The 135,256-nt window shown below is 40.2% G+C and overlaps 13 protein-coding genes, 1 long non-coding RNA gene and 2 pseudogenes across 15 annotated transcripts; 12 read left to right on the top strand and 4 right to left on the bottom strand.

Moving 5' to 3' along the window:
• Positions 1-4,922: 4,922 nt before the first annotated feature.
• LOC122003015 lies at positions 4,923-7,548 on the top strand. The gene is made up of 4 exons (XM_042558441.1): positions 4,923-6,482; positions 6,611-6,857; positions 6,948-7,065; positions 7,129-7,548. The coding sequence occupies exon 1, from the start codon at positions 4,937-4,939 to the stop codon at positions 6,113-6,115; it is 1,179 nt and encodes a 392-aa protein (XP_042414375.1). The 5' UTR covers positions 4,923-4,936; the 3' UTR covers positions 6,116-6,482; positions 6,611-6,857; positions 6,948-7,065; positions 7,129-7,548.
• A 2,092-nt stretch (positions 7,549-9,640) lies between these two features.
• LOC122000579 lies at positions 9,641-10,616 on the top strand. Its single transcript, XR_006117178.1, has 2 exons — positions 9,641-9,764; positions 10,326-10,616. It is a non-coding gene; the product is annotated as an uncharacterized LOC122000579 (long non-coding RNA).
• A 13,469-nt stretch (positions 10,617-24,085) lies between these two features.
• LOC122003012 (4-hydroxyphenylpyruvate dioxygenase-like) lies at positions 24,086-26,890 on the top strand. Its single transcript, XM_042558439.1, has 2 exons — positions 24,086-25,280; positions 26,518-26,890. The coding sequence occupies exons 1-2, from the start codon at positions 24,094-24,096 to the stop codon at positions 26,702-26,704; spliced, it is 1,374 nt and encodes a 457-aa protein (XP_042414373.1). The 5' UTR covers positions 24,086-24,093; the 3' UTR covers positions 26,705-26,890.
• A 9,364-nt stretch (positions 26,891-36,254) lies between these two features.
• On the top strand, positions 36,255-38,864 carry LOC122003014 (universal stress protein PHOS34-like). The gene is made up of 4 exons (XM_042558440.1): positions 36,255-36,523; positions 36,678-36,772; positions 38,302-38,423; positions 38,605-38,864. The coding sequence occupies exons 1-4, from the start codon at positions 36,304-36,306 to the stop codon at positions 38,696-38,698; spliced, it is 531 nt and encodes a 176-aa protein (XP_042414374.1). The 5' UTR covers positions 36,255-36,303; the 3' UTR covers positions 38,699-38,864.
• An 11,592-nt stretch (positions 38,865-50,456) lies between these two features.
• On the top strand, positions 50,457-57,279 carry LOC122003011 (universal stress protein PHOS34-like). Its single transcript, XM_042558437.1, has 4 exons — positions 50,457-50,713; positions 50,868-50,962; positions 56,724-56,845; positions 57,028-57,279. The coding sequence occupies exons 1-4, from the start codon at positions 50,503-50,505 to the stop codon at positions 57,113-57,115; spliced, it is 516 nt and encodes a 171-aa protein (XP_042414371.1). The 5' UTR covers positions 50,457-50,502; the 3' UTR covers positions 57,116-57,279.
• Positions 57,280-59,648: 2,369 nt separating this feature from the next.
• Positions 59,649-66,643, top strand: LOC122003008 (uncharacterized RNA methyltransferase CT0009-like). Of its 2 annotated transcripts, none has more exons than XM_042558434.1 (12): positions 59,649-59,833; positions 61,234-61,644; positions 61,729-61,971; positions 62,043-62,204; positions 62,463-62,572; positions 63,514-63,622; positions 63,754-63,909; positions 65,154-65,269; positions 65,342-65,508; positions 65,764-65,894; positions 65,993-66,163; positions 66,310-66,643. In XM_042558434.1, exons 1-11 carry the CDS (start codon positions 59,789-59,791, stop codon positions 66,098-66,100), a joined length of 1,758 nt encoding a protein of 585 aa, XP_042414368.1. In that variant the 5' UTR covers positions 59,649-59,788; the 3' UTR covers positions 66,101-66,163; positions 66,310-66,643. The 2 variants fall into 2 exon arrangements, with proteins under 2 accessions (XP_042414368.1, XP_042414369.1); XM_042558435.1 differs by having other exon boundaries at positions 59,711-59,833; positions 61,204-61,644.
• Positions 66,644-67,578: 935 nt separating this feature from the next.
• Positions 67,579-70,467, bottom strand: LOC121999799 (receptor-like protein EIX2). The gene has a single exon (XM_042554431.1). It carries the CDS (start codon positions 70,465-70,467, stop codon positions 67,579-67,581), a length of 2,889 nt encoding a protein of 962 aa, XP_042410365.1.
• Positions 70,468-70,811: 344 nt separating this feature from the next.
• Positions 70,812-72,647, bottom strand: LOC122003010 (GDSL esterase/lipase At1g29660-like). The gene is made up of 4 exons (XM_042558436.1): positions 72,189-72,647; positions 71,882-72,118; positions 71,381-71,651; positions 70,812-71,301 (listed from the first exon to the last, which is right to left on the bottom strand). The coding sequence occupies exons 1-4, from the start codon at positions 72,579-72,581 to the stop codon at positions 71,063-71,065; spliced, it is 1,140 nt and encodes a 379-aa protein (XP_042414370.1). The 5' UTR covers positions 72,582-72,647; the 3' UTR covers positions 70,812-71,062.
• Positions 72,648-75,864: 3,217 nt separating this feature from the next.
• On the top strand, positions 75,865-78,975 carry LOC121999798. The gene is made up of 2 exons (XM_042554430.1): positions 75,865-76,332; positions 78,673-78,975. The coding sequence occupies exons 1-2, from the start codon at positions 75,865-75,867 to the stop codon at positions 78,973-78,975; spliced, it is 771 nt and encodes a 256-aa protein (XP_042410364.1).
• An 11,929-nt stretch (positions 78,976-90,904) lies between these two features.
• Positions 90,905-93,597, top strand: LOC122003007 (serine/threonine-protein kinase Aurora-2-like). Its single transcript, XM_042558433.1, has 9 exons — positions 90,905-91,029; positions 91,404-91,517; positions 91,750-91,896; positions 91,991-92,086; positions 92,346-92,441; positions 92,521-92,617; positions 92,701-92,818; positions 92,894-92,966; positions 93,054-93,597. The coding sequence occupies exons 1-9, from the start codon at positions 90,994-90,996 to the stop codon at positions 93,153-93,155; spliced, it is 879 nt and encodes a 292-aa protein (XP_042414367.1). The 5' UTR covers positions 90,905-90,993; the 3' UTR covers positions 93,156-93,597.
• Positions 93,598-94,786: 1,189 nt separating this feature from the next.
• LOC122003003 lies at positions 94,787-99,621 on the top strand (annotated as a pseudogene).
• Positions 99,622-100,821: 1,200 nt separating this feature from the next.
• On the top strand, positions 100,822-104,303 carry LOC122003005 (profilin-like). The gene is made up of 3 exons (XM_042558431.1): positions 100,822-101,058; positions 103,639-103,776; positions 103,937-104,303. The coding sequence occupies exons 1-3, from the start codon at positions 100,936-100,938 to the stop codon at positions 104,069-104,071; spliced, it is 396 nt and encodes a 131-aa protein (XP_042414365.1). The 5' UTR covers positions 100,822-100,935; the 3' UTR covers positions 104,072-104,303.
• Positions 104,304-104,498: 195 nt separating this feature from the next.
• LOC122003006 (non-specific lipid-transfer protein P5-like) lies at positions 104,499-105,349 on the bottom strand. The gene is made up of 2 exons (XM_042558432.1): positions 104,971-105,349; positions 104,499-104,905 (listed from the first exon to the last, which is right to left on the bottom strand). The coding sequence occupies exons 1-2, from the start codon at positions 105,312-105,314 to the stop codon at positions 104,854-104,856; spliced, it is 396 nt and encodes a 131-aa protein (XP_042414366.1). The 5' UTR covers positions 105,315-105,349; the 3' UTR covers positions 104,499-104,853.
• An 11,977-nt stretch (positions 105,350-117,326) lies between these two features.
• LOC121999797 (non-specific lipid-transfer protein P5-like) lies at positions 117,327-117,680 on the bottom strand. Its single transcript, XM_042554429.1, has one exon. The coding sequence runs from the start codon at positions 117,678-117,680 to the stop codon at positions 117,327-117,329; it is 354 nt and encodes a 117-aa protein (XP_042410363.1).
• Positions 117,681-119,712: 2,032 nt separating this feature from the next.
• On the top strand, positions 119,713-122,522 carry LOC122003004 (annotated as a pseudogene).
• Positions 122,523-123,651: 1,129 nt separating this feature from the next.
• On the top strand, positions 123,652-125,780 carry LOC122003002 (BEL1-like homeodomain protein 9). Its single transcript, XM_042558430.1, has 4 exons — positions 123,652-124,306; positions 124,586-124,962; positions 125,070-125,130; positions 125,232-125,780. The coding sequence occupies exons 1-4, from the start codon at positions 123,878-123,880 to the stop codon at positions 125,583-125,585; spliced, it is 1,221 nt and encodes a 406-aa protein (XP_042414364.1). The 5' UTR covers positions 123,652-123,877; the 3' UTR covers positions 125,586-125,780.
• Positions 125,781-135,256: the final 9,476 nt, after the last annotated feature.

Below are 135,256 nucleotides of genomic sequence, written 5' to 3'. Positions count from 1 at the left end.
ATGTTTTCGATATTTTTTTTATAATGAATATCTATATTATACCACCCAATTAAATAAACAGTCTGATCTTACATTCCACCTATCAAGTAACTCCAGAAAATACAGTAACCCTTGACGTGGCACTCATGCATTATAAAAAATTTGATTGTTGTAAGTGCATGGAAATTGAACCCTTGTTATTTAAGAGAAATATAAAGCCTCTTATCATCACATTATACCCTAAGGGACATTGATGTTTTTAGTATTGATGATTGATAGGAGGATAAGTTATTTGGCAAGACTTGGTCAATGAAAAGAATGTGTAGCATGATCCAAGACTTGGTTAGCATCACCACCACATGGCATATCATCAGTCTCCGATTGACCGAGGTGATCGATCCACAAACCTTCCAAGCCATTTTAACCTCCTGAATTGTTAAGTTGAGTTTTTGACCTCCTAAGTCCTAACCTCTCGACTCCCCAAATTGTCTACTGGTCAAGCTATTGACTTCTTGACTTCCTAACTTCCAGACATGCGAAAAACACAACAGTTACTAACATTAAAAGACACGATGATTATAATGACACCCTTTAATGAGGTATTAATAAAGTGATAATGAGGTGTTAAAGAGGTTTGTCCCTTGGGCTTCTCTGCTTATATAAGGTGGGGAAGACCCTCTTTGGACATTATTATCTGTTAGAATTGGTTGAGTTAGAGAGTGGGTGAATAGCTCGTTTCTATTTCTTGATCTTTGCAGTAGAAACTTAAAAGCAATGTTAATTCCTTGTGTTTACTTGGTATTCACCTTCTTAAATTGACTAATCCAAAGATTCACACCATGATTACAACATCCTCTATGAAACTTTTCCTTCTAAAAACAAACCGAAGATGAAGAAACCTTTTACAACAACGCTTTGAAGAAACTCTTAAAATAATACAACAAGGAGAAGAAGAAAGAAAATATTACAATGTGATTTGCTTGAACATTCTTTTCTTGATTGCTTGAGGATTAAGACTGAGAGCTTCATAGGAGAATGGTAATGGAACAATTATCTTTTATTGGGTAGAAATTTCCTCTTTTAAGCTCTTTGAAATCTAATCGTTTCTCATCTTTTCATTGCTTCCAATTGATTGGTGAAGATCTCAATCAATTACGGTGTGTCTGACATGCCTCTTAAGTGCTACCAACTCCAGATCGACGGCTAAGATTATTCTATTTTGAATCTCAATCGATTGGTATTGAGCCATGATTGATTACCCATCTTATCACTTAATCGATTTAAGAGTCTTCTGTTCTCGTGAAGAAGCCTTCTCAATCGATTAACTAATAGATTAGGGAACTTTCCTTTATTCTCGCAATAGAAATTCTCAATCGATCGATTAATCGATTAGGGAGCTTTCTATTCTTGTGACAGAAACTCTCAATCGATCGACTGATCAATTGGGGAGTTTTTTGTTCTCACGACAAAAACTCTCAATTGATCGGTTGATCGATTCAGGAGTTTTCTATTTTCGCGATAGAAACTCTCAATCGATTGGTTGATCAATTGAGGAGATATCTGTTCTCGTGACAGAAACTTTTAATTAATCGGCTGATCAATTGATAGTTTCCCAATCGATTGATGCATTCTTTTGCTTCTGGGTTTTAAGTTTTAGCTTTTAATCGATCGGCTGATCAATTGATAGTTTCCCAATCAATTGATGGATTCTTTTGCTTCTGGGTTTTAAGTTTTAGCTCACCAATCCTATAACAAGATTTTCATCTCTAATCTAATCGATTCAAAGTACCTCATGCCAAATGAATCTCCTGTTCTCTAGACTTTGTGTATGGAGCTTCCTTATCTCCTGGTCTTCATGCTAAGAATCCAATCCTCTATCTTCTTGGACTTCTTTTACCTTGCATCTTATCTTCCAACATGCAAGGACTTCTTTATGTCAAGAATTTGATCCTCGACTTTCTTGGACTTCTCTTGCCTTGCCTTTAGTCCTTTGTCATACAAGGACTTGTTCTTGCCAAGAATCTTATCATTGACCTTCTTGGACTTCTTCCATCCTACACACTTGTAACTTGAGTTAGATACAACATATTAACCTAAACTTAAATAATTGTGAACACATAGAACTTCTAAGCATGATTACACCAACAATTTTCTCCTTTTTGATATTTGACAATTTATTTAAGTTTAAACTAATTTCTAGCATATCATAATAACAACATGATAATAAACAGTAATATCAATATCAAACATGAGTTAACTTCATAACAAATAACTATCAACTTAAATCTTATATTTCTTCCTCTTTGCTAAATATCAAAATAAAAAAGAAACTCTCACTCAATAGGTGCACTGCAAAAAAAGCAAAATAGAGACACTCCCCTTAAACCAATGAAACTATAGGGTACACTCTACGTATCATACAAGCAACCAATCTAACAATACGATATCAAGATAAAGTGCACCTTCGTCATAACATAAATCCATAAATATGGCATACCATATATCACACGCAAATAGTCTGAAGTACAAATCAGATAAAGACAAGTTTTAAACATATCTATACAAAAGGTGTGATCTACATAAGTTATAGAGGAACATAAAAGTCAATAATGTCATCCCAATAGGATCGGTAGCAGTTGTATTCAAAGGGGCATCTACAACAAAAGAAGCAGCACTCACTAGAGGAGGAAGCTAAGACGAATGACCTGACATCCAAGAGCACACTAGAGTAGTCAGAGAATCAAGACTCGCCTGCATATCACTCTATTGTCGCCCCAATGGTGGCAACCTTTATGCGTATCTCAGCTATATCCATGTGCACCTCCTCAAAATGAGTGTCTATGGTCTCCTCGAGTGCAAGAAGATCTCCACCTCCATCATAATGATCAAGTGCATCAACAGGCTCCTCTAGATCAGCTTCCTCAAGAGTTGGTGTCTGCCTTGCCTCTCTAGGTTGTGCCCTCGATCCCTCACCTAGTGTATGCTCGTCAATCCATCACACACCATCCGAACCAACTTCTATCCCAGATTTTGAGAAGGGCTGCACTAATATTCTAGAGTACTTGGCAGTCATAGGCTCCAATTTCTCCCGAGAGACATCAATTTGCATTGATTGCAATCACTCGGTAATAATGTTGCCAAAAAGCATATGGACTGTGTCATACATAGGCTGAATGAAATGGGTGATACAATGAAAGATGTTCAACACAATATTAATATCAAAAGTATGTCAAAGGGCGTATAACATAAATAGATGAGGTGGTCGGATAACAGCTACGACACAAGAGACAATAGGTAAAGGACAATTAATGATTACTTTGAACAATGCATTGTCAATGGCCAAGATTTCAAGAGTAGAGAGGGTATTAAGGTTTGAATTTGGTCCATCTAGATGAGATCGACCAAAGAAATACTCATGCATGGAAGATACAGTGATATGCTTAAAAGGTGGGGGCAACAATTCAGGCAACAAGGGATAGAATACAAGGTCGCAATTCGATGAACGACATTCCAAAATGGTCTAAAGAATATCAAAGGAGAAATCTATATCGCGTTTGGTGACACGAGTTTGATACCCATCAGCTGTGTACATATTGTTGTAGAACTCAGAAACTAACCTTACATTCACACTTTGCTCACAATAGATGAACATGAATCATAAAAAAATTATCTATCAACATATCTAGGAGGAATAAGTTTGAAAGAATTTTTGCTGGAAGCTTGCTGAAGAGCAAAATTAGGGAAACAAGAGTCAATGGGAGGTTGAGGACGGGGTAGAGGTTGAGATGACCCCTCACCAGACTCGTTACCCTTTTGCTTTTTTCTAAGCATGATCAATGAAATGCAACCCAAAAATCAACAATAAAATGCAATGAATGATGCATAGCCGCTCGTCCTACCTTCCACTATCCTGGCTCCGCTCGGTGGCGACTTCACTCTTGCTAGCCTTGAGGTACTGGGTAAGTCCGAGTGGATTGGCCGCTCGATATCTAGATTTCGTCGATACTTGTCCCCTGAGCGTCAGAAGCTCGGTATGCACCCGAGCTGTACTGATATCCAGTCGGATATTCTTCCTCTTGGTTGAGAAAGTGAACTGCCCACTCGGGTGCTCACGTAGGCTGACCGTCTTGACTTTGACCTCCACCGTATCATTGACCCCTCTGCTGAGCAGGCCCCTCCTCATCATCGAATCATTTATAATGGTGCTTCGGAAGGATGAACTCACTCGGGGAAAACTTGAAATCTACTCAGAAATTCAAAGATTAACATGTTATTCAAGAATTGAAAATGACCTATCAATTTTTGGTATTCTGGAAGATTTTCTCAGTATTGTAAGATGATAAGCTTTTAAAGTCTTTGCATGTTTTGTTTCATTGTTAAACACATTTTTCATTCTTAAGAGAAATATAAATCTCATTTAATAAGATCTTAGAAATCTAAATCTCATTCGACCATAGATTTTTTTTAGATTAAAATATATTATAAGTTTCAAGGATTTTTAGAAGATTTTCTTATTATTTCTCTAAACTTTTTGATGAATTCCTTGGAATGATGAGTGTGTCCTTCCTATTTCTCCTACATTTTTTTTTTTTGATGCCACACTCTACATTGCTAAGCTAATAGCCTATAGTGTGGACCTCCTAATGGGGAGGCTTGCTATGCCAAAATCTAGAAGAACACCTTCTCTCTTTTTCTTTTAGGTTCCCATGTTCGCCCACTGTGGTTTGCTATGCCAAAAAGCCAGAAGAACTCTGGCCTAATAAGCTCAGTCGCTTATCTAATCGATCAAATCTTATTTGATCACAATTGCCAAACTAATTGTTTTTACAAAAAATAATCAAAATAAATTAAATGGGTTGAAATATCAAATGAAAATTTTGCATGGTATAGAAGACAAAGGACTTGCTATAAATAGACGAAACTTGATCCACTCAAACACACACATCGCCTTCATCGCATGTCTTCTTCTCCTGCTGCTATTTCTCTCCTCCCATTCATGGCTTCCGCTCTGGTAAACAGCGTCGCCTTCTCACCATCGCCGTCGCCGCCGCCGGCAGCGGCTAGGACGGAGACGCATTCCTGGATATTAGGTCCTAGGATCTCCTTCAGCCACGATGCCGCTGCCGACCCTTCCGCCGCCATGGTCCCAGCCGATCAGGACTGCCCCGACTCCTCGGCCGAGGACTTCGAGTTCCACCTCCAAGACGACCCCGTCTCCATGCTCCCTGCCGACGAGCTCTTCTCCGAGGGCAAGTTGGTTCCTCTCCAGCTCGCGGCTCCGCGATCGGCGGAGGCCCGCTCGGCCGTGGAGGTCGGTTTGGCGGATCCGCTCCCGAAGGCAGAGATAGATCCGTACGCGTTCTCTCCCCGTGCGCCACGGTGCTCCGCTGGCTGGCGCGAGCTTCTCGGCCTCAAGCGAGCGCGCGCGGCGAAGTCCGCCGGCGTCCAAGTGTTGCATGGCGGACCGGTGGACGCCGCCGTTCCGAGGAGCGTTATCCCTAGGTCCGTCATCAAGCATTTGCTCCTCCACCGGCAACCCAAGAACGCCTCCATCGTCAAGTCGATGAGTCTCCCTCTCCTCCGCGACTCGGATCACGACTCGACGCCGGTCGCCACCCGTCTCTCCCACTCTTCTTCTTCTTCCTCCTCGGGCCCCGACCACGAGAACCTCGCCAGGCTCTCCATCGAATCCGACAAGCCCGGCCCCATCCCGCCTCGGGTCCGCCTCGCGCGACGGCGCCCCGCCATGCTGCCGTCTTCGAGAGACGCCCTAGGCCCTAATCGGCGGACTGCCGATCCACCAGCGCAACCGCTACGGGGAGTGTCGGTGGACAGCCCGCGGATGAGCCCGTCGGGCAAGATCGTGTTCCAAGGCCTGGAGCGAAGCTCGAGCAGCCCGGGGAGCTTCACTGGAGGCCCGAGGCCGCGACCGCGGGGCGTCGATAGGTCTTATTCCGCCAACGTCCGAGTAGCGCCGGTACTAAACGTCCTCCCCGTCGGCTCGCTCCGGGGCTCCGGCAAGACCGTCTCCGTCTTCGGGCAGAAGAAAGATCGCTACGGCTCCGCGTCGAAACGGGCGGAATTGGCCCGGCGCCACCGGCGTCAGGATCGGGACCGCCATGCTTCCCCAAAATAACCTAGCGCACAAAAAAATCCCCAAAAATGAAGAAGTTTTCTTCCCAAGTTTCTGTTTGATGTTTCCGATCTACTCCGTACTTCTTCTCCGGCGTGCGGGGTACATTAGCGCTCCGCCGCTCTCACGGCTTGGCTAATCTGCGCCAGTTCATCTTGATCGTCAAGCCAGGCGAACGTTAGCGGTCGCCCCCCTCCCCGCCCTCCGGCGACCGGCATACGCTAGCGCGTGAAGGAATCGACGAATCGAATATCTGCCCCGTTTGGCCTGCCCCCAGCATTGTCTCCGCAGTCTCTCTCTCTCTCTGTACCAACCAGATGCGCAGCTTAGCCTGTGGTCCTCCATGACCGTACTGCTGCACAGCATCCATGTGATGTGCCTTCACTTCCATAATCAATCAAACATACTTTTTCCTCAATTTCTTCCCTATTTTTCATCGCGGTTTAAACAATCTTATCCATCTAATCTCCATCTTTTCCAAAATTCAATTTTTACCAGGAAAAGGAGGCCGTTTCAGAGCCTAACACATCGCAGCAGCAGCAGCAGCACTCCCACAGAGCTCGACGGCCGGCGACGTGTTCTGACGTGCTGCCGCTCGATCACCAGACAAAGGTTCCACTCTATTAAAAAAACAATTCCTGATGCAGTTCTTCCAACAAAGACCGGAGCTTTCCGCGAGCTGGGAGTTGTAGAAAATCAACCATGTGATCGTTCGTTGTACTTGGATGATCTTTGTCGATTGACAGTAAGTAAACCATTCCTCCTCCCTTTCTCAAGCTCTCCTATTGTGTCAGAGATCAAGTCGATCGAGTTGGCATTTCCTATTCTGGAACAGGAAGGAACAAGCTCGAGGCATGTGAGGTGGGACTGGAAGTTGTTCAGAGATCAACAGGCCAATCACTGATCCATGCAGATGAACATGGCTAGATGAACAAGTTGTATGATGATCTATGGTGAGAGACTCTTGTGGCATAATTTCTGATTACTTTCACCTCTGACATTGCACAAGGCTGCAGGACAGAGATGCAATGTGAGGGCAGACACATCTTCACAGAGAAAGCAGGGCTCTAATAGGAGCACTAGAGGAAGAACAGAGTTCTTTGCTTCTTTTCACTCTCTGAGTTCAATGATGCCACAAAGTAAATGTCTGAGTTTCAGCGTGGTTAATCCAAAATGTCTTCTACTAACATTAGGAAGATATATCATGATTTTTCTTTCTTTAATTCTACTTTCTACCTACAAATCATTGGAGGAATTCTTCAGCAGAAGCACAATCTTCAAAAGAAGCCAAGATCATTGTTTCATTTGGCTGAATAATTCATGAGTTGATATTTATTGATTCATGTAATTATGATCAAACTAGTTTTTGCTACCATTTAATTGTATTCTCAGGAGCACATCTGTAAAGTGTAAATTCGTATAGTTACAAAATTCATTCCACCACTTTGCTGTCATTGATTGAGCTTCCCCAAAGTGTTTTTAAGATATGTTTTCTTTCCCCTTCATGGATTCATTCGGATTAATTTATAGGGGTATATTCAATGTTAGACTTTTAATTATTTTGAATGATTTTTATGGATTTTAAAAATCTAGGTGTATTTAATCTAGATTTTTATAAACTTTATAGAAATTCAGTGGTATTCAAATTAAATTTTAATAGAATTTTAAAAAGTCATGTGATATTCAAACTTACTTTTTAAAATTCTATGAAAATCTTTTGGTATTCAAAATTTCAATAGATTTTCATGGTTTTTTTTCAAATTCCTTGGATATAAATTTTAACTAATAAGTACTCTCCAAAACACTTGGTATAACTTTAAAAATAAAAATAAAAAGTCTTCTCCTCACCTTTGAGATTTCTATCGACTTCAAATCGCCTTAAATTTTTACGAAGAAGTATTTTCTCTTCCCACTATTTGATTTTGATTATTTTTTTAATCCAAAAGGCCTTATTCTTGTTCAACCTCTCAACGACCTGCATCAACCTCTCAACATACATTTCATGCGAAGCTAAGAGTCCTCTAAAACACCATTTTCCGATGTTATAATTGAAAAATAACGGATCGAAATGGTCGGAACGGAACGGTAGCTATTTGTAACCTTTTCTTGGCGGCGGCTCACGGCGGCAGGCTACAGGCGGAGAATGTTCTCTAGTTGCTCGTGATGAAAAACAATGAGGAGTGTAATCAATTGAAGTTTGCGATGTGTCGGAAAGGAGAAAAATAAACAAAAAAATTATTTGAAGCAGTCGGTGATGCTTCGATCGGCTACTTGCGAGTAGGTTGAAGTCGAAGTTGATTTGGACGATGGCGCCGTGCGTATAGGGAAGAGAAACTTGAGATATTAGGTTTTCATATAAAATATATATTAATAAATCAATTTAATTCTCAACTAATTAATAGATAATTTAATAAAGTCTAATGAAATTAGTCCCTAAAAATATTCTATAAAATTTATTTAAATCTTAAAAATTCCTAAATAAATTTTATATATTTACATTTATTTATTTTAATAATATTATTACTAATCAAAGTATTAATATTATTATTAATTTTATTACTAATTAAATTTATTAATTCAATACTTTATTAAAAATTTGACCAAATTAAAGGGCTGACAAACTGATAATTTGGATCAAATTTGTAAATAAAAAATTTTAAAATTATTATAATATTGTTGGATTTAAAATTATATTATTAAATTTTTTAAAAATTATAAATTAAGATGTTATCCTCTCTTTGTTTTTAGCTAAAATAAGATAAAAGTTTAAAAAGTTGAAAAAAAATTATAGACAAATATGATATTTATTATTTTATTAAAAAATAAATTTAATTATGTATTTTAGGTTTTATTTGAAAATAAATATTGTACAAGATCATGACCACCTAGACTTTTTCAAAATTGAATACACCCTCTTAAATCTACAAGTTTTCATAAAATTTATAAATATATGTAAAATTCTTGTAAAAAAGTCTATAGAATTTCATGAAATTCTTTTTATAATTATATAAGATTCTATAAAAAATTAATAAAAACCTATCAACTTCATAAAAATTTATTATTAAAAAAAATCAATAAAAATCATTTAATCTTTTGATTGAATACACCCTCTTTGTAAAGGGGAATTTTCACTTCAGTTACCAAATTTACATTATTTTTTGAATAAGCTTCAAAGTTTTTTGTAAAAATATCCCTGGTAAGTTTTCAAATGTGTGTTATTTTAACTTCCTACAACGTAGAATGAGAATATAATAGGAAATTATGTCTAACATTATAAGAGGATTCATGTAACCGATTCGGCTTAGTCGATAGAAATTTAGTTGTTATTGTTCTATTCCATCGGTAGCAAGACAACAACTTAAAAATTAAAGGGACCATTTTGATAATTTCAAAACTCTGTGCGAAATATATAGGATGAAATGAAAATTTTTCATTTTGTGAGTTCGAAAGGGCCGGCCCAACCCATTAAATTATTTTACAGATCAGACCGTTCCGGTCGGTTATATGCATAATTATGAAAATGCCCTTAGGGTTCGCCTCTATATAATTCCTCGAAAGCGTCAGTGGATTCCGAAATCGGCGCCGCAACGCAAAGCACGGAGAGAAGGGAACTCGTAGCGATTTCTGTTGCAGAAACGAGATGAGGGCAAAGGTAATATCTAGATGTGTTTATGATTTTCTTGTGACTATTAGATTCCTTATGTTGCCACTTCTTTAGATCGGTAACATTTCCCTTCTGTTTTTAATTCTCTTTTTGCTCGCTTGCGTTTCATGGTCGAAGCCCCCACACCTGGTTTTGATCATGGATCTTTTTGTGCGGGAACAAAATTTAAGCTTTTTTATAGTGTAGCCAGTGCTTTTTAAACATATGATTTGTTCAAAGTTTTTTTTTTAAAATCTATTTAATATGTTTAGTTCGTTTACATTTGTATAAATTATTATTATGTTCCTCCGAAGTATAGATTTTTTTTTCCCCAAAAATGGACGTTGTTCTCTTTACAGAATCTCTTTCCTTTTTTATTTTTTTTTATAGAAAACAGATTTTATTGTAGGAATTTTGTATGTTAAATATCTGTTTTTTGTTTGAAATTTATGGCTTGGTTAGTATTAGTAAAATGTGAAATTTCTCTGCTTGCACAGACGATTCTTGTGAATCCTTTATCTGCGATCAATACTTGTTCTTGTTGCTGAGGTTTTTCTATCTTTGCCACAGTGGAAGAAGAAGCGTATGAGGAGGCTCAAGAGGAAGCGCCGAAAGATGCGGCAGAGATCTAAGTAGGTCGGCACTGTCGAGCAGTCTTCAATGGTGCATTCCCTATACTTGTGGTGTGGATACTATTTCCATTCTCCACATCTTATGGATTTGCATCAGTGAAAATGTTCTTTGAGTAGTGTTTTCTAGTCATTTAACATTAAAGAACTAAGTATATTGCTTTCAGTACTTTTGAAGATTTTGTGATATTTGAATCCATGAATTGGTTATCGACTTCATCTTTCTCATTGATTGCTTTGTTGTCTTTTCACGCCTTAACTTTTTTCTACATAATGCTTGCTAGCTCATGAATTCTTTTGTTAGTAAATGGTTATTGTTCTTGCAATGACCAAAGATTTAATCAAATTTTGATGATAGCTTAAAACAAAATGAAGACTTGGCTGTTGAGCTTAGACACGATCGAACATCTGTCTACCGTGTCTAATGGAGTTCCATTGTATGATTTTTCACCATGTTTTATGATCCATGTTGTAGTTGATTGATAGAAGGGAGCCTTGTCGCAACCGGTGCAGTGTGATTTTGTGGTCAGGATTTGAGTCGCTGAAATAACCTCTTACAATGTAGGATAGGATTGTGTATAATAGATCATGTATTAGTGAGAGTTTCGTGTAGTTTCTTATACAATGGTTTTGTTGCTTTGGATATATTGGGATTTTACTTTCGACAATGCAGTTGATCTAGATGAATCATTCAACTCGATTGAATGGTGTTGTTTATCATCTTGATGGGCTGATTAGTGTGGTTGATTCAATTGTTTCAGTAGGTTGGTTCGATTCATCTAGTCAGGCTGATCACTTTAATAGAGATATTCGATCTAGTTACGCTGATTAGGCGTCGGTTAAGCTAGTGAATTCAGTTGAGGGATAGTTGAATTGGTTAATCTGACCTACGTAGATTGCATGACTCGTTTTGATTGATTATATGCCATCGTGCCTGGTCGGGTGGTCCCCTTCCAAGTGACTAATTATTTTGGACTGGGTTTAGCTAAAGTTTACTACGGCAAATTATTTGGAATAAATGACACCAACGTATAATAAATTTGAAATTATATTCATATAATAAATGATGATGTGTTTACATTGCTAATGCAAAAGATTATTATTATTATTATTATTATTATTCCTTTTAATAATCACTTTCAATTATTAAATAGTCAGGTATGAATAATTAGATCATTAATTATAGGATTAGCATATAGATCCTGTTACAGCCAAAATTATTATAATTATTGATATAATAACAACTAAATCTTTATTACATTATTAAGTGGGATTGGTGTCTGTTAAGTTTGATATAACTTAGATTTTCTTAAATTTTTAAGTTTACAAATCTACTTTAACATTTTTATTTTTACTATTCTCATCTTCTATTTGTACTTTTATTTTTATGATTCTCATCTTCTACTTGTGCTTGTGTGCTAGTAGATGTACTGAGCTAGCTTGTGAGGCTGAGAGAAGTACTATCGGGTAACATGTGAGACTGATACTATTGAATCGAATATGGCGTGTTACATAGAAAAGGCGAAAAACAAGGCAAAATTAATTTACTAGTCTAAAGAACACATCTATCAGGCTAATGCAAAGAAACAATATAAGTGTCATTAAAGGAAAGTAATGCAATTTACAGTACCTGCCTTCTTCAGTATTCAATCGTATAATCAAACAAATAGATACAGAGTCGACATCAATTGATTTTAACCAATTGATGAGCCAACCACCTCCGAACTCATAATATGTTATCTTAAGATGCCTAACACCATCTATTTGAGAACTGAACTGAATCGCAAGATCAGAATGACACAATTGGAACTTTAAACCGACAAATGATACGCTAAAAATAAGTTCAACGAGTTGAAACTGTGGATGGACCAAAAGAAGAACAGTTGCAGTTCATTGCAAATTAGGTTTCATTTAGATTTTCTAAACACCATTAGCGTTAGATTAACTGATACTAAGTAAGACTGAATGCAACACGCCAGTACTGATTTGCTGCATTCCTGATACTCTCATGTTGGTCGATAAAAAGCCATTTAAATCCTTCCCCCACGGTTAGAAGCATGCATCTGTCAAAGGTGGCTCCTTTTTGTATGCCTCACAGATTGTACAATCCTGTTTCGATATTGTTCTTTGATCTCTTGTTGACATTGGGTGGGTGGGTGGTCGGTGAGGTGCTCGTCAATGGCGGCTGATGTGAGTTTCTTAGCTCAGAGGGAGGAAGCAGAGGGAAAGAGGGAGCTCGTCGCCATGAACTTGTTTGGCAGTGGCGGGGCATTCCAAGGATTCGCCGAGGTCGACCCCGAGTTCAGAGTTCCTGATGGATGGGAGAGGTCACTAGTGGCAAAAAGGCAATATCTCATCCTCAGTGCCCCCGCCGCACCACGCCCAAGGTCTTCACGAGGGAGGTAAATCACGGTAGCTGGAGAAGTTAGTGCGCAGTGGGAAGAGGTGCACAGGGACCAGGGAATTACGCCTTGACTATCCCACGGTTCGAATCCACGCTCTCAAGTGACAAGTTTCTACGTACTAATCACTCCAGATAATCCCGTGGGGCAGATGGGAGAGGTCACTAGATCTAGTAGCAAGTAGTCAATCCTCCTACTGTTCTTCTTTCTATGATTCTATCATCAATAAGATCATTTTTTTTTTTTGTGGGGAATTATTCCTTTTGAGATCATTCTACATGAAAATTTCGATCGTGCGTGGGTTATACCTTTCATGGTAGTTTATCGCTGATCAACCCTACTGTGGGTTATCCCTTTCGTGGTAGTTTATCGCTGATGAACCCTGCTGCAGCTTCAATCTCTAGCGGGATTCATCTCACAAGAAAGATTTTTTCTGTTGATTTTGTTCTTGTTGTTCGATGCAGTGCTAAACCCTAATGGATTTCAATGACTTGTAGTCGGGAAAGACTTACCTCCAGAAGCGCGAATTGCACCCGGCGCTGCCTCGGAGCCTGCCCAACCTCAACCTCGTGCCTCTCCTATAAGGATATTTTACAAAAATATTATACATGCACAGTAGAAAAAGGATCCCTTTAGAGATTCAAGCGAATGCAAAATACACATTTTGATCGGATTGTTTTCTTTGGTGCATGAACGGAACAATCCTGGCAATATTGATGCTTCGGCAAATCTCAGCGTGATCAAAACATTTATGCTTCTACGGTATTCACACGAGCAAGTCCCTCGATTCTTTTCCAAGATTTTAGAAATTGGAGAGCTCTCTTTTCACACGAAAATGAAAGAACAAGAATGGATAGTCACATATCACTCATTATCTTGTTCGAGACCATATATACTATGTCAATCCAAAAGATACATACCTCTTCATCTTCTTGACATATTTATGACTACTTTAGGTAACATTAAATGAGGAGAAAATACTAATTCTTTATCTTCTTCGATGACTCTGTATCTTCTTTGATAAAGTATTCATCTTTTTGATAACTATTATTGTTTATCTTAGTGTACTATATAGTTTGGTTGGGCCTTTATAAGTTATGAAATAAATTTCAGAATTAAGGTTCAAAACTATATAATTTTAATCAAATTAAAATAAATCAATCTTAAATCAACATGCTCTTTATGTATGAGCTAATATGTTCTTGTAACATTTACAGTATTCCTAAAATCATTTTAAATACATAAACAATAAGGGGTATTTATTAATCCATCATTGTTATCCAAGTAACGAGAATATCGATATTCGGCCTACTTTGTCTGTGTCAATTATCTTGTATAACTCGATCATTCTATCCTTGATATCTAGATTAATCTATGAGGCATAAACTGTGTAATCCTCTTATCATTTTTTGTATTTCTTAATCTTTAAGTAGACACACTTAACGGAATAAGCTTAAGATCTTATATTGACTTATTTAGTTCTACTTAATCAAGTGGCTCGTAGATATTATTTCCTTTATAAGGAATGGATAGATTCTATATACATCATTCACATCCCTCCGTATAAATTATTACATATTTAGTGATCGATTTTATAATTCATTTTATGACATGTGATGTTTATATATATTAAAGTACATAATTCTTTACGTAGGGAATCATAGTAACTTCAGGTTCAAGTACTATTTATATTAATAGTCACTATGAAAATGTTTATGACATTCATATAACGATTCATGAAACATTCTCATGGTGGGTTAATTCAGTACATATTCTCTAATATATACACATATGTTAATTTGATATCTTGTATTAATGATTTGTGAGATTAAGTTATCAGTTGACTTATATGTTAGTTTCAACAATTAATATTGTTCTCGTATATTAATATTTGACTAGGAATAATTAAAAATAGTGTTATATATATATATATATATATAGTCTCTAACTATAAATTCAACAAATTGATATGATGTATACTAGAACTTATAGGATATTATTATACTTATTCAACTAACATAGCTCAGAAGTAAAAATAATAGCCATAAATATTATCTTTTACTAATAAAATATAATACAATAGGTTCTTGGTTAATTATCTCATAATTAGCTCTTATACTGTTTAGGAGAGGTGAGGGAAGGAAAGGAAAGGGTAGGGAAGGAGAAGGGAGATTTGAAATCCTATTTTGGAGGAAGTGAGCTATCGAAAGGAAATGTAATAAAGGGTAAACTTTAACTAGGGATAACAATGGAGCGGGTTGAAACTAGACCCCGTAACAAACCCGCCTCGACGGGGTAGGTTTAGACTCGCCTAAATGGGTCTCAGGGTGGATCCTGGATGGGTCACGAATTTAACCGGATCTGCTCCGTATAATATATATTTTTATTTTTTTTATTAATTATTAATTAAATAAAATTTGATAATTAATTTTTAGTTGAATCAAAATTGATAGGTTTTAATTTGTAATAATATTTTTATTATAAAATATTATTAATATATATGTTGAAAATAAATTTAATGTTTAATTAATTTTTAAAATTTTTTATTTTGTATTTAAAAAAATATGGCGAGTCTAGCGGGTCTAATCCGGATTCGCCTCGTCGGGTCCACGGGGCGGGGCGGGACGGGTTCAAAGGGAGATGTGGCGGGTCTCAGGTTTGGTCAAATCCGTACCAACCCGGACTCGTTGTCATCGCTAGCTTTAACTTTCCTTACTCATGAAATGAAAGAATTTCTTACACCCTGATTTGGGATGTAAGGAAGGATTAAAAGAATTAAAAAAAATTATGTTCTAATTTTATTTTTGTTTTATTATATTAATTTTACACCGATGCCTACTTCGATGTCGATTTTGATGCCGACGCTGACTTTGAGGCCAACGTCGATGTCAACTTTAACAAAAGAATTACAATTACTTGAACGCATAAATTTTAATAAATAAATGTATGTAAAATGCACTAGGTTTTTAAACACTAAATCTTTAAAAAGTGAGGATAATTTTATAACTTTATATATAATCTTTATTACCTTCACTTTTAGGTAATCAATCGATTGGATCTTGGTTCAATCACGATTGACCGGCCTGGACTTGACTCAAACTCAAGTCCAAAGCCTTCAACCCAACTCCTGGTCAATCGTGACCTATTGGGTCTCTATGCATAACATTTGGCCACACCCGACCAACCTCGAACTAGCCTTCTAACCTCCTCCATCAGCCTTGCGTCCCTCGGATATCTCCCATCCTTTACGCCTTGTCTTCAGGAGTTTCCTTTGACCTCATCCTAATTGTCAGATTATACCACCACACTCGACTAACCTCGAACTAGTCTTCTAGCCTCCTCCATCAGTCTTGCGTCTCTCGGATATCTCCTCATCCTTCACCCCTTGCCTTCAAGATCTTCCTTCGGCCTCATCCTAGTTATCGAGTTCTCCTTGCCAAGTCACATTAGGACTTACTTTGCCAAGACCACATGCTTGGACTTACCACCTTTGCCAAGATCACACTTGGACTTTCCGTTGCCTGGCTCCTCACCAAGACTTTCCAATTATCTGGCTCCTCACCTGGACTTTCCCCTTTGCCAAGATCACACTTGGACTTTCCAACTGCCTGGCTCCTCACCAGGACTTTCCATTTGCTTGGCTCCTCACCAGGACTTTCCAATTGTCTGGCTTCTCACCAGGACTATCTCCTGCCTAGCTCCTCATTAGGACTTTCCCGTTGCCTGGTTCCTCACTAGGACTTTCTCCTGCGTAGCTCCTCACTAGGACTTTCCAAATGTCTAACCTCCGGTTAGGACTTTCCCAGTCAAGTCTCCTGTCAACCTTGACCTACTTGACTCGTATTCTCATCAACTTGGTTAACCCTTTGACCATCTCCATAACCGGACGATTGCTCCAGCAATCTCCTCATATTGTCAAACATCAAAACTCAAATCCTGACTCAAGTTTGACTCAACTCAAGCTTAGTCAACTTGTCAAACTTGGCCTAAGAAAATTGCCCCAACATAATGTTTTATGTTATTTTAAAAAATAGAGAAATTATTTTTAAAATAATTTTTAATGCATTAACTAATAAGGGTAAAATTGAAAATTTATTTGATTCTCATTAACCAAAATTTATTTGATTCTTATTACTAATGTTGATTCAAAATAAATATTATCAATTATAATCATATTCAATTTAGAATTTAAACATAGAGATAATGTATACTTGATTTCTATTCCCATTGATTTCGTACTTAAATGTATTACTATTCTGATTGATAAATTTTAACCAAACACTCTATAATTATTTTATTTGTTATCGTTCTAAAACTGTAATGTAATATAATCTGAAATATAAAAGATAATAAAATTTTATAATCTGGATTACAATGTCAACTAATTTTATTACGGTCAAAGCTCAATGTTTAACTAAATTTTAAATGTTAAATATACTTCTATTCCATTTCTTGCACTAACCAGTTGCCGACATCGGTCAGTGTCGGCGATGCCGCAGTCCGCCGCCACTGGCTATCACCTGTTGCTTGTCGCTGCTGACCAGCATTGACCATCGTTGGTAGTCGTCGTCGGTCGTCAGCCGCCCCCAGTCGCCATTGGTTGCTGATACGGGTTATGGCGAGTGGGTTTAGGAGATGACGTGGAGGTCAAATCAAGATGAGGTGGTGGTCAAAGTGGAGATCGAGTGGTATTCGTTATTTGGTTCTGTTGATCGCTTGGCCTCAGAATCCTTAAATCTCGCCCGCGTAGTTCCAAAGCAGTATGCTTGTATAGGGTCGACCGGTTGCAAGCTGGTAAGATATAAGAACCTTAAGGCCCTATGATGAAAATATTGTTGGATCGTAAGCGTTCGATAGAGGGAAGGTGAATATCGATTAAAAACTTTTCGAAAGAGTATGCAGCGGAAAAGTAGATGAAAAAAAAAAGAATAAAGCAATGCTAACAAGAGTCGTTTTTTACTTGGTTCGGAGTTTTTGTCGACTCCTACTCCAAGGCTCGCACGCAAGGGTGCTTTCGATGGACAATCCACTAACAATTCGAATATTTGATTACAAACTAAATTACAAGAATACTAATAGAAAAACAATACTGACAAAAGGAAGAAAACAAAAGAACAGCACGTGGTCGCAGTAGCTTCGTAGCGTCGCAGGAGCACGGGAGAGCAGATTGTCAGTTGTTGTTTGAGCTTCAGCCTTGACCCTCCTTATATAGGAGCCTTCAGGAACCTTCAGAGCGCCCTGATTATGACGTAACCGAGCCAACGAGGGAGCTCCACGTGATGAAATGACGTTGAGGATAATTTTTCACCACCGGGCGCCCGGAACCTGTTGGTGCAACCTTAGGTCAAGGTTGACCTGGTTGACCTGACTCGAGTTGACCTGACTCGAGTTGTGTTTTGATGTTTGACGATGTTTGACGAGAAGAGAGTTGTATTCTTGATGTTTGACAAGAATAGGTGTTTGGGAGATTGTAGGTGCAACCTTAGGTCAAGGTTGACCTGGTTGACCTGATTCGGGAAAAGTCCAAGCAGGGAGCTTGGCACGCGAAAAGTCCAAGTATGGAGACTTGGCACTGGAAAAGTCCAAGTACGGAGACTTGGCACGGGGAAAAGTCCAAGCAGGTAGCTTGGCACGCGGAAAGTCCAAGTATGGAGACTTGGCACGGGGAAAGTCCAAACAGGGAGTTTGGCACGGGGAAAAGTCCTGGTGAGTGAAGCCAGGCAGTCGGGAAATCCTGGTAAGTGAAGCCAGGTGAAAATCCTAGTGAGTGAAGCTAGGTGAAAGTGGAAGTCCTGGTGAGTGAAGCCAGGCAGATTGGAAATCCTGGTGAGTGAAGCCAGGTGAAAACCCTAGTGAGTGAAGCTAGGTGAAAGTCCTGGTAAGTGAAGCCGGGCAAGTGAAAATCCAGATGGATCTAGGGTGATCGGACATCTGGTGTTGAGAAGGTCAAGTAGGTCAAGGGAGTGACCGGATACTTGACACAAAGAAGAAAGTCCAAGTGGGTCAAAGGGATTGACCGGACACTTGGTAGGGAGTCTTAGCAGGTCAAGGGAGTGACCGAATGCTAAGCATGATGTACCAACAGGTCAAGGTTGACCGGATGTTGGTTTGGGAGACTTGGGACTTAGTTTGGGCAAAAACCAAGCTCTGGATCGGTCACCAGACCGATCCAGTGATACGCTTGGGTATTTGATCGGTCTGCTGACCGATCAGATAACAAACAGAAGGCACGCATCGATTCTGTGAGCTTACTGATCGGTCTGGGGACCGATCAGCATGGAGCCTGATCGGTCTGCAAGACCGATCAGGCGATATCCTGATCGGTCTGCCGACCGATCAGGTGACGATCTTGAGGAGTGCGAGGAACCACACTCAATAAGCCCTGATCGGTCAGCAGACCGATCAGGCCATACCCTGATTGGTCCCCACGACCGATCAGAGCACGATCAGTAGCTAGCGGAGTTCGGGAGAAAGCGCTGATCGATCTGTGGACCGATCAGGGCACTAACCGTTGCGACGCAACGGCTAGATTCCTTCATGTTTTTCTTCGCAGGTATAAAAGAAGCTACAGGGCTTCGTTGCTGGTACTGCTTCCTGCTTAGAACTTCTGTTCTTGTGCTCTAGAGCTTCTGCTCTTACCTGCTATCAGAGCTTTGCTGAGCTCCTCGCAGCTGAAGCTTCGCGTGAGATTCTCGACTGGATTCTCGTCAGCTGCTGCTGGTGTGAAGCTGCTGCTTCATCACTCCAGTCAACAAAAAAGGCAAGCAAGTGTTTCATATTGTCTTTTGCTTTCTCGTATCTGTTGTACTCCTATCTTGCTTGTGCAAGAAACATTGTGGCGAGGTTTCTCCACCCAGAAGAAGTATATTGTATTAGCCGGTTCTCCGGGGACTCATCCACCGACAGATTGGTAGGCTTCGTCCACCTTACGGACACGCCGAGGAGTAGGAGTTCATCTCCGAACCTCGTTACATCCATCGAGTTTGAGGTTTGATCTTCTCACCGTTTCTTTTCTACTGTTTTATTTCCGCTGCTAACTCGATTTGTAGAAAGAAAGCGAATTTGGGGTCGGCTATTCACACCCCCCTCTCTAGCCTCCGTACGAAGGATCCTAACAGAACCATCCTGGGCGCTCGAACCCTCAGTTTTCAGCAGATTCCTTCCTCCAAGAAAACGTTAGTTCGGAGGCAAATATAAGATATATCCTGCAACACAGAGTATTAGCACAGTTTTAAAATTAAGCAGAATATTAATTAGATTTCGTCTCTTCGAGACTGGAATCTAGTCAAGATTTCGACTTAGAGTTCCGAAATGATTCTAAGTCGGATCGGCGCCTAAGTTCCCTTCTCGGGAATGTGTCCTCACAGTCACTCCCCTCCAATGACTTATCTTCACTTACTTGCCAGACGTCCGGTCAGCCCTTCGACCCGTCTGGGCTTCGTGCCAGCTATCCGGTCAGCCCGCCGACCTAGCTGGACTTCGTGTCAAACGTCCGGTCAGCCTATCAACCCGTTTGGACTTCGTGCCAGCTATCTGGTTGGCCCGTCGACCTAGCTAGGCTTCGTGCCAGACATCAGGTCAGTTCGTCGACTTGTCTGGGTTTCTCCTGCACACTCGATCAGAGTGTTAGATAATAACAAAAATAACTTAACCTATTTTGTCATTCATCAAAACTTGAGTTAGACCATTAGTGCTAACAACACCAACAAATATGAAATAGGACGCTAGGTCAGTTAATAGTTGGTCGGATTTAGAAGAATTCAGCGAGACGAAAGGTCGTTCAGGCTCTATGTATTTAAGCCTTATATAAAATTCTTGACTTGCGATTGGTCAGGTGAAGGTCAATCAAACATAAGGCTTTCTATGGGCGTTCGACCAGACAAAGCCCGGGCGGGCTTAAAGGTAATTAACCCTACAAAACTCTTAACATACGTTCAGGCCGGTAAAAGATGAATGGATATAAGGTTCTTTGTGAACACCCGACCAGGAAAGGTGCGGATGAACACAAGGCTTAGACGACTTAATAACATTTTGTCTCATAAAACTCTTTATACATACACTATTGTTCAGAAGAGAATAGATTGGACATATGACTCTCTGTATATAAAGTTTGGACGGGTTTAAATTATCTGAAAGTGTAGTACTCCTAAAATATAGTTCTAACATACATGCTTTATGACTCATCAAGTGAACTTATGACATAATAAGGGTATTATATTAGTTTTTGAACAAATTTTTGCAGTATTTAATGTATGGTTGAACAAATTAATACAATAACAAGTAAGGTAGCCGATTTGATGGATCGGCTAAGATGTGTTCAGCATGCAAACAGCAGACAACATTTTGATAGCCTGTCATAATTATCGGGGAATATTTCCTTGAAATCTCATTTGAAAACTAATTGATTTCTCATTAATGAGTTAGTTACAACAGTGTTCTCCTTTGACAACTTAAGTAATGATGCAGAGCATAAACGATAAAAGAGGTACATCTGTGGATAGAAAAAAATCTCAGAACTATCATGAAACACTCAAGTTGAACTTTCTTCTATCACCTAACAAACTAATAAATTGGGGACCACCTCGTGATTGTAGAGGTTATGTGAGGTGGTATAAAAAGTGGAATACTCTCCGCTAGCAAGGTACGTAAATATTTACATTTGAAGTCCTATTTTCTTACACTTTCGTTATTGTTCTTCTTCCACTTTCAAGAAAGGAGACTGACTTGAGCGTCGGAGGGCCTAACCAGGGATTTCCACCCCGGTCTTAGGTCACTAACGCTTTGTTGACTTGTCTGATTGTGCACAGGATCACTGAGGAATTCCTTCATATCTCGAGAAGTTTATTATCCTTTGACCAATCATCCATCAGAGTCATCGCACAATCTCATAGCCTTCAGACAGGATCAGTCTCCTTCAGGTGTCAGCCCTATTGGTCGGATGTCAATGCCGACTATTATCAGAAGAAGTTATCGGATATTTTTATTATTTTATAATAATATAAGTTATATTTCTTGTAATAAAAGATTATCTAATGTAATATTAATTATATTATATTATAAATTTTATTATATTACATAGTTCGATTATATTATTCATGATAAAACTATTATAGCCAGCCTAATAGATTATTATTATATTAACTATTTAGCCAGCCTAATGATATAGTTTGATTATATTATTCTTGATCAAGCACTAAGTCTCCCGCCAATAAAGATACTAAGAGTATATTATCGATGTATATTTCGATATTTCATCCCAATTGCTTGATAGACTCAATTCATGAGTTTTGATATATGATTTTGACATTTTGAATGACAAAACGACATAACAAAAAGTGTCATCGTGACGAAGTTGTCCTTATTCAGCCTTGGTCAAGAAAATTTGATGATATTCTTAGTAGGCATCAATCATAAATATGAACTTGTAACCTATGATGGAGTCTACCAACTGGTCCGTTTGTCACCAGGGATAATAATCTTTAGGATAAATCTTATTAGATCTCAAAAGTCGACACACATGTACTATTTTTTATTTATGATAATAACAGTTCATGTGTTAACCACTAGATTTTTCTGAGGAAACTATAGATCACTTATTCATGCAAATATTAAGGGTCATTATAGTGGATTACTTTCCTTTTACATTGTATTTGTAGTTTTTGAAAGACATTAGGATTATCATGTTTTAGGTAACAAATCAACAAACAATATTTTTATTTAAATGTTTCCTAATTTTCATTTTAAAATATAATTTTTATTGGTGAGATAATATTTTAATAAAACAAGTGATTTAAGAAATATTAAAAAAGTATTTTATTCTATTTTTTATTTCAACAATAAAAGTATTTTAATATTAGTGACTATTATGATCAAAGCCTCAAAGGTACACCTATTATGGTAGCTACTGCAATATAAAATAATTTAATCATATATTGCCACATGACTAAATTATTTTAAATTGCAGTAGTCAATAATATGGCAATAATTTTGATTAATTTAGAAGAACTCTGAACAGGTTGAAAAGAATTTAAAATAATAGTGTAATTAATAATTTTATTTTAGGTTAAAAAGGATATTTTGAAGGATAAATATAAATAATTGTTTTAATATTTTAAAATTATAGCCATAAAAAGTGATTAAAATAATTTGATAATGTAAATATTTAACTTATCGAACGATTAATTTTAAGGATGATGAATCTTATCCACAAAGTTTCACCGGATCAAGGTCCTGGTTCATCGCCAGCCGTCCATTCTTATCCACAGCTCAAAACTTCTCATGTTCTACACATCCCCATTCATCCACTCAAACCCCTACCACATTTTCCCCTCCGCGTGGGTCCGCCGTATTTGGCTCTCGTGGCGGAGTCGTAAAATGTCGGGTAGAAAACACCGGGATGAGAACTCCGAGCCGGAATAAAAAATTAGTGACGGAAGAAAATTTCGGGCAGCAAGTCCAAACACGAAACGCAATGTCCACGTGGTGTCTGCTTTGTCGCCTTCTTCTTTTCGTTCATAATTCAATGGCTTATCCGGACCAGCAAACAGTGTGTTCCTTCGAGTCAATATGCCTTATGAGAAATTAATGAGCATATCTCTTGGATCATTTTCATTTTTGTAATTTAGAGATGTATCATTTATATTTGTGGTTGGATCATAACTATAATTTGATCATAAATTATTATGATTTTTTTAGGTTCATCGTCTTCATCAAATTATAGATTTTATTCGGAACGGGCGGCCGGAGGCCGCTCGGAGGATATCCTCGTTCATGAATAAGTGGTCAGGTCACTGAACGCCGAGCGAGGGTGTCCTCCGGATGACCTTCAGCCGTTCGCTCCAAACAAAAATTATAATCTGGTCGGGACGAGGAATCCAAGAAGAAATCGTAATCATTTACGACCGAATCACAACCATGATCCGATCATAAATAGAAATAACATTTCCTCTGGATCGTAAAAAATGATCCAAGAGATCCTACCTCGAAAATAAAACCCTTATTACATAAATATATCATCTCATTGTTAAATTAATCGGATCATATAACATTGAATTGGGACGATAAATTTAACCTTATAATTTTTCACTCGCCTTCAACATAAATTAGAAAGTATCTACGATGATCAAGTAAAAGCTCAACATTTTTTAATTACGCGTCGTTAAAGAAATTTTTTTTATAAATATGTTGTAATTAAAAATTAAATTATAAATACCTGTTTGATAATTGGACAGGACTTGTTTGACAGGTTTCAATTACTAGGGGCCTTCTAGAATAATTGCCCGCTATTTATAGGTCGCCGGCCTCCGGATGAAGACACAGCAGACGAGAGAGATGGGGAAGGAGCAGGCGACTGAGACGGCGGCGCTGGAGAAATCGGCGGCTGGGTTAAAGCTCGTTGGCTTCACCAACTTCGTCCGTGTCAACCCCCGCAGCGATCGATTCCCAGTCCTCGGCTTCCACCACATCGAATTCTGGGCCGCCGACGCCACCAATGTCGCCGGTCGGTTCTCCTTCAGCCTCGGCATGCCGCTCTCTGCAAAATCAGATCTATCCACTGGAAACCCCTTCTTCGCCTCCTACCTCCTCCGCTCCGCCTCTCTCCGCTTCCTCGTATCCGCTCCCTATGGCGGCCCCGCTGCCACCGACGCCGCCGCGAATTTCACCGGCCGGTCTCCTATTCCCTCCTTCGACGCAGCAGTAGCCCGCAAGTTTTCAATCGACCATGGCCTCGCGGTCCGCGCCATTGCCGTCGAAGTCGCCGATGCGGCGGAAGCCTTCCGCGTCAGCGTCGCCCGCGGCGCGCGCCCCGCCTCCCCCCCGGCCGACCTCGGAGAGGGCTTCGCGCTCGCCGAGGTCGAGATCTACGGGGACGTCGTCCTCCGATACATCAGCTTCCCAAAGGTCGCACCTTCGTCCCCAAAGCTCCCGGCTTTCCTCCCTGGTTTCGAAGACATCGAGGAATTCGAGGCGACCCCTCCTCCCACCTACGGCCTCCAGCGGATCGACCACGCCGTCGGAAACGTGCCGGAACTCCTCTCGGCGGTGCGCTACATCGCCGGATTCACCGGCTTCCATGAGTTCGCGGAGTTCACGTCGGAGGACGTCGGCACCGCCGAGAGCGGGCTCAACTCGGTGGTCCTCGCCAACAACGACGAGACCGTGCTGGTGCCGGTGAACGAGCCGGTCCACGGCACCAAAAGGAGGAGCCAAATCCAGACTTACTTGGACCACAATGGCGGCGCAGGCGTGCAGCACCTCGCTCTCGCCAGCTATGACATCCTCAAGACCTTGAGGGAGATGAGAGCAAGAACCGCCATGGGAGGATTCGACTTCATGCCGTCGCCGCCTCCCAACTACTACCAAGGCGTGCGACGGCGTGCTGGCGACGTCCTCACGGAGGAGCAGATCAAAGAGTGCCAGGAACTGGGAGTGTTGGTAGACAGGGATGACCAAGGAGTGCTGCTTCAAATCTTCACAAAGCCAATTGGGGACAGGTTTGCATTCAACCAAGAACACTTCTCTTCCATGATTCACTAGTTTGATGCCGATAATGCTGATGATCATATGATTGCTTAATTGTCGAGTTCCTGATTTGCTTGTGTTCAGTAAGAATCGGTCCACACATTTCTTGTCCTTCTAGCATTTCATCAAGCAATGCATGTCTACAAAAATGTTCTAAAATAAGCATTGGTTCTAAATTCTAATGGATCTGTAAGCTTATAATTCCATTAATTCATTGTCTTAAGCCTAACAGAGACATCAAGTTACATTTACTGACTATTTAAGCAAAATTTCTATATGTCTAGAGTACATCTTACTGTGAATAGCTGATAAGACATCTTAAGTTTGATCATAAAAGGCAGCATCTTATCTGAATTAGAACTGATCCTCCTATCCAATTTAGTTTAATTCCTTCAGGATTTCATCTCTGATTATCTTATGATTTATCTTTGATGCTTTCTCAAATCATCATGATACAACATCATTTATTTACTCTTCACTCATTTATCATTGATCCAATGTTCTTACCTTTATAAAAGAGGAGTTATACAATATTATTCTAATATGTATGCTGTCATGGTATAAGTGACATCACTATTTCTCGTATAAACCTCTTGAGAGCTAGGGCCGAGGGAAGATTCAAATGAGACTTGCCTGCCACATACATGCCTTTTTTTTTCAACCTCAATTTTTATTCATCAAGTTTATCCTTGCCCACCTCGCTTTCGAATTCATAACCCTAAACCACTAAACCCGAGTTTGCATTGCACGAGAATCCAAAATCTGTGCTCATAAAAGATATCATCTTGAGAAATATGTAGATCATCTAGGTCAAGTGTGTCATCCAATGTAACTTTCATAATTTCTGAAGCGTCTAGTATCCGAGAATCACTATTACGTTCGATGCAAACTGAAGATACTTTCAGCATTTTCAGTTAGAGACGGCACACCTCCTACCCAATTTATTCTGATTTCATTTTATACATTTGTCTCAACCATAATATTGTTTTCCACTTATTATCAAAAGGAATAATATTGTTTCACCACAAATTCTATAATATCTTGTGTTGCTTGGCTGAAGATTTCATTTTAGCATCTCATGCTCCGAGTTTTTGTGTTGTTCCAGAAAGCTAAAACTTTGTGATCCATTGAACACTAACTGCTTGCTACTGAAAACTTCTATCTACGTCCTGTAGCACTTCCACTAATCGATTTCACTTTGATATACAGACCCACAATTTTCATAGAGATAATTCAGAGGATTGGGTGCATGGTGAAGGACAAAGAAGGCAGGGAGTACCAAAAGGGTGGCTGTGGAGGATTTGGGAAAGGCAACTTCTCAGAGCTCTTCAAGTCGATCGAGGAGTATGAGAAGTCCCTTGAAGCCAAACAAGCAGTAGCTGTTCCAAGTGCTTAAATTGTCCTTCGAATGAAGAATTCAAACAAATAAGGAGAACAATATTCTTGGCATCTCACCTCATCTCTATTATTGTTGCTCAATTACTTAGAACAATCCATACATTGTACTTGATGCTGATGATTAAGTTGTGATATGTTATGGTATTACTTCAAGGTTGAAGGAAACTTAATTTGCATTCTTAAATTGTTGGAATTTTTTAGGATAAAATTATCCTCTAGAGTTTCACATTTAGAATTTAGAAGGAACATTAGACATTTTTGTTGAGATGCTTTTCTTAAAGTGATATTTTGGCTAATAAGCTCTAGTTTCATATTGTAATTTAATGATTTTTATATATTAAAAATTCCTCGGAATAATAAATTAGTTTGTGATATGATATAATGACTTGAATTGTAATTAAATTAAAATAGGAAAGTCTCTATTGTTTATAATTATATAAAATTATATATTTTCTACATTAGATTAGCTTGAAGCATCGAAGTCACAAATTTATGCCAAAAAATATAAGGTAGAAAAAAATATAAGGTAGAAATTAAAAGAGTGCCTCAAATTTTAGAAATCATAAAAAAAAAGTGTATTATTAAAAATATACATTGTTGTATAGAAGTTACTTGGTAATTATTACAACCACTTTAGGACCAGTTTATAATTTAGTTTGATAAACTGAAATAGATGATTTTTGATATTGTAGTAATTATCAAATAGCTAATATTATAATTAACTTTTAAATCTTAAAATTTAAATTTTAAATTCTAAACTTTGAATATTATTATATCAAAATATTTTTACCAATTAGTTAAAATTATTTAAATTTTATTAAAATTATTTAAAATTAATTAAAATTATTTTAAAATAATTATGGAAGCTACTAAGTAGTTGAAATAGTATTATTTTAATGTTACACATTATAGTAGTTATATAATAACTTTTACATATTGTAATAATTAGTTATAGTTATTATAATAGTATTAAAAATAAAAAATAGTATTATAATAACTATTCAATATTAAAATTAGTTATAGTTTACATAACTAATTTTATTTGGTCAATTTAAAACAGATTTATACATGATTTTATAATTTATTTCTAAATTAAAGATGGAATAATTCCATCTCCTGAATTAACAATGAGGCTTTTAATAATAGATTTTAGAGACAAAATATTCCGTCTCAAATTTTCTTTTGAAACGAAAAAATGACTTTAAGAGACGGATTTTTTCATCTTTGAAGACCTAATTTCTTGTAATGGACACCATGAAACCATGAACATTAGGTCAATGTGAATAAATATTTAGGTAGGATTTTCTTTGAATCTAAATCCAAATATCTCTAAGTATAGATAACAAAATAGAACACAGGATAATACAAGAGGCTTGCTGGTCTTCTTATTGCATATTTAAAAGACAAACTAAAAAACTTAATATCCACAAACACAATACTACATGAACTCTAAACACTACTAAGAAATAATTTTGTAACATTAGTAAACTAAACTATGACAGATATAAGTAAATAGTACAAAGTAAATGATTAAAAGATGATTCTAAATGTTATCAAATGCCTTATTAATCACCTCAAGCACTACTTAATCTTATCAACAACACCCGTTCAAAGAAGCTACTTGTATTTCAAGTAAAACCTGAAAAAATGCATAAGCAAAAGCATCAAATAAGAGGTTTTTTAATTGAAACTTGAACATTGAATAGTCACAATTAAAAGTAGAAATAAAATAGAAATAATCAATTTTTTTAATCAAAAGTTGATACTTAAATAATCGTAGTATTTAGTACCTTCAATGAAACAACATATCATTCCAAAATGTAAAATAAAATAATTTATGACTTACATATTGCTCCTATGCATCCTTATCCATTTGACCTCTCCTCTATGTAATAATGTAGATGTCATATAAAATAAAAATATAAAAGAAATTAATATTTGAGAGTGACTATTAAATTATAATTGGTATATTGCACCAAGCCCTTAAAAAAATTAATATTTAATGATCATACTATAATTATTCCAAGCCTTAAAAACTATACTAAAACTATTTCAGGTCTCAGTATCATATTGCATCCACATCCTCCAAATAATAATTTTGTGAAATTATTTCTATCTAAAAACGGTGAAGATAGTTGGCTGGAGATGTGACTCAGTAGTTGACTTTGTGAAGATTCTGCTCTACTATGTAAAACCAAGAACGTTAGTGTCGGACCAGAGAAGGGGTCCCTGACGTTAGCCCTCCAACGCTCAAGTCAGTCATCGAAATAGTAGAAAGACGGTAAAGAACTGTAGCAACAACAGTAGCCTAATCACAAATAACGCATACATTTGTCGGTGCATGGACCCCCTCTTTATATAGTGATCTAATAGCATACATGCATGCTTCTCAAGGCACGTGCATGTTTTCCAACTGTCCTATGAAAAGACATGTCAGAAAAGTGTCTCTGACACCATTCCTTAACAGGACGTGCAAATCTCTGACATGACAGTGTAAGTTTCTGTTGCACGATTTGCTTGATGACTATACCCTGCTATCAGCGGTATCAACTCCCATAAGGATACAATGAGCTAGGCAAGGGGTCACATTATTTGGCTGAGCGGGGGAGCCGCTTGGCCAGGATTCCCTGCTCGGTTAATCTCAACTATTCTTCTCCACAGTCGCTCAGCTTGGTAGGTTATTCCTCATGCAACCGGACATGCGGTCCAGTTGAACTAGCCTTTGTAGGGTTATCACGGTTGAGCATCTAATGTCCTCTCTATAGTCATTCTGGCTGGATGAGCAATTTGACCGAGTGAACCTCCTAGCTGAACGGACCCTTTAGGCTTGGTCAGCTCGTTACCGCCAATGTTTTGAAAATCGGACCGGTCACTGAACCGGTGAGATGATCGGGTATAGGTTTTGTAGGTTCTATCGGTCGAACTGGTAGTTCATATATATATATAAACCATGCTTCAATAGTTAAAAAAATCCCTGCTTCAAAATAAAGAGAGGAAACCTATTGTACCAACAATTTATCCTATTTCATATAAGACCTGCTTCAATTGTAGCATTAAATTCACTAAATTTACAACTCTAGCAAATAAATATATACTAAACAATAACATAACTATTAAATAGTTATATCTTTATAGTTAATAATATAATATCATATCAAAACAACCTTCAAATTGTTTAAAATTCAAACTTTCCAGAGGTATTGGAAGTTCTTCAAGCTGCTCTTCCAACTCATCATAATCAAGCTCTCCAATTGGCGTTTCTTCCACCACCCAAAAATCTATTTTATCAATGGACTCATAATCAACGGGATCATAACTTCTCTTTGGTTGTTCACTCCTACAACATATTTCATGAGTTATTAATACATTAATAAATTTTTTGATACAAAATAATGAAATTAATAAAAAAAAGAATAATTTCAGATGTACCTGTATTGCAATTGCAAATTATAATGCACATATACAAGATCATTAAGTCTTTGATGCTCCAATCTATTCCTTTTTTTTTTGTATGAATACGTTCAAAAACACTCCAATTACGTTCACATCCAGAAGAAGAAGCTGTTTGACCCAAAATCCTAATTGCAAGCTTTTGTAAATTTTGAGCATCACAACCAAAGAGCTTCCACCAACTCTCTACCACAATCACAGTGAATATTAGAATATTAGATAAAGAAAACTAAATAATAAATATTTTTTTCAAAAGACTTAATATAATATAAAATTATTACCTGGATGATTTTTTTGGCTGCCAAGAATAGCAGATTTTCGCCCAAAACTCCCTTGGCGATCTTGAAACATACCAATCTCATATGTTAATTCATCCAAACTACACCAATCTACCTTTGATTCTATGTAATCAAACAAACCATTTGTGATCTTTGGATGGGTAGAAAATGTGGGATCATATTGAAAAGCAGGATTCAAATAATAAGCAGCAGCATGAAGATTCTTTCTCAACATTCAATCTCATCTTTCATTGATTATGTCAGTATAAGACTTGTAAAATCTATCTTTGTTTTAAAGAGCTTCTTGATGCCATTAATTTCTCTATACATACCCTCGTAGACATAACCCAAAGAAGGTCTTTCATCAGTGTCACAAACACGCAAAAGACGAATAAGTGGGCCCATAATCCTCACTGTAATCAAACAGTTATTCAAAAACTTTTCATCCAAAACAATTTGCTTGACCTCTTTTCCTTTGTCTATTTTCAAGAACTTTTTGTAATCTCCACTAGTGACTAGAGCTTGCAAACTATCTTTGTGATCATGCAAACTTTTTAATGCAATAAAAGTAGTTGCAAATCTAGTTTCTCTTGGATGAATAATCTCCTTCCACCCTTTTGTCTTTCTCAACCAATTTAAGTGTACTTGTGGTTATACACAAATACAGTCACAGTTGAAGCAAGTGATACTATGACTTTTACATCATTCATTTGACCAATATCCTTTAAAATTAAATTGATGCAATGTGCAACACTTGGAGACCGGCCAGCAAATGGTTGGGTATTTTTCACTTAGTAGAGTTCTAGCAGCCTTATAATTGCTAACATTATCAGTAACCATATGCACCAAATTTCTTGGACCAACGATTTCAACAATTTTAGTAAATAAATTACACAAATTTTGTGCATTTCTCTCAACATCAGATGCATCAACAGATTTGATGAAAGATATACCTTTAGAATAGTAAACCAGAAAATTAATCAATGGTATTTGTCTACTGTCTTTCCACCAATCACCCATTATAGTGTAACCAGTTTCAGTCCAAATACTTAGAAATGAATCAATAAGTAAAGCCAAATCTTTCATAGCTTCTCGCAACAAAGGCACTCGCAGATCATAATATGATGGAGCTTTATACCCATGACCCATTGACGTTATTTGAACAATAGTTTTTTTAAAAAATGGAGAGTTAAACAACATTTATAGGAATGCAAGCATCATAAAACCAACGGACAATAGCCATATCACAGTTGTGCCATTTTTCTTTACTTTGCAAAATAGCCCGTGTCATTTTTCTTTACTTTGCAAAATAGCCTTGATAGTGGGTTGTGAATTATCATGTCTACCTTTAAAGAAATTATGTATACCTCGGTCTGGTATAGTGGTTTTTCTCTTTCCTTTATCAGATGATGCACTTATCTCATTGATTGTAATTCCTTTAGTGTGAATAATGGGAATCTCTTGGACTTCATCGCCATCAAATTCATCTATAGATCGACCAAATGGATTTTCTGCCCCAAATTCTCCTCTTTTTTTTTCTTCTCAAAAATATCTTTCAAGGTTACTGAAATAGCATGCCTAACTTCTGGTGGAACCTTTCCATAGGAAACAATGCTACCCCTTGCTCCCGCTAAGTGTTGCTTCATTTGAAATATGCCCCCACCCGCAAATGTCTTGTGATAATAAATGCATGTCATAGTTTTTCTTCCTTGTGCATTTACACCTTTAGAAACATGAGCCCATGCTATATCCACTTTTTGTCTATGACTTTGGCTTGCAGATTCTTCACTAGTAAATGGTCCGACAGATGAATTTGCATTGCTACCAGTACCACTACTACCATCCATTATCTTGAAATATGAAAACGTAGGAATATAAGAAAAGAAAAATAACATTCTTATACACAAACTAAAAGGCGAGTGTGCACGTGATTAGGCTAAGCTAATGCATAAGCCAAACTGTTACAACAAAAGGTAAATAAAAATTAAAAAATGAAAACTTTCCTTTGGAATATCATAAAAGAGCTATAATAAAAAAAATGAAAACTTTCCACTAGTTTATATTCTCAAGTGTATACTTATTTTGTTTTTGGTGAATATTTTTGTTTTACTAGAGAAGGTTTTTACTCTCCTTTCTTTTCCTCTATTTCTTTGCCCCTTTGAAAGGGTTATCTTCTAGCATTTAGTAAACAGATGATCTGGAAGTAATGTGGCTGGATTTCCTAATATTCTCATTTTCCTTTAGTTTTAAGTATTACATTGGAAGAATTTAACAAAGGGTATGTTAATGAAAATATGAACCTTTGTAGTTCATATGTTTGCAAAGATAAGGAAACAAAAACACATATAAATTGTTGGTCACTCATAGCAGGAAGATTGTCAGGCCGAATTGACAAAGTGACAATGCAATGAAGAACTCTACTTAAGAGACTTAAGAAAGAAGGAATCAAGCCCAGATAACTAAATGCCTCTTCGAATCAACCGTATAAAATAGATTAAGCTTGGGGAAAAAAAATAAATGAATCGAAGCTTAAAAAAATTAAAAGTTAATGGAAATTAAAAAAAAAACTAACTTTAGGGATTTAAACAAACTTTGAAGAAGCTGAAATCTAAAGCCGTCTGTTGAGACTTCAGAGTTGAGACTTATGTATAGATTATAGAATTGGAAGGGAAGAAAAAAAGGAGAGTGTGAGATTCCGCAAGAAGCTCGCTGGAGTGGAGGCTGCAGCTATGAGAGTTGTCGAGAAAGAAAACAAAATAAAGTCACCGCTAGGTTTCCACTTTCCAGACGAAAAAGCCAAAAGGCAGGGGAAATCGGAAAAGAATTGCCGGCTCACCATATCTCGATTGAACCGCCAGTTCCCGGTTGTTGACCGATTTTGATCGGTCAATTCATTTTTTCAGCTTTAATGGTTGACCAGACCAGATCCAGGACCGGTTCGAGGTTCGACCGGTCGGACCGGCTGGTCCGGTCCGATTTTCTCAACATTGGTTACCGCTTGCTCGATCAACTTTGGTGACTAAGTAATTTTCCGTCTTTGATCATCTTGACTTTGACCTCCACGTTGACTGTTGTTCCTGCCCTTGACTCATACTCTATGGGCTCCCTTTACCACATCAATTTCTATTTGAAAATATGTCAAAAAAAAAGATGAATAACTTGGTGCATAGTTATAGAATTTGAATTTATCAATTCAAAATGGATAACTTGCTCAAAATCCTTAGATGTAGGTAATCCATCAGCAAGAGCAAGAGCAAGAGCAAGAGCAAGAGCGAGAACAAATATCAATTTATGTCTAATGAAATTCTTACTTTACTAAAAAAGTCATTGCCCCAAGTTCTAACAAGCAAAAAAAAAATGATAACAAGAAAAAGTGATACAATTTCCATCTGGCATGCTTCCTAATGTAGTGAGATAAAATGAAGACCTCAAATTTTAGAGCAATTTTACCTTTAGGAAGTTATATAAAAGAATTACTTATAGGAATCTTCCATATACTAAACTTAGATGACTATAGGCAGGTAATGTAGTAGAGATGGTGATAGTTAAGGAATTGGTTACACACAACTATTGCAGTTTCTATCGAGTTTTCATGCGAGCCAAATCCGCCGCATCCTAACCATCGCAGCTCTTTGTTGCACCCTCCGTCTTGTACTTCTTGTCCAAGGATTTCCACGGCTCTTTAGCCATTTTATTTGTGTCGTACACAATATACAACGAGTTGACAAGACAGTTGAGGATGTAATTTTGACATAGGAACTCAGAATGAATTCGTTCATGTTTCCACTACACTAATGGTCTGGACATTAGTAGTATTCTCAGTATGCTTGGGAGGTTCCTCGGTCAAGAACCAACTTCAAGTGCCTACTGTCAAATCCGAGTGCCGAATTGCCAAATCCAAGTGCTGATTTGCCGAATATAAGTGTTGACTCACCGAATACAAGTGCCAACTTGATGAATCCAAATGTTGACTCGCGAAATTTGAATGTTGACATACTGAATTTGAGTGCCGACTTACTGACTGTCAACTCTGAGTTACCGAATGTCGAGTCATCAACTGCTGACTCAGAGTCACCGAATATCAAGTCGTCAACTGCCAACTCCGAGTCACTGCTGAGTTGCCAATTGCCGACTCTGAGTGTCGACTTCGAGTTAGAAGAAAGAGTCACCGAGGCCTACATGATACAGTTTTCTTAAAATAGATTCTTTCTCTTTCGGTTGTGCTTTGAGGTTTTGATGGACGTTTGTTTTCTAGGATACAACTGTAGAACCATATATACAACCAAACGCTAATTATTCATGGAGAACTGAGAGATACCTAATTGCTATCACAGACAAATCACCCAGTAAAAATGCATGGTGGAGAGATTCTAGCTCCCTTTTGCTCTGGGTCACTACCTTTCTTCATTAATTAATACAAAAAAAAACCTCTCCTCATGTATTTGTTAACATCATACATTCATGTGCAACAATATAAAATAACAAACTAGTCATGAAACTCCCAATGTGGTACTAAAAACACATACAAAAGAAGTCTTTTTCATCCACCTCTTATTATTTTCCATTCAAATTTCCAACCCATAATATCTTCTACAACTATTTTAAAATGATTTTAATGGAGTTTAAATATATTTCACCCCGTTATTAATAATATTTTGACTATAAATCCTAAATTCTAAACTCATACTAAATATGTTGTAACAATTAATGATTAAATTTTACACGTTATAGTTGTTATACGGTATAAATCTTAAATTTTAATTCTAGATTCATCCTAAACACGTTATAACAACTTATCCGGTAGTTTCTGTCGTGTATAAAAATTATTCGGTAATTTTTATAATAGCATTGGACTAGGGATATTTTTTAAGATAAAATTATGAGGGTTTGATTTATTTATTTATTTTAGAAAAAATGACTTCCTTTAAACAATTTATAAATTTGAGAGGGTTTTGATTTTTGCCCATAAAAAACAAGATTTTAACTGAAATCAACGGTTCCGATTTAAGGGGAGGGGAGACGGATGGTTAGGATGCCTGAACATATTCTCGTTCTGTAACAAAAAGATAATATTATTCCCTCTTAGACGGTTCAGTCGTCGGACTAAACATAAATAGATACATCATACAAAATTGTGACCAACGGTAATAGTGTATACTGATATAAACCGCGAGACCTCAGGTCTTGTCAGAATAAGATCTGGAATTTAAATTTTAATAAAATCAAGATAAATACTTTTATTTATGTGTTAGTCATTTTTATTTTACCATAATAAATCATGAGATGTCACCACAAATTGATCCCAATTTATATGCGCCACACCGTTACATAAACCATTTGCGTGGAGACATGAGACGTACTCGGCTTGCTCATCGATTGGAACGCCCATAGAAAATATTGTGCACCCGTACCAAACTCTTTTCCATAATGCTCAATAATTTAGACTTTTTTTAAAAAGTCTCTCTTATCTCGCCTCAAATAATAGAGACTTTTTGAAAAAGAAAGGAAATAATACGTCACTTCACTCCGTACGCGCCACCGCCTCTGAGGAAAGGAATGAGCAATTAATCCGTCAATTACATTAATCCGCTACCCGTTATTTTGCACCCGTACCAAACATAATGCTCAATAATTTAGACTTTTTTTTTAAAAAAAAAAAGTCTCTCTTATCTTGCCACAAATAATAGAGACTTTTTGAAAAAAAAAAGAAATAATACGTCACTCACTCCGAACCCGCCACCGCTTCTGGGGGAAGAAACAGTGGTAGGGCCCATCCCTTCGGGTACGAGTTGGGGAATTCGTCAAATTGTTTTCTTTAAGAGCCGTTCCTTCTTGGTCCCCCGAGGAGAGAAATCAAGAGAAAGCGAGAATGGCTACGGAGGCGGAGGCGGCGGCGGCGGCGGCGGCGGGGAAGCCGGTGATAGTGGTTGGCGTCGACGACAGCGAGCACAGCTTCCATGCCCTCCAGTGGACGCTTCTCCACTTCTTCTCTTCCGTCGCTCCTGGACATAGCTCGTCGTACAAGCTCGTCATAGTCAACGCCAAGCCCACGCCCTCGTCGGTCATCGGCCTCGCCGTCGCCGGCCCCGGTACCAACCTCTCCTCCTCACCGTTTCTCAATCTTTCAGTGGTTTTGCTACTTACTCTGATTGATGAAGTACTCCGATTTTTCTAGATACATACTGTTGTCGTTAGATATAGGGATTATTTGACCCGATTGGACCTCTGGATTGTCGATCGCAGGAGCTTCTGATGCGCTGCCGCTTGTGGAGTCGGATCTGAGGAAGATCGCACTGAATGTGCTCGAGAAAGCTAAGGAGATCTGCATTGCTCATTCGGTAATTCTATGGCTCTCAGATGCTAATTGCCGTTAAGAGTTTCGCAACTTTAGCGAATGTTCATGATTTGCCCTCATTGTGTATTTGCTTGGTAGTGTTTATACTCGACTTGTGCTTTTGGTTTCTGGAACTGAGCTTCATTTGAGGCAATAATCTACTACTTTTCGTTAGAAAATTTGTTACTGAGAAGCAATCTGTTGAAGCATCTATTCCCAATACGACAATAACAATAGGACAACAATGCCAAACCCTAACTTTTTGAATTTGGCTGTATCTATTGAGTTCCTGTAAAGTAAAACAAGGAAACGCAATTTAGAAGCCTAGACCTTCTATCTTTTCAATCACATACTTAATGGTATTCTTTTATGATATATGGTGAACATAGTTCATCTCTATGCGTTTTTAGGAGATAGAAGAATACATAAGATGTACAGATACACCAAAAAGTAGCTTTCTCAACTTGAAACTGAAAAAAGGCACAGAGCAACTTTTTGTGCTGAAGAAACATATAAAAATAAAATGAGAATCAAACTACATGTGTATTGGTAACAATCCCACCAAATTGTATGATAAGAAACTTGATTTGCTGGTAAAAAAAATTAAATTTATAATCTGAAGGCTTGTCCACATGTACATAAAATTGTACCAAAAATAAAAAAGACCTATCTGCATCTTTAATGCAACCGTCGTTGCCAAGTTGAAATGGAGTCCACCAACTCTGCCTCTTGCCAATGACAGAACTACATCTTTCAGTCAATATTGAGTGTAACCATGTGTAAATGTAGCTCAACATATGCTGATTCTTAGAGTGAAGATGATGTGACCAAGAGATCCAACTCCAATTATACAAAGTAGGATTAAAAGAATAAGGAAGATTAAATATATCCTCAATTAGATACTAGCCTATCAAGACAAAGCACACAGCCCAGAAACACCCTTTCTCCAAAGGTTAACTGTAAATTTAATTTATCGTTGTAACTTGCCCAAATCAGCAGTAGCCAATTGCCAATGGGTACCCGTGAAATATGTCAGACTAATTATGCAAGCTCATGAGGAATTCAGTCTCAAGAAATATTGCCACCATCATTTGCAAAGGAAAGCTAAATTGACTTTCATATCCAGTACACCAAGCCCACTATAGTCTATCAAAATGTATTCACAACTATAAAGTCTTTTGTTTGATAGAGAAACCTCCATTTGTTGCTAAGACTTGTTTTGCCCTTCGTTTTATTTTATATAAATATAGGAGATTTCATTTTGAGTATCATTGGCACTTTTCGCATAATGGGTGAAGTTATACTAGCCAATATGTTGTTTTTTCTTCCCTTTTTATCATTCTTAATTCGCCAAGTCATGCATCAATTTAGCTAGCCAATGTGATATAACAAGAGAGTTTCTTTCTTCATGAACTGTATATGTTTCATTCGACAAACATGTTAAAGGCCTTGTTGCATCATAATCCACAATATCAATTATGTATATGCTTTTGAATTCTGGAGTTCATCCGGAATTGCTTTCCTCAACCACAGGTGACTGATGTGGAGTATGAAATCATGGAAGGAGATGCTAGAAATGTCTTGTGCGAGGCGGTGGAGAAATACCACGCTGAGATGTTAGCTGTAGGAAGCCATGGTTACGGAGCAATTAAAAGGTACCGCAGCTTATCCTTTTCAAGCAACCCTCGCAGAACATGTCAAGATCATAGCAAACCATAAATGTGCTATAAGACTGATCAGAGCTTCTACTTTTTTGTTTATTACATCAATTCACATTTCGGTTCCTTGAATAACAAGAACAAGCATCCTGATTTGTGCATCTGTATCTTCTTTCAGGGCGGTGTTGGGCAGTGTGAGTGATTATTGTGCTCACCATGCGCATTGCACTGTGATGATCGTGAAGAAGCCGAAGTCAAAGCCAAAACACTAAGTTAGTCGATATCTCAAGCTACTGAAACACTACTTGGCTCATTTGGTGCACATAAATAACACCCAAAAGATGTGATTGGTAAAAATAAACTCTTTTTTATCGTCTTGTATCAATGTTCTCTGGATTCATGGCTTCTTGGTAGTAACTTTTTGCTTAGTTGTTGGAATGTCGATGTATCGCCTACAATGTGGCATTTGTTGGAAAAACTTGAATGGAAATACGCCGTGTGGGTTTCAGTCCCACAAAGAAAGTGAAGCCTTCCGGTTGATTTGGAACAAAGGGGGTGAGAATTCAGGGTCCGGATGATATCAACTCGAAAGGTCTTTTTGTGAATCTCATTATTTGTAACATCAGTCAGACAACTTGTTGGCCAGCATATAAGACAAGGAAGCTCGCCAGCTTAACTGTACGCCATGTGGCAAGCTTGCCTGCTCGTCACGTGACAAGCTTGCAAGCAAGCTGTGAGCTTGCATGCAAGCCACATTGTGGCTTGCTTGTAGGCAAGCAGGCAAGCCACAATGTGGCTTGCTCGTTGTGCTTGCAACGAGCTTGCAAGCAGAACAGAGGTTTATATAAGATCTTGAGAGGATTGAAGCAAAAGTAGGAAAAAAACTCAAGTGATCTGTGAGCTTTGTCCTCTTTGAATCCCCATGTTTCCTTCCCTTCTGTTGTGCACTTCTTTTGCTCAACAGAAATAGTGATAGTTTTTGGATCTAGTTCAGATCGTCACGACAACCAGTGCTCGGTTGTGCTTGTGATCTTGCTGTTTTATCCTGGGAAACAGACGTCCACCTAATTCTCTGAGCACCGCGGAGGGGCCGAATCTGTTTTAAGGAGACAGCGCTCTGCTGGACTCGGCACCCACTCTGAGTTCGTGTTGCAGCTCTCGACATCTTGTCAGCAACTCTCAGCAGCAATGTGACGCCGCTCAACAATTCACGTTGTCCGCAACTCATCTACTCGGCGCGTGGCTCGGCTCGCTAGAGTCGACAATTTGAGATTATCTGTTCAAACCTACTTGATTGTAAGTTCTTGTGACTTTGGTACGTACTCAGAAGCGTGGAAAAGAGCGTCTGAGACGATCACACAGATTGTAACGGGTTTACTCCCAACAAAACTTAAAACAGACTCGTTCTGTTACCATGGCGGCAACAAATGTTGAGATGCAACAGGCTCAACATGTGCCGACCTCCTCCACTCCGATTGGGAATGTACCAATCAATCATGGGGAAAAGCCAGAAAAATTCACAGGAGTGAATTTCAAGTGGTGACAGCAAAAGATGTTCTTCTACTTAACCACGCTAGGTCTGGCACGTATCTTGACCGAGGAAACTCCCAAGGTTGTTAAGGGTGTAGATGAGGTGAACACTCTCCTTCTGATCGACAAATGGAACGATTCTGAGTTCCTCTGTCGAAACTACATCCTTAACAATCTTGCCGACTCACTCTATCTTGTGTATTGTGAGATGAAAACGGCAAAGGAACTGTGGGAATCTCTGGATAAGAAATATAAATCGGAGGATGCTGGGGCTAAAAAGTTTATTGTTGGTCGTTTCCTGGACTATAAGATGAGTGACTCGAAGTCTGTAATCAGTCAAGTCCAGGAGCTTCAAGTACTCTTACAAGAAATTCACTCAAAAGGTATGACTCTGAGCGAAACCTTCCAAGTGGCAGCTATCATCAAAAAAGCTATCAACTGGCTGGAAGAACTTTAAGAATTATCTGAAGCACAAGCGGAAGGAAATGAACCTAGAGGAACTTGTTGTTCGCCTTCGTATAGAAGAAGACAACAAGAATTCGGAGAGAAAACTGTTCTCTCAAGCTACTGTAAAAGCCAATGTTGCTGAGCACGGACAAAGCTCAAAACGGAAACATCCAAAATCTTCCACGACGCAACCCAAAGGACAAAACATGAAAAACAAGTTCTTAGGAAAATGCTACAATTGTGATCGTATGGGTCACAAAGCTTCAGACTATAAAAGGCCAAAGAAGAAAAAGCCTGAGACCAACCTGACAGGAGAACAGGATATGGATCTCTGCGTCGTGATCTCTGAGGTGAACCTAATATGTTCCAATCCTCGGCAATGGTGGATCGATACTGGAGCCACCAGATATGTGTGCTGCAGCAAGGAGCTACTCCACAACTTCGAAAAAGTCACTGGAGACAAACTGTTCATGAGGAACTCAGCAACCTCGGACATAATGGGCCAAGGAAAGGTGGTGCTGAAGATGACCTCGGGCAAGGATCTCACTCTGAACAATGTGCTGTATGTTCCGGAGATTCGAAAGAATCTAGTATCCATATCACTGTTAAGCAAGCATGACTTTCGCATTGTCTTTGAGTCAGATAGAGTTGTACTGTCCAAGAACAGAGTGTTTATAGGAAGAGGCTATGTATCTGATGAGATGTTTAAGCTCAATGTAATGGCCATTAGACCCAAGATAAATAAAAATGAAAGTTTTTCCACTTATATGCTTGAGTCTTCGTGTTTATGGCATGGTAGACTAGGACATGTTAACTACGATGTATTGCGTAGATTAATAAACATGCAAAGCATACCTACATTCCATCTTGACCCAAAACACAAGTGTGAGATTTGTGTTGAAGCGAAAATGACAAGGTCATCCTTTCAACATATTAAAAGAAGTAATGAACCACTTGACCTAATCCATACTGATGTGTGTGACCTAAAAGGTACGCCAACACGTGGTGGTAATAAATATTTCATCACTTTTGTAGATGATAACACAAAATACTGTTATGTGTATCTTCTCAAAAGTAAGGATGAAACTATAGAGAAATTCGCTCTCTATAAAAATGAGGTTGAAAACCAGCGTAATAGAAAGATTAAGGTGGTTTGAAGTGACTGAGACGGTGAATATGTATCACCATTCGCTGAGTTGTGTGCTGAACATGGAATTAAATATGAAACAACAACTCCTTATACTCCTCAGCAAAATGGAGTTGCTGAGCGAAAGAATCGAACTCTAAAGGAGATGATGAATGCTCTTCTATTAAGCTCTGAACTACCAGAGTTCATGTGGGGGGAAGTTGTGTTAATAGCAAATTACCTTTTAAATAAGGTGTCCCGGAATAAAAATAGATAAGAGTCCTTATGAGTTGTGGAATGAAAGACAACCGTCCTACAAATATTTACGAATGTGAGGGTGTCTTGCCAAAGTGTTGGTGTCTGATCCGAAAAGGATTAAGATATGATCAAAGACTGTTGATTGCATCTTCATTGGCTATGCACAAAACAACACTGCGTATAGATTTTGTGTGTATGAGCCACACATACCGGAGATATACAAGAACTCGATAATCGAATCAAGAAATGTCTCGTTCTTCAAGCATGTGTTTCCATATAAGACCCGGGAGGATGCTAGCTCCTCAAAACAGACAACCGAAACACCAGGCGAAGAAGAAGATGATGATAATGAGGAAACCGTGGAGGTTGAGCCTAGACGAAGTAAAAGAGTTCGGGTAGAAAAATCCTATGGATCGGATTTTATCACATTTATGTTGGAAAATGAGCCCCCGAAGTTACTCAGAAGCTGTAGGCTCTTTTGATGGACCTCACTGGAAAGAGACAATTGCATCTAAGATAGAATCTATCTTGTAAAATCACACTTGGGAACTTGTGGATCTTCCTCCGGGAAGTAAACCATTAGGGTGTAAGTGGATCTTCAAAAAGAAAATGAAATTAGATGGTACAATCGATAAATACAAGGCCAGATTGGTAATCAAAGAATACCGACAACGAGAAGGCCTTGATTATTTCGATACATACTCTCCGGTATCTAGAATAACTTCCATTAGAGTATTGTTGGCTATCGTTGCTCTATGGAATCTCGAAATACATCAAATGGATGTAAATATAGCCTTTCTAAACGGGGATTTAGAAAAGAAAATCTATATGAACTAACCTGAGGGGTTTTCTGTGTCAGGACAGAAAAACAATGTCTGTAGATTGGTGAAGTCATTATATGGTTTGAAACAAACACCAAAGCAATGGCATAAGACATTTGATAATGCCATGAAGGAATGTGGCTTCAAGATCAATGAATGTGATAAATGTATCTACATGAGAACCATAGAGAGTGATTATGTCATCTTGTGTCTCTATGTAGATGACATACTTATCATTGGGAGTAATGATAAGATAATCGAATCCACTAAAGATATGTTGAACTCAAGATTTGACATGAAAGACATGAGCCTAGCTGATATGATTCTAGCAATCAAAATTCTTAGAATGACAGAAGGACTTGTTCTTAGTTAGTCCCATTACGTGGACAAGCTTCTTGAGAAATTCACCAAGGGTGATACTGCGTTGGCACGAACGCCGATAGATATGAGTCAACATCTATCAAAGAATCGAGGTGAAAGTATCTCGCAGATAGAGTACTCTCGAGTGATTGGAAGTCTGATGTACTTGATGAGTTGTAAACGACCAGATTTAGCCTACGCAGTAAGCAGACTGAGCAGATACACGAGTAATCCCGGTATTGAGCATTTGAAAGGGATAACAAGAGTACTGAGATACTTAAGGTACACTCGTGAATATGGACTGCACTATACAAGATATCCTACTGTGATCGAAGGATACAGCGATGCAAGTTGGATATATGATATACAAGACTCTAAGTCTACGAGTGGATATGTCTTCACTTTAGCTGCTGCAGTCATTTCCTGGAAATCTTCTAAGCAAATCGTAATAACCAGATCCACGATGGAATCTAAGTTTGTAGCTCTTGACAAATGTGGTGAAGAGGTTGAATGACTACGATAATTCTTAGAAGATATTCCACATTGGCTAAAACCTGTGCTGGCGATTTGCAAACATTGCGATAGTCGATCAACATCGGTCGGGCACAGAGTCATCTGTATAATGGTAAGTCTAGACATATACGTTGTAGACATAATATCATTAGACAACTACTCTCAACTGGTATTATCACTGTTGACTATGTGAAGTCAAAGGATAACTTAGCGGATCCGCTAACCAAGGGGTTACATCGAGAGTTAGTTGCAAACTCATCACAGGGAATGAGTTTGATGCCGTTGTCAGCAATCAGTGCAGAGGACACCCAACCTATGCTAACTGGAGATCCCAAGAACTAGGTTCAAAGAGCCAACTAATCTGCACTGATTAGACACATTGTGGGTAGCCCAATGAAACAGTGACCAGACCAGGGTAAGCCGATAGACTTTTAATGATCAAGAAGAGTAAGTGTAACTCTTGAGAGATCACCTATGTGCGAAAGAAGTGAGGCCGCTTCGAAAAGAATTGAAGGCACAATTCTTAGAACTTCTCACAGAATCAGACGTGTTCATGGTCAAGAATGAACACATTCATAAGACCTGAGCTATATCAGGGAGAGTCGTGGGTACACCTCTGTCCATGCTTACATCAATGGTCGAACAGTTCAAAGACCTCACGTCTACGAATCAGCCAGTGAGCAAATAGAGTTTACAAGGGAAGGTTCAAAGGGTAACACCTACCTATCCTATACTCGACTCAACTGTCGAAGACTATCACACATCCTTGTTTCCATTCATGTGGGGGATTGTTAGAAAAACTTGAATGGAAATACGACGTGTGAGTTTCAGTCCCATAAAGAAAGTGAAGTCTTCCGGCTGATTCGGAACAAAGGGGGTGAGAATCCAGGGCCCGGATGACATCAACCCGAGAGGTTTTTTGTGAACCCCATTGTTTGTAACATTAGTCAGACAACTTGTTAGCCAGCATACAAGACAAGAAAGGTCGCCAGCTTGCCTGCACGCCACATGGCAAGCTTGCAAGCAAGCCACAACATGTGGCAAGCTTGCAAGCAAGCCACAGTTTGCATGCAAGCCACGTTGTGGCTTGCTTGTTGGCAAGCATGCAAGCCACAACGTGGCTTGCTCGTTGTGCTTGCAACGAGCTTGCAAGCAGAACAGAGGCCAACAGAGGTCTATATAAGACCTTGAGAGGATTGAAGCAAAAGCAGAGAAAAAACTCAAGTGATCTGTGAGCTTTGTCCTCCTTGAATCCTCATGTTTCCTTCCCTTCTGTTGTGCACTTCTTTTGCTCAACAGAAATAGTGATAGTTTTCGGATCTAGTTCAGATCGTCACGACAACTAATGTTCGGTTGTGCTCGTGGTCTTGCCGTTTTATCCTAGGAAACAGACGCCCACCTAATCCTCTAAGCACCGCGGAGAGGCCGAATCTGTTTTAAGGAGACAGCGCTCTGCTGAACTCGGCATCCACTCTGAGTTCGTGTTGCAGCTCTCGACATCCTGTCAACAACTCTCAGCAGCAACGTGGCGCCGCTCAACAATTCACGGTGTCCGCAACTCATCTATTCGTCGCGTGGTTCGGCTCACTAGAGTCGACAGTTTGAGATTATCTGCTCAAATCTACTTGATTGTAAATTCTTGTGACTTTGGTGCGCACTCAGAAACGTGGAAAAGAGTATCTGAGACGATCACACAAATTGTAATGGGTTTACTCCCAACAGCATTCTCCTCCCAAAGAATCTAGCGCACCTTCCCGACTACAAATTGTGATCCTCAACGATATACCTAAGCCCTTGATCGAGGATACATTCTACTGCCACATGTACCTAAATTGGTTAGGTTCGGCAAAGGTTGCAACCATGTTAATAAGATTTAAGAATAGAAAATTGTAATAAAATTTAAAATTTCTTTTTCTATTTTAGTAATCTAGGTATTTAGTTTTTAGAATCTGAGTAATTCATGTGATTGATCTAGTCATCAGGATGAACCAGGAATATATCATGATGGACTATTTAGGGTACGTTTGATTCAAGTTATCATGTATAATCTTGGTTATGTGATTACCAGATAATCACATAACCAAGGTTATGAGGAATAAAACATAACCAAATGTTGTTTGGTTCAATCCAAAAACTTATTTGTTTGAAAATTTTAATGAATACTTTAGTTTAATATTTTACCGTATTATTCTCAGTTACAAAATCAACTATACATACATATTATTATTATTATTATTTATTTTTTAATGTTTTTTTTACTTTTCTTTTTCTTGTATATTTTTTTACTTTTTTATGTGTTTTTTTAAATTTTTTTAATGTTTTTAATTTTTTATATTATTTATATTTATATTTTTTATTTTTTTACATTTTTAAAATTTAAATTTTTATTTATTTAGTTTATTTTTTATTTTTTTTAAAAAAAATTAAATTTTAAAATTTTTATAATTTTTTTTATTTTTAAATTTTTTTTTAAATTTTAAATTTTAATTATTTTTTTTTAAATTTTAAATTTAATTTTTTTATTTTTTATTTTTAAAATTTATATTTTAAAAAAATATATTTTTTTAAATTATTTATTTTTAAAAAATTTAAAAATTTTTGAACATTTTTTTATTTTTTTTACATTTTAAAATTTTTTTAACATTTTTTTCTCTTGTTTCCATATTTTTTCGTACCGGAGGGTATTTTTGGTAAAATAAATTCGTTAACTCCGGAATAAAGAAAAATTTTAGTTTTCTGAGGTTTTCCGATTCCGAGTTGCATGACCCTTTTGCTGACGTGTCGGGCATGGAACATTATTCGGGAATCATCGAATACCTAAACCAAATAAGGTTTTTGTTGATAACCTTGAATGGATAACCAAGGTTATCAAAAATAACTCCGAACCAAACACACCCTTAGTATTATAAGTTTTTCAAACTTGGTAATCGGAAAGCGCAATTTTAGTTTTATAGGTTTTTCAAACTTGGTAATTGGAAAGCGCAAATGATGGACAATATAGTATTTTAAGTTTTTTCAAACTTAGTAATGTGTTGGGTGAGATTTGAATTTTTGTTGGATAGGGAGTCTGCCTCATTTGTTTATATTTGGTGGTAAAAAAGTGAAGTTGTTAACTTAGTAGCTCTCCAGGGTGGCCTTGACATTCTAGAAGAGGATAAATCATAAGAGTTTATTTAACTTTAGCTAAGTGGATCTCCTAAAAGGGGCACGAGATAATTTGAAACAGTATTTATATTTGTCAAAAATCGAACCATGTCTCACTAGTGGTATGCCCTTCTTGAGTATCAATTTGAGTGTACCAAGGGCAAAATCATCTCTTACTATTTGTGACAAAAAGATGATAACGCTTACTCTAGGCAACCCAGTATCATCGCTCTCCTACTAGATATAAGCGATAAATCACAAGGAACTTCACCTAGCAATAGTAGTGCATGTAGGGGCTAATGAGCTTTCTTATCTGTTGGGAATTGACATCAAGTTTATCTGAACATCACTATATGAACCATCTGCGCTAGCCTGCGGGGGTAGTCCATCTTTTACTATTACACTATAATCCCAGGTAGAGATAATAATTTTCTCTAAATTCAATTGAGGATCCGATATTCATCTGAATAGAGGGAAGGTATGGAGGAACTACGGATATTCGATATCCGACCTGAATACCCTAATTAATATATATATATATATATATATATATATAGAGAGAGAGAGAGAGAGAGAGAGAGAGAGAGAGTTTTGTTATATGCGGACTCGTCCGCGACAGAATTTGATTTCTTTTTATATTTTTATTTATTTTTTTACCATCCTCGTTCTCCTCTCTCTCGTCGTCGTGTGTCAATCGTGCCAGCCTCGCCTACTCGCCTTTGGCCGACCGGTCGGCCGGCCGCCACCCACTGGTCACCCCGCCTCCGGTCGCCCACCACCCGCTGACCACCCGTCGGTCGCGACCCATAGAAGGAAGCCTGGAATTCTCTATTGTGTTTCTTCGTTCTCGCCGAAGCTACTCGCCGTGCTCACCGTGCCTCCTCGCCCCACCACCGGCCATCTGCCCATTGCTGGCGGCCTCCGGCCGCCTGGACCCACCCACACTATAGGCCAGGGGGTGAACCTGTCGGGGATCGCGGCATGGATTCCAGCTGCTGTCGCCTGCCCACCACCGAGCTGAGAGGAAGTTTCGGCGACGAGGGGATCTAGTCGCGCTGGATTCCGGCCACGATCGCGCCGAAATTCTACCGCGATCTCGCCAGAATCTGGCGCGATCGCGTCTAGTCGCGATAGCGTCCGGAATCCAGCCGCGATCACGCCGGATTAGGACGCGGCTAGAGAGAGACACAAGCACGCGAGGAGGATTGCGGCGAGAGAGAGACGCCTGCGCGCGAGGAGGATCGCGGAGAGAGAGAGAGCAGGTGCGCGAGGAGGATCGCGAGGCTTCGGCTTCGGCTTCGGCTTCGGCTTCGGCTGGGACGAGAGGAAAAGAAAATAAGGAAAAATAGGATGACGTGATAAAAAATAATGAGAAGGAGTTTGTCTGTACCCCGTAGATAAAGGTCCGTAAGATAACAATTATATATATATATATATATATATATATAAATTATTATTTTCTAATAAAACTTAATTTATATATAAATTTATAAATTTATAAATTTACCTGCCTATTATTTTACAATAAATAAACAATAGAATAATCCATCTTTTTTTTAAAAAATAAATAAATAACGTTCTCAATTTTTAAATTTAAACAGGGTAATACTTTCTGAGAGTAAGAAAGCTGGATTTGCAGTGGTCGCACGGCTACTAGAATAGCGGTTTCCTTCCTTTACGGCTCTCCCTTGACGAGCACTAAATTTTCTATTGGTTATTAAATTGTAGGGCCCAACTGAAACAAATTGTTAAGCGGGTAGGTGAACAGGTAGAGATGCGATGCGAGAGAGACCCTGCGGAAATCCATGCACACACGAGTCGAGGAAAAAAGCACGGAAAGCGCTAGAAAGGCCAGGAGACTCCTGGAACTTCCAGGCGAAGACAAATACTTTTTTTTATTTATAAAAAAATAAAAATAGTTTTAATAAAAACAAATAAAAATTGTAAGCGCAAAATAAAAAAAACAATAGAATTTGTGAATAGATTGTTTGGCCTCTGAATATACCAAATGTTGTGGATTTGATAGTAATTTATTTATATTTATTTAATATAATGAAAAACGAGTAAAAAAAATCAAAAGGAGCCTTAAATTAAGAGTTTAAAAATATTTGCTCCTGTATTCTAAAAATATCATTGTATCCAAGGTTATTATAAATATTGGTTTACATCAGAACTTAAATTTTGATTAGAGTAAAGAGTCTAAAGTTAATATTACTTGTTATCTAATAACTGTGAATGTACTTACAGGAAAGTTCTTAATATTCTTAAGAGAAAGTCCTAGTAAATTCTAGGCATATGGAAAATCCTAACTGCGGTTAGGTAAGACAAAGTCTTGACGGGTCGAGTACTTTGGACGAAATCTTTGAGTCGGGGACTCTAGGAGAAAATCCTTGTGGATGTAGACCAGGTGGAAATCTGGACGGGTCGTAGAGTGGACATTCAGCATGAAGACCTGAAGTCTCGGACGCTAAGCAAAAATTCAGATAATCTGGAGGGCCGGTCCGACAAAATGCAAGCTCTCCTGAGAGGAGTATGTAAGAACACGTTCTCCGAGGAGGAAACGGTATGCGTCAATTCGACCCAGAGTTTCAGCGAAACTCAAAGTCAGAACCGGACAGTATGAGACTGTCAAATTCGTAGTAAAAATTCACATTCTGGATATTGGTTACTGCTTTGACTAACTTTATTTTGCAAAAAATAAGGTGCTAGAAAAAAACTGGTCCGAGCACTCGGAATGTCATAGTCTATCCCTTCGCCAAGTTGGAGCGTGCTGATTGGACGGACTGAAGTCACAGTCCAAGCGTCCTGAAGGGATCCAAGCATTCAGAACAACCTATATAAGTAACATTCGACTAAGAGACAAATACACAACTTTGATTCGCGATTGCTTTCTTGCATGCTGTTCCAAAGACGTTCCTGCGACTCCATGATGCGACTCTGACGATTGAGTGACGCTACTCCGACGACCGAGCAACATAACTCCAACGACTGAGTGACACGACTCGAATAACTAAAAGCACAACCTTCCAGATCCCCAGAAGTTATTGGTATACTTTAATTACAACACTTGAATTATAAATCTATTGTACTAGTCTTTGTAAAGATTTATCGAATTGATAGTGAATTACTCAACGAAAATGATCAATGATCGTCGACCTTGAAATAAGAGTCGTCACATACTTTAAACCAAGTAAAAATAAACTATATTAACTTTATTTATTTTTCATTTCTATATTTATTCCACTACGTAAACTACGTTTTACTCGACTGTTTAAAATAAATTGACCACGTTCATCCCCTCTAATTGATCCATCCTACGATAAAATTGTAGATTAATTTTTATAACGGGCACACGCTACAAAAATGATTAGGCAGTTGTTACAATATATATTTAAAGTGAGTTTAAAATTTAAAATTTACATAGAATCTATCTAGTAACGGGTACAAAGCGTTTAGGATGAGTTTAAGGTAAGAGTTTCCAAAAAATCAAATAGACGCTCCTATAGTTTTATTCTAAAAATATCTTTGCATATAACGTTATTAACTGAAATCAACGGTTCAGATTTAAGGGAAGGGGAGACGGATGGTTAGATGCATGAACAGATGTATTCTAGTTGTTCGCATCGACTGGAACGCCCACAGAAAATGTTGGACACTCGTACCAAACTCTTTTCAATTATGCTCAATAATAGAGACTTTTTTGAAAAAAAAACGAAATCATACGTGCACTTCTTTTTTACCCGCCTCCGCTTCTGGTGGAAGAAACAGTGGCAGGGGACCATCCGTTCGGGTACGAGTTGGGGAAATCGTCAAATTGTTTTCTTTAAGAGCCGTGCCTTCTCCGTCCTCCGGCGTGAGAAATCGAGAGAAAGCGAGAATGGCTACGGGGGCGGAGGAGACGGCGGCGGTGGTGGGGAAGCCGGTGATGGTGGTGGGCGTCGACGACAGCGAGCACAGCGTCCATGCCCTCCAGTGGACGCTTCTCCACTTCTTCTCTTCCGTCGCCCCTGGGCATAGCTCGTCGTACAAGCTCGTCATAGTCAACGCCAAGCCCACGCCCACGTCCGTCATCAGCCTCGCCGGCCCTGGTACCAGCCTCTCCCCCTTACCGTTTCTCAATCTTTCAGTGGATTTGCTACTTACTCTGATTGATGAACTACTCCGATTTTCCTTGATGCATACTGTTGTCGTTAGATCAAGGGATTATTTGACCCGATTGGACCTTTGGATTGTCGATCGCAGGAGCTGCTGATGTGCTGCCGTTTGTGGAGTCGGATCTGAGGAAGATCGCACTGAATGTGCTCGAGAAAGCTAAGGAGATCTGTAGTGCTCATTCGGTAAATTCTATGGCTCTCAGATGCTAATTCCCGTTAAGAGTTTCCCAACTTTAGCCGTTCATGATTCGCCCTCATTGTGTATTTGCTTGGTAGTGTTTATACTCGAATTGTGCTTTCGTTTCTGGAACTGAGTTTCATTTTAGGGAAGAATCTACTACTCTTCGTCATTAGGAAACTTGTTATTGAGAAGCAATCTGTAACAAATACGACAATAACAATAGGACAACAAAGCCAAACCCTAACTTTTTGGATTTGGCTGTATCTATTGAGTTCCTGGAAAGTAAAACAATAACAATAGAACAACAAAGTCAAACCCTAACTTTTTGGATTTGGCTGTATCTATTGAGTTCCCGGAAAGTAAAACGAGGAAACCCAATGGCTAATTTAGATAAGCCTAGACCTTCTATCTTTTCTATCACATACTTAATGGTATTCTTTTATGCTGATTATTAGGATGGTTTTCTTAGATTACTTCACCATGCACTTGATTTGCTGTAAAAAACTTCATTATAATCTGAAGGCTTGTCCACATGTATATAAGTTTACACAGTTATGGCTTGACGAAAGTTGATTGGATCATCCTCCGCCATACCATCATTTTCCTCATGTTCTTGAAGTAGTACTATGTAATAATCCGAAATAGCACTCCTCCTTTCTCTACTAGACCTTCGTAAAGGCACTTGTTCTACATGCACTGGTTCTTGAGGTTGTTGAGTTTGTTCTTCTGGGAGTTGATTAACAATGTCTTGTTGTTCTGGTATTGCATCCTGATCACTGACAGGAATAAAGTCCTGATCATTATTAGAAGCAATCATAGGAATATAAACCATTTCCTCTTGAAGAGTAGTGAGAATACATTCTTCCTCAAAGACAAGGTCAGTTACTTTATTCTTCCCCCCAAACTCAATATCCTCAAAGAACGTTGCAGTTCCCGTCTCAAAGATGGTCTTTACTTTGGGATCATAAAACTTATAGCCCCGTGATCGCTTAGAATATCCAATAAAGTAGCTACTTACTGTTCTGGAGTCCAGTTTCTTTTCATGTGGCCTATACGATCTAGCCTCAGCTGGACATCCCCAAATATGAAAATGTTTGAGACTTGGCTTTCGCCTTGTCCAAAGCTCAAAAGGTGTTTTAGTAGCTGCTTTAGTGGGTACTCGATTTAGAATGAAAGCTGCTATCTTTAATGCTTCTCCCCAGAGTGACATTGGTAAGGTTGAATGACTAATCATACTCCTTACCATTTCCTTAAGAGTTCTATTACGTCGTTCAGCTATACCATTCATGCTTGGTGAGCCTGGCATGGTGTACTGTGGGACTATTCCACACTCCTCTAGGTATTGAGCAAAAGGTCCTGGACGTTGCTCACCTAAACCGTCATATCTACCGTAGTATTCACCACCACGATCAGATCTAACTTTCTTAATTCTTTTGTTTAGTTGGTTCTCAACTTCAACCTTAAATGATTTGAAAACGTCCAATGTTTGAGCCTTCTCATAAATAAGAAATAGGTATGCATATCGAGAATAATCATCAATGAATGATACAAAATATTGTTGACCATTCCAAGAAGGTGTTGGAAATGATCCACAAACATCTGTATGTATCAATTCCAATACTTCTGTAGCTCTATATGCACCCTCTTTCTTTCTTTTGGTCTGTTTGCCCTTAATGCATTCAATACAAACATTTAGGTCTGAAAAATCAATGGAATGTAAAATTCCATCTGATACAAGTCGTTCAACTCTATTTCTAGAGATGTGTCCTAAACGTTTGTGCCATAAGGCACCTGAATTTTCATTATTAAATTTACGCTTAGTACCACGTGATTCCACATTCAGGGTTTCAATATAAGAAGCATTTATATCAAGCATATAAAGATTGTCATAAATTATAAGTGAACTGGTTCCAACAATAATAGAGTTAATAGATAAACTGAATTGACCATTTCCAAACGAACAACAGTAACCTAATTTGTCCAAATTAGAAACAGAAACCAAATTCCGTCTAAATGACGGTATAACAAAAGTATCTATTAAGTCTAAATAGTAACAGTGCTTAACAACAATCTTAAATGCCCTATTGCTTCCACCTCAACCAACTTGCCATCACCCACATAAATGTATCTTTCAGCATCAGTTGGCTTTCGGTAGCTCAGGCAACCCTGCATTGAAACACTGATGTTAGTAGTAGCACCAGAGTCTAACCACCAAGTGTTTCTAGGTACAGAAGCTAAATTTACTTCAGAACAGACCAAAGTGAAAAATGTACCCTTTTTCGCACGCCATGCATGGTACTTAGGACATTCTTTCTTAACATGATTAGGCTTGTTACAGAAGAAACAACCTTTCTTGTCAGTATCCTGCTTTTGTTTCTTCACATAAAGACCTTTAGTAGCCTCATTCTTTCTTTTGTTGCCCTTATCTTAGGGGTGCTTGCCAAATAGGCACTTTCAGCCTTGATTTGCTTCAACCTCTCTTCCTCTTGAACACAGTATGAAATGAGCTCATTAAGAGTCTATTTCTCCCTTTGACAGTTATAATTGATTTGGAATTGACTGAACTGGTTCGGGAGAGATATAAGCACTAAATGCACAAGCATGTCATCTGACAATTCAAGATTAAGTGCCTTCAACTTTGATACAAGGTGGGACATTTCCATGATATATTCCCGAATATTTCCCTTGCCTTTATACTTTATGGAAATCAAGTTCTTCAGAATTGTGCTTGTTTCCGCCTTATCGCTTTTGGCAAAGCGTTTTTCAATCTCATCGAGATATTCCGTAGCTTTGGTGACACTATTAGACACCGCGCCCCTAAAAGCCTTAGGTATGCCGCGCTTGATGATCATAAGACTCATGCGGTTAGAGCGATCCCACTTCTCATATTTAGCTCTCTGTTCAGGGGAACTAGTATCTGTAGGAGCAGTGGGTTGCTCTGTCCTAAGCGCAAGATCCAGATCCATGCAGCTAAGAACAATTAGAATGTTCTCCTTCCAATCCTTAAAATTTGTACCATTAAGGATCGGTACTGAACTTAAGTTAGGAGAAATAGTAGCAACATTTGCCGAAAAGAGAACACAAGAATTATAACATAAATAACATGCTCATTTTGAATCAATTAAAAAACAAATGGTAAATCCCTTCTAAAGATACCCAGTGCAACAACAATATCAAGTCTTTGGACAATAATATTATTTGCAAATGGTACTCTTTCTGTAATAATCAAACACTAACAATAATGCATGACAAATAATAAACCTATCTTTGGATCGATTTATTATATGCATGAAACATAACAAATAAAACCTGATAATTGTTACGTGTTTATTATCACAAGTAAATGTATAATTTGTTAAGTATAAATCTTCCTTTGGGCCGATTAATACTCACATAAATATATACATTTACACTTTATTTAATACCTCAATAATATCTTAATATTTCAAGTTAAATTAAATTCAAACAATAGAGGTCACTTTGGTGACATATAGTTCGAATTTAATTTAATTTAAAATAATAGATATTAATAGAATCCATACAAACCAATTAAAATTTAATTTTATAAAATAATTTAATTAAATTATTTTATCCAAATAATTAAATTTAATGGAATGTCATTAAAGGGGATAAAATAAAGACAATTTAAGAAAATATGCACTAACTGTTACGTTTATTTAATTAAGCAAATAAATAATATTTAAATAATTTATTTACTTAACTAATTGCTTTTATAGTATTGATTTAAAAATTAATAGAACGTGACATTCACAAAACGTGGCAACAGAACGTGGCATTCACAAAAAAAAAACTTGTGAAAATTGAACGTGACCACTTTCTGAAATAACTGTTCATCCACGTAAGTTATTGAAACCATGTAACCGTTCATCGTCTCCCAAAAAAACAAAAATTACATACGCAAATTTTTTGAAACCATGATTCCCCACCGCTGTCGTCCCTTCCGGCCGAACCATAATCAAACGACAACATCTTATAAGGGAATGATTACGACGATAGCCCATAAGGGAACGATCACCATCGCGTCGTCACCAGCACCTAATTTGTTGGAAAATCACATAAGCAATTTCCGACAACTACTCGTTCCAACCCTGCGGTTTTCGACAAACACTCGTCCCCTCATGGCCGCTACTGTAAGGGTCACAGTATGCCACAGGAAATCAACCTTCGACGAGTTCCTTATTTAGGCAGGCCAGAATCCAAAAAATTTGGAATTTCATCGATGCAGACGATTGAATGAGGAAAAGACAGAATAGTTGCGTATGTTTATCAAAACAGAATAATTGCTTAAGAATTGGAAATAGATGACTCTGATACCAGTTGTTAAAATAATTGGGTTGAGAAATATCAACATAAAATTTATGCATTCTATTCAAATTCTTAAGAAATTATAAATTAGATAGACAGAAAATTACAGAAGCGTACCAGAATCCATAGTATGCAATTGATTTTGGGCAAGATCTTCAATTTACAGATCTTCCTTAGTATCCAGAGAGTTTTGTTGATGAGGAAACAAAACAAAAGCGTCATCTGCAAACTGGGACCATAACCCTTATTTATAGAAGCTTAAGTTGTTTATTTCTAATTTGGCCCCTCAACAAATTAGAAATTGCACATGGTATCCATATTAATTTATTCATAACAATTAAACCCTTAAAGTCATATTCCTTAATCATAAATTAGATCACATTAAACTATGACTTCTTTAATTGATGACATTAGACATTTATAATTACAATTATGGTCCCAAAATTCTAACATACTTCACCATGCACTTGATTTGCTGTAAAAAACTTCATTATAATCTGAAGGCTTGTCCACATGTATATAAAATTTTACCAAAAATAAAAAAGATCTGTCTTAGTCTCTACTCACTCGCCCTTGCCAAGTTGAAATGGAATTCGCCCCTTTTGTCAGTAATAGAATCGACTTGAGGAGGTTTTCCATCAACATGACTCTACATCTTTCAGTCAACATGTGTAAATGTAGTTCAACATATGCTGATCGTTAGAGTGAAGATGATGTGATCAAGAGATCCAACTCCAATTATACAAGGCAGGATTAAAAGAATAAGGAAGATTGAATATATCCTCAATTAGATACTAGCCTATCTTGACGAAGCACACAGCCTAGAGAAGGCAGTGGAACACCGTTTCTCCAAAGGTTAACTGTAAATTTAATTTATCGTCATAACTTGCCCAAATCAGCAGCCAATGGGTACCCGTGAAATATGTCAAACTAAGTATGCAAGCTCATGCGGAATTCAGTCTCAAGAAATATGGCCACCTTCATTTACAAAGGAAAGCTAAATTGTCTTTCATATCCGGTACACCAAGCCCACTATAGTCTATCAAAATGTATTCACAACTATAAATTCTTTGGTTTGATAGAGAAACCTCCATTTGTTGCTAAGACTTGTTTTGCCCTTCGTTTTATTTTATATAAATTTAGGAGATTTCATTAGAGTATCCATGGAACTTTTCGCATAATGAGTGAAGTTATACTAGCCAATTTGTTCTTTTTTCTTCCCTTTTTATCATTCTTAATTCACCAAGTCATGTATCAATTTAGCTAGCCAATGTGATTTAACAACTCGAGAGTTTCTTTCTTCATGAACCTTATATGTTTCAATTCGACAAACATGTTAAAAGGCTTTGTTGCATCATAATCCACAATACCAATAATATATATGCTTTTGAATTCTGATTCTGGAGTTCATCAGGAATTTGTTTTCTTCAACCACAGGTGACTGATGTGGAGTACGTAATCATGGAAGGAGATGCTAGAAATGTCTTGTGTGAGGCAGTGGAGAAATACCATGCTGAGATGTTAGTCGTAGGAAGCCATGGTTATGGAGCAATTAAAAGGTACCGCGACATATCCTTTTCAAGCAACTCTCACATAACATGTCAAGATCATAGCAAACAATAAATGTGCTATAAGACTGATCAGAGCTTCTAGTTTAAAGTTTATTCCATCAATTCACATTTCGATTCCTTGAACATCAAGAACAAGCATCCTGATTTGTGCATCTGTATTCTTCTTTCAGGGCGGTGTTGGGCAGTGTGAGTGATTACTGCGCTCACCATGCGCATTGCACTGTGATGATCGTGAAGAAGCCGAAGCCAAAACACTAAGTTTGTCGATATCTCAAGCTACTGAACACTACTTGGCTCGTTTGGTGCACATAAATAACACCTAAAAGATGTGATTGGTAAAAATAAACTCGTTTTTATCGTCTTGTATCAATGTTATCTGGATTCATGCTTGTTAGTAGTAACTTATTGCTTAGTTGTTGGAATGTCGATGTATCGCCTAGAATGCGGCAGTCTCCTTCCCGAGGATCTAGTGCACATTTCCGACTGCAAATTGTGATCCCCAACGATATACCTAGGGCCTCGATCGAGGATACATTCTACTGCCTCGTGTACCTAAATTAGTTAGGCTCGACAAAGGTTGCAGCCTTGTCGACACCCCAACCCCCCCCCCCCAAAACAAAATCCTCCCCCTTGGTGTGTTGGAGAATTATTTTAAATTTAGTTCTATTTATGAAATTAGATACTCAAAAAACGGTTAACAACTTAAATGTTTAGAAGATTTAAGAATAGAAATTTGTAATATATATATATATATATATGTATATAAATTTGTTATCCTGCGCGACGCCACAGTGCACGACTGTGCGCGCCGCGCAGGATAACAATTGTTTTTATTTTTTTTTTATTTTTTTAAATTTATGAATTAAAAAAATAATTGAAAAAAAATAAAAAATAAAATATGTTTTTAAGAGTTTATTTTTAGGGTTCAGGCTTTGGTTGTAGTATTAAAGTTATTTTTTTTTTAGATTTTACCTCTAGAGTTTAGGCTTCCCAATTAGATTATAGTGTTTGGTTTTAAAAAAAAATTAAAAAAAAATAATTTAAGCATTTATTGAGTATTGTAATATGTTAAGGGAATATATTAAGGTATTAAAAATTTATATAAGGAAATGTTTAATTTTTTAATTGATTTTAAAATATTAAAAAAAACAAAAAAATAAAAAAAAAAAAGCTGATCACAACCGATCGTTACATATCCTGATCGGTCTGTGGACTGATCAGGAAGTACAAATGATTATATAATAATGCGATGATGGAGGGAGGTCTATTTGGCACAGGGTTAATTGTTAGGGTGGAGGTTAAAATCAAGTAGGTCAATGCTCGGATGTCAAAGGGTCGAATGGAGGACAATCATAAGGGTTGGTCAGGTAGTCAAACCTCGACCGACGGGAGATATGTCCGAGCAGATCATCAATCCGACTTGGGATGACACGTAAGGCAGCTGATGCTTAGTACACAATAGCAAGACGTTGAGGGAGAGTGGATAACTTGTCTGAACGGGGAAGAATATGTTACTACACAGTCACCGCACGGAAGAACCACCTGAGGTCGTCAGAGTGGAGGTCTCCTGGCCGAGCGGCTACCTCGCAAGGTCAAGCGACGGGACTTGGCCGCGGACGGAGCGGAGTCTCGGCCGAGCGACTACCTCGCTTGACCCAGCAACACGACCACTATAGAATCTGCCGACATCCTTTTGGAAAATAGTGCGCTAACACGAGGCATGGTCGACAGACGAATCGTACGACGAAAACTTCTATTGTCTTGTCAGGAATATCCTGTTAAGGTATGATGTCAGAGGTATTTTCTTGACAAGCTCTTTCGAGTAACACATTGAAGAGCGTGCCTATGCCTTGAGAAGCGCACACGTCACCCATCAGAGCTTTATATAAAGGGCGTCCATTACTAGTGGAGGTACGCGTTGTTTACTTTTTGCGCACTGTTGCTCCTCTTTTCTTCATATTCTGGTGACTGATTTGAACATCGAAAGGTCAACATCGAAGACTCATTTCCTAACCCAATACTAACGTTATTTGATTTGCATAGTGAAACGAAGTTCACGTCCGGTCAGTGGAAGTGTGGAACTGTCATCTTTTAATTTTTCAACTTTATATTTTTTAGACAGAATCATATAAGTTTTTTTAAACTCCCCATGTCTTGGTGAGAGATTTGAATTTTTTTTGTCTCAGGATGTTGTTCCACCACTTATTAACGTTATAATAATTTATTTTTAGATTAGGTAAAGAGAGATAAATTATAAGGTTAATTCATAGTTGACGTTTGTAAAGAAAAAATTTTCTTTTATATCCCTAATAAAATTGTTTTTTTTTTAAAAAAAATATTTTTTAAGCCCATTAGAGGCGTGGCCCGGCCAAGATGCAGCCTAAAGCGGTGTGGGACGAGCAAAGAACAAAGTTACTAATCGCCTCTATGGAGATCAGATAGAATCGGAGTTTGATTTGACTTCGATGGAGATCGAATCGGAAGACGGCGCTACGATCCCCATCGAGCGGGACTCGTCGACGGAGATCGGAAGACGCCCAGGTCTAGGGCTCCGCCGTCCGTCGCCCCCGGACTGCACCGTCTCGCGCCGCCACCTGTCGTTGCGACTCGTCGGAGGCCACTCCGAAGACGGGCCGAGGGTTCTATTCGAGGTCATCGGGCGAAATCCCGTCGTAGTTTGTGGCTGCGGCGGCAGGCCGAGGGTTTACCGGAAGTCAGAGAAGGGCGAGCTCAGAGACGGCGACCGGCTGTCTCTTTCTCTCAAAAATCTCTCCTTCTGGGTTCTGAGGAGGCGGGGAGCTGCGCCGGGAACCGTGGAGCAGAATGTCGTCGACGCGGTGGCGAGGAGGGAGAAGAGGACTTCAGAGAGGAAGAAGAATGAAGGAAAATCAGTGATCGAAGCAATCGGAGGCGAAGAAGAAGATCTGGAACATGAGCTTGCCGCATTGGATGCCTCCCAAATCGATCCTATCAAAGGTCAGAACCGAACTTTCCATCATAATTTCATCCTTTTTTTACTGCAATTTCGTTCGATCAACCCTCCTAGCGAATACTTTGTCCTTGCGGCCGTCTGTAGAGTTTGGGTTTTTGGTGAAAGGCCATGAGTTCGATCGTTTCCCAAGGCACAAGATCCGATCAGTGAAGGACTGGAATTGGTTCCTCGACCGCGACGACGACAATGATGAACATGAAGGAATTAAGAGGAATAGGAGTCTCGGGAAGAAGAAGAAGGGCGATGATTGTGAGGATGAGGAGTGGGCAGATGTTGAAGATGTTGTCGAAGTGAGGAATGCTATTAGGCCTATGTACTCTACTAGGTCGAACAGAGCAAAGAAGCCTAAGAAAGAAGAAGAAGAAGAAGAAGAAAAAGATGATGAAACTTTAGGCGGTTTCATTGTCGATGATGGTGGTGATGATGAAGAAGATGAAGGGGAAATGGAGGAGGAAGAAGAGGAAGAAGAATTCGTTGGCGAGGACGATGAAGAAGATGAATGATCCTGTAAAATTGGAAGGTGAAGAAAGAAGAAGAGCTGTACCACTAGGAAAATCTTGAGTTCTTGTCATCTCATTACATGTGTTCTAGTTTGAATGATGTGCTTAGTTTTTTTTTGAATTTTGTCTCAACTAATCTAACTATAACTCAAAGTCGTAGAACCTGTTTTTGTGATCCAAAAGGTTTCTTTTCAAATGAGTTCGAATCTTAAATAGGATGAATATTCAAATTTCAAATGGGATGAATATTAAGGTTGATTTAGGAATGCGCATAAGCTGGATTTACTTAGAAAAATAATGCTATTTTATTGGATTTGTACCACTAATAGTGTGTATTTATTTTATTTTATTTATTCTAAAAATACCCTCATCTAATATATGAAGGTTAAAGTTATTATACTTGTGGTAGTGAAAAAAAAAGTCTGGTGTACAAAGCTCTTACTGCGGGATCTCGGTAAAAGATTTATTGTACATGATTTTATCGTATTTTTTGTAAGATACTATTTCCATGATTTAAATCCGTGAATTTTTTGTCACAAAATAACAACTTGTAGTAGTAATTTTAACAAATTAAAAAGTTTTGTTAGTAAGCAAAGCAGGTTTAATGAATGTTTAAAGTATTTTTTAAACTAATATTAGAGTAGTATTTATTGTACTTTTGATCAAAATTACTTGGAATATAACTAGATCTGAAAAAAAGAGAGTTTTATTTATTATTTTTTTTTATAATATGAGATTTTTTTTTTATGATAATAAAAAATAAGAAGGTAAAAGATAATAATTATATATGATATTGCAATTAACTCTAAAAAATTTGAGCAATTCATTTACTTCTCCCTCTTAATTTTGTATAGTCCTCCTAGTGACTAGTGTGTCGTGGGCAGTGGCTGCTCAAACGGAGCCCATCAAGTTTGGACTCGATTCCAATCCTTCGTGCGATGGCCGCCATCGCGGTGTTCCCTTCTTGCGGCGCCCGCCGCCTCAATGCTCGCCCTTGGCTCCGCGCCGTCCGCGCCGCCTCCGGCTCTTCTGCCTCCCCTTCCCCCTCTCCTCTTCCTCCGCCCTCCGGGATCGATGCCATCGTAGATGCGCCAAGTTCTGGCGCCGCTCCCCCTTCTCGCTCCTTTTTCCCGAAGCGAGGCCAGACCCTGGAGCTCGTCTGCGAGTCCCTCGCTTTCAAGGCCAAGGGAATCTGCAAGGCCGCTGATTCCGGATTCGTCTTAATGTGCGACCGCGCCCTCCCGGGCGAGCGCTTCCTCGGCCGCGTCTCCCGCAAGAAGGACAGCTATGCCGAGGTCGTAAAATCCTTCCATGCCCAGTCACTATTTCTATCCTATTAATACATCAATTCTCGATTAGTATGGTAGTCTCGGTTGTAGGTGACGAAGCTGAAAACGATTACTCCGCATTGGGACGCCGTGGAACCTCCCTGTCAGTATGCTTCGTACTGCGGAGGGTGTAAGACTCAGAATCTTTCGTACGAGGCTCAGATTCGAGCCAAGGAGCAACAAGTTCGGGATTTGATCGTTCACGTCGGCAGATTCTCAGACAAAGATGCTGGCTTTTCTAAGGTTATGAAGTCTATAGTGCCCTGCGATCTGCTGTTCCACTACCGTAACAAGGTCTGCGTCTTCTTTAGTGAAAGGCAATTTTTTGCCCTACTCGCTGTAGTAAAGTTGCAATCTTTACGTAGATGGAATTCTCATTTGGTCATGAAAGATGGATGCCGCCAGATGTATTGACTTCAGAGGATAAGATGGAGAGTGGTTATGCTTTGGGTTTGCATGCTCCAGGGTTCTTTTATAAGGTCCTTCATGTTGAGAAATGCTTATTACAGTCTGAAGTAGCTAACAAGGTAACACTTTATTTTCTTTTGGTGGATGGAAGTTTGATTTGTTGACATGTATTTTTGCATCACGTGCACAAAATTTGATTTGTTTTTATTTTAGCATTAATTTTACTTTGGTTGAAATGTATTTGATTTGCTCATTTTGATTCATTCATTGATTTGTAGAATTTGGTCTTCATTAGGTTGATTCAGCAAATTTGTGTTCTCTGCTACTCATCAGTGGATATGGAATGTATTTCAGTTGATTGTTTCCTAATTTTATAGGTTCTTGCAGTTTTTCAAGATAGTTGGATGGACCCCGAGCTGGGCCTCTTGCCATATAATGTCCTTAATCATAGTGGATTTCTTAAGCATCTAATGCTAAGAACTGGAAGGTAAGCCATCTTCTCTGAGATCTATATGTAGATGAGAATATGCAGATGGATTAAATTTCCATATATTGCCACAATCGTTTTGGTTTACCTCCTATCATGCCTTTGCTTATCCGGTAATCAGTAGACTTGTTACTATTTTAATGTTTAGAAGTTTCTTCTTAAATGCATCCAAAGATATCATCCAATATCAGAACATGTTCTTTATGCTCTTAAAATTACATTTTTAGGTTGTTTCTTAATAATTTTTAGTAGTCCATGCTACGAAATTTTTATCTGATTCAACCTGGTAGTCTCTTTTTGAATAAAAAGGGATCTCAAGTAATCAACTGGAAGGGATGCTGCAGAACAAAATTTGTATTTGTCTACCATAAGAGTGACTGGTCCAATTAGAATAGATGTTTAGAGTTATCGAGGAATTCAACAATCTATCTATATTTTTTAATTTTGTGTTTATTTTTTAACATGTGTAACAATCCTCATATCATATTATTTTGACAATATTTTGCATTCAATAATAGTTTTTGAAATATTAAGGTTGTTAAATGTATTTATTCAAGTTACTTCGTTTTTTCAAACAAAAATATTATGGGAACCATAGTTGAACTATAATGGCCATCACCTATCACTAAATCTATAAAATTACATATGTGATGTTTGATCTTATTCAATATATATTGTGTTGGACTCTAAGTGAATCTATTTAGTTAGCTGATAACTATAAAGTGCATACTTCACTTGACCCGGTAACATTCTAGACTCCCCACTTCCTTCTTGTCCTTTAAAGCATTCCATATCTTGCGTTCTAATCTGTTCTGGTTAACATCTGCATTACTAATTTCAGTAGCATTTTTTTTTTCATATTTTTTCTTCTGTTTAGAGCTTTCTTCTGGCCATGCTAAAAAATTTCCATTTCCTGTAATTGGATTTATATACTGTCTCAGAGATGTCAAGACTGGCACACCAGAGGTCATGGTCAACTTTGTCACGTCTTCCTACATGCCTAGCCTGTTGATGCCTCTCGTTGACAAAATCATTGCATTTCCTGAAGTGGTTTGTACAAAATTGCATTTCATTACTTAATAAAGCCGTATGGTTGTACAAAACTACATCAACACCTCAATATATATATATATATATATATTTCAATTGTGTGAATAACTTGCCTTTGTGGTTGATCATAGGTCAGTGTTGTGAATAATGTAAACAGATCAGTTGGGAATACATCCGTAGGGGAAGAAGAATATACTTTGTATGGAAAATCCTCTATTACAGAGATGTTAAGAGGACTTGTATTTCAGATATCAGCCAATTCCTTCTTCCAGACCAATTCTCACCAGGTAAGCGATAATACTTGCACTGCTTGTTTTTCCTCCTGCTTTACATTGTTTTAAATTTTGATATTGCCAAAAGCTGTGATATATCACTTCCATATTGCATTCCTCTTTCTTCTGGAACAACTTTCTTCAAGTTCATGGAGAATGTTTCAATGATTACATAATTGAATGTGCAAACATCAGACATATTGCAGTAATGGTTTGATAGGAAGGTTTGAATTTCAGTCTTTGACTAAATAGCATGGTCTTGATACCACGCTGAAGTGCCAACGGTTGATGCCAATGGCCAAGGGAGGAGAGAATTAAATAAGAAGAACAAGAAGAAGATTAGAAAACTATATAGTGGGGGAGGGGGGCTTGCAAGGTTTGAGGTACCATTTCATACTAGAGTTTTGTTCTCGATGTGACATGGTACTGCTTTGACAATGTATTGCGTTAATAATTGTCGCACTTTTGGTAGTATCAAATCATTGCCAAGATAAATTTAGATGTGTTTTATTCTTTTAACACCCTTAAGTTTATTTATTTTTAAAAATAAGAATAATAATTATTATGTGGTAAAGCAAGCTAGATAAATGAAATAAGTTTTACTTATTTAATTATCTTTCACTTAGATTTTCAATTTTTAATAAAAAGAAATCAATTATGAATTGAGTTAAAAAATGATTTTATTTTCTATTTAAATGTGTGATTCATATAAATGTTAATCTTATAATTTTATTCCACTTAACATTTTTATTGATAAAAAAAAACTCTAACTATTAGATAATCAATTTAACTAGAATTTTAGAGAAATGAGCTACAAAGATATAACAAAAATATGACATTACTTGAATTCATTTTGGCCGGGGTCATAGTATGCCAAGCCATAACGACTGATATCACAACACAATGTTTATTGACATAATCAGTACAGATGACACAGGATATTTTATCAGACTCAATTAGTACTGATTTCAGAATATTACTGTAACAATACATTTCAGCCGTGCCATTTGGCTCGGTGTGAGATTTCAAATCATGGTTGATAGTGATTTGGTGTTTTGGCTGGTATGTTTACATGCTTTGCTAATGACACATTAACTAATCCATGTTGTTCAAAATATTTGGTTACATTTTGAAAGACAATATTAGCGGTAGAACTTCTGCAGTTTTGCCTACTAAATGAAACTGATGCTTAGGCTCATAGAATAAGAAAAGCATTTCCCTTAAAACAAGCAAAGTATAATTTCACTAGCTGTTTTCAGGCAGAGGTGCTGTACAAGCTTGTTGAAGACTGTGCTAGACTTAGAGGAGATGGTTCAGAGATTGTACTCGATCTATTTTGCGGTACAGGAAGTATTGGTTTGAGCCTTGCAAAAAGGTACTCTCTGATAGTTGAGTTACATGCTCGCTTTTAGTAGGAATCTAAAAAGAAAGTCTTGTTTGTTTTAAGGGTTAAGCATGTTTATGGATTTGAAGTCGTGGCTGAAGCTGTTTCTGATGCTCTCAGAAATGCCAAGTTAAATGGCATCGAAAATGCAACATTTGTCCAAGGAGATCTTAATAAAATCAGCGATAGTTTTGGGAAGGATTTTCCAAAACCTGACATTGTAATTACAGGTATTGCTCTTGTTTATAGCTGCTTCCTTACTTTTTGGGTGAATTTTTTTTAGCTTGTCTTGTCATGAAAAATTCATTCCTTGATTATATTTATAAATGGTTCCTGAAATTTTGATGGATTTAAGTCGACTACAACTTAAATACTCCAGTCTTTTTTTTTAAAAAAAAAAACAGTAGCTGATAGAGTCACGATATGAAATCATTGAATCTCACATGTGTTCTTGAATCTCAAGGTTCTGTTTTACAATTCTGCAGATCCAAACCGGCCAGGCATGCATATGAAGTTGATCAAATATCTTCTTAAACTAAAGGCACCACGCATTGTCTACGTCTCATGCAATCCAGCCACACTAGCTCGTGATCTTGATTACCTCTGTCATGGTGTTGTATGTATCCTTGAACCCGCTCTTTTGGTTTTAATGGTTTTTCATGAAAATACACATGCAGGGCATTATGAAGTTAAATTTTTATCAATTTTGCACAGACCGAGCAAGGAATAAGCGGATGCTACAGTTTGAAAAGTGTTCAGCCAGTTGATATGTTCCCTCATACTCCCCATATAGAATGTGTCTGCTTGCTGGAGCTTAGTTGATTGTTAGCTTTATGTCTCGTATGCCTACCGTGGGAATCAATGAAATGTTCGCTTCTCACAGCCGTACGTACTTGCCTATGATGATTATATTCCAGTTTTACAGTGTTATGTGCCAAGCCTTTTGCAATATACGCATATAATTTTGCTCTTGTTTAATGTAGTTATTTTTTAACAGCAATGACATATTATACTCTTTTTTCCTCAAACAGGTTGCTACGTTGCTATAAATTACCGATCATGATTTTGTAAACAAGATGAGCTGCGAAAAATAATGTGAGCTTAAAAAGATGCACATTGAGATATTAAAATACAACCATGGAGGACAACTGCTTCAATTGAACAAACAATCAAAGGAGGTTATTTCATTATGCATGTGAAAGACAACTTTTCTTCAAACTCGCATTGTCAATTTTGTAATTTCCATAAATCTGTTTTTTTTCCCTTTCACCTTACTGGTAAAATTAACTTGTATTTCCTAATGGCTTCGAGTTTGTTATCACTATTTCTTATAATCTTCAGTGTTTTAGTGAATTTTAGCATCTACCTTTCCTGTGTCATGTGGATTTGATTCTTTGTTCTTGGCATTGACAAGAACAAAAGAAGTTATGAAGTTGGAGAAATATACTTGGACTTAAACTGTTACAAATAAAAGGGTCTGGCATTCTCATTTAAGCCTACATCATTTGAGGGAGATGCCATTAGTACGGAGCAGGTAGTGAAGGATTCAGAGGCCGGGCAGGGGGCAGGGGGCAGGGGGCACATTGCAGCTGGAGTGGAAGTTCTCATAGGTGTTCACAGAGTGCTTGGCGGCTAGGATGTCTATAAAGGTACGACCTCAACTATTTGTTTTTTGAGATCCCCTTTCATTATAAATCTTGCTGCCAGCGAAGCCATAAAATTGTGTCTCCCCGCTTGAGGATTTGCTTATAGGTTTCAAACAGTATGTTTTAAGTTCTATAGATAAAACATGAGTTATAACATGCTTGATGTTGAGGAAACACTTCTCATCTTCAAGGAATTTTGGAGTCAGTAAGATTTGTATTGAGAACTTTAGAGCAGGTTTTATAAAGTGTCTCCTTGTTAATCTTTTTGCAAGTAGTCTTGAAACTTTGTTGTATCTGAAAAATTGAAAATCTTATTTGTAAAAACTTTATTGTAAACAACTGTAAAATTAAAATTAGGTGAAAAATTTCAATCTTGATAGAATATGGTTTTTTCCCCTCTGAATTTAGAGTTATCTGTGGTAGGCTCACATAGAGTTTGTATCATTTAAGCGAAAACTTTTGTAGTTTTTATTTCAAATATCTCATAAACTTGAAATTTATGCTGTAGTTCCTATTGACAGTACCAGAAAACATGCTGAAAAATAGAATTTAAGTCTAGATAAACATTATGTTTAGGTTTTTCAATCTTTATGTCATACCTAATACATGGTTTTTGTTCAAAACAAAAACAGATGGCACCTGAAATGATGAACGCTACATACCACCTCTGTATTGATGGTTCCTTCTACTCTCAGCATGCTTCCTACTTAGCCTAGCCATGAATATGGCTGATGCAACATACAGTTGGTTAAACAAGTTGTCCAACACGAGGAAGTATGATCTTCTCCAACTGCTATTCAACAACAGGGCGATAAACAAACCCCAAAGTCCAGTGATGAATCCCAATGACATGCTAAGATATAGCCATTTCCTCTCGGCATTGTCTTCATGTCGCAAATCCTCCCGAGGAACTGGTTCACTGCTGGAGCAACTATTTGTAAGTGGAGGCCCGCAAAGATTGGCATTGCCAATGTAGATGGAGGGATCATTTAGTGTTTGGAGCTGATTTCCCAAAGGAATTCTTCCTGACAGATTATTGTAAGACAAGTTCAAGTGGCTCAGGAAAGTCACTGTTGATATGCCTTGAGGAATGCTGCCCGAAAGTTCATTGAATGAAAGATCTAGAGACTCTAACTCCGGAATTCTGCTGACCATCTCAGGAATCTTTCCTGACAGAAGATTTCTCGACAAATTCAAATTCTTCAGTGCCACAAGCCGGCCAATCTCTTGAGGTATTTGCCCAGTTAGATAGTTGTCTGAAAGGTCTATAGTCTTCAGAAAAGACAGTATCTTTGTATACTCTTCATCTTGTCCTTTCATCATGACATGCAACCTCTCATTGTAATAGTAGTCGCCGTAGAGCCCGAATGTCCAATATTGAAAATTCGGTAATTTTGTTGGCGAGCGTGAAGCCATTGCACTGAAATTGCCAAAACTTTGAGGAATTGATCCAGATAGATTGTTACCGGCAAGATCCAAGACTTGAAGGCCATGAAGCCATGCGAGTTGGGGAGGAATATCACTGAAGAACATGTTTGACCTCAGCTGCAGAACTACCAGGTTTAGTAGACTCTCTCCGATCCATGTTGGTATTATCCCGGATAACTTGTTCTGGCCAAGATCGAGAAAGGTCAGTCTGGTGCACTGTTGCATTGATGAAGGAAGTTCTCCGCCAAAGCTGTTGCTGTCCAGGTTCAGTGATACAAGTCTAGAAAGATTAGCAACCGAGCCAGGAATTTCTCCAGAAAGGTTGTTATCAGACAAATCGATCAAACTTAACTGTGAGTACTCCATCCAACAGTTAGGAAGTTCACCTGTTAGATCGTTGTTTGACATATCGAGGAGGCTTAAAGATTGCAGCTGACATACAGAGGGGGGAATGCTTCCATTTATTTGATTTTGCGAGATCAACAAAGCATACAAATTTGGAGTCATGAAGTTCGAAGGTAAAGGTCCTGAAAATGAATTTTTTGAGACATCTAATGTGGTAAGGCTATTCGGCAGTGATGGAATCGATCCCTCAAGTTGATTTGAACTCAACTCGAACACGGATAGCTGTGCCATAAACTCCATGTTTGATGGCAGCACGCCGGAAAGTTGATTGTTTGACATGTCTAGAACAGAGAGTCTAGAAGAAGTTATGTTCCAAAACCAATCAGGCACTCTGTCTGCAATGCTCGTGTTGGATAAATCAAGGGTCATTATATGTGTTTGCCATCTAAGCCAAGGAGGGAAACGGGGACCCAGACGACAATCACGAAACCCGATAATTTGGAGTTGGAAAGGAGGAATCCAGCTTTGATTTAACAACACCGTTAGGGGATTCAGCGACAAGATTAGCAAGTACAGCTTTGTTAAATTATGGAAGTGAACTTCGGTGATGACACCCGCAAACGAGTTATACGAAAGATCCAGGTAAGTTAGTTCGCTAAGCTTTCCTAGTCCTGTAGGTATAGGACCATCAAGTTGGTTCTTACCTAGATCTAAAAATGTTAGGCTGGTCATATGCTTGAGCCAGTTGGACAGGTTTCCATAAAACTTGTTATCCCCTAGACTCAGTTCTTTTATGTCGTTCCATATGCAATGAGGCAATGGATCGGTTATATTGCCGGTAAAATTGTTCTGTGACAAATCTAGGCAAGTCAATCTGCAAAGGTTTCGAATCGATCCTGGAATGTTACCTTCCAGATTATTTTGACCTAATCTGAGGACATTAAGAGAAGTCAAGTTCCCAAGTGCATAGGGTAGAGGACCATGAAACATGGAAGCTCCGAGATCCAGATAAGTGAGACTGTTGAGCTTCCAGAGCCAGTTGGGTAAGGTCGAGTTGAAACTGTTGTCTAGAAGATTGAGGGTGGTGAGACTCGTGAAGTTTACGATGGAAAATGAAGTCGGAATACTTGAAAGACTACATGAACTCAGATGTAGGACAGACAAGGAAGGAGACATCATATTCACAACATCTAACCAATCTGAGGCTGCAGTGAGGTTTACAGTACTAAAGTCTAAGTACTTCAAAAACGGCAGTCGAGTAAGCCACCAAAGATTGCCAGAAAATAAGGAAAATGTATTACTGAGATCAAGATAACGAAGTCTCGAGAGGTTTCCTAGATTGGGAGGTACCTCTCCAGCAAAACCAGCCAAGGAAAAGTTAAGATATTTCAGTTTCTTGAGTGAACCTATGAAGCTTGGGATCTGAATTCCGCCGAAATCATTGATGCTGAGGTCTAGATATGCCAATTCACTTAAAGATACAAGAGATGGACGCAGCTCACTGCTCAAGCTGCACTTGTAGTAGTTTGGATCCATGTAGTAGTCGCAGGGATTTCGGAGTTTGAGCTTGAGGACGCCGCTTGTACTGTTGTTGCATTCAACGCCTTTCCACCTGCAGCAATCTTTGCCTTTCCAGGAAGACAACCGATCGCTGGGATCTTTGAGGCCATCTTTGAAGTTCAGTAGTGCTTGCCTCTCCGATCCAAGGCATGCGTCCAGATTTCTTGCAGTCAAAAGCCAAAGGATCAAGTGGAGCAAGATTGTCGGCATTTCGAGTACCGAACCAGAGTTGGGTTCCTCTTACAATGAGGTGACTTTATAGAACTTTCATTCTTGATGCAAATTGCAAGTTTAACATTTTATGAATCAATCAGGGTTTCTTTTACTTAGTCTTGATAAGATAAAACAACAGTATGATTCAAACCGAGAGTGACTTCCTGATTAAAAAAAAATGCTGATTAGGTGAATGAAAATGACAAATCGTTGGCATGCAATTCTCCCAGTTCCTTGATGAAACTCCATCAGAAGTAAAATAATGTAAGTGATGATATAGCCATAGGAGAGCAATTGGAGGACTTCCAAGTCTAGAGATTCTCTTTAGTTATAGTTTAGGGTTTAGAAACTGCAATATTTATATTAGCAAATTACTGCTCCATGCCTAATACAAACATTACTAGCAAACTACTGCTCCATGCCTAATACAAACATTACTAGCAAACTACTGCTCCATGCCTAATAACACCTAGATTTCTAATGTACTAGCATCATATCGGTCTGTATATACATGTGCTAACAACATATAGCTTGCTAACTAAAGCATATCATAGTCTGGCATTTATATATGATTAGAATAACCAGATGCGGTTTAGATAGATAACTTAGCCAGTTGTTGCACATTGATTGGGTACGCCACTGCCTTGCGATAGGAACCGTAAGCCTCGCGAGCGATCCGCTCGTTGACAGCATCAGTGGGGTGGAGTCCGTCGAAGAAGACGTGGGAGCTTCGGTGGCTGCACGCGCGCCCTCCTCTTTTGCACAGCACCCCCCTGCCTTCCTCCATGGCCGACGACAACTCGCAGCATGCCCTGCTCGTCTCGTGGAACCCTGAAGCCTCGTCCGTTTCATGATCAGAACAGGCTACTGAATTGGCCGATGAACTGCGTCGTTATGGTTAGCTGTTTACCAGTTCCGGTGGGGTTGCCGATGATGTCCCTGATGATCTTGTAGGAGTTGACGTAGACGATGCTGGAACCCGGCATGGAGTGCTTCCTCTTGGCCAGCCGTCGGAGGTGGCAGTTGAAGAGGTCGGCGGCCTCGTTCACGGCTTCAACGCAGGCGCCGCTGCCGCCGCCGCTCCCGGTATGCGCATCGTGAATGGCTCTCACCACCGGAACGCAACCCATCGCCTGGACGGAGAAGAGCACAAACTTCCTCGCGCCGAGGTCATAGAGCCTCTGCCCGACACCGTAGTGAAAAAAAAAGTTAGGGTTTAGAGTTTTGGGGTTAGAGTTTTGGGGTTTGAGAGTTTAGAGTTTTGGGGTTTGGGGTTTAGGGATTGGGGTTTAGGTTTTAGGGTTTGGGATTTTAGGGTTTAGGCACTTGTGTCATGTTAAACATTGAAAAATTACTATAAAAAAAAATGTGGAGCGAAATGTAAAAACGAAGCGAGCGAGTGCGAAGTGACCTTGAGTTGGGCGGACAGGGTAGAAATGAGGAGCCGGGTGAAGTTCGATCGGGCGGTCGAGTTGTTTAAATTTTCAGCCCTGGCAAAGTAATTGAGGAGGTAGTCGTTGCCTCCGGTCCCGACCACAAATAAATACTCTGCAAGGTGGTGGTTGGAGAATCCGGGCAGAGACTTTAACTCCACCAGTGTCTTCTGCTCAAACGCCTTTATTTGCATCCTCATGCTCATAACTTCACCCTGCCATCAAAATATATTTTCTTAAAAGTTTTGATGTCGGGTTCTGATGGGATCAGTGATCGATTATTACGGTGGTGGAGCCGGTTTGGTCGAGGATGCCGGAGCCTCCGGAGGCGAAGTTGACGCCGCGGACGATGCGTTCGCCTCTGGTGTGGGGGTCGGCATAAGGAGGAATGAGGGAGGGGAGGCGGAGGAGCTGGGAGAGGACGTCGACGGCGTTGCGGCCGTTGGAGAAGCGGCCAGAGGGGCCGCCCGGGAAATCGATGCCGTAGGGGGCGTAGTCGGCTCGCACGGCCGAGCGGTGCAGGAAGTTGTTGTTGCCGTTGTCCACCAACGAGCTCCCGAACACGAACATCCCTCTCACTTCACCACTGTGGTTGCCGCCGCCATTAATGCAGTGGCATTGAGGCAGTAGAAGGGAGGTGAAGGCAACGAAGAGGAGGATGAAGAAGAGTCGAGACATGGAGTCAGAGGATCAGATAAGAAACTAAATGACACGGTGATTTCTCACGGGAGATGGAAATGGTGTTACTTATAGACTAAGGTAGAACTCGACACTCCCTTTGAAACTTAACCAAGAGTGAATCATCGTCGGTCTGGTTAAATTCGGTTAGCTCAATTCCATTCAATTTAACTAGTACAGTTAGGTCATAAGATCACTAATGCATATTGTTTGGGGGAGGCCTAAGGACTGTAGGTCATAATGAAGGAGTAGGACAAATAATTCTCCTATACCTATTAATTTACTTGTGTTGAATAAATGCATTGGATAAAAAAGTTATGCCTATTTATTTGGGAGGACAGATTCAAAATTGAAGAAAGTTTTCCATATGGATTTTGACGTGGTGATGATGAAATGTCCTATCTTACTGTCACGGTAAAAATTAAGGAGGTCAAAATTAAGACGATCAACGTATATAGGGCACTGGCCGGTTAGGTGAAGCATGCTCTGACTGGGAAGAAGGATCCGATCTACCGTTACCCTCGACACGGGGAGCATTCAAACACCCAACACTCAAGAGAGAACGATATGCAGAAGCCGAGCCGAGCAGCTATCCCACTCAGCTAAACAGTAAGGCATGACATCGACAGAGTTCAACTTCGGCCGAACAGCTTCTCTGCTCGGTCTAACAGCAGACTTGACATCAGCTGAGCACGCGGACAGTGGACTTCCGCCCGAGCGGCTATCCTGCTCGGTTCAGCAAATGAGTAGGCAGACAGTGGACTTCCGGCCGAGCGGCTATCTCGCTCGGCTCGGCAACAGACAATACTTGGACAGTGGACTTCCGGCCGACCGACTATCCCACTCGGCCCGACAACGGACAACACGCGGATGTCGAAATTTTAGCCGAGTGGCTATTCCGCTTGGCCAAGCAGAAAGCACAACAGACTATCTTTTGATATCCTTTTGGGAGTTAGTGCCGTTGACAGACGGCATGGTCAGATAGAGGATCGTACGGTGGAAGCTTCCAATGTCACTTTAGAGATATACTCGGCCCGTTAAGGTACTATGACAGACACACTTTACTGACGAGTCTTTTCAGGATAAACTTGGCTATATAAAGGGGGTCCGAGCATCGACGGAGGTATGTGTTACATGCGATATTTACTGTTGCGCTATAGTCTTCTTGTTGTCCCGCTTCTTTGCTTTTTCTTTGTCGGAAACTGACTTAAGCGTCGGAGGGTCATCGCCGGGGACCTCTTCCTTGACTCGGCACTGACGTCAGTTGTGTTGTAGGTTGGAGCAAAGTTCACATGAGGTTAGCAGAAGCACCACATCCCCAACATCCTTCTCATTGACTTTTGGACATAATCATATTTGACATTGTTTGTGGGAACGTCATCTGCATCCGAGCCGAGAAGATGAAAGATGCTGGACGATTCACCAACGTGACACTCACTCAAGAGGAGTTTGAGATGCTCGTTCAAGCCCGAGCAACAAAAATGATCGAGCAACAACAACAATAACAAGCGTTAGCCGATTGGCTAGCGCCACAACCTGCAACATCGGCAGTCGATAAGCGAGCGAGGTAAGATGACCGAGTAGAGCAACTCTCCGTATGGGGGAAGAACCCAAGGTCGACCGATACACAAGGGGAAGCGCTGTCCGCGTTGATCCCCTTCCATCAAGCTTTGTTCCAGACCCCCTCGGAGATAGCCCAAGCGCATTAGGAGCGGGGATCATCTTCAGACGATGCTCCCATTCGGGATGCACAGAAGGGCAAAGCGCCCCGAAGCAACACGTCTCCCGAGTGAATCAACAGGTAGTTCTCAGAGGAGATCTTACAAGACCCTCTGCCCCGACACTACATCCCATTGGCGATTGAGACATACAATGGCTCGACCGACCCAGATGATCATCTGGATCGGTTTGACAATGAAGTCATGCTGCACCAGTATACAGACGGAGTAAAGTGCCGAGTCTTTCTCACTACTCTCACCCGATCGGTGCAGCGTTGGTTCAGAAGACTCCGGACGGCTCGATACGGAGCTTCAAGGGCTTTCGAGCTGCTTTCCAGCACCACTTCGCCAGCAGCAGACGCTACCAAAAGATGAGCGTCAGACTCTTCGCCTTGAAGCAAGAGCCCAAGGAAGTGCTCCGAGCATACATTCAGCGCTTCAATTAAGTGGCCATGGATATCCCCTCGGTCTTGTCCGAGATCATGATAAACGCCTTCACCCAGGGGCTCGCCGAGGGAGATTTTTTCTGGTCACTCATTAGGAAGCCACCTAGGGATTTCGACCACATGCTTAAGAAGACGAACGAGTATATCAATGTGGAAGAAACTTAGGCGACTAGAAGAAAGGAGGCGCCGATCGAGAATATGACACAGACCGAACGTCGACTGACAAGCAACCATCTGCCACCTAAGAGGCTGAGGGTTGAAAGAGCACGACCGCACCAGGAGACCAGGGCACATGTTGTACAACATGTGACATGCAGTCGACCTAAGGTGTCGAAGGCAAGGTATAGACGCCTATGTTTTGTTCATTCCACCAGTCGGTAACTCACAACATGTAGGATTGCCACGGACTGACACCAATCGTCGACCGACCGACTCCAAGAGGATACCGCTGTCGATCACCTTCTCCTGATCGGCGATAGAGACACAGATCCACTTAGCGTCGGGAAGACGACAGGAGGGTGCCCGAACGCCATCACCAACATCAGCGGAGGGGGGATACCGATCCCGCCCGACTCTCAGCTGAGCAAAATAGGTCATCCGCTCGGGAAGAAGAAAATGGGAATAACGCTTCTCGAGAAGAGATAGGCATGATCGTCAGAGGGTCGACCGACGATGACTCTAATTGAGCCAGGAAGTCACACGCTCGGCGGTTGGAGATCCACGTCGTGAGATGCAGCAAGGAGAAGGCCGAAGGCCCCAGATTAGCTTCGGCCCTAGAAACTTGGAGGGAGTAGAGATCCCTCATAATGATGCTCTGATCATCCGAGCGGTGATCGCTAATTACACCATTCACCAGACCTTCGTCGACATGGGGAGTTCGGTGAACATCATCTTCAAGAAGACGTTCGATCAGCTGCAAATGGATCGAAGCGAGCTGCTGCCCATGGCGACCCTGCTTTACGGATTCACAGGCAACAAAGTTTTGCCGATCGACCAAGCAAGGTTGGCCATTTGAGAGAAGAGTCGTTGAGGAGGACCCGAACCACCAACTTTATAATGGTGGACGCACCATCAGCCTATAACGTCATCTTAGGTCGATCGGCCCTCAACAAGTTTCGGATGGTAGTGTCAACTTACTGCCAGAAGATAAAGTTCCCCGTGGACGATCAAGTGGGTGAGGTCAAAAGCAACCAACTAGCCGCTCAGCGCTGCTATGTGGAGATTGTTAAGACTGAGGTAAAAGTCGCTCGAAAGACTCCGCGGATAGAGGTAAACGCTGTCACTGAGAAGCCTCCCACTCTGATATACGAAGTAAAGGAGGAGGTCCAAATTCATCCCAACCAAGCGGAGGCAACAATCTTCATCGCCACCGACCTGGAGGAGAAGAAAGCAGAGCTAGTCGCCTGCCTTAAACAAAATCACGACGTATTCGCCTGGTCGACCCATGAGCTTCCTGACATCTCCCTGAGTGTGGTTGAGCACAAGCTTCATGTCCGACTGGACGCTCTGCCGGTGAAGCAAAGGAAAAGAGATTTCAGCGCGGAGCACAACGTGATCATCCATGCGGAGATAGAGAAGCTACTAGAGGTCGGTCGTATCAAGGAAGTCCAATTCCCGAGTTGACTAGCCAATGTTGTGCTAGTCTCCAAGACGGGCAACAAATGACGGGTCTGCATCGACTTCCGCGATCTAAACAAGGTGTGCTCGAAGGACTTCTATCCGTTGCCCAAGATAGACCAAATGGTGGACTCGACGGCGGGATGCGAGCTGATTTGCATGCTCAACGCGTATCAAGGATACCACCAAGTGTCGATCGCCTGCGAGGACCAGGAAAAAGTCAGCTTCATTATGGCCGACGAAACATACTGCTATAATATCATGCCGTTCGGATTGAAGAATATCGGAGCCACCTACCAGAGGCTAATGAATAATGTGTTCCGACGGCAGATCGACCGTAATATGGAGGTATGCATCAACTATATACTGATTAAATCCCTCCGAATTGCTGACCCATGCATAGATATCAACGAGACTTGACGGACGTTGAGGACATATGGAACAAAGCTGGACCTGAGCAAGTGTATGTTCGGTGCGAAGAGTGGTCGCTTCTTGGGCTACATAGTCACCGAGCGAGGCAACGAAGCCAACCCGAGCAAGGTCCAAGCTTTGCAAGACATGCCTCCACCTCGGAACTTGAAGGAAGCTCAAAGGCTAATCGGTCGGATTACGACGCTATCCGGGTTCATATCCAGGTCATCCGATAGGAGCCTGTCGTTCTTCAAGGTGCTTCGCCGGGTTACAAAATTTCAATGGGACGCCGAGTGCGACCGGGCACTGGAGGAGCTCAAGGAGTATCTGAACTCACTACCTGTATTAGCCAAGCCGGTTGTGGGTGAGCCGCTCTGAATTTACTTGTTATCTAATGAGCATGCGGTCGGGTTGGCTCTAGTTAGGCAGAACGGTCAAGAGCAGCAGCTTGTATATTTTTTGAGTCACATATTAAAAGATGTTGAGTCTCACTGCACTAGTCTCGAAAAGTTGGCTTATGCATTAGTACTCGCCGCACGGAGGCTTCGCCCGTACTTTTTGGCGCACTCAATAATTATGATGACTAACAGCGCTTTGGGAAGAGTCCTCCTCAATCCGAAGGCGTCCGGACGACTGATTAAGTGGATGACAGAACTTAGTGAGTTCGACATTCAGTATCAATCCCGAGCGGCAATCAAGGCTCAAGCCTTGGCAGACTTTGTCACAGAAGTCTAGAGTGACGAGCCGACAACAACATGGGAGATATATGTGGACGGCTCGTCCACTCGGCAGGGCAGCGAAATCGGTATATTGCTTATCTCACCGCGGGAGGACTGGATACAGCTGCCCATTCGGCTAGACTACCGAGCCACTAATAACGAAGCAGAGTATGAGGCACTGATAGCCGACCTACATGCAGCTCGGCACGTGGGAACGGTTAAAGTCCTCATTCACTCGAACTCCCAGCTCACCACCCAACAGCTATCCGGGACATTCGAGATAAGCAACGCTCGGCTAAGACTCTATGCAGAGGCTTTCGAGAAGTTGAAGACCAACTTCCAGGAGGTCATTATACATAAAATCTCCCGATCGGAGAACCAGGCGATGAATGAGTTAGCGAAACTAGCCAGCTCATTGACGTCGATCGTCATAGGTCAGTCGATCGAGCAAGTCTCACTTGTGGCACACATCGACCGGATGGAGGGAATAACCTTCTCGAATGACTAGAGGACGGTCCTAACATAGTTCTTGCGGTCAAGAGTTGCACCGGCCGATTCGGAGAAGCCCCGTTTATTGAAGAAGAGGGTCGGGCGGTTCACCTTGATCGGAGACCAGCTTTACAAGATAGTCTTCTCCAGACCCCTTCTCAAGTGTGTTGGAGCGGAAGACATCGAGTACATCCTGAAGAAGGTGCACTAAGGCTCTTGCGGAGATCATCCGGGCGACCGTGCATTAGCTCGAAAAATACTCCTAGTCGGATATTTTTTGCCGACCCTCCAAGAAGACGTCGCTCGGACGGTGGTCACTTGTCTGTCCTACCAGAAGTATCACAACATGTCGTACCGACCGACCAAGGAAATGAAAGCAACCAAGGTATCATGCTCGTTCGACCAATGGAGTATAGATATCGTTGGGCATTTCCCCATGGTGACCGGTCAATGGAAATTTCTGCTCGTTGCAGTGGACTACTTCTCGAAGTGGGTAGAAGCCGAGCCGCTTGCAAGAATCACCGAGCATATGATCATCAAATTTATTTGGCAAAATATTATTTGCCGATTCAGAATCCCACGCTGACTCGTATCCGACAACGGAAGATAGTAGTTTGCCGGTCGGGAGCTTAAAAAATGGTGTGGAGGCTATGACATCCAATAAGTCTTCATCTCGGTGGCCTACTCTCAGGGCAACGGGCAAGTCGAAGTCATCAATCGGGAGATCCTCAGAGTCTTACGCGCTAGGCTCGACCACATGGGAGGTAGCTGGGTCGACGAGCTCCCCGGTGTGCTGTGGGCTCTTCGCACGACTCCGAAGGAGGCAATCAGCGTAACCCCATTCCAGTTGGTGTACGACAACGAAGTAGTTTTCCCCGTGGAGGTCAGAGTAGAATCTGATCAGGTGCAGCTTTACGACGAAAGGAACGCCGAACGGAGGCTGATAGAGCTCGACTTGGTGGACGAAGCGCGGGCAAAGCTGCAGTTCAGCTAGCGACGTACTAGCAGCGAAGGAAACAGAACTACAATTGGCGAGTGATCCTGATGTCCTTCCAGGTCGGCGATCTTGTCTGGAAGAAAGTGAAGTCGGTCGGCGATGTCGCCAAGCTCGAGGCACCATAGGCAGGGCGGATCAAGGTCATGCAGAAGTTTCGTTTGGACGCCTACTATCTAAAGGACGAAGAGGGAAGGCAACTCGAGAGGCCATGGAGAACGAACCATCTTCAACCCTACAGGGCTGGATGAGAAGTGCGCGAGTGAATACTGTACTTTTTGTATTCTTGGCATGCCTTCCGAACACAAGGCAACATATGAATAAAAACTGAGGACCTTTTTAAGTGCATCTCCATGAACGGTCGAGCGGCGACCTTTAACCCGGGTGTACATCGAGTTTATATCAACGGTCGAGTGACGGTCTTAAACGTGAGTCAAACACCAACGGTCGAGCAGTGACCTTAAATTCGAGATCACAACAAATCGTCGAGCGACGACGTTAAACGCGGATCTACATCAAATCATCGAGTGACAACGTTAAACGCGAGTCTATCTCAAATCGTTGAGCGACGATGTTAAACGCGAGTCTACATCAAATTGTCGAGCAGTGACGTTAAACGCGGGTCTACCTCAAATCTTCGAGCGGCGATGTTAAACGCGGGTCTACCACAAATCATCGAGCGGTGACGTTAAACGTGGGTCTATATCAAATCATCGAGCGGCGACGTTCAATGCAGGTCTACCTCAAATCGTCGAGCAGTGACGTTAGATGCAGGTCTACCTCAAATCGTCGAGCGGCGACGTTAAATGCAAGATCACCTCAAATCGTCGAGTGACAACGTTAAACGCGAGTCTACCTTAAATCGTCGAGCGACGACGTAAAACGCGGGTCTATCTCAAATCGTCAAGCGACAACGTTAAATACATGTCTTCATCAATGATCGAGTGGCGACCTTAAACCCTTGTCTCCATCGACGGTCGAGTGACGACCTTAAACCCTTGTCTCCATCGGCAGTTGAGCGGCGACCTTAAATCCGAGTCTACATTAAATCGTCAAGCGGTGATGTTAAACCCTTGTCTCCACCAACGGTCGAGCGACGACTTTAAACTCGAATCTTCGCATATTCTTCATCAACGATCGAGCGGCGTCCTAAAATCCGGGTCTTCATCAACAGTCGAGCAGCGACTATAAACCCTTAAGTCAGAGACTCCCGTGCCGATCGGTCAGGTTTGAGTTATATTAGACTCACGGGCTTTAGAAGTTGAGCGGCAACTATAAACCCTTGAGTCAGAGACTCCCATGTCGATCAGTCGGGTTTGAGTTGTATGTGAGTTGTGGGCTCAGCATTAGAAACTCTCGTGCTGACCGGTCGGGATCGAGCGATCTTCACTGGGCACAAACCATCTTATCAAAGCATCTATCTCCCCCGTTCGGGGCCGAGTGGTCTTTTCTGGTCTCGAACCAGCATATGAGATTTCTTGTCTCCCCCGTGCGAGGTCGAGCAATTTTCGAAAGATCAGTGAGCGAGCGAGCGTCAATGAATAGCCGACCGCGAACCTGAGCTGCTCAAAAGCTCGAAGTCTTCAGAATATAGCGACCGTTTGACGCTATTCTTCAAAATACTCCCAAGGTCAAGCAAGAGATCACGGAATCATACACTCTGAATACTAGAGAGGTCGATTGGTTGATAGAATAATTATGAACGAGATCACGAGCTCTTGCAAATAATTAAAAGGAGTCGAAAAACATACAAGGAGGTAAAACTCGTCCGAACGGACGAGCACACATTTAAACTTGAAAAATTTTGCATCTTACAGGAATACTTAGCCTCACTCAGGAACGTTGAATTTCACTCAAGATAGTCCAGGGCATTGTCAGGCAGAGCGACAGTGAGCTTGTCCCGGCTTATGACATTACTGGTCAGATCGGCCGACAGATGGCCTGCCTCGCAGAGTCAAATAGTCGAAGGGCTCGATTGGCGACTTTGTTGCAGAATGCGTCCGAGCGAATGTAGGCTTGCTTCTTGACCTGAAACCTACTCGATTCAGCCTCCTGATAGGTTTTCAGGGCTACTCAGGAGGCCTGCAGCTCATCCTTGGCGGTGGTCAGCGTTGTATCTCTGGAGGCGATTTGGCCACGAACATTTCTTCGATCGAGCGACTGTCCGCTCGACAATCAGGAAGTCTTCGGCCTCCTTCAGTTTCTGGGCGAGAGCGCAAGCCTCTTTATTCTTCTCATCAAGGTCGGCCATGGTCCGGTTCTTCTGCGCGTTGGCCGACTCGATTTTATTATCAAAAGTGGCGACCTGTTTATTAAGCCGCTCCAGTATAGCGGCCTGCTCGGCGCTCTTGGTCAGTTCAGCCTCAAGCAATTTGTCGCTCTTCTCCAAAGCGCCTTGCAACCTGACCACCTCGGCGTCTGTATATTCATGAGCGATGGAGGATTGGCCGCTTAACACCTTTAATTGTTTCACCTCCTCTTCCAAAAATGCGAGCATGTGACACATGGTCAGACTCTCCACTCAATACTGCAGACAAGCAAGAGAAGGTCAGCGCCGATCGGAGGTAATATAAGAAGATACAATAAAGGGAACACTTACCCCAGTGGACATCTGGGTGTGGTTGTTCGCGAGTGCGCCCGGCGACATCATTGCCGCTCGAGCTCGGGCGCCCTCCCAGATCTTAACGAGTGACCCCTGGATGATGATCTGGTGCTTGGGGCTGTGGTGCTTGGGGCTGTTGACGTTCCGCAAGTGTACGGAAATATCGTAAGTAATAATAAAAGATATCGTATCCATAGGAATTGAAATAACCACTAAAGATGTCTCAACATGAGTTAGCTAAGCAACTAATCAATGGATTGACAAAAGCAAAGTACAACTATGCAAAGTAAAACATAGAAACTAAAGAATAAGAAACAAGAATAAGGGCTATGATAAAGGTATATTCTAGGAATTTCGATTTCTTTGTAAGGTTATTCAATGTAAATGATCTACCAAATCTTATTCCTCAATTGTCCATCATTTGTAGAAGGTTACCGATTCTCTCTTGCAACAGACAACCGACCTATGACTGAAATCTATACCTAAATGTGATCAATTAGAAATGAATCTATGTTGTCCTTACATGGACTTGCCTGTCACGTGCGTCCCTCGGATAATCAACATAAGAATTCATCACTCATCAACCGCATCAAGATATAAAACATGAACACATACAATCTATCCTACCCCCTTAAACCCTCAAGATCATCCCTCAAACGTCCTTACACGGGCTTGTCTGTCACGAACGTCCCTCGGAAAATTGAATGAGAGATTATCTCTATAAGGTACACAAGATATTCAAACATTCAATCAAGTATGAGAATTAGGTCCAAATCACAACAAACCGCACAAGATCAAAGAGATACAAACATGACAAAATCATAGAAATTGGAAATTGGCAAATCCACAAGAGTTTTACATCAAATCTTCATTACAAATACTTCCTCCATCTTAAAACATAGAGATCTAATCCATAGAACAAGGAAAGAAATCCGAAAACAAGATTATTACAAGCATCTTGATCCCCAAATCCAAGAAAGAAAGGGAAGAAAGGCTTATCTACAATGAAGAACGGTCTTCGGATCCAATCTTTGCTTCCGGAGTCGAAATGATGAAGATCTGCCCTTAGATCGTCGGAAAATCCCTCTAAGAAGGTGGAGGAACGCCCAAAATCTTCTTTCCCCCAAAAGGTAGAAGACCTTCTTTCAAATCTTGAAGAAGGCCTTATATAGAAGGAGGGTTTGGGTGCCACACGACCCCGAGACACGTCCGTGTGAAGCTCACACGACCTGTGCTACTCCCTTCTCTGCCTGTCTCACACGGCCGTGTGTGAGACACGGTCGTTGCTTGCTCTGCCACTGCTCCGCTTGCACGGTCGTGTAGATCTGCACGACCTGCACTGCCTCTGGCTTTGGAGCTCCTGCACGGTCGTGTGGTGCACACGGCTAGGGCATTCTTAGCCTCTGGAAATGTTGCACAGCCGTGTAGATCTACACGGTCGTGCACTGCTTCAGCTCTAGAGGGCTTACAAGGTCGTGTGGTGTACACGGCCTGGCTCTGTTGGCTTCAAAACTTGGCACGATCGTGTGAAACTCACACGGCCATGACCAATCCCTTTCCTGCTGTAGCCACACGGGTGGTGATCCTCACACGGCCTGGGCAACCCCCCATGGCAGGGCCATGTGGCACACAAGGATGGTGCCTTCCTCCTTTGGTTTGCTTGCAAATCTGGCCACGATCATAAATCCTTCACCAAATATGATTCCTGTGTACAAAAAATGTACAAAAGCATATCTCCGAACAAAAAGAATAAATATGCTAAAAGCAAAGCTGGAAGTATGAAAATGCATAGATAAAACATGCTCAAAACATGTGAATGTGTGTCAAAATATGCTAAACAAGTGTATACAATCTACGCACATCAGGGGCCTCGAGATTCGGCGCTCGACTCGCTATATTCTTCAGTGGACAGGTGGAGGATTGCCGTGATGTGACGCAGGTCGCTCGGGGCCGATTAAGCTAAGGTCGCTCGGTCGGACGGTCGCACGGAGGACACCGGATAGATGCCGAACTTTTTTACGTTCGAGGGCTTTGAAGGTGGTTGCATGAAGGCCACTTGCGGCGCGAGGAGAATCTCTTGCGGTAGATCAGCCAAGGAGGGCGTCTGATCGAACGACACGAAGGTCGTCGTTTCTCGAATCTGAGTCATGGTCGAAGTTTTGACCCGCTTGGCAGACTACGCACTTGAGGTGGCAGAGCTCAATGAGGGCTCTGCTCGCCGCCTTCGGCGCCTCTTGTGCATGTTCAGTGGTATGTCGGAGAAGGCCGAGTTCGATGAATCCTCCACCGGGATGATCGGACGCCGCTCAGATGGAGGCTGTGAGCCCGCGACCATTTCTTCCCTCGGCGTGTGGCTATCCTCGCCTCCGTTCACCATGATGGGTGTCGCGTTGCTCTCATCCTTTTGCTCTTCATGTGAGCCGACCGACTTCAGGTCATGGCTCGCTAGTTCTTCAGCAGCTGTTGCATTGATCGCGGCGTCCTTGAGCTTCATCCTGCCGACCAGACATGCTCGCATCATGACTTCGGCTGCAAAAGAGAAAGAGAAATCAGTTAGCATCAAAGGAAGAATTAAAGAAGCTTCATACCTAGGCTGGTCGACAGCCGGGTGCGGATCAGACTCAGGCCGAAGATATACAAGACACCCTCTAGCAGCAGCTTATGGATGTCGTATTTCTGGCCGGCCAACATAGAGGTTGCGTTCAAGTAGTCCGATCGGCTCTTGTAGCTTTTCAGGGGAGGTCGAGGCGCCACTTCAAGCTACTAGTGGATCGGGAAATTTGGCCGCTCGGGAAGACGCATGAAGAAAAAGTATTTTTTCCAGTGCTTGTTGGAGGTCAGCATCTTGTCGAAGAATACTAAACCGACTCGAGACTGGAAGAGGAAAGTTCCCGAATCGGACAGTTTAGGGTAATAAAAATAATAAAAGATCCGGGAAGTAAGGGGAATGTCGTGCAGATGAAACAAAACAACGACGCCACACAACAATCGGAAGGAGTTTGGCACAAGTTGATGAAGGGAAATGCAAAAATATTTACAAACTGTAGGAATGGAAGGATGAAGGGGAAACCGCAAACCGACGATAAACTGATCCCAGAAGAAATAGATACAGTCGGTCGACGGAGAATTGGGTCGATTGGACGGAGAAGACAGAATGATCTGATGATCGGAAGGAATTTCAAAAACATCTTGCAAGCTCTCAGCGTCGCCTTCATCGAACCTAGACTCCATGGATGTGTACCAGAGTCTAGGGATAGAGGCAAGTGGCTGTGAAGAACTTGTCATTGCAATAACCGGGAAAGGCAAAAAGAAAGCTATTGGAATCTCGTCGGAACAAAAAGAAAAGCCGAAAAAGATCGAAGGCAAACGCGATTGGGAGAATGCTTACGGGAGAGAGGTCACCGGGGAAGCAGGAAAGGAGGAGCGTAGCATGGGCACAGGCGGAGCGTCATCGGAGAATGAAAGAAGCGCAGGAGCAGAAAGGTCACCAAAAGCACTCGACGAAGGCGAAGTGTAGAGAAGAGGACAGCACCACAAGCTTATAAACTTCAGATTCGGCCGATCGAAGCCGTCCAATCTCATCGTTGTCCCGGAAATCCAGGACAAGATTTCATCGTTGAATTCAAACCGTCAAATGTCACATCACATTTGTCACGTCAAGCGTGCGGCGACATTGGACGTGACACGTGGCGCCCCGCCACATGTCGACAATTAATGAAGGCGTGGGAACGTGCTCAGCCTTAATGAGTGGGGATTTGTACGATTTCCAAGAAATCTAGGTGACGTCAGAGATATGCTCGACTCATGAAGGTACTGTGTCTGGGACACTTTATTGACGAGTCTTTTCAAGAAAAACTTGGGGATGCGTGTCTATCTTGAGCAGCATGCACGCATTCTACAGGAGCTCTATATAAAGATGGGGTCCAAGCATCGGCGGAGGTCGGAGCAAAGTCCACAGGAGGTCAGCAGGAGCGCCACATCTCCAACATCTATCTCATTGACTTTCGGACAGGATCATGATGCGGTGATGAAGAGGGGCCCTACCCTGTTATCACGGTGGAAGTCAAAGTCAAGGCAGTCAACGCGTATAGGGCACTGGTCGATCGGGCGAAGCATGCCCCGATCGGGGAGAAGGATCCGATCCACTGTCACCCTCGACACGGGGAGTATTTAAACACCTGACGCTCAAGGGAGAACGATGTGTAGAAGTCGAGCCGAGCGGCTACCCCACTCGGTCAAACAGCAAGACATGACATTGACAGAGTTCAACTTCGGCCGAGCGGCTTCTCCGCTCGATGTAGCAGCAAACTTGACATCAACTGAGCACGCGGACAGTGGACTTCCGGCCGAGCAGCTATCTTGCTCGGTTCAACAACAAAGTAGGCGGATAGTGGACTTCCGGTCGAGCGATTATCCCGCTCTGCCCGACAATAGACAATACTTGGACAGTGGACTTCTGATCGAGTGGTTATCCCGCTCAGCCTGACAGCCGACAACGCGCGGATGGTGGAATTCTGGCCAAGGGACTATTTCTCTTGGTCAAGCAGAAAACACAGCAGACTATCTTTTGACATCCTTTTGGGAGTTAGTATCGCTAACAGATGGCATGGTCAGACAGAGGATCGTACGGCGGAAGCTTCTACTATCACTTCAGAGATATGCTCAGCCCGTTAAGGTACCGTGTCAGGACCACTTTACTGACGAGTATTTTCATGGAAAACTTAGGGGCGCGTGCCAATCTTGGGAAGTGTGCACGCGCTACATGAGCTTTATATAAAGGATTTGAACGTCGGAGGGTCGTCGCCGGGGGTCCTTTCCTTGGCTCGACACTGACATCAGTTATGTTGTAGGTCGGAGCAAAATTCACAGAAAATCAGTACGAACGTCACATTCCCAGCCTCCATTTCATCAGCTTTGGGACATGATAATATTGTAAAAGGATGGATTATTCATTCGTTCAGTCGTTTTATGAATCTTGTGGACATATTTTTATCCATTCAAAGCATATCACTCAACCACGCGAGCTACGGACGACCCTACGCAGCTGGCCCTATGCGTGCAACACTAAGCAACCTCTCGCCCCTTGAAACCGATCCTACGAGGGTGGCATTGCACGGCCTTCCACCCTACCCTCCCCGACAAGCACTCTGCAACCGACTTCATCCCTAAAATCCCTAAAGATTCTTTTTTATTTTCTTCCCTATAAATTTTTTCTCAATCCTAATTTTTCTCGTTTGTTAATTTTTTCCCAAACTTATTGTTACCTTCGGGGTTTTGGTGTAATGGTAAACGATGAAATAAGGTCCCTAAATAACAAGGGTTTGAATTCCAAAGTATATTACATTTGAGGATTTCAAATTACTTTGAGCTGTTTGTTTTCTCGGTTTACTGAATTAATTGGATTTTTTTTTTAAAAAAAAACAGTAATGTCAAAATTCTCCCATGCCCTTACCCTCAGTCAACAGTCAGTCAAATGCTTAGAATAAAAAAATATAAATAAAATTTTCATTTATGGTCATTTAAAGTTGGTAGATCTGCATAACTGACAAAGATATTAAAATCACAATTGAATTAGGTGTTGACTAGACTCGAACTAAATAAATAGCTACATCTGAATGATTCAGACTTTGTAATTCATCAGTTGGTTCGATTTTGGAAGGACTGATATTTGATGATATTCAAGTTGTATATTACATGAGAATATAAAAAAAAGACAGTTTGGTGTATGAAGTTTTCGTTATACTAGGTCTCGGAAAAAGATTCATTGTACGTAGTCTTATCCTTACTTTTTACAAGAAGTTATTTTCAGGATTTGAATCCGTGACTTTTTGTTAATGAGAATATAACAAAACTTAAATTTACCATTTTACTATGTAATATATAATTCTTTTTTCTTAAAAATAAAAGAAAAAAATGAATTTTATTTATTTATTTATTAGGTAAAAAAAATAGAATCATCAATTTGGATCCGTCCGTCAAATAATTTATGTAGATTAAGTTAAAATTTATTCTAAATGGATTAGTTTACTCGGATTATCAGGGCCGTCTCAACCATTCTTGAGGCTCTAGGCGAAAAAAGAATTTAATATTTTTTTAAATAAATATTAGAATCATTTAATTTTATTAGTTATAGGAAAAGGTGGAATTTGTCACTCTAACAGCCCAACACGACCAATCCTACGACCATCTGTGAGGAGGTAAATCGGAAAGCTGCAGTTGGCCACTGTATGGAGAGCATTTTTCTTGACTTTGCCGAGATTCGACACCTTGCCCATTGTAACAATATCTACCCGTATAGCCAACTCAACCATATCCCGGAGGCGACATTTAATTTTGTTAATAAAATTTAAAACGGTAGTTTCATATATTGTCAATGATTATTTATACAATTAGTAGCAGTGACCAACTAGGCCACAAAAACTTTATCTTATGTCAAACGTCACTTTTTTATTATTAGTAAAATTTAAAAAATAAAAAATATTTTATGTTATCTAATTTAGAAACAATAATAAATTATTGTAATACTATTAATATAAATTTTAATTATAATTTTTTTAAAAAAAATATCAATCATTTTTAACTTCGAGGAAGGAAAGTTTTGACACAACAATAAAATTATTGTATGACCTAGAAGAAATAGGTTCGAGTACTAATTATAATCATTATGTATAATAGGCTCTTCCTCGGAATTCCTTATTGACGGGAGTTTCATGAACTAAACTGTATTTTTATTTATTTTAACTTTGATAAATTATTAATAAAATTTATTTATCTAAAAATATTTAGCTAGAAAATATTGATCATGAATTATTAAAAAAATGAAATAAAAATAAAATTTAAGAAAGAAATAATTCTACATTTTGAATATGTTTTTGACTATTAAAAGTGTGTGTATATATATAAATTAAGTGTAATCAATAAATATATCATAAAAAAATTTAAAATTACTAATTAAATTTTAATAAAAAAAATAAAAATAAATTACTAACTAAATTTAATTTTAATAGTAAAAAAATTAAAATTATCAATTAAATCTAACACGAGTAAAAAAAATAAAAATGATTCAAATTTAATCTATAAAAAGTTTAAAATTTTTGATCAAATATAATTTAGCTAGTAAAAAATTACAATTACTGATAAAAATAAATCTCAACTAAATTTTATTTTAACCATAATTTTAAATATTTAATATCTATACTCATATGTTTTTAAATTAATATTCATATTTAATTTACATAAATATATATATGTAAAATTTGTGGGCCCCAATTATATTGGGGCCCTAGGCATAGGCCTTAATGGCCTATGCCTTGAGCCGGCCCTACGGATTATGAGTCTAGACAATAAATATAAGCTCAGGTTGGCTTAGGTATGGAAGGATTTTTTTTTTTCAAAATTAGATTATGAATCTATGGTGATATGTGTTTTTTTATAATAAAAGTTATGAATTTTGTTTTTGTCAAGCTAAAGTCTCAAATCAAGAACGATCCATTTTATTAAATATTTTTTTTAAAAAATATTTATTTTTTGAAATGATCAAATTCAATGAATTCTTTGAAAAGTTTTTTCTATTTAAAGTGAATTTTATTTATTTATTAGGTAAAATTTTAAAATAGAGCCATCATTTAAATTAGAATCATCAGATTAATCCGTTCTTAAATAATTTATACGGATTGAATTAAAATTTTATTAATTTATTTAAAAACAAAACTAAACAAGCAAGTCCACTCGAATTATGAGTTCACCGGATGATTGGTTATTGACAGACTATTAAAAGGTCATGTCTTATTTTTGTTATTGTCGAAAACAAAAAGAAATGAAAGGTGTCTTATCTATTTTTTATCTAAAAGTATTTTATATTATTTTAACAAGATTAAAATACTTTTAACCCCTTAGTATTTTTCTATCCAATAGCATTTTACCTTTCAATATTTAAAAAATAATATTTAATCCTATTTGACCAAAAGATAAATATGAGAAATTTTATAAAAGATAATTATGTCATTGTCTTTTTTTTTTATCATTTTTCAATAATAACCTCAATAGAGGAAAAATATATTGAATTGACTATTATATCTTTTGGTATAAATCCTCACAAAATTTATATATGTACTAACATAAAATAATTCTGAAAAGGATAATCAGTCAAAAATTTATTCCACCATCCTTACTAAATTAAAAAAAGTCAGAATTCTAAATTGATGAATCAAAATTAAATAAAGATGAAATAAAGTTCATTATTAAAATTCTTCTCTTTATCATCAAATGTGGCGTACACTGAACTGGAAGTGATTTTAGTTCATTAATTTAGAATTTTGGTTCTTTTTTAGTTTGGTGAAGGTGGTAAAATGAGTTTTTGGTTGATTATCTTTTTCAGAGTTATTGTTTTATGTTATTTATGTAGGTGTGTATATGAATTTTATGAGTGTTTATATCGAAGAATATAATGACCAATTTAATACATTTTTTTTTCTTTTGAGGTTATTATTGAAAAATAAAAAAAAGGTAATGACATAATTATTTGTTATCCATTCTATGTTACATTTAACGATGAGAAATAAATTTTTTATATGAACTTTTTTCTATTTTCATTTGATTTTGGTTTATTAATTTAGAATGGACTCTTTTTTATTTGATAGGGACGGTGGAATGAGTTTTTGACTAGTTATCCCTTTCAAGATTGTTATTTTCTATTATTTATGCTAGTGCGTGTATGAATTTTATAAGGATTTTATCGAAAAATATAATAGTTAATTTAATATGTTTTTTCCCTATTGAGGTTATTATTGAAAAATAATAAAAAAAAATAAGGGCACAATTGTCTTTTATAAAATTTCTCACATTTGACTTTTGGTCAAAGGAAGTTAAATATTATTTTTTAAATAGAGGTAATAAAATGTTATTGGATAGAAAATATAGGGGGTTAAAGTTATTTTAGCCTTTTAATAATTTTGATCAATCAACTGTGTAATAATTAGAGTAATTTTAATAAGTTAAAATAATTTTGATTAAGTTAATTTATTTTTTTTAATAATTTTGATAAATTTGGAGTTGTTTTAGCAAATAAAGACACTTTTTTTTAATCATAAAAAAAAATAAGAGACCAATTTTTTAATTTTACCGGATTTTTTTTTAGCGTTTTTACTTATTAAATTTGAGCTAAATTGGACATGGGCGAGTTGACGCTGGCCCAATACTCCATTGGGCCGGTCCAATCCACGTGGCCTCTCGGTCCACATGGAGACCTCGTGCTTGGGCTTCCAAGAATCCGACCGTTGGAACGCCAGAGGAATAAATACCAGTTCTGCGTCCCCTTTTCTTTCCCTCACGTTGCGTCGCGTCGGCGTCGGGCTTCGTCTTCCTCCGAGTCAAACTCGTCGAGCATCTCCTCGATTGCTGCTCAATCGCTCTCCTCCATGGCGGTCGTCGCGGAATCGCAGTGGGAATCGGAGGTAACCTTCGTTAATTTTTCGATCCCTGTGTTTATTGTTGGTGATCCTTCGACGATTAGGGTTTGTGGTTTATCTTCTCCCATCCAGCCGATCAGCTTCTATCTTCTATATCATTTCTTCGCGTTCGATCTGTTATTTTCTCCATATTTACACGGAGATTTGGTGGTTTGTTAAGTTTCTTTTTTGAAATCTTTGGGTTAATCTTACTGTTATGACTCTTGAATTTATGTTAGCAGATCTAGGATTTCTATTTTACTATTCTTGTTTTTCAGTTTGGTTGGATCACAATCCTTCGTTTGCTCTACAAATTTAGGCCCTTTGCCCTTCTCATTGTCATGGCTTTCGTATGACCTTGTTTTCTCCTCCCAATACAGTCTCCTTCGAAAGCTTCGACAGTGGAGAAGCGATGGACGCTCAGTGATTTTGACATCGGGAAGCCCCTAGGAAGAGGAAAGTTTGGCCATGTTTACCTCGCAAGGGAAAAAATGGTATGAGGAATCACTCATCGCAGATTTTATCTTATGAATCCTTCTTGAAACTAATAATAAATATGGATAAATTATGAATAATTCAAGGCTTGAAATTTGCACTGGGATGCCCTCTTGTATTTTGTCCACGACGAATTTATGTTCAAATCCATAGCATTGTAGTGCTTGTTTTGCTGGTATTTTTGATCCTGTTATCTCGTACCTGAATTTTGAGCTGCAAATTGGTGAACAGAGCAGCCATATTGTAGCATTAAAAGTGCTTTTCAAGAATCAGCTCAAACAATCTCAAGTTGAGCATCAACTACGTCGGGAAGTTGAGATTCAAAGCCACCTCCGTCACCCAAATATACTACGCCTGTATGGATACTTCTATGATCAGGTTGCTGAAGGCTTAAAGTTGTAATCATTGTTGTTGCATTTTAGTTGAATTCTGTTTACAGCTCAGCTGACCTAGATTCTCATTTGTTTCACAGACTCGAGTTTACTTGATCTTAGAATATGCAGCCAAAGGTGAACTTTACAAGGAACTGCAAAAGTGCAAATGTTTCAATGAGAGACGAACTGCTACTGTGAGTTCTTTTCTAACATGCTTTACCATAGCTTTATTCGTATTCGGTGAACGACAATTATCATTTGCTTTATTTTTTTCTGTTTCTTTATGTCTGTACACAAGTTGTAGATTTGTTAATTCATCCAGTTTATTGTAAATTCTTTACAAACATGCTTAACAACTTTTTTTCATCATCTGTCAATGGACACTAATCATTTTCGTTTAGCATTCAAAATTCCTTTTGTACTGATTTGTTCATTGTGTTAACAAATTTTCAGTACATTGCATCTCTAGCACGAGCATTGATTTATCTCCATGGGAAACACGTGATACATAGAGATATTAAACCTGAGAACTTATTGATCGGTCTCCAGGTAAACTATCATCTGTTTTTGTTTGACTTCACATATTATGACTAAAATGCTTACAAAATGCATTCTTGGTGTCGCGTAGGGTGAGCTGAAAATTGCAGATTTTGGGTGGTCAGTCCACACATTCAATCGTAGGCAGACCATGTGTGGAACGCTCGATTACCTCCCCCCTGAAATGGGTATGTCAAATTTTACCGCAGCAGCACCCCCAATAAGTTTTTTTTTCCTCGCCTTACATTCTTCCTCCATATATTTGTCGTAGTGGAAAGTGTACAACATGATGCTAGTGTGGATATTTGGAGCTTGGGTGTATTGTGCTATGAGTTTCTTTACGGCGCACCTCCATTTGAGGCAAAGGAGCATTCAGATACTTACAGAAGGTAAACCACGTTCTCCCAGATATCAATTCTATGCTCACTAGTATGCTCGATCATTGATTGTTTCATTGACTGCAGGATTGTGAAAGTTGATCTTAAGTTTCCCTCGAAGCCAATAGTTTCCCCTGGCGCGAAGGATCTTGTTAGCCAGGTGTGCCATCAATGAGACCTTTGGAGTTTTCACACCAGTTTATATATTCCATCCTCTTTCGCAGCATGACCATATGATCTTGTTTAGATGCTCGTCAAGGATTCATCGCAGCGCCTTCCTCTCTACAAGCTGCTCGAGCATCCATGGATAGTGCAAAATGCTGATCCTTCAGGTGTATATCGAGGCTGACTGCTGCTGCTGCTGTCTAATGTTAGATATCTGTTGTCCAATTTATGACCGTCATTAAAGAAAGACTATGGTAGGAAGAGGGATGCCAAGGAGCTCAACCTCTACCTCAACATCAAGCAAAGGGATTGAGAAAGCATGAGTATTGTTAGCATGTCAATTGTTTTTTTTTTTGATAATTCAAATGCCCGATTAATCCTAAAAATAGATGACCTTCCCTGAATAACTACATCATGCCTGGAGAATTGAAAGTTCGATTGATCAACTCCTTAGAGAGTAATTATAAATAAGAGGATTAAAGTGCCAATTAAGTCATTTCATTTTCTTTTTGTCCAAGTCATTTTTTTTTTTGGTGAGCATACGAGATTCATATCTATGAATTGAAAGATCCTAATGATTAACTTTGTAATGAATTGTTAGAATCAATAGGAATAAATTGATTGGATGATCATGCTACTAAAAAGATTACTATTTTAGTTAAAAGGATACCAAAGTGGATGATTCCACGAATAAATAGGGTTTGATAGACAAATTAAGAGGATATGTTCAGAATTAATCACATGAAATTTGAAACATCTAAATTATTAAAAAAATGGGGAAAAAAATATTATTTAAGTTAATCATTATAATTAGAATAGAAATCCAATTTTCTACTTTTTTTTTATAAAAGATTAATTTTTAATATACATTTTTTTATATAATTTTCAAAATTATTTTAATGGGAAAATTAAAAATAAAAATTAAATAGACGCCCATCATTTATCCATTTATGATTAAAGTCAAATAAGCACATCATTTAAAATAACTTACACAAAACACTCTTATATTACTTGATCATTTGGTGGTCGTGTAGAAGTTAACATCTAAGAGCATTCGCATCAGTTTCTCTATTACTATATCTAAAATTTAGGATAAATGACTCACTTTATTAAATTTAGATAATCATTTTTCACTACACATTACAACAAATATCCTAAAATTTCCATCATCCTTAATTTTTTATTATTTTCTTCTCTTTCTTTTATTTTTATTATTATATTTATGGAATGAGTGGAAGGAGAGAGATTGGGTGGAAGGAGAGAGATTAAAAAGAAATATTATTTTATTTTTAGGATAAATGTTTCATTCTCTAAATTTAGAGAATCACTATTCATCAAATCTAAATTTAGGGAATAGATAGAGTATCCAAAATTTAGGATAAAATCTTTGAAAAAGGTAGCTGAACTTCTAGTTTATATAATGTGTAGAAGTTAGTTGTTAGCTTCTACAATAATAACTCTATATATCATTTTTATTTTATTTATTTAAGTAATAACTTGATTAAAATAATATTTTAATAAATAAAATAAATGATTAAGATTTTATGATATTTATTATATTTTAAATGAATATTATTTAATTATTGTATAAATATACTAATAAAAAAATAGAAGAAAGAGAAGAAAATAATAAAAAATTAAAGATAATAGAAATTTAAGGTTAATTGATATAATTATAATAACAAAAATCATCTAAATTTAATAAAATTAATGGTAACAAAATTAACGTGGGCTCTAACACGATAATCAAACTGTCGCTTGTTTATTTTGTACCACAGTCACACGATACGGCACCTTAGCGTGGTCCAGCGGCACAGGGAGACTACTACTTCCTGCGGCCGTAGATTGTCTCTCCTCCTCGGATCTCTCTAGGGTTTCTTCCCTCGATCCGTTCCCATCCCATGGGCTCCGGCTTCTCCTCGGTGTCGCCGTCCGAGGACAAGGCCTCCGTCACCCCCGTGGTGCTCAACGTCTACGACCTCACCCCCTTGAACAACTACCTGCGCTGGCTCGGCCTCGGCATCTTCCACTCCGGCATCGAAGGTGAGTAACCGCACCTCTCTTATTCCTTAAAAAAATCATCATTTTTTTTTCTTTTCTCCTAAACCATTGCATGATGATATTTGATGCGATTGGCGGAGCCGATTTGATGAGCTGTTGATTCGTTTCTTTGTACTTCTGTCTACATTTTTGGCAAATTCATCCCCTTGCCTCGAACTTGGTTGTTCTAAGTAAATTGGTTCACCAACAAGATTGAATTGATGAACGGGAAGGATGATAGCAATGAACTGCTGGTTCTCTGATCTGATATATCTTTGTCATCGTTAGGAATTTTCAGCTCATAATAATAATAATAATAATAATAAGCTACCAAAAGAAAATTGATATATGAACCAAACTGTCAAAGAATTTTGGCAGTTGCAAAGGGGAAATGAAGGAGGTGACTTTATTGTCTTATTTTGTTTTACCTTTTGTCATGTACTGTCTTGTTTAATGATTGCAATTTGAGTAGATTAAATTTATGGTAGAAAATCAACATAGATCATATTTCTTCTCTGTTTGAAAGTTCTAAATTGAATGTTAGCAAGTATGAAACTTTCTATTGTATCAAGGAAGAAGATCATGATGCCCCCGGGTCATGATGTAGCGGAAGGGCATCAAGTTGTCACCTAAGCACTCATCGTTCGATCCTCAGCTACGGTGCATTTGCAGAGATTTTTCCTCCAAATGTGGCGCGCAACTATGGAATGCTGGGTTTCTGAGCCGCCCACTACAAGTGCTTCCCGATTTACCCTGGCAGCAGGTGGAAAACTTTTGTGAGGTCGGACCGATCGCCCTAGGTTTAATGTTACCCGGTTCAATACATATTTTTTTTAAGGAAGAAGATCACGATGAAATAGATTAGCAATGCAAGCAATGGTAGATACTAGATAAAGAAAATAGTGAGAGCTTTGTCCACTTCCATATAAGAGCTTAGAACATGAAATAGAAACATTGTTGGACAACAAATGCAGAAAATTTAAGATTTTTTGTTTTCAAAAAATGGATACTTAATGTGAAAAAGATCAATACCATTTTAATGCAACATCTATTCACTATTAACACCGATGACAATGTTTTGGGTATAAATTGATCAAATGACATGATTTGAAAGATATGTGGTTCTAGATAGGAGAGATGATTTTTTTTTCTTAATTCTAAGTTATTTGGTAAAATTAACAAAATATTGTAATAAACAAATATGTTGGAAATTATAGGCTCGTTGTAGAGCATGTTACTATGGTTATTTGTCTCCATCAAGATGATACTGGCTGCTAATTCATTATGTTATAATTTTAGCTAAGAAATGAGGCATAACCTACTAGTTTTTATAGGAAATGCATTCAATGAATTGTGCAGTCAATGAGCTTCCTTAAGAGTATCTAGGCACAAGAGATGTCTTTAACCAATACAATCAAGAGCTTTGTGATGATAATCATTCTATTAAGTCAATAAGATCTGTGAAGTGGGCAGTTGCCAGTTGAGATGTTAGTGTTATTAGTTATGGGCTGTATCGATGCAATCCACTTAAATCTCTTCATGAAAGATTTCCAGGCGCCAGTCTCTCCCTGATATTCTACCTTCTACTGATAGGATTTTTACTTGAGTAATTCTCATAAAAAGAGAGTTCTATATACGTAGCTCTTACAAGTTTGCAGGATTGCTCTAACACCCAAGATTTTGAACTAGTCTCCCTTTCATCATCTACTAATCAGATTTCATTGCTATTATCATGATAGTCCATGTCCTTAGCCAAAAACATGAAAAAACATCGGAGTTCATTATTGATCCGGCGATGACATAGGGGGGCCCACCGCTGAGGAGGTTCAACGATCGGATGGTTGTCAAAGCCAAAGGACGGTCAGCTAAGAGACGAGCCGATCGGCAGGCCACAGGTGCCGAGCGGCAGACGGAGCTCATGATGGTGAGACCGAGTCCACAACCTGACCAGGCTAAAGAGTTCAAAGAAGTTGGGCTGAATCTAGGACGGGCCAAGAGAAAGAGGCCCCAGCCGATCGGAATATATATATATATATCCGTAGAATGCCAAAGAGTGGGCTGGCCAGATAGATCAAAGGAAGTACCATCAGATTAGAGGCTGACATTTAATAAGGGAAGGGAAATTCGTCTTAATATCCTTTTGGGAGTCAATGCCGCTGGCTGACGGCGCGAATAGACAGGAAATCGTACGGAAGAAGATTGCGCCGCCTTGGCGTAAATGCGTCTGCCCCGTTAAGGTAAGGTGTCAGGGATCCTTTCCCGGTGTTAGCTATTGAGGAAAGCTTGGGAAGTCCCGTCTGCCCGGGAAGTGTGCAGTCAACCCATCGAAGCTCTATATAAGAAGAGCAGTAGTCATCCGCAGAGGTACGCGCACATACGTCTCTGAGCACTACCACTCACTTCTTCATTTTTCCTTCATCTCTCTCCCTACCGTTGTGTGACTTGAGCGTCGGAGGGCCGTCGCCGGGAATCCCTTTCCGGCTTGGCACTAACGACTTGTGATTGCAAGAGCAAGGCGTTTCCACCGCACACGGAGGTCCACATCAGCGATACTTCTCGGCAGCCGTTCGCTCAGCTTCAGGGCAAGATCAATTATCATTCATATAATGAAACTATATGGTCACTACAGAGTTAAGTGATCTTATGGATAGTCTAATGAAGTCATTTTATTCAACTAGACATGCTTGACTTTCAAACTATGAGTGCTTAATGTAATTGTCTCCAGCGTTTGGACAGAACTTTTGGAGAAGATTTATTTTATGTAAAATATGTTGGCAAGTGCTTGAAGATTCTACTTTTTAAGTTCTCCTTCAAATTGGTTGTCAGTCAAAAGAATGATTGACACAAGATTATTTTTAATTTTTTCCTTTTAACCTGAAACTCTAATTACAATTCCATAATTTAAACAAAACCAACACACAACCTTAGCAGTTTTTAGTTAAAGAGTAATGATAGTAGCTCAAGTTGTCAAGTTCTGTTTTAAGAAAGGCTCTCGATAGGGACAATGAACGAATAGGTGGATAGGTGGTGCCCACTGATAATTTTATAAGTTTAAGGGTACTACACTCTAATTCTTATGTAGTAACCATGCAAATGCTTTAATCCTTACATAAGATGGCTTTTAGTACTACAAAAGTGACTGTTTTTCGACCAATTTGGGATTGATTGTCTTGACTCTTAATAGTTTCTTTAATTTGGGAGTTAACTCAGGAGATTCTTCACACGAGTAAGTGATAGGTGACACCATCACTAGTATTTCCAGATGAATCCAACAAGATCAGATGTGAGGATGCATATGGATTGTGCATATGTTCATTCTTTTTAACAAGATTTGATGGTTGTTCTGTAATTATATTTTAGTAAATATAAAGTCTGGAAGGAATTTTTCTCAATGTATTAGTATCAGATTTAGTGTATACTATTTCCTATCTGATTGAATTATCGATAACTCCAAATGTTGTCGTTGCAACAGACCCGATAATGATTAATATCAACTTCTCTCATCATCATAGTGATGATCAGATGTGTCCTTCCTAGCTTGTTATTTCCTAATGAAGGGAGGATAAATAGTCATTCAGAAATAAGTTCAATCAGTTGATCGCTAATAGTTGGTCATTGTTTCATGACTTGTAAAAAATATACAATCCGTCAAATGCTTATTCCTTGTAATATATGTTGTTGAGGGTTTATTGAAGCAGTCCATGGTTCGGAGTACGGTTTTGGAGCCCATGATTTTCCCACAAGTGGAGTGTTTGAGGTGGAACCAAAGACCTGCCCTGGGTTTCTCTACAGATGTTCCATCTTACTGGGTCATACAAATATGCCCCCGTCTGAATTCCGTGGATTTATAGAACGCGTGGCTTCAGAGTATCACGGAGACACCTACCACCTCATTTCAAAAAACTGCAATCACTTCACAGATGATGTTAGTAAGAGACTCACAGCTTGACCGATTCCACAGTGGGTTAACAGGCTTGCAGGGCTAGGTATTACAGTATTGATTCCTAGGCTTTCTTTGTTTCAAATGTCATAATTTGAAGTTCTAGTCTTTGAGTTGCTTATAGTATGGTCGAATGTGACTGCATAGGCGCACTTTGTAATTGTCTTCTACCCGAAAGCCTTCGTTTGCCAGCCATCCAACATGAATACCAGGGTCTATCAGGTTAGTCGATGTGTAGAGAATTCTACTTTTTTTTTATATGTTATTTTTTGCATCCTTTCAAGTAACTTCAAAGTTTCTCCTGCAGAGGATGGCCCAGAATCCTTATCAGTCATCACCACAACAACACATGAACCACAGGAAAGTGACGATCCCGATCAAGACAAGCATCTTTTATCGCCCTCCGGCGGCGAGGTGACTATCGTGAAAGAGGTTAACAGGTGAAGCTTTCATATCTGTTCTTGGTGGTGCATTTGCAACACCTTGTGATTCAAATGGATAATTTGCATTAGTTTGTTGTTTAAAAGTCGATAAAACTTTGTAGGCCATGAATTTCGTAATTGTATTCATTGTTGTTCATCTAAAGGGTATGGTAAACATGTCTCTTCTTCTTAGTATGCATTATATGGACCGAAAGTAGTGAAAAGAATAGTACAAATGGTGGACTGATGCTATTATTATTCTGCAAGCCAGGTTGTGTCGAAGACAACAAGTACCACTTGATTCTTTTCATTTTTCATTTATATTATATATATATATATATATATATATATATATATATATATTTTTTTTTTTATTTATTTATTAAAAAAAATGGCATGTAGGACCAAGAAATAGAACTATTTTGGTGGAACTAACGGTTCTCCTGAAAGGTTCTAAAGTCCTTCTCACTTTAAGAACAAGAAAAAGAACTACTTTTTTCAAGCTATTTTCGATTGATCTTGACTTGAGATTGAGGTTCATGTTGCTGTGCCTCAAAGCAATTTGATTGTCTTCTCTACTGTCAATTTTTTTTTTTATTTGGCATCATATATTTAATTTATATCGATTAATTCTAAAATGACTGATTAGGTCTCTTGAAAATTTTTTAACCCGAAACGCTCATCATGAGTAGTCCATCAATTTACGATTTTTAAATAATCATTTATAAAAAATTTTATCCATTAATTATTTATTTTTAAATATTTGTGACGAGTAGTTTAAAAGTCCAGCATCTCTTGGTTGCGAATCTCATTTAAAGAAAAAATCCTTCTAAATATGTTTTAGTTGGGATACGTCCTTTCACTCTACCATAACCCCGGGATAAGTAAATTGATAGTTTAGTTTAATACAATGTCGTCTCAAATTGAGTTCAGATCCTTTGATCTATAATTTTTGATTTGTTTTGGTCTTTTTTCATAATTTGTATATTGAATCACGGTCGGAATCTTTTCAAAATCGTGTAATTTCCTTAAATTCACTTTCCTACCTAAATTATAGGTTGGATCTAGAGAGATGAGATCGCATACAATAGGCAAGCCGTCTTCTGATCGGTGCTATACAATCTACAGAGAAATTGTAATCAATTTTAACTAAATTTTAATCACGATACGACGTACAAATTATTAATTATAAAAGAGATAGGGAACAAACCATAGATTGAGAATCAAAAGATCAGAACTCTGATTTAACATATGGCCGGCTAATTATTAAATGCAAATAAATATCAGGAAAATGGAGAGAAAAAAACACCACTGGCAATCCATATCGACCGTCCATATTTGAAATTTGAGATCTCGCCCGTTCAGATCACGAAAATAAACTCGGATATTTCTCTCCTTTTTGTGGCGGTTTCGTAATTCCAACGCTATTTATTTATGCTATAAATAAATCCCCTTGTCTCGCTATCTTGTCCAAGTGAGAGAGATCGGAGAAGAGAGGAAGTCAGAGCCAGCAGCAGTAGCCGCCGGCGAGAGGAAGAGGAAGAGATAGAGAAGGAGAGAGGATGTCTTGGCAAACGTACGTCGACGAGCATCTGCTGTGCGATATCGACGGCCAGAAGCTCAAGGCCGCAGCGATCATCGGCCACGACGGCAGCCCCTGGGCCCAGAGCCCCTCTTTCCCCGAGGTATGATCTGATCCGATCCGATCCGGTGATATTTGATTTTGTGATTGAGAGGGGAGGGCGAGGAGGATCTGAACTCCGCTTCCCTGACGCCGTCTGTTGGTCTTTGCTTTCGGATTGATTTTCTAGTTTGATTGATGTGAGGCTTTCTACGTCTAACTGCTAAAAGAGGGAGACTTTAGTTCAGTTTGCGAGTTTTTGTATCATTGATCTTAGAGATCTGACGGTTGACTACTTTGGACTTGGATTCTAGAGGTTAGGGTTTTCACTTGCTAGTTGACGGTGGAGATTTCTTATTGTAGGATTAGATAACTCTCCTAATTTCTGTTTCTGGATGGATATGACTGTTTTCGATGTTTGCCGCGGTTTCTACGGCCGTCGATGATTGATCGTGCTGATTTATCATGCCCGCTTATCACCAGGTTTGTATATATCTATCCGGAGAAAACAATGGACTTGCTGATCTTCGGTGGTGGCGCAATGCTTAGTTGCATGGGACGATAGTTAACCATGTGATAGTGTGAGCAGCGACAATTGAAGAGATGAGCTCGATCCCTATATATTTCCAAGTCAAATGCATGGGGATCTTTATATCCATGTAATTTTGGAGGTCGGGTATGTGGATGTATGAACAGCATGTATGTGTTACGCTTCCAGGGATCGGGTACCATGGGCAGCAATAAGGAGATGTTGGCACCAATGGCGATGGGTCAATGGTGATGCCGCTAGCTTAGGGCAGTGGTGAGGGATAAACTGGGAGTGAGTAATGTTGCCCTCAGGTTGATGGTGTCAACATGCTCTGTCCACGTCAAGAGAGATATGCACGATGAGATACAGATTTGAAAAGGAGATTGAGAGTTGCATAGAGAGAGAACATGAGAAGATTTTTTTGTACTCCTTAAGAAATAGAATAGAAGAGAGAGAAAAGGATGGTAGCGTATAGGAATTAGAGAGGAACTGATAATTAGAACTTCTTATAGCCATTTTTTCTTGCTACGTCCTGTGTTATTTTATAGATTAAAATTTTCAATTGTCTTAATTACTTGGTTTTCCTTTGACTAATTCAAGGGTAGTTTATTTGACAAGTGTTTTCATTCTTCCATTTTGGCTGGTGCTCCTATCACAAGTGAGTCTTTGCATCCCTTCAAGATCCACTAAAACCCTTTTCTATTACTATTTGTTTCGGTCCAAGTTGTCAATTCCATTTGATGGTTTTTTTTTTTCTTCCAAGATTCCTCCCCACCTTGGCCTTTCGGGAGTGAACTAGGTTCATTACAGTTTGGTAGGCTAGTAAATTTGTATGCTTCCTGCTTTGTTCTCATCAGTAGGTTCTCTCATCATTTTCTTCACCATCTCAAGTTGTGCATATCCTAACTATTTCAAGACAGCTACATAATCTAATCCTTCTATTGTGCTTTATTCAAGATTTTTTACTTATATTAATATTTCAATTAATTAAGTTATTTTTATTATATTGACTAATAATTTCTTTGATCTTCCTCTACATTGTAAACTTTTCACTCTCATCTGTTCGACTCTTCTAATTCTAGTATCTATTTATCACCTTTGAGAACTACTCAACTCTTCTAATTTTAGTGTCTATTTGTCACCTTTGAACATGCCTGTACCATCTTAATCTGTTTTATTTCAATTTATCATCTATTGTGCTCTTCTTTTGCATTGTTTTGTCATGCATCAGACTATACATCACTCAAATAATTCGAGCTCATTTATTCTTTAAGTTGACTTTCTTTAAGTATGCAAATTGCATTGAATATCTATTTCCAGGGATGATTTTTTCTTTTTCACAAATGTATTTGTAGAAACAATATTCAGAAAGTTTCTTTAGAAGTGCAGCAATTTTCTCATGTGCTAACTATAACCTAAACATATTTTTACTCTATTTGATGCCCATTTCAAGATGAGTGTTGATGCTTGCATGTTGAACAGAAGTGTTTGTCTGGTATCCAGATTTATAAACCAAGGTAGCATATTTGTAGGATTAAATTTTTAGAAATTGAGATTGTTATAAATACCAGCTTGTGTCCTTTTCTTCATATACTCTTATGGATAATATTTAGGAAAATCAACTCAGTGGAGTTCTATTGTTCCAAGTTTATTGACTAAAAAAACTATGATGTGCAAATTTCAGACCAAATGAATTCTATTAGAAACACAAGATTTACATATTACCATCAATTACCATGGCATGGGAATTGAATGCACATACGCATATGTTGCATTAATTACATTGTGATTAGATATTTTTCAGATATAAAAAACATGTAAATGTTTGTGCTGATGTAGCATATTATGATTGTTGTGTTGAGGGTATTTTTTCTTTGCCTTATTGTAGTTATGTGTATCAGTGTTCTACTTGCTTGCCAGACTCAATTCTCGAAGGTTGTTTCATTCATTATGTGCAGTATTGACTATTAGAAAGAAGAGAAAATGTCTGAGCTTAAACTATATATATACATACATACTGCAGATTCTGTTTCCTACTAATAGTTGCGTTACAATGGATATGGTTTCTCTGATCTTGTTTTATCTTTACTAATGACTTCTGTGTTTTCTAAACAGTTTAAACCTGAAGAGATCTCTGCAATCATGACTGACTTTGATGTACCCGGTTCTCTTGCTCCAACTGGATTATTTCTTGGTGGGTTGAAGTACATGGTTATCCAAGGCGAGCCAGGTGCTGTTATTCGAGGGAAGAAGGTTAGTGACTCATATAATATTACCATCATGCTAACATTTAAATTTGTAATTACTTTTTAGAGAATAACATTGCCTATATACCATGGACCAACATCCATCACTCAGTCGTTAGGCCAACTTTGATCTATTCGCAAAATCTTATTTACATACATGCTTTCAGGGTACTGGTGGTATCACTATCAAGAAAACCAATCTCGCTTTGATAATCGGTATATACGATGAGCCGATGACTGGTGGGCAGTGCAATATGGTAGTCGAGAGGCTTGGTGATTATCTCTATGATCTAGGTTTTTGAACTTGGTGTTTCGGAACTTAAATCCTGGTATTTGCCATAATTCCTTGCATGGGCTTGAACAATCTACTTTCATGGAGTCTGTCGCACATTGTTTAAAATCTGCTACTTCTGTTCATTGGCATGATCTTGTTACTGGATTTTCCTACTGCATCTGCATTTAGGAGTTGGCATTTCTGTGTGATTCATGTGTGTATCTTTGCCAAGGTTGAGAAATGAACATGGTTTATGTATACCTCTTATTTTTCGATATCTTCTCAAATTTGGTTTATGTAATTAGCCATATTTTTGTTCTTTTAGTTCATCAATCAGATAATTTGAGACTGTTTAAGCTAGGAAAGATCAAAACAATAGAAAAAGATGAGTTAGAATTAGTCGAAGTTGGTCCATTCCATGTGATTATCAAGGGAATCATCATGGGAGAATGTGAATGAGTTGAGGCGGTCGAAGACAAATTGGATTGTTTTCTATCAAACCTCTATCAAAGATGAGTGATACTTCAATAGTGTTATTGGGGCAGCGGCAACTACGACCACCGCAGTGAGCATAGTGAGAGGCGGTGCTACCGTCTCCGGCCACCGCGGTGGCAAGCCGCTAACACACAAAGGTTGAGTAGGAGGAGATCAATGTACACTAAACCAACACATGTTTTTTAAAGTAAATTCTGTAATCCTTTATTTATTGCATTTTGTTCTTCAGCTCAACATTCAATTGAACAGGGAGTCCTGTTCTTGCTCCAGATTCAAATCCTTTTTATTCATAAGTGGATCACTGGCTTCGTGATCTTAAAGGTGTTGTTCCTCCTCGGCTCCCGTCCCAACCGCCGCCGCTTTAATCCTACAAAGGAAACGATCGATCAGAACGATCTGAATTGAGTCGTTGTGGATGGATTTGTGGCTTACGTGTCGCAGTGGACGTCGGGGGTGAAGTCGAACATGACGTCGACGTTGCAGTGACCGGGTAGTGTGATGACGCGGCCGTACTCGATGCCCTGCATCTTTGCGGCGGCGGCCTGGAAGCACGTGCAGGCGGCGACGCGGTCGGGGCGGGTGGTCATCATGCCGGCCATGGACTTCACGCCGTCGCAGCACGGCACTGGCACCGGCACCGAGGGTCCTTGCCCCGTTACGTACGACGTGCAGGGCGTGAACGACTGCATGAAGGTGACGCAAGGATGCGGGGCGGCGGCGACGGCGGCGACCGCCAGAGCTACGGCGAGGAGGCGGGCGGCGGCGAGGGGAGACATTTGCGATCGATGCGTGAGAGATGCGAGTGAAGGCTGTGGCAGTGGTGTTTGTTATATAGAACGGTGGCGGTGGTGGTGACGGTGGTGGTGGTGGAGCCGTGGAAGAAGAGGATTCAGGTGCGTCATGCTCATGCGAAGGGAGTGAGCGGTATCCGCGTGATCGGTTGGAGTTGGGCGCAAGGAATAAAAAATCCAACCCTAAATAAATAAATAGAAGGGCTTAGTGGGTTGGAATTGCAAGTCCGATTGGCTGGTCGGGCTCGAGCTGGATCGTGATTTTAGCATATTTGCACAAGCACCAGCACGGCGAAGACCGAATCATGTGAGGCTTAACCCGACGAGAACCTTTGGTAGGCTCACTGGGATGTGTGGCTATGCTCAATCTTCTCAGTTAAAATTGTTTAAGGTTCGTAAAATCATAGGTCAAAATCATTTTAAAATAATTATAATAATAAAAAAATAATTATACTCATCTCAAACATTTCTTATAATCTATCCTCAAATTATATAAAAAGAGGTAAATCATATGACCAATTTATACGCTATCAAATAGTTAGAGGGTGGGAAAAAAAAATTTCTGAGAACACATGTTCACTGAAAATTTACCCCTTATTTTAAAATAATTATAGCATTATAAGTTAGTTGGGTAGTTACTATATAGATGAAATAGCTACTTACGTAGCTGTTACTATACAAAATTAACTTAGTTCAAATTATACTAAAATTATTTTAAATTTGTTAAAATCATTTTAAAATGATTATATAATTATGATATCTATTAAGGGGGTTGCCATAATATTATATATATAAGTTCTAAAAAGAAGAAAAGGTAAATCATGACTGAGAGTTAAATAGATGAGAGGTGAGTTATACAGAACGTAAGGATTTATGTTCCGTGAACTGAGGTTTAATCTCTCGACCTCATATTTATATATTTATATTTATCTTTTTTTATATCCGTGGAGTCGATATTAGGGTCCGTTAAGAAATTTACTCTTTTTGTTTTAAATAACACTGAAGTAATAATATTATTGAAATAAATAATATAATAGGCATCCTTTGATTTTTTTTTTTTCTTTTAAAACATCCTTTCTACTCTATGCATAATTTGAAGCGCACGTTTTGATTTCTATCCTTTTGTAAATATATCAAAAAAATTTTAATATCCAAATAATCTGATTTGAAGTTTTGAGGTTAAAATTTTTTATACATTCAATTTTTTTAGTTTTTGAATTGAGAAAATTCCATTTAAAATACTACATTTTACCTCCTATAATCTACAAAATAAAATAAGATATCCCTTCTTTCAACATAGTTTTATTTTATAAATTATACAGGAGCAAATTTTAATATCTTAATAAAAAAAAGGTAAAATATGAGGAGTAAAATGAAACTTTTTCTCTTGAATCATTTTTATTTTTATTTTTATTTTTATTTTTATTTGTTTTAATAAACTTCGACCAAACCGTGCCAACGGTCGAAAACCTCTTTGCTTCGAATCTTCTATTGACGTAATTTAATTATACATTTTTGTCCCGGGCTAATGATGTCATAGTAAGATATTCATATTGTCATCCAAGTACCAATGATTTAAACTCTAATTACGATGTATTTGTAGAAATTTTCCTCCAAATAAAGAGTATAACCAAAGGATGCTGGACTTCTTTGACGGCGGAGGAAACCCGATCGCGAGGCCTCAAGGACTTCTTCTACTCGACTCCATCGGCCTCCGACTCCATGGCCTCCGACAGCGTATGCTTCTCAAAGTCATCATTCTCAAGGTATAGCTGGTATATTTCCATCTCGTTCACCAGCAAAAAGTACCTTGCGCGCGCACACACACATATTTTGATGTCGCTTTTGTGTAATTGCCTTCTTTGTTAGGGTGGGGAAGACATCGCTGATGAATCAGTACGCTCAAAACGCTTTACTAATTTTTTTAGCTTACTCTTGGACTGAAAGTTGGTTCTTTTGTTGCGTAATTTGGGTTTGAATGGTATTTGTTAGATATGTAAATAAGAAGTTCAGCAACCAGTACAAAGCCACCATTGGAGCCGATATTTTTACCAAAGAAGTTTAGATCGATGATAGATTGTTCACCTTACATGTTAGGAAAATTTTACAATTTATGTTATCCTCCTTTCTCCATCCTTTTTATTATTTTCTTCCCATTGATTATGAGGTTCATCTTCTCCGCGAGATTATTTTTAATGGTGTAGCTATTTTTTTAAAAAAATATTCTATTGATGAAATGATAAATAGTTGTTGTAAGATTAAAAATAATTTAGATATTTCCACAATAGTATGATATTGTCCACTTTGAGCCTAAGCCCTCATGATTTTGCTCTTGGACTCTATCCAAAAGGTCTCATTCCAATGGAGATATCTTTCTCTTTATAAACTCATTATCTTTTCCATATGTTTTCAATGTGAGATTATGTTTGCAACCTCAACAATCCCCCACCTCAAACAAAGGATCACAGCCTTCCCATGTCCGATCCTCGACCCACTAGGTCTTCCTGCTCCTCGATCCACTCGACCTACTAGGACTTCCTTGCCTAGCCGCAACTAGGACTTCCTGCCTGGTGTCTGGTCTTGCCTCTCGGTCCACCCGACCTACTAGGACTTCCTTGCCTAGTCGCAACCAGGACTTCCTGCCTGGTGTCTGGTCCTCTTGATCTGAACATATGAGCCTCCACTTTCTTTGTTCGAGGTCAATATTGTACCCACATGACTCAATCAGACCATAGCTCTTGTGCATAGTCGGTGATTAAACTTTCTAGCAGTCCGGGCTCTGATACAAATTGTAGAATCGAAAAAAAATTTAGATATCTCCATAATGATATACTATTGTCCACTTTGGGCTTAAGTCCTCATAATTTTGCTCTTGGGCTCTACCCAAAAAGCCTCATTCCAATGGAGATATCTTTCTCTTTATAAATTCATGATATTTCTCATGTGTTTTCAATGTAGGACTATATTTGCAACCTTGCAACCCAACAGTTATGAGTATTAACTGGTTGTTGATCCAGTGCATTGGAGTCATGATCTTGATCCAGATTTGGGGACGAATCCAGAATTCGTCCCAGAATCTGGGACGAACTTTGAGACGAAAATATTTTTGTTCAGAATTTTCGATGAAAATTTTTTGTTGCATATTTTGTGTCTAATTTAGGTCGAATTTATTTTTTGTCGCCAAAATTGTTACGATTTTGGGACGAAAATTATTCATCCCAAAATTTTGTCCCTAATTTATTATTTTTTTGTAGTGTTGGTTATTGCTTGAACTTTACTTTTGCATAGATGCATAATATTATCTTCTGATTTTAAACGTCCAAACATAAAGATGAAATTTTACGATTGATTTTTGGCTCATTTATTTTCAACTGTTGGGGGGAACAAAAGTTCATCATTGGTGATATTTGCCATTTTACTGTCATCATTTTTAAATCCACATTTCCCAGCCCTTTGTGTTGCCTGACTATGCTACTGTGGTTTATGAAATCAACAACTCTTATGTTGAATAAGTGTGAATGGAGAAGAGGTGGAAGAGAAGAAGCTCCATTGTGAATGAGATTTTAGTCTTACATTGGAAGTTTCAAGGCAAGTTTGTTGGTTTATATTGATTCACATGCATTGAGGATGTGAACAAATGCATGGGGAGAGACTCTCTCTCACGCGTGGGTGCGCAGGGGGGGTGCAAATCCAGGGCCTGGATTGCACTGAACCAAGTTGACTCGAGCGCGACCTACGCACACGAATGCTGGACCGGTCGGGGCAAAAATTTGCCCAAGCGGAACAACCAACATTTTGCCATATATATCTTTTTGCTGCTTGTGTAACGGATGCATTAAAGAAAGATTAATGCATAATCAAAACGGCCAATTGAAAAGCTGGCTATATAAGGAGACTGCGACCTCAGGCAAAAGGTTACGTAGATAACACAGCAAAAACAAGCAGAATCTCTCCTCCTCATTCCCCTTCTCTGTTGTGCAACTCCTGTTTGGCAGATTGCCCACGGTAGCATTCGGGTACCACTCAGTTCGCCGAGACCTCCGGTGCTTGGTGGAGTTCACAGTCAGACCGTGGTATCCTGGGAAACAGACCTCCCAAATAAGCCTCAAAGCACAGCCGGAGGTGGGGGCGAATCTGTTTCAAGGAAACTGCTACTTGCAGGCCTCAGTCAGCTTGCCCGGTCAGGATTTTTCCTGACCTTGCTGCTCTGTCAAGACCTGTTGCTCTGTCGAGACTGCTCTGCAGACCTGGTCTTCTGTTCTGTAGATCTGCTCTGAACAGACCTGGTCATTCTACTCTAAACAGACCTGGTCTTCCTTTCTGTCAAGACCTGTTCTGCTGCTCGCCGACCCTGCTGACAGACCAACCCGCCGACCCAGCCGACCGACCGACCCGCCGACCCGGCCGATCGATCGACCCGCCGACCCGGTCGACCGACCGACCCGCCAACCCGGCCGACCGACTAACCCGCCGACCGACCGACCGACCGACCCGCCGACCCGGCTTACCGACCGACTCGCCGACCCGGCTGACCGACCGACCTCATCTCGAACGATCTGCTTGGTCGATCTGCCCTCTGCTCGACCGATCTGCCCGCTCGGCAACACAGACTAGTGGCTCAGCCGATCTTCTTGCTCGGTAATTCTTCGGCTCGGAGCAAAAACCAACCCCTGCTGGCAGCCTAAGATTATCAGCTCAGGTCATCTCTACTGTAAGTTGAATTTAAATCAATGCTATTTGAATTCAACTAATACCCCTAAAATCTCCGGCAGATTATTTGTGTCTAACATCTTATTCAGAAGCTTATTATCGAAGTTGTCATTCAACTTATCATGTGCTAAGATGCCAGACCAACTATGTTGTTGATTTCTGTGCAGCGGTCTCATGTCCAATTATTCAGTAGTTTGGGATGGATTTGCATATAATATATAATACGGATAATGGGAGAATGGCAGAGATGAAATTATGGGAGAAAAGGAGGGCATTTTGGTCTTTTGGCTGCTTAGGGCTTTATGAGGCAAAGGGAGGTACTGTAGCAGAGGGGGGAGGGGGCTGGCTTCGTTCGTGGGTTTGGGCTCCGCCGCCAACAGAAGGGAGAGAGGTTTCTTCCTCCCTCTTGCGACACCCTCGCCGGCGCCGATGCCGGCCGCCCGGCCGCCGGCCTCCACCACTCTTCCCTCTCCTTCTCTTTCGCTCCACCTCCTATGTCGCCGCCGCCGCACGGGAGCTTCTTCGTGTAATTGACGCCGCCACCAGCAACTTCTTCCTCCCTCCCATCTTCTCGCCGGCGCCGACGCCGGCCACCAGCCGCCACCTCTCCTTCTCTCTTCTTCTCCTCTCGTCGGCAGAAGCTTCTAGTCGCCAGAAAAGAGAGGAGTCAACTTCTCTCCCTGGTGCTCAACTCCTTGCCGGAGCCGACCACCATTCCTCTTCTCCTCCTCTACTCTCCCTCGCCGCCGGCCGCACCTCCTCTTCTTCCTCCTCGCGATGCCACCGTCGGCCACTGCTCCCTCCCCTTCTCTCTCGCTCTCAAGTCTCTCCCCCTCCCCCTCGCGCCTCAACCCACAGGATTGACTCGCCAGAGCAGGAGCAGCAGCGGAGCCGCCCCTCTCTCTCTCTTCTTCCTCTCGTCGGCTGCATTCCCGCCTCCTCCTCTCCTCCAGCCGGAGCCGCCCCCGAGCAGTCCCCCTCTCTCCCTCTCGGCACGCCACAGCCGTCCTCTTCTCATCATCACTGTTCGCCATATCCGACGCCCATTCAGCCACCCTATCGACGTCGCTACAGCCGACTCCGGCCTATCTACTGTCGTTGCCGCCGCTTCCGGTGCCGATCCGATCATTGCTATGTGTCGGCCATCGAGCCACTATGTCTCGTTCTTCGTATCGCTATTATGTGTCGGCCTTCGAGCCGCAATGGAGTATTGATCTGTGTGCTAATGTTGTATCCCGGCCTGCGTGCCGATCTTATGTCCCGGCCTGCGTGACGATATTATTGCCCGGTCTGCGTACCGATATTAGTTTCCCGGCCTGCGTGCCGATATTTTATCCCAGCCTGCGTGCCGATATTAGTTCCTGGTCTGCGTACCACTATTATCTCTCGACCTGCAGCTTGTCTTCCGGCCCTGTGCCACGTCTTGCTTCGCGTCTTCAGATCCAGCTCTTCATCTTGATCGGGAGTCATCTATTCTTCTGGGTATCGACAACTCGAGTCGCGTCCCAACCGAGGGCGCCCCCCTGGGCTAGGGTACGTTCTCTGTTCACATTCTATACATATTTCATTATTTTATAGCTTAGTCTTGTACTCATATATTCATTGGATCTACCTCGAGCATCGAGGTATCGGGGGCTGGGTCAACCCGATCGCTGGCTGCAGGTAGCGTTGACCATAGACTTCTGAAGACTTGGTCAACACGGGAGCCATCTCAGCACACCCCCTCTGGGACGTCGCGACTCAGTCAACATTCTCGCCACCTCAACCGACGGTCCGTCTGACTCAGCTTCCGGACGGGATCAATTTGGCGCCGTCTGTGGGAACACAACAACCTGTTCCGGAACGTGAAGAGGGATAACGTCGGGAGGTTCTCTGCCATTATCATATCACAGTCCCGGAGGATTTTGACAGACATATTATCTTCTATCCTCACTCCACCGGTATTCGGGAGTCAAGGGATCGAATGGAGCTTCAACTGGCTGACAGGTTAGTTTTTCCGTTATGTTTTTTCCCTGACTCCACGGGTATTCGGGAGTTTAGGGATTGAGACAAACCCTTAGCCGGTTGGCACGACTTCCCGATCAGGTACGCTACAAGCTCTACTCCCTTTTTACGATTATAGGAACTGATATAGCTCCCTGAATAGAGAGTAAAATCCTAGTTCCTTGGTCAAAGACCAGGGCCTTCAATTTTTGATCGGACACTAGGGGCCCAGCTCCTCGCACATATACTTGGGACACAACTCCCCGCTCTTACACTAGGGACACAGCTCCCCAATCATTGACTTGCAGTACGACTTCCCGATCAGGATCTCGGGACCGCGCTCTTTGATTACAGGCTAGGAGCCTTACTCTCCAATCAGAGACCAAGGGCCCAATTCCCTGATTAGGTGTACTACAGGCTCTGCACCCTTTACCATGAGGGTCTACATCCTTTTACTGCCACAGGCCCTGCATCCTTCACCATGGGCTCTGCATCCTCTTACTGCTATAGGCGCTTTACTCTATTGCTACTATTCTATATCCTCTACTTGTTTTGCGTCCTCTTACATCTATAGGTACTACTCCCTTCACATGCGGTGCTTTGTTTCTTTTTATTGCTGCGGACTTTGCTCTCTCATATTGCTACGGGCTTTAAGGCTTATCTCCCCCGTTCGGGGTCGGGCGGTCTTCACTGGTCTCAGGCCAGCTTATCAGATTTCTTACCTCCCCCGTTCGAAGTTGAGATAGTCGCCACCGGTCTAGGACCGGAATATATCATCTCTTACCTCCCCCGTTCGGGGTTGAGATAGTTTCCACCGGTCTCAGACCGAAGTATGCCATCTTTTACCTCCCCCGTTCGGGGTCGAGAAAATCGTCACTGGTCTCGGACCAGAGTATCACTACCGATCTCGGACCGGAGTATCGCCACCAGTCTCGGACTGGAGTATCGCCACTGGTCTCGGACCAGAGTATCGCCACCAGTCTCGGACTGGAGTATCGCCACGGGTCTCGGACTAGAGTATCGCCAACGACCGAGTTGCTCGGTCTGCTGTCCCAGACTCTCACCCCAGTGCGAGTTATAAGTGAGCTCTGCTCTCACGCCCAATGACCGAGCTGCTCAGTCGGTTGTCCCAGACTCTCGCCCTAGTGCGAGTTATAAGTGAGCTCTGCTCTCATGCCCAACGACCGAGCTGCTCGGTCGGTTGTCCCAGACTCTCGTCCCAGTGCGAGTTATAAGTGAGCATGCTCTCACGCCCAACGACCTCTCGGTCGGCGCTCATCACTCACTCGCAGCTCTGCACGACACTCGTCATACTTGCTTTACTCACCGCTCTGCCCGGCACTCAGCACCCACGTTCCGCTCACTGTTGTTGCTCGGTCGGCATTCATCGCTTCACTCGTCGCTCTGCTCGGCACTCATTGTGCACGCTTCGCCGCTCTGCTCGGGACTCATCCTTAGCGCTTTGCTTACCGCTGTGGCTGGGTCGGCACTCATCGCTTACTTGTCGCTCTGCCAGACGCTCGCCATTCGTATTTCGCTCATCGCTATTGCTTGGCCATTTACTCGACCACTCACCGGTACCACTCATCTACTCGCTTTACGCTGATCGACCTATCGCTTAAAGACTTTCTCGGCGGTGTGCTCTACATCGCTCGCCCATCGTCTTTCGACCTGCTCGGCAGTCACCTTATCGCCCGTCGATATTTTTTCGCTAGGTCATGACTTATTGCCGCTCGGTCTGCACTCACTAGGTCACGCTCACGACTTTGCGCGTCCATCATTCTCTTTATGGCCAAATCATGATTTACGGTCGCTCAGTCGGCACTAGCTCGGTCGGCACTCGCTCGGTCGACACTTGCTTGTTCGGCGCTCACTCGATCACAAGCACGACTTTTGCTTGTCCGTTGGTCTCTTTATTGCCCGGTCGCGATTTATTGACGCTCGGTCAGTATTTTCCTCGGTCGCGAGTTATTGACGCTCGGTCAGTATTTTTCTCGGTCACGATCACGGCTCTGCTCATCCATCATTCTCTCTATTGTCCGGTCGTAATTTATTGACACTCGGTCAAGATTTTTCTCGGACAGGCTCGCGGCTCTGCTTGTCCGTCATTTTCTCTACTGCCTGGTCGCGATTTATTATCACTCGGTTGGCACTTTTTCGGTCGCCCGGTATTGATTTTTTGTCGCTCAATCGTTTTACTTAGCATCCCTCGACCGTCTACTCGATATCGCTTGACATTCGCCAGATCACTCTTTCAACACTCGCTCAATGTCTTTTATATGCCTTTTGTCGCTCGGTCAGCGCGTATTCTTTTCGTCGCTCTACCGTCCACAGCTACTCGTTTAACGTTATATGACAGATCCGCGATATGACTCTGCATTCAGTAGTGAGTCTATTTTTCATTTGGTTAGGTCTAGTCAGTCGGACTTACGCCTCCTTCGACTAGACTTGGAAGGGAGGCTTGTGATACGGATAATGGGAGAGGAGTAGAGATGCAATTATGGGAGAAAGGGAGGGCATTTTGGTCTTTTGGCTGCTTAGGGCTTTATGAGGTAAAGGGAGGTACTGTAGCAGAAGGGGGAGGGGGGCTGGCTTCGTTCGTGGGTTTGGGCTCCGCTGCCAACAGACGGGAGAGAAGTTTCTTCCTCCCTCTCGCGACACCCTCGCCGGCACCGGCGCCGGCCTCCACCACTCCTCCCTCTCCTTCTCTTTCGCTCCACCTCCTGGGTCGCCACCGCCGCACGGGAGCTTCTTTGTGTAATTGACGCCGCCACCAACAGCTTCTTCCTCCCTCCCATCTTCTCGCCGGCGCCGACGCCGGCCACCGACCACCACCTCTCCTTCTCTCTTCTTCTCCTCTCGCTGGCAGAAGCTTCTAGTCGCCAGAAAAGAGAGGAGCCAACTTCTCTCCCTGGTGCTCAACTCCTCACCAGAGCCGGCCGCCATTCCTCTTCTCCTCCTCTACTCTCCCTCGTCACCGGTCGCACCTCCTCTTCTTCCTCCTCGCGATGCCGCCGCCGGCCACTGCTCCCTCGCCTTCTCTCTCGCTCTCAAGTCTCTCCCCGTCCCCCTCGCGCCTCAACCCACGGGATTGACTCGCCAGAGCAGGAGTAGCAGCGGAGCCGCCCCTCTCTCTCTCTTCTTCCTCTCGTCGGCAGCATTCCCGCCTCCTCCTCTCCTCCCGCCGGAGCTGCCCCCGAGCAGTCCCCCTCTCTCCCTCTCAGCACGCCACAGCCGTCCTCTTCTCGTCATCACTGTTCGCCATATCCGACGCCCATTCAGCCACCCTATCGACGTCGCTACAGCCGACTCCGGCCTATCTACTGTCGTTGCCGCCGCTTCCGGTGCCGATCCGATCATTGCTATGTGTCGGCCATCGAGCCACTATGTCTCGTTCTTTGTATCGCTATTATGTGTCGGCCTTCGAGCCGCAATGGAGTATTGATCTGTGTGCTAATGTTGTATCCCGGCCTGCGTGCCGATCTTATGTCCCGGCCTGCGTGACGATATTATTGCCCGGTCTGCGTACCGATATTAGTTTCCCGGCCTGCGTGCCGATATTTTGTCCCGGCCTACGTGCCGATATTAGTGCCCGGTCTGTGTACCGATATTAGTTTCCCGGCCTGCGTGCCGATATTTTGTCCCGGCCTGCGTGCCGATATTAGTTCCCGGTTTGCGTACCACTATTATCTCCCGACCTGCAGCTTGTCTTCCGGCCCTGTGCCACGTCTTGCTTCGCGTCTTCAGATCCAGCTCTTCATCTTGATCGGGAGTCATCTATTCTTCCGGGTCGCGACAACTCGAGTCGCGTCCCAACTAAGGGCGCCCCCCTGGGCCAGGGTACGTTCTCCGTTCACATTCTATGCATATTTCATTATTTTATGGCTTAGTCTTGTACTCATATATTCGTTGGATCTGCCTCGAGCATTGGGGTACCGGGGGCCGGGTCAACCCGGTCGCTGGCTGCAGGTAGCGTTGACCAGAGACTTCCGAAGATTTGGTCAACACGGGAGCCATCTCAGCACACCCCCTCCGGGACGTCGTGACTCAGTCAACATTCTCGCCACTTCAACGGACGATCCGTCTGACTCAGCTTTCGGACGGGATCAATATAATCAATTGTTCTTCTATTTATTTTGTATCTTTGTACAAGGAATTTTCATAGGTTATAACTATGTGAAAGAGAATTAAAAGTTTCAGAAACACGCCTAGTATAAATTTAACCAACCTCATCTAGTGGGATAAGACTTGGTTGTTGTTGTTGTTGTTATGTTGTGTTTTTCCCCCACATAAACCTTTTGCAGTTTCTAACTTATGATGGCATATATTTTTGGATTTATGGAGGCGTTAGTCACTTGTCTAGCTATACATATCAGATAGTCTAACAGTCTCATGCAGGGTGACTAGATTAGATGATCTTGAGGAGTTTGTCGATTGTTCTTTCATCTTCCGGGAAAATGTTCTTGTTCACTGTGTAAATTAATCTTTATGGTTTAAGATAACACTTTACATCCTAAGAATAATCTGGTGGAAGTACACTAGTAATAATATAATCAATTAAGCTGCCATCATCTCGCTAGAAACAAAGGAATAGCAGGAATGCATTTGATCTAAAGCCCTTTTAGTCTGTTGGAAGTTGTTGCCGGTATCTACTCAAATTCGGTGCAAATGCTTGAGTAATAGTTAGTAGCAATTAGCCATATTATTGTTCTTTTAGTTCATCATTCAAATAATTTGGAGACTTTATAAACTAGGAGAGATCGAAACAAAAGAAAATAGATGAATTGAAGATTTGCTGAAACTGTGAATGAGTTAGAATTAGCCGAAGTTGGTCCATGAGATTATCAAAGTGCGCTCTCCTCCGGCGCCGACAACTATGATCGCCGCGGTGAGCATAGTGAGAGGCGGTGCTACTGTCTCCGGCCACCGCGGTGGCAAGCCGAGAACACTCATAGAGGTTGAGAAGGAGGAAATCATTATACACTAAACCAACACACATTTTTTTTAAAAAAAAAAAAAGAAGCCAAATTCGGTAATCCTTTATTTATTGCATTGTGTTTATAAACTTATATATATATATATATATTTGTTCTTCAGTTCAACATTAAAATGAACAGAGAGTCCTGTTCTTGCTCCAGATTCAAATCCTTTTTATTCGTCAATCGTCAAGTGGATCGCTGGGTTCGTGATCTTAAAGGTGGTGTTCCTCCTCGGCTTCAGTCCCAACCGCCGCCGCTTTAATCCTGCAAAGGAAACGATCGATTAGAGCGATCCGAACTGAGTTGTTGCGGATTGATTTGTGGCTTACGCGTCGCAGTTGATGTGGGGGGAGAAGTTGAACGGGGCGTCGACGTGGCAGCGGCCGGGGAGGGCGGCGACGCGGCCGTAGTCGATGTCGGGCATCTTGACGGCGGCGTCCTTGAAACACTTACAGGCGGTGACGCGGTCGGCGCGGGTGATCATCAGGCCGACCATGAACTTCAAGCCTTTGCAGCACGGCACCGGGACCGGCACCGTGGGTCCATGCCCCGTGATGTACGCCGTGCAGGGGAGGATCGGATGCAGGAAGGTGGTGCACGGAGGCGGGCCTGCGTGGACGGTGGCGACGGCGGCCACTGCGAGAGCTACGGCGAGGAGGCTGGCGGCGAGGGGAGACATTTTCGATCGATGCGTGGAGAGATGCGAGTGGAGGGTGTGGCAGTGGAGTTTGTTATATAGAACGGTGGCGGTGGTGGTGGTGGAGGCGTGGAAGAAGAGGATTCGGGTGCGTCATGCTCATGCCAAGGGAGGGTGCGGCGGTAACTGCGTGATCGGTTGGAGTTTGGCGCAAGGAATTCAAAAACCAACACTTAATAAATAATTAAATAATTAAATAATTAAATAATTGAATAATTAAATAATTTTCACGAGCAGGTGCAAATGGTTCATCCATGATATGATTTTCAGTTAGGGCAGAAATGTTCCACTGATGGTCTGTCGCATTTTTTAGCACGATTCATTATAAATTGATCTGATCATCATTAATTTATTCTCTACGTATAATCTCTCTTCATGTAATATAGGTACAGACTATGAGCCGTGTCCAGAATGAATATTGATCATGTCCAAAAGTTAAAAAGATGATTAATTAGGAACGTAATTTTACTGTTGGCTGGATGAAGACTCTGTGTTATCCTATAACACAGTGAACGTTAAGTATTAAGTCAGAAAAGGAATCCCGTTGTTGACCCTCTAACGTTCAAGTTAATACTCAATTCGGAAGAAGAGAATTGTAGAAGTAATCAGTAGCAGAGAGCGTGTAGAATAATGGAGCATCGCATATCTCCGAATGTAGATGAATATCGCTTTTTATAGTGTCATTGTAGCGTCTATACACGCATCTTAAAACATATGTACGTTTTCCAAAACCTTCCTAAGAAAAGATACGTCGAAAAGTGTCTCTTATATATTTCCTTAAGCGAGCACGTAAGTTGTCGGCAGCACAAGCTTCTAGCTCCGCCGATGGATCGTCAGCTTGGCCTTACGAAATGCGGTCAGCTGTTCATCTTCACTCAACCCTTCATTTTATCACAAAGTCATATGCCCGATCGGCCTTTAGATCCAATTGAATAGACAGTAGGTCGGATGAAACCTTGTCTGTTTGTTGGGAAGGATGGCTGATCAACCATCCTCCTTACTTGGCTGAGACAGTCGATCATGTTACTCAATACCTAAGTCGAGATAGGAGGACTGTCCAGACGAGCACTCACGCGGACCGGCCCTATGGCCAACTTGGACGCATTACTAATATTATTGATGTTTTTGATTTCTTCTTGACTTTAACAGCCACCTCAGTCGATCTTTCTTATTTTAACCTTTTCTTCGAGGGTCTATTTTTATCGCTCTATCAATTATAATAGAGATGGTGAATTATTCATGAATAAAGTTCATTAGCAAAGTTTGTGAAGATGAAAAAAAAAGTTTATATTATTAAATTTAATAATAATCAGATAAGTTTTAAAATTTTAAATAATTAAACAACCTTAAATTCCTAGTAAACAAATCTAATTCAAATCAACCCAGCTCAAATTAATAAAAAAAATTAAATCAAACTTTAATAATTTAACCCAGCTCAAATTAATAAAAAAATTAAACCAAACTTAAATAATCATTTAAATTGTTTAATTCATTTTCGATTCCGTTTTACTTAACTCGATTATTCTTATAAATAAATTGAATATCATACATTTAACTCATTAACCGTCCAAAAATTATGTTTTAGGCCTAACTTGCACGACTCATGAGTTATGACTCTTATGAGTTGAGTTTAGTTCTTCATTAACTTTACTATAAACCATTTTATGAATATATTAAAAATTTAATATCCAAATAATCGGATTTGAAGTTTTCAGTTTAAAATTCTTTGAGACATTTATTTTTATAGTCTTTGAATTGAGAAAATTCCATTTTTCCTCTCATTTTTTTCACTTTTCTCAATTTCTGTCCACAATTTAAAATATTACAACAAAACAGAATTAGGCATCCCTTACTTCAACATAGATCTATTTTATAAACTATAGAGAAGTAAAATTTAATATCTTAAAATAGAAAAGGCAAAATGAAAATAGGTAAACTATGAGAAGTAAAATGAAGATTTTTCTCTTGAATCGGTTTTTATATAACAAACTTCGACCGAACCGTGCCTAAGGCCGAACGCCTGTTCCTTCGAACCTTCTATTGATTTGGGTGGATTGATCTGATCCCTTGGACGGCGGACGAAACCGATCGCGAGGCCTCGAAGACTTCTTCTCGACTCAGACGGCCTCCGACTCCATGGCCTACCGGCGGCGTATGCTTCTCAAAGTCATCATCCTCGGGGACAGCGGGTAGATTTCCATCTCGTTCACCAGCAAAAAGTACTTTGCACGCACACACATATTTTGATGTTGCTTTGTTAGGGTTGGGAAGACATCGCTGATGAATCAGTGTGCTCTAAACAGCTTTACGCATTTTTTTAAACTTAGTCTTGGACAGAAAGTTATTTCTTTTGGTGGAATTATACATCTATGTTGCGTAATTTGGGATTGGATGGTATTTGGTATTTGGGATTTGTTAGATATGTGAACAAGAAGTTCAGCAACCAGTACAAAGCCACCATATTTTTGAACCAAGGAAGTTCAGATCGATGATAGATTGTTCACCTTACAGGTTAGGAAAATTTTACAATTGGGGCTTTCTGTTATCCTCCTTTCTCCATCCTTTTTACGATTTTCTTCTTGTTGATTGTGACGATCATGTTCTCTGCGAGATTATTTTTAATGGTGCATTTTTTTTTTTAAGTGAGTGAAAGTTAAGTAGTTGTGGGTGTTAACTAGTTGTTGATCTACTGCGATGGAGTCATAATCTTGATCAAGTTGTTTGGTTATTCATTGAATTTTACTTCTGTATGCATGATATTATCTTGTGCTTTGAATGACTGGTCGATCGTAAAGATGAAATTTTCCGATTGTTTTTTGGTTTGTGAACACAAACTCATCATTGTTGATATTCTCCTTTTTACTGTCATCATTTTTAAAGCCATAGTTCCCAGACCTTTGATTTGGATTGCCTGACTATGCTACTGAGATTTATGAAATTGACAACTCTTATTCAGAAACTTATTATCGAAGTTGCCAATCAACTTATTACGTGATAAGATGCCAGACCAACTATGTTGTTTGATTTCTGTGCAGCGGTCATATAATCAATTCTTCTTCTATTTTTCTCTATGTTTGTACAAGGAGTTTTCATAGTTTCTCTTTGGGTAGATAGGATATGCCTTATTGAAAACATTTTATTGATCAATGCAATGTGGAAGAGAATTAAAAGTTTCAGAAACATCCCTAGTATTTCCTACATACCTTACGATATAGGATATAGCGAGTGTTAATTGTTCTATAACGAATTAAATCAGGATTTAACTAAATTTGTTTTCACTTTATAGTAATTTGTTTTCCCACATAAACCTTTTGCAGTTTCTGACTTATAATGGCATGTATTTTTGGATTTATGGAGCTGTTAGTCACTTGTATAGCTATACATATCAGATAGTCTTACAGTCTCGTGCAAGGTGACTAGATTAGATAATCTTGAGGAGTTTGGCAATTGTTCTATCATTTTCCAGGAAAAAGTCATTGTTCATTGTGTAATCTTTATGGTTTAAGAGAACACTTTTACATTCTTAGAACAAACTGGTGAAAGTACACTAGTAATAATACAATTGATTAAGCTGCCATCATCTTGCTAGAAACAAAGGTATAGAAGGCGATAATGTGAGTTCATATATCTTTCTTTTTTACATTTTGGTTCTCTGTAGTGGGTTATGCTTCAGCTTCTACTAAATTTGTAGAACTCACGAAGAAGTTTGTCCTTAAAAATTTGATTGTTTAGGTTTAATAGTTCCTGTAAGCTCATTACTTGATGTTTTCATCTTTAGATATGGGACACAGCAGGGCAGGAAAGGTTTCAAAGCCTTGGTGTGGCTTTCTACCGCGGAGCTGATTGCTGTGTCCTTGTCTACGATGTTAATGCCATGAAATCATTTGATAACTTGAACAATTGGTGCGAGGAATTTCTCATTCAGGTAGATTATGTTTGACCCCCTTCAGAGATTCACTGTGAGATAAAAGAGGAAATGAAATGCTGGTTATGTTACTTCTGTGTGGTTACCTCATTTTCAGGCTAGTCCATCAGACCCCGATAACTTCCCTTTCATAGTGTTGGGTAACCAGATTGATTTTGATGGTGGAAACAACCGAGTGGTAAGATACAATATGCGAACCTTTTATGGGTCTTTTGACTGAAAAGCTCAATGATAAAGCGTGATTACATGGATTCGTATATAAAAAAAAACCTTCTAAGCATGTTTAACATGCTTCTTTCAATCTCTTACTTTCAGGTCTCGGAGAAGAAAGCCAAGGCCTGGTGTGCGTTGAAATAGCTTGAGATATCTGATGTAGACATGGAAGCGACGGAATAGCTTGAGATATCTGATGTATGCTATCTCGAACCACTTTTGTCAAAGAAGCCATCACTCGAGCTACCAACCTTCTATCATTGCTATTAAGGAAGACGGCGAAGAGGATCATTGCCCTTAAGGAAGACGGCGAAGAGGAGCTACAAGATGCTCTACCGAGCAACGGAAAGCTGCAACAACCTTGGTTATGACTACTTTATATAAATAGAAGTTTTGAAGTCCACAACCCTATGAAAGTTGAAACATTCTATTGGAGCAACTCCAACTAGTCCCCTGCCTATTGAATGAATGTCTGAAGGTTTCCTTTACTCCAGAGGAAAGGATTTAAGGGAAAGAAAGATTGGGAGAGGCTGAGAGAGGAGGAAGGAAAACTTGCTTACCTCTCAAGAGAGATGAAAAAGAGTAGGAAGTGATAGATTAGTAGTTTCTTTTTATAGTAATAAAATCTTAATGCACATTTTGTATTTTTCTTAGTTAAAAATTCAAAGGATGCGTTTTATTTTTATTATAGTAAAAAAGTGTCTCATTTTTTTTTAAAAAAAAATAGAAAGATAGTCAATTTTCTGTTTTATTTAAAAATATTTTTATTTTAGCATTGTTATAGTAGTTATAATTATTATAAATAATTTTAATTAATTTACATTGTTAGCAATTATAGTTGAAGTTGCATTTTAATTAATATATATATATATACTCCTTTAAATGACTTTTTTTTTTTTTTAAAAAAAAGATAGTCCTTTAAATAAAGTCACCCTTTTAATTTTTCCTCCTTTATGTTATAATAGGATAAAAATTAAAAGGACGCTTCATCATAATTGCTGCCAAAGTGTTTTCAAATGATTTTATAGTTTAGGATTTATGGTTTATAATTTAAGATTTAGATTTAACTATTTTAAAGTGATTTTTTTAATTTAAAATTATTTTTATAAAGTTTAAATAATTTCAATGTAAAAAGAATATAGCAGCTAAATTCTAAACTAAATCTTAAATTTTAAAATCTCAAACTTTAAATTTTTAACTTTGAATACTATTGTATCAAAATATTTTTTATCAACTTGATGAAAAATTATTTAAAATTTATTAAAATTATTTTAAATTAATCAACATCATTTTAAAATAGTTATATTAGCTACTTAATAGTTTTTACAATGGTAACAACTATAAAATAGTTTTTATATGTTATAGCAGCAATAACTACTATCATTGGGACTAAGAATTATTGTAGCAATTATTCTGTAATTTTTATATATTATAGTAATTATTTACTAGTTTTTATACATTACAGTAATGATTAAGGAGTGAGAATAAATATTTTTTGATTTAACTAATTATTTTTTATTTTTTTTATAAGTATCAAAAGTCTAAAAAATATATATATATATATTTTTAAATTAAACCTATTTAGATTAGAATTCAGTATAATTTAACACTTTTGTTTTTTTTGCCTAATTTAATTTATCAAACTATGCTGGGAAAATTATATATATATATATGAAAAAAAAAATCCCATATCGAATCCCGTCGACACGTAAAAAGTTGCGTTTGTCTCTTTGTCTGCGGTCTTATTCGTTCCTCCGTGCCTGCTCCTGTTCGTCATGTATTATACGTTCCCTTCCTTGCTACAGATCGCTCTACTGACTTACTCTTCTGAGAAAGGACGGCGGAGCTGAAAGCGGAATCGGCATCATCTCCACGCTCCATTTACGAATCCTTTCCCTTTTCCCTTTCTCCATCGTCTCCCACGCCCATCCCTTTCCTTCCGTCTCTTTCCTGCGGAAAGTTGCTCAAGAGATATATAGAAAGGTGGGAGCTTTCTCCGATCTCGCCGGCTCCTGCGTTACCTTTTTTGCCAGAGAAAGATATGGCTTCTTCGTCGGCGGGGCTAAAAGCGGGCAGGTTCCCCGGAGGCGCCGGGGAGGCGGATCAGGAACAGGGTCCGTTTCTGCGCCGCCCGCGGTTGTGCTACCGCCACGTGCCGCAGCAGAGCCGGCTGGGGAAGCTCCGGTTCCCGCTAGAACAGAGCCGGCCGTTCTCGCTCTCTCTCGACTCGCCCCCGCCACCGCGGATCAGCCGGCCGGCGTTCGGCCCGTTCACCGGCTACGCCGCCGTGCTCGGCCGCTCCCGGTTTCTCGAGCCGGCGCGGAGGCTTCTCGAGGAGGTGTGCCGGGTGGGACAGCAGCGACGGCGAGCAGGAGGCGGCGGGGAGGTGTCTTTGGCTGTGAACCCGGCGGAGGCGCCGCCGCCGCCGCCTGCCTCCCCTGTTTCACGGCTCGATTCCATGCTCGATGAGGTGAAATTTTTTTGTTCAAACATATCATTCCTCCAAGTAAACAAGGCCTTATTTTGAGTTAGATTGATGAAGAACATCAAGGCATTTGATCGATCGATCGATCTCGAAATATTAGTTGATAAACTAGGAGCATACTTAGGCCTTGTTCTTCAACTTATCTCTTAGATCACACTTGAATTCTTTAAGAAGATTTACTATATTAGTTCTTCAAAAAGAATGCTAGATAGGATTTTCTTTGTTCTTTTCTTATCAATCTACCTTGTGATTATCGATTTGTAGGTCTATAGAAGATACAAGCAATACTATCATCAGGCTCAAGCCGTCATTACTTCCTTCGAGTCCATTGCCGGATTGAACAATGCGGCTCCGTATGCCTCGATGGCTCTTGATGCCATGGCCAAGCACTTCCAATGCTTGAGGAATATCATATCCGGCCGACTTCATCAAGTGAACAATGCTCTAGATAGTGAAGGCATCGCCGGAGAACCGATCGCAAGCTCCATTCGACCGAACAAGAGCGGTGGTTACTTCCACCGGCCGACGAAAGTCGTCGCGGCCCCCTTCACTCAACCGAACTTCTGGCGACCGCAAAGAGGGCTTCCTGAACGGGCAGTTGCTGTGCTGCGCGGTTGGCTCTTCGAACACTTTCTGCACCCGTGAGTCCTAGTTCTTATTCTTTGCTCAAACCAAACTGATCCAACTTTGCAAATGCATTTTAGAAACAACAGATCACATTTCTGCCGTGTTTTTGAAAAATTTCTAGGTATCCAACTGATGTGGACAAGCAGAATTTGGCTAAAGAAACAGGATTGACTAGAAACCAGGTAACCAAATCCGACTCATAGAGTCTGTGAATTTTGGGAGATTTGGTGATGTTGTAGCTCAATTTGATGCATGATTCTAATGGTGGTTCTTTCTTCATCAGGTTTCCAACTGGTTCATAAACGCGAGAGTGCGACTATGGAAGCCGATGGTCGAGGAAGTACACACCTTGGAGATGCGCAAGAAGAGCAAGATATCACAAAGTAACAATAGTGGTAGTAGCCGCCAAAATGATCACATTCAAAAGCCCTCTCTTAGCTCTACATCTTCCGGCCATGGCAATGGTGTCTTGCTTACATTAGGCCTCCATCGGAACGATGGGGTTCGTTTCTCGGAATCACTTCTCGGCCTGGAGGACCGCTGCGACGGCTACTTGTCAAGCGCGCTCGGTGACCATCACCCGGAACAAGCCGTCAAAGTCAGTGGCAACCGTTTGCTTCACGACTTCGTAGGGTGATTCAAAATTGTACTTGAGCTTGCCACAAGTTTAACAAGGATGATTATGCTCTCAGTCCGTCTCCGGTTATGTGAAGGGAGTATTGCCATTGTGTTCCATGTTCAAGTGACTGATAGCTTTTCTCTTAAGGTGAGTAAGTGTGTAGGAAGAAATAAGGCGGTTATCTATAAAATAAGGTCAACTTTTGAATGTGTATAATTGGTACTTTAGATATATTCGATAGATAAATTAGAAGGTTGGTTGTCTATTGATCTCGTTTGAAAATTGGGCGGATAAATGATCAGTAATAAGGCGCGAACTTACCTATACTATAAAGAGAGTAGACAGGAAGAAAGAGGTCTTTGGCGATGCTTAAGTTTAAATCGTAACTCTGGCGAAAAATAGAAAGTAAGATGAACAATAGAATAGTAGTATGAATGTGGATGTATCCATGTGAGTCTCTTTGACTAACGAAGAGAACTTTTTATACTGTCTCTCATAACCTCCGTAATAATGAGACGTCAGAGAATATTCATTGTCAAAATATGCCGGATAGTGAAAGATGTATAACAATCTTCCACTATGTAGAGGAATATTACATTGCATGTATATGTCAGAATAGTAGAATATTCTCTGATAAATAATCATTACTCTCTTATAAGTGGTTACGACTCTTCGACAAAGTTGTCTCCTAGAGGGAGTCTGATCGCCTTGAAGTTGATTGGGTTTATGCTGGGAGTTATACTCATGAGCAGTGGGGAGCTGAGCTTCGGAAGTCCGACCAGCTCTAGGGCCGATCGGATTTACACTGGGAGTCATGTCTTGAGAAGTGGAGAGTTGAGCCCCGGAGATCCAAGTAGCTTTGGGGCCGATCGGGTTTATGTTGGGAGTCATGTCTATGAGAAGTGGGGAGCTAAACTTCGGAGATCCGACCGGTTCTGGGACTGATCAAGTTTACGCTGGGAGCCATGTACATGAGAAGTGGGGAGCTGAGCCCCGACGGTCCAACTAGTTTTGGGGGTCGATCGAGTTTATGCTAGGTACCCATGAGAGTGGGGAGTTGAACCCTAGAGACCCGATCGACTTTGGGATCGACCAGATTTATGTTGAGAGTCATGCTCATAAGAAGTGGAAAGCTGAGCTCTAGAGGTCTGATTAGCTCTATGATCGATCGAATTTATGTTAGGAGTCACACTTATGCTCTAGGGAGCTGAGCCCCGAAAATTCGACCAACTCTAAAACTAATTAAATTTATTTTGAGAATTATGCCTATGAAAAATAAAGAATTCCATTAAAAGTATTCTATTTAGATAGGCACACCTTAACTTTAACTATCATTTCCACAATAACTTTAATTATTACATCATCCTAACTATCCATCCCATATTACTTGATTTTTTTTGTTGAGTCAATACTCTCAGTATCAACTACTTCTAGAGTTAATAGATGAATTTAGATTATAGACGGTTAATCTTTTGGGGGAAAATAATGAATGAATGATTTTATGTTTCTAATTACTCTTTGTGTTCTTTTTACGATCTAGAAATTCAGCTTTTGGAGATTTAGATTAATTTTAGAGGTGGACGGTTCCATAAATGGATCATCGGATAAATCCGAAAAGTATGGATAAGTCATGGAGAGCAGTTCAGATCATCTGTCCTCAAATTTCTCTGTCCCTGTGTCCCCTGTCGATCGGACGAACCAGATTACATTTCAAGACATCATAACATCTTTAAGATGTGTGCAGTATCCTCGTGATATACAAGACATCCTTGGGATGTAATCTGGTCCATCCGATCGACAAAGGGACATCGGGACAGAGAAATTTGAGGACAGAGGATCCGAACTCCATGAAGAGGTCTCTAACTTTTTCAGTAGTTCGAACTCTTGAGCGTTGTGAGCATTTAGAAAAGCTCAATCTGAAATTCAAACCCTCTCGTGAAAAAGAATCCAGCCGTTTTACCATCGCACTGTGCCCGGGCATCTCGTTGTATGTTTTTCATGTAATTTTTTTGTGCTTCTTTCTTTTTTTTTTCAGATTTTTAATTGGTTTGAAGGTTTCTTGCCAAATAGATATATATTGAAATGCCGATGGAATTGTAATGTTTGATTGATAGAAAAATGTATGAGATTGAATTGATTTGAGATTTTATCTTCATCAAAAAGTATGAGTTGATTGATGGGAGATTATAAAATATAAAAAATTATTGGGTATTTTTTTAAAAAAAAATAGTTAGGGTTGAAAGGATATTTTAGGTTGAACAAATAATTAAAGAGTGTCTAATTTTTATTTTTAATTATTTTTATTCTAATATTATTATAATAATTGTTGTTCGAACTATTATAAAATTATTGTAACTGAAATTGAAATAATTGCATGCATATAATTATTTAAAGCAGCTTCGTTTAAGATTGTTCCCTTTGGTAATTTTGGTTAAAATTTTTAAATAATATTAGAATAAAGTTATTTTTAGATTAAAAAATTTTATTAAGATCTTTACTAACCTATTTTGATAAAATCTAAAATAAAATTATGATAATATCATTTCCCTTTTCACACTAAACATAATTTTAAACTTTATTAATAATTTTTTCTAATTATTTTATATATAAAATAATATGTATTATCATTAGTCTGTTTAATTTTACATTTTAGGATGGATAACATCACATGCAAAGAATTCTTTATAAATACTTTAGGCAAGTGATATTAAAAAATACATCTTTTTTATTTTTTTATCTAATATAATATCTATTTTTATCATATGAATATAAAAAATTAAATTAATTTTTTTATAAAAAGGGTCTGTTACTTATTGCACATGGATCTTTGTTACCGTAGTTTATTGCACATGGATCTGGCGCACAATTAAGAAATGTCTTTTAATTTACATTACAAATATTTAATTATTTTTTTTTCAAATTTATTATTTTAAATTCAACGCACTTCCATCAAACAAAAAAAATATATATTTATTGACCATCTGGTCGATCTAACATATATGTCTAAAAAGATTTATATCACAGCTTTGAATCAAATTAATTATAATTTTCTAAATTTTTAAAATCAATAATGATAAAAATTTGAAGGGGAACTTTGTTCAATGATATATTTGTTGTAATGTAATTTGAAGATTAAGTGATGATAATATAAGATAAGACGGTATATAATAATTTTTTCTTTAAAATTCAGTATTAGGCTATTAGCATAGGTTTTACGGACCGAACTATACTTTAATCTTTTAAAAAAATAATATAAATTAAATTTATAAAAGAACTTTTTTTCTAATTATATATTCAACAATTTAGAATTTTTTTTTGACCTTTTTTTAAATTTTAAATAATTTATCATTTTGATAACTCCACCCATGACAAATTAATCATTGTCAGTCCCAAACTCAGATAAAATAGGAGGGTTACGTTAAGTTATCAACCAGTATTAAAACTATGATAAATATTCAATGAATGAATCTATTAAACTATTCTGTTAATGCTAGGTTGATCCTCGGAAGGAACATGTTACAGGGTCTAACTGTAACTTCTCGACAATGACCGCTACATCTCTAGAATTTAGGTATAGTGGTAAATATACAAGAATTCGTATTGGAGGGTTCGACTGTAACATATTGACAAAGACTGCTATATCTCCAAAAAAACTTGAGTGTAATGTTAAATAGGCAAGACTTCTCACATCATAGGTTAGATAAAAATAAATATAATAAGAAAACTAATTCTCACTGGTAAATCAATAGAGGTGATAGATATGATGATTAGGAGAAGAATTAGGTGACATTCGGTTAAATGATGGGAATGACTATGGGTATGGATTTGATAGTAAGGTGGAATGGGAATGAGAATGGAAATGGAAATGAAACCCACCTAGTTATATGGATTTTGTTGATTCCCATAAATCTAGAAATCATTCCCAAATTGTCATTCCCAAACCCACAATCCAAACACTATCTTTTACTATCATTCTATTCCCTCATTCTCAAATCCATCAATGAAACACTGCCTTAGTATTTTATGGGTACAAGAGACAAAATAGATAGGCTAGAAGATAAAGATGATAGAGAACTTAAATTTTAAGTTATGGTACATAGAAAACAAGTAAAAAAATAGAGTGAGTATTGTTGTACATAGTTCATTAAAGGATGAAGTTGTAGCAGTAGATAGAAGAGAGGATCAAATTATATTCCTTAAGATAATAGTAGTGAAAGAAACTATGAACATAATTAGCATATATACACCGCAAGTAGGATTATATGAAGCTACCAAATCAAGATTTTGGGACGACTTAGATGAAGTATTACAAAATATTCCGTCAAATGAAATAATTATAATAGGAAGTGATCTAAATACGTATGTTGAAGTGAAAAATAAGGAATATGAGAGGGTACATAGGGGTTATGAGTTTGAAATGATAAATAAGGAAGGAAAAACTATATTAGATTTTACGATAGCATATGACTTTATATTAATTAATACATTTTTTAATAAAAAATAATAACACTTAATCACGTTCAAATGTGAGAATAATAAATCGTAAATTGACTTTTTTAGGGATAGGAAAAAGGATAGAAAAATTGTAAAGTCATCTCTAGAGAAAGTTTGACTAACTAACATAGGTTAGCAGTGTTGGATATATGTCTCAAACATAGTATTAATAAAAATAAAATATATAGAACTCCTAGAATTAAGTGGTGGAACTTAAAGGATGAGAAACAAAATATATTTAAGGAGAAGGTAGGAGTGCAAACATTAGATGAAATATATGGTGATTTTAATACAACATGGGATAAGATTGTATCAAAGTTGAAAATAATAACTAAGAGTGTACTCGATGAGTTAAAGGGACATGCACCACTAAGTAAAAAATCTTGATGGTGGAATGAGAAAGTACAAGAGAAAATAAAGGAGAAATGAATAGCTTATAAGGAATTATATATTCATAAAAATGAGAAAAACTTAAAAATATATACAATAATCAAGAAAAAAGCTAAGAAAGTAGTTGATCCGACGGTAAGGATGGGAGACCCCCTTTGAGGGGAGCCAATGACACGTAGAGGTCAAAAGTTAAAAGGGTCAGCATGAGGTCCGGCCGATCGGATAAGGGTTGGGTCAATCGGCCGAACGGGTCCGAGCGGAATCAAAAACAACCCGACGGGGAGTCGGGTTTCCGACGCTCGTAGTGAAAAGGGTCGCCGGGCCGAGCGGGTAGTCCACTCGGCCGAGGCATAGAGCAACACGGGCAGGAACAATATCAACCGAGCACGCGACCGGGAATCTCCCGGTCGGGCCAACACCTACGCCAGGTAGGAAGTGATGTGCCTGTCGAGCAGTTGGACGCTCAGCGCGGGGAAAAAGGAGACAAGGACAAGGGGACATTGGGGAACATCTTCTGACAACATGCATGTTCGACGACCAAATCATACGCAGAATCCTACGACGGAAGGTTCTGTCGTCCCATCAGAAAGGTGCTCGAACTGTAGCAGTATGGTGTCAGGCATGCTCCTCTGGTAAGCCCATACTAAGGTATGGTAAAGGGCACGTGTACGCCTCGGTAGGTGTGCATAAGCCTCCCCACAGCTCTATATAAGAGCCCTCAGACTTCGCCGAAGGTACGCAATCTCTCGTCTTTGGAGCCACTTCATCATTTTCCTCTTGCCTGACTTGAGCGTCGAAGGGCCGTCGCCGGGAAACTCCTCCCGGCCTGACTTCTTTGCAAGTAGTGGCGGAGATCCACATCACCAGCAGTAGACAGCGGAGAGTGTCACGTTCCCAGCGTCCATCCACCCATCACTCGGACATGATCAGTAGTGAATGAAGCAAAGAATAAAACTTTTAAACGATTATATATGATCCGGTAGTGAGAGCGGACCCCCCTGGCAAAGTCAACGCCAAGTGGAAGTCACCGGAGCAGCCGCCCATCCGGGGAGAGTGTGGTCCGACCGGACGGACGGCCGTAGACGGCCGGTCCGACCGGACTGCCGGCCGGCCGATGGAATCGAATACCCGGATGGGTCCGACCGGCTCGCACTTATGGTTGGAAGGCACCCTGTCAAATCAGGGTTCCGACGCTCAGTTGAAAAGGTCATGGACCGAGCTGACCTTTTGACCGACCAAAGTCATAAAGCACCCCTGTTTATTAGTCTCCACAAAGCACAAGTAAACCACTGCGAATGTCCGGCCGGATGTTGAGGGAGCTGTCCGCCCGGACGATAAGTTTAGAGCAAGGGAAAAGGACAGGGGACTTCTTTCTCTAACAACTGGTAGGTTTCACGTGTGTGCCATGCTCCAAATCTTGTGACAGGGGATTCTGCTGTCCCATCAAGGGCATGCTTTGACTGTAGTGATATGGGTCAGGTAAGCTTTCTGACAGCCGCATACCTAGGAAAGGACAGAGGACACGTATGCACCTCGGTACACGTGCCCAAACCCTTCACAGCTCTATATAAAGAGCCTCAGACTTCGTCGGAAGGGGGATTTTGGGAGGTATTCTGAGACTTTGGGAGCCACCTTGTTCATCGTAATTTACCTGACTTGAGCGTCGGAGGGTCGCCGCCGGGAACCCCCTTCCCGGCCCGACTTCTGTGCAGGTTAGCCGGAGCATCGCGCCACCAGTTGGAGATCTACATCAGCGAGTCGGAAAGCGCCACGGGCCCAGCGTCTGTTGACTTCTGGTTCGGACAGGATCAATTTGGCGCCGTCTGTGGGAACGCACCTGCATCCGAACGGGAACAATGGACGAGGCTGGATGACAACACACGGTGACGCTTTCGACGGAAGAACTCGACGCTCTGGTCGAGTTGAGGGCCGCCAAACTTGTGGAACAAAAACAAAAAGCATCAGCCGAGCGGCCGGAGCAACAAGCAACATCTGCATCGGGTGGCCGAGCGGAAGCACCTCAAGCCACCATTGCATTCCATCGGGCCTTATTCCGCACCCCTGAAGCCGTACCAACTCGGAGAGATAGAGGATCTTCTTCCGACGAAATGCCTAGGCGAGACGCCAGAAAGGGGAAAGCTCCCCGAGCGGACTCATCTCCCGAGCGGATCAATCGCCAATTTTCGGAGGCTATTCTACGAGACCCTCTGCCCAAGCACTACGTGCCTCCGGCGATCGGCGAGTACAATGGAACAACAGACTCGGATGATCATCTGGGTAAGTTCGATAACACAGCTACGCTCCATCAATATACAGATGGAGTAAAGTGCCGAGTCTTTCTTACCACTCTCTCGGGATCGGCTCAACGGTGGTTTCGGAGGCTGCCGGACGGATCCATCACTAGCTTCAAGGACTTCCGAACAGCCTTCCTCCACTACTTCGCCAGCAGTCGGCGTTATCAGAAGACAAGTGTCAGCTTGTTCGCCATCAAGCAAGAGCCGAGAGAATCGCTTCGAGCTTACATCCAGCGATTCAACTAAGTGGCGATGGATATTCCAACGGCCACATCGGAGACGATGATGAATGCCTTCACGCAAGGCCTTGTGGATGGGGACTTCTTCTGGTCACTCATCCAAAAGCCGCCCCAAGATTATGATCATATGCTGCACCGGGCCAATGAATATATCAACGTGGAGGAAGCGCAGGCAGCCAGGAAAAAAGAAACACCAACCGAACGGGCTCCTCCTGCCGAGGGGAGACCCTTGGCCGCTCATCAACCGCCAAGAGGACCAAGGGCCGAAGCAATCCGCTCCCCTCGTGTGAGGTCCCAAGTACAAGAGGTAGCTGCCGCTCGGCCCAAGCCAAAGAAGAGATGGACCCTTATGTTCTGCTCCTTCCACCGGACGGATACGCACAACACGAGGGATTGTCGAAGTCTTCCCTTCGTGGCTAATCCCGTTCCCAGGAAGGCCGAACGACGGTCTCCTTCCATCGACAGGAGGCAAAGGACCCATGAAGCCGACCGGACCCGCACCGAGAGGCGACATCAACAGACGCCCGATCGGCATCGATCTCCAAGGCAGGAGAATCGCCGAGCGTCAAGAGAACGATCCCGACCGTCCGCTCGGGAAGAGGAAAATAGAAGCAATATTTCCCGAGGCGAGATCAACGTTATTGCTGGTGGGCCGACCGGAGGAGACTCCAACCGAGCCAGAAAGGCGGGCGTCCGGCAGCTACAGATCCACGCAGTCGGTTGTAGCCAAGAGCGGGCAAGTGGACCGGAAATCACTTTCGGGCCCGGAGACTTAGAAGGAGTAGAAGTGCCCCACGAAGACGCTCTGCTCATTAAAGCAGTAATAGCAAATTACACTATTCACCGCATATTTGTTGACACAGGGAGCTCGGTCAACATTATATTCAAGAAGGCGTTCGATCAGCTGCAAATTGATCGAGCCGAGCTGCTGCCCATGACAACGCCGCTCTACGGGTTCACGGGTAACGAAGTGCAGCCAGTCGGACAGATCCGGTTGGCTACCTCACTGGGAGAAGAGCCGCTCAGGAGGACCAGGACAATAAACTTCGTGGTGGTCGACTCTCCTTAGTCCTACAACATCATTTTGGGGCGACCGGCGCTCAGCGAATTCCGAGCAGTCGTCTCAACCTTCCATCAGAAGATCAAGTTCCCCGTGGAGGACAAAGTAGGAGAAGTACGTGGAGATCAGCTAGCAGCTCGGCGGTGCTATATAGAGATGATCCGAGCAGAAGCCTGTTCCGCTCGGAAGGCGCCCCGGATCGAGGTACACGCCATAACCGAGGAACCTCCTGCTTTAATTTATGATGAAAAGGAGGAGGTTCAGATCCATCCGACCCGATCGGAGGCCACGACTTTTATCGTCTCTGATCTGGAGGAGGAGCAGAAGGAGGAGCTGATCCAATGCCTCCAACGAAATCATGATGTCTTCGTCTGGTCGACACATGAGTTGCCCGGAATTTCGCCGAGCATAGCGCAGCATGAGTTGCATGTCCGACCGGACGCTCGGCCAGTGAAGCAGAGAAAAAGGGATTTCAGTGCCGAGCAGAATGCCATCATCCGGGCGGAAGTAGAGAAACTTCTGGAGGCCGGCCATATACGCGAAGTGCAGTTCCCGAGCTGGCTGGCTAATGTAGTATTAGTCTCCAAGCCGGGCGGCAAGTGGAGAGTCTGTATCGACTTTCGGGACTTAAACAAAGCATGCCCCAAAGATTTTTATCCCCTGCCCCGGATAGATCAGCTGGTGGACTCTACGGCCGGCTGCGAATTAATTTGTATGCTCGACGCCTACCAAGGCTATCATCAAGTGCCGCTCGCCCGGGAAGATCAAGAAAAAGTAAGCTTCGTAACGGCCGACGACACATATTGTTATAATGTGATGTCGTTCGGATTGAAGAATGCCGGGGCCACTTATCAACGCTTGATGAACAAAGTGTTCAGGGAGCAGATCGGGCGGAATCTGGAAGTTTATGTGGACGACATCCTTATCAAGTCCGCCCGAGCGGCCGATCTCTTCAAGGACATGGAAGAAACCTTCCGAACGCTGTGCAAATATGGAGTCAAGCTAAATCCCCAAAAGTGCCTGTTCGGAGCAAAAGGAGGGTGTTTCTTGGGGTACATAGTGACCGAGCGGGGAATCGAAGCCAATCCCAGCAAGGTGAAAGCTCTGCAAGACATGCCGCCTCCAAGAAATACAAGGGAAGTGCAGCGGTTGACCGGTCGGATAACTGCTTTGTCCAGATTCATCTCCAAAACCACCGACCGGAGCCTACCA

This window comes from Zingiber officinale, chromosome 7A (genome assembly GCF_018446385.1).
Source record: "Zingiber officinale cultivar Zhangliang chromosome 7A, Zo_v1.1, whole genome shotgun sequence".
In the NCBI taxonomy this organism is placed as follows: domain Eukaryota; kingdom Viridiplantae; phylum Streptophyta; class Magnoliopsida; order Zingiberales; family Zingiberaceae; genus Zingiber; species Zingiber officinale.
The sequence above is the reverse complement of the archived record's forward strand: the minus strand, read 5'-3'. Positions and strand labels throughout refer to the sequence as shown.

Bases quoted from the DNA above. Each gene is read 5' to 3' on its own strand.
- LOC122003015 (XM_042558441.1), top strand. From the start codon at position 4,937: ATGTCTTCTTCTCCTGCTGCTATTTCTCTCCTCCCATTCATGGCTTCC.
- LOC122003012 (XM_042558439.1), top strand. From the start codon at position 24,094: ATGAAGACACAGCAGACGAGAGAGATGGGGAAGGAGCAGGCGACTGAG. The intron at 25,281-26,517 runs GTTTGCATTCAA...TTTGATATACAG, and splicing joins ACAAAGCCAATTGGGGACAG to ACCCACAATTTTCATAGAGA.
- LOC122003014 (XM_042558440.1), top strand. From the start codon at position 36,304: ATGGCTACGGAGGCGGAGGCGGCGGCGGCGGCGGCGGCGGGGAAGCCG. The intron at 36,524-36,677 runs GTACCAACCTCT...TGTCGATCGCAG, and splicing joins CCTCGCCGTCGCCGGCCCCG to GAGCTTCTGATGCGCTGCCG. The intron at 36,773-38,301 runs GTAATTCTATGG...CCTCAACCACAG, and splicing joins AGATCTGCATTGCTCATTCG to GTGACTGATGTGGAGTATGA.
- LOC122003011 (XM_042558437.1), top strand. From the start codon at position 50,503: ATGGCTACGGGGGCGGAGGAGACGGCGGCGGTGGTGGGGAAGCCGGTG. The intron at 50,714-50,867 runs GTACCAGCCTCT...TGTCGATCGCAG, and splicing joins CATCAGCCTCGCCGGCCCTG to GAGCTGCTGATGTGCTGCCG. The intron at 56,846-57,027 runs GTACCGCGACAT...TTCTTCTTTCAG, and splicing joins GGTTATGGAGCAATTAAAAG to GGCGGTGTTGGGCAGTGTGA.
- LOC122003008 (XM_042558434.1), top strand. From the start codon at position 59,789: ATGAGCTTGCCGCATTGGATGCCTCCCAAATCGATCCTATCAAAG. The intron at 61,972-62,042 runs GTCTGCGTCTTC...ATCTTTACGTAG, and splicing joins TGTTCCACTACCGTAACAAG to ATGGAATTCTCATTTGGTCA. The intron at 63,910-65,153 runs GTAAGCGATAAT...AGCTGTTTTCAG, and splicing joins TCCAGACCAATTCTCACCAG to GCAGAGGTGCTGTACAAGCT.
- LOC121999799 (XM_042554431.1), bottom strand. From the start codon at position 70,467: ATGCCGACAATCTTGCTCCACTTGATCCTTTGGCTTTTGACTGCAAGA.
- LOC122003010 (XM_042558436.1), bottom strand. From the start codon at position 72,581: ATGTCTCGACTCTTCTTCATCCTCCTCTTCGTTGCCTTCACCTCCCTT. The intron at 72,119-72,188 runs GTAATAATCGAT...TTTTGATGGCAG, and splicing joins ACCAAACCGGCTCCACCACC to GGTGAAGTTATGAGCATGAG. The intron at 71,302-71,380 runs GTAAACAGCTAA...ACGAGGCTTCAG, and splicing joins CGGCAACCCCACCGGAACTG to GGTTCCACGAGACGAGCAGG.
- LOC121999798 (XM_042554430.1), top strand. From the start codon at position 75,865: ATGGTAGTGTCAACTTACTGCCAGAAGATAAAGTTCCCCGTGGACGAT. The intron at 76,333-78,672 runs GTCGGTCGTATC...GCCTACTCTCAG, and splicing joins AGATAGAGAAGCTACTAGAG to GGCAACGGGCAAGTCGAAGT.
- LOC122003007 (XM_042558433.1), top strand. From the start codon at position 90,994: ATGGCGGTCGTCGCGGAATCGCAGTGGGAATCGGAG. The intron at 91,518-91,749 runs GTATGAGGAATC...ATTGGTGAACAG, and splicing joins ACCTCGCAAGGGAAAAAATG to AGCAGCCATATTGTAGCATT. The intron at 92,442-92,520 runs GTAAACTATCAT...GGTGTCGCGTAG, and splicing joins ACTTATTGATCGGTCTCCAG to GGTGAGCTGAAAATTGCAGA.
- LOC122003005 (XM_042558431.1), top strand. From the start codon at position 100,936: ATGTCTTGGCAAACGTACGTCGACGAGCATCTGCTGTGCGATATCGAC. The intron at 101,059-103,638 runs GTATGATCTGAT...TTTTCTAAACAG, and splicing joins AGAGCCCCTCTTTCCCCGAG to TTTAAACCTGAAGAGATCTC. The intron at 103,777-103,936 runs GTTAGTGACTCA...ACATGCTTTCAG, and splicing joins CTGTTATTCGAGGGAAGAAG to GGTACTGGTGGTATCACTAT.
- LOC122003006 (XM_042558432.1), bottom strand. From the start codon at position 105,314: ATGTCTCCCCTCGCCGCCGCCCGCCTCCTCGCCGTAGCTCTGGCGGTC. The intron at 104,906-104,970 runs GTAAGCCACAAA...TTTCCTTTGTAG, and splicing joins CCCGACGTCCACTGCGACAC to GATTAAAGCGGCGGCGGTTG.
- LOC121999797 (XM_042554429.1), bottom strand. From the start codon at position 117,680: ATGTCTCCCCTCGCCGCCAGCCTCCTCGCCGTAGCTCTCGCAGTGGCC.
- LOC122003002 (XM_042558430.1), top strand. From the start codon at position 123,878: ATGGCTTCTTCGTCGGCGGGGCTAAAAGCGGGCAGGTTCCCCGGAGGC. The intron at 124,307-124,585 runs GTGAAATTTTTT...ATCGATTTGTAG, and splicing joins TCGATTCCATGCTCGATGAG to GTCTATAGAAGATACAAGCA. The intron at 124,963-125,069 runs GTGAGTCCTAGT...AAAAATTTCTAG, and splicing joins TTCGAACACTTTCTGCACCC to GTATCCAACTGATGTGGACA.